The sequence below is a fragment of the Chelonoidis abingdonii genome, chromosome 8, assembly GCF_003597395.2.
Source record: "Chelonoidis abingdonii isolate Lonesome George chromosome 8, CheloAbing_2.0, whole genome shotgun sequence".
Classification (NCBI taxonomy): Eukaryota; Metazoa; Chordata; order Testudines; family Testudinidae; genus Chelonoidis; species Chelonoidis abingdonii.
In genome coordinates this window covers 36090012-36234190 of record NC_133776.1, presented here as the reverse complement: position 1 = coordinate 36234190, position 144179 = coordinate 36090012, and the positions used below count along the sequence as shown (strand labels likewise).

Here is a 144179-nt window from a genome sequence, read left to right as displayed (position 1 = left end):
TGGCAATCTTATGGCTGTAGTGCATCATGGGAGATGGAACACAGTTGCGGGAATCCAACCTACAGAGGAGAATGAGAACAAGAGCCACCTGAATGACAATTTCCATAAGGGAGGACTTTCAGAATCTAAATATTATGGGGTGTAATTTCACCGGAAATTTTAAGTTTTCCATTGAACATTTCTATAAAAACAAAATTATTTTCATTTAAAAAAAAATTTCCATGGAGAAAATCCCCATTTTTTGACCATTTTCTAGTGCGAATCAAGATTAATTCGGCTATGCACTAGTAAGAAGATACTCTCACATTGACTCTCTGTCTGTCTGTCTGTGTGAGTGAAGAGGAGGATGAATATGCACAGGAGTCTGTTTGGCAACAAACACTATGGGGCAAACTGTGCTTTGCCTTTTACCTTTGTTGTTTCCCATCATTGTGACACATGCACAGGCAATTCCTGTCCTTATCTCTGTGGCTATGAGGAGCCAGATAGCAGCAGAGCAGGTTTTGTTGTCCAAGATGAGAGATAGGCAGAATTCGGCCATGCATGGGATAACCAGGGAATTAGCACACCCTGTGAAGCATGGAACTGGGCCTTCATGCAAGCTTTTTATGAGGCAACATGCAGGGAAACTGTGTCAGAGTGACTGGGGTAGGTGCAGAAGGTCCACCATTGCATGGATTCTCTGGTTCCCCATGTGCAGTGGGGATGTAAAGGCTACTCTACTCCAGTGTAATTGCCATATTCTGTGGAACATTTCCAAAACTGCTCCCTGGCTTTGCTTTATTCTGTGCTTTCCTCCTTCAAGTCTACCCAGAGCCCATAAAACTTGGGTTACCAGGGGTAGGATATGGCCATTGTCCAGGCTGTGGTTTCTGTAACTTTACTGCATTGCCACCTTGTGTTTGAAAATAAATAAAAACACAAGTATAGCGGAGCTCTTAAACAATTCACATCCTTGGTAAAAGCCAGTGCTGATCTCTTTAACCTGAGGATGACTCCTGACTTTCTATATAGGTCGTGTGTCTGAGTAACAGCAGTGGAAATTTGTCTTTGAGAGCTTCCTCTATCACTCACCAAGGTTCTGGAGTACATTCACATCTCTCCATCAGACCCCTGAAGAAGCTGATTGAAAAGCCTAGTTCCCACTAGCTAATCTGGGAAATTGCCTGAGAGACTGACATATGGGAATACAAACATATGCATCATGTTGGTTGATCTTTGCTACCCAGCTTCCTAGCTGCAAAATATAGATCAGAGACAGCAGAGTTAGACATGAAAGCCTTGATATTTTCTCCTTGTTTAACTTACCTCAACCTAGAATGAGTTTGCAGAGTCCAAATTTTTTTAGTTTGTATGTGGCACTGTAGGGAATGAAGAAAATTATGACAGAGGCAGACTAAGTGCCAAATATGCAAGAGGTGCCCACTAATTTTGGAGGTCTGGGTTGATATTTGGAGCAGCTGAGAACCCACAATTCCAGAAGAAGTGAACAGGTGTTGCCAGTGCATAGCAACAGAGGCTTCTGCAGTCAAATGTACGGAAACATTTAAAGTTACAGTTTGTAGCAACATAATCCACAATATAAGTCTGGTACTAAATACCCTGCTGCCTACAATTTCCCACACACCTTATCACAGACATTAAAAACAAATCTCCCTGAGAGGGAGGAAGGAGTTCTTATTTAGCAATTTGTCTGAGATGCCAGGGATGCAATTCCTGTAGCTGCTCCCCCCAAATGACACCATTCTCCCTCCTGGAGATATTACTGCTAGCCAAGAAATGATTTTGGTAATTAATTCAAGTAAATGTAAGATAATTAGCAACTCTAAAGCTTCTGAGAGGATCAAATATGAAATGGGCCTGAGCTACAAAACTTAGAACTAGGTAAAAAATTTTCCAAAGTATCAGGACAGATCAGAAGGGCAACTAAGACAAAGACCTTAGCTTTTCAGCTGACTGTCCTGACCTACTAGAACATCAGAGACAGCTACTCAAAAGATACCTGATAAGACTTTGTAAGGATCTGAGGAAGAAGTGGAGTAATACCTGGTCAGATGTAGTCTCCTGCAAAGAACTCCTCTGCTGATCACATTAAGAACAAATGACAGGAACATTCAGAAAGCAGCATCTAAATTCCGCAGCTGCTGGCATGCAATGGAGCTTGGCCTAAGCCCTATCCTACTACCACTGCTTCCCATACGACCTTAAGAGCTAATGGAGATCCACCAGTGTTATGCTAAGAAACTAAAACCCAGGAGCAGGAATTCTGCCCAGATGATAGAGAATAATGCTTTTCAAATGTATGTTTACAATTGTTCATGCTTTTCAAGGAATGAACCGGTTCACTTTGGTTGGAGCTTTATGCAGTTTTTCTCCTTTCTGGTCCATCAAAGATAAGTTGTTAAATAGGGTGGAACAAACTGATATATTCAGTTTAAATGATAGTTTGCTGCTGCCAGAGGATGCCAAGAAAAGTCTGCTTTGGAATCTGAGATTAGGTATCTGCAATTTAGCACTATGAAAGAGTTTCTGCAAAGCAGCTGGGAAGCCCTCTTGGCCTAAAAACCTCATTATGAAGTTAGGTGAAAGGATGGAGATGTTTTTCTGAGTTAGCCTCAGGCGATGAAATATGGGAAAATATGCTCTTCTCATCATTAGCTAGGCTATACTCACCTAGTGCAGCAGCAAATTGCAGAATCTTTTCAGAATCAATACTATGGCCAGACCATTGCTACAGGAGTGGCAATGTACTCCAGTATACTATTGGTTTTGATTGACTCCTAATGCTTAGGGCTCGTTTTTCATCTTTGTTTAACCACATTATATATCACAATCATATCAGGGTAGTGATTAGCATATTTCTAGTGACAAGGTGTAAATGGGTTCCACACACTGCAGGTTATGTCCTTCTGGCTAACTCTGACAATTAGCTCTTATCCATCTGTCAGTTGTTCCCATTGTGTTTCTCTCCCCATCCCCACTTCCACGCCTCAAGGTGCTTGCTCTTCTTAACTCAGCCCTCTAGCCTGGTCATCATACAATCCTCCTCTTTTGAGGTAACAAGGTCCCACTGAACAGGGCTGCCCGGGGGGGCGGGGGGCGGGAAGTGGGGCAATTTGCCCCAGGCCATGGGCTCCACAGGGGCCCCCACAAGAACAGCTGAGGCTCCCTCCCCGACCCTGCCTCCACCCCTCTCCCAGAGCCTCAGCCCATCCAGGAGCACCCCTGAACAGCTGCAGCATGGCTCCGGCGGGGCCTGAGCTCCCTCCACTCAACCTGGAGCTCACAGCCCCACCCCCTTACCACGCGGCTCTGAGCGGGAAGGAACTCAGGCTCCGCCGGAGCCACGCTGCAACGCTGTTCAGGGACGCTCTTGGATGTGGTGCGCTGAGGCTCTGGGTGAGGGGGGGAGCTGAGTGTAAGGGGCCAGGGTTGGGGGGGTTGGATAAGGGGCAGGGAGTCCCGGGGACAGTCAGGGGACAGGGCAGGAGCAGAGGTTGGCGGGGGCGGTCAGGGGACAGGGAATGAGGGGTTGGATTGTGGGTGTTCCAGGGGTCTGTCAGGACTCAGCGGGGGCGGTGGATAGGGATCGGGGCAGTCGAGGGCCAGGAAGTGGGTGGGGATCAGATAGGGGGCAGGGCCAGGCTGTTTGGGAAGCACAGCCTTTCCTACCGTAAAGCTCATTCAGCAGTTTGAGGCTTGCAGAAGAGCCAAGCTGTTAGCTTTTCCATTAGTGCTACCATTCCTTTCACTTCTCAAATGCCAAATTATAGTCTATATTTAATTTCAGTGCCATAGGGAGATTCATGTCAGGGGAGGGTAGCGTCATTTAAAATTAGCCACTAGGGGAGGGATCAGATAAGAACAGCAATATCCTACACCACCTACCTCCTTCCCAACCCTACCAAGGGAGACCCCACTGCCCTGCATTCCCTGAGCTTCAGAGGGGTCAGTTCAGTGGTTCTCAAACTTTTATACTGGTGGCCCCTTTCACATAGCAAACCTCTGAGTGTGACCCTCCCCACTTTAAAAATTGAAAACACTTTTTAATATATTTAACACTATTAGAAATGCTGGAGGCAAAGTGGGGTTTGAGGTGGAGGCTGACAGCTCATGACCCCCACTATTAACCTCGTGATCCCCTGAGGGGTCCCGACCCCCAGTTTGAGAACTTCTGGGTTAATTTAATTTTAGCACCCTGTGTCCATTCACATGCATGTGCTATTTTGAGCATTTCAGTTTTCACAACATAGGCTCATCCCAGATTCTGGATAAACTCAAATGCTCAGTTCGTGGAGTATGTACATAAGCTATACTAAAGACAAACTCACAGTAACCGTCTCCAGTTTGTGAGGGACCCATGGAGCCAATCTCTAAGAAACAGATAAATGCATGGAGGTTAAGTCCATTAATGACTATTAGCTAGGATGGGTAAGGAATGGTGTCCCTACCCTCTGTTTGTCAGAGGGTGGAGATGGATGGCAAGAGAGAGATCACTTGATCATTACCTGTTAGGTTCACTCCCTCTGGGGCACCTGGCACTGGCCACTGTCGGTAGACAGGATACTGGGCTAGATGGACCTTTGGTCTGACCCAGTATGGCCATTCTTATGTTCTAACGGTCAGGGAAAGAAGGATGAAAAAGAACCATGATAACTGGGGCCCTGGCTTGCAATGTCACTGTAAGGCAGATGACACGCAAGTCATGAGGATGGATACTCCAATGGTTAGGGTGCTAGCCTGGCATTTAGGAGAGCCAGATTCAATTTTGTGCTCCTGAACAGGCTTCCTATAGGACCCTGGACAACTCACTTAGGCTCACACTAGTAAAGGTTATTTAGGCATTGCTCTGTTTAACACTGCAAGACCGAAGTGACTTAGGAGCCAAAATCTCATTGAAGGGCAACGAGACTTAGGCCTTGCAATGCTGAGGGGAGTAATGCCTAAATACCTTTAAAAAACCAGGCCTTAGCCTCTCCATACCACAATCCCTTATCTGCAAAAGGGAGATAATAGCACTTCCCTACGTAACCCCTTGGGGGTTTAGAGAGCATGGTCCCTTGAGCATGGTCCCTTTAAATCTTTTTCCCATGGGGGAGGAGGAGAGTAAGAAAAAAGGAGGGAAACTCCAGGGGGCAGCTGGATCTCCAGGGAGAGGGAGAGGCAGTCAGCAGGCCCTGGAAAAGGGAGCAGGGAGAACCTGCCTGAGGCTTGAGGAGGACAGGGCCAATCGGGGACAGCCCCAGGACAGGATCCAGGAGGAGCACTGGGCCAGGGAGGAATTGCCCAAGAAGGACAGGCCAGAGCTGGACCCAGTATCACGGCTGCCCAGAGATGCGTGGGGCTGTGAGTACTGGGGCTTGTGACTCTGCATTGGGAACAAGGAGGAAGATTGTAGCTAGTTAAGTGGGGAGGTGGTCGCTCTGTGTCGCTTTGCAGAGAACAGCAGAAGGCGGCACCGGAGGGGTTTGCTGGGGAGAGTTCACTGGCGCTGAAGATGACCAGGAGCACTCACGACTCACCACTGGACTGGAACTTTGCTCAGGTCTCCTGAACTCTGTGTGCAGACACATTGCTCAGTGCCTGCCCCTCCAGACTGTGCTACCACTAGGCCCGTGGGGCCTGGTTTGAATGCAGCCCTGTTCTACTGCTCCCCCTATATTTCCCCTTGTTGTTTTTCTCCTCTCATCCCTCCATAAATAAATATCTCCCTTTGTTATATCCATTGTACTTTTCCTGTGGGTGGGTGGGTGTGTTCACTCTGGGGGGTTTGGAACAGGTGTCCCTGGAGTCGAAGGGATTTCTCCTGCTGCATTCCTGCGTGCACTCTCTCTTGGCCAGAGCTTCCTGCAGAGCAGACTCCATCTTGGCCACGAGGGTGCTAAAGCTACACCTACATCACAGGGGTGTCATATGGTGCTTAGAGATTGTGAGGCACTCAGAAACTATGGTTATGAGGGCCATGTAAGTATTGTACCTTTGATTGATAGATCTTAAATACAAATACATGACAGGCATACAGGTGTAGGTAGTTTTTTGGCATTTGCTGGGTATTTTGTTCAGTTTCTTTATAGTGGATGCTGTACATTAATACACTTTATTATGTCTCTTTAAGATGCACTATGAGCAAGAATAGCAGTACCACAGGTGCAATTCCCTCTGACCTACTATTATGTGATTACAGACATCCCTATTACCTGTGACAAATGCCACACCTAGCTAACTGTTCTGTTGCCTCCAATGCATTGCCTAATTCTTGTGCATTTATTTGAGCTGTTTTTTGTTCTGCCTGGCTATGAATAACATTTTGTTCATACCTTGTGCCCATCTGACTCACAGAACTGCTGTCCCATTTTTCTGGTCATCAGTGATGTATGACGTGATTCCTATGCAAGGTGAGCCTGGTTCTCACTGCTACCACTCTTTGCTCTGTAAATGGATGTACGTTATGGAGGCTCTGGGAAGTCCATATGCAACATATGCACAGTGCAAGGACATCAAATTCTGTGGCTGCATTGCTAAATACATGTTTTTTCTCTTCTGCTAGTGCTAGTGCACTGCTGGCTACTTATCCTATGCTGTGTAGCATCACTCTTTCAAAGTCACTGTCCTTAGTGTTTGCCGCTCACCCAAATTAATTGTATCAGATTTTATAGCACTATTCTTTCTGTTCCAGAGAGAGCTAAAAGGCCTATTTAGTTGTTAGAATGTGGGACAACAGCTCATAACAGGCAGTACCTCAGATAGTTTGTCTCCTATCTGACACCAGGTGGCACCAGTTCTTAGTTACTATAGGTGGTATGTACCATTTTAGGTTGCCCTATGTGTTGACTTTTTGGTCCTGAGAATGACAACTGATCCCAGGGATGTGCTACTCTCTTATCTCTTCTATCCAGAGATTGCCCAACCTATGCTGCTAGACTTTGGTACTGGCACTTTCTTCATGGGGGCAGTAAGAAGGGGTTCCTGAGTCAGACTCAGCATGGCCAGGAGTTCAACTTCACCTGCAAAACAGATAGCAGAACCTCCAATGACCTGCCATTCTCGGTCTGGACTGGGTCCTTTATTCCAGCTGGCTAACACCCCAGCCTACCGTCTGGGTTTTTAAAAAATGGCAACAATAGCATCAGTTGAATGAGACACAAGTAGTTCTGTAGAGCTCTGCATTTGTCCTTTCGCAGCGACCTGCTGAGACTCCATCTGCACAGACACCCATAACTGAGCATTAAAAAAAAAAAAAAAAAAATCTGGCAATGTTGCAAGTTTTCCATCTGAAAATGGAAGGTTCCATCATTCACCCGTGCTTCCAGACCTGCAGACACCCACTGGAAAATATAGTCTCAAATCTCTAGGCCCTGTAAGCCATTATGATCCCTTAAACACAGAGGGCCTGCAAGTGAACACATTTTAAACAGTAAACAAACACCGTAATGTTTTCTTCTAATCAGAATAACATTGTTCTCAAGCAAATTAATTTCCATGGTTCATTGTATGGTTTGTATGTAAAGACCACATGACTGGGACTGCAAGGGAGAAGTCTCACTGAAAGCTTACATTTGCCCTTTGTCACACTGTTTTGCTTAGTATTCTATAAATAGATTGTGTGCAGTGTGTTTCCTTTTAGCCTCATAACTATTAACTGGTTTCTGACTGGCTTTTGGAAATCTGAAGAAAATCGCCAGAGAATGTTGTAAGCGTATTTGATAGAAGTTCACAAGTGGATTAATTTCAAAACTGGGCTCATCTGGCACATTTTGAAAATATGTATTAATCAGAGCTGTTTGTAATAGCTTCATTTCCTCCTGCCATAGAAATCAGGAGTCTGAATAGCTTGGTTTCTGCAATCTGAGTTTAGTTACAGTTAGCCTGGGATCTATTTTTAGCAACAAACTGTTTCCCTGAGACAGATTCAGCTGCTCATTAACATTGGAAGTCTTCTCTCAAAAAATGTATTATAAGACTCCCTTTTAGCTCTGACAAAGCCTATCCGTTAAAACACAAAATTGTGTTCTCCAGAGAGAAATATTTTACTAATTCATCTTGTCATTTCTTGGTGGTAATAAATGTACCACAAATAAGCTGTTTCTTTTCCCTTAACTATCTTAGTTATTACTACTATAAACTATCACCTTAAAGAGATAGGAGAGCCTGTTAGTGTTCATGGATTTAGAGATTAAAGGAGAGAGGCAGAAGTTAATGGATTTTCTGAGTTGAGTTACAGTAAAATATAGGGTATATGGAAATTTTAAAGGGATCACTTTAACACTATTTGTCTATCTTCTCAATACATGAGCTGAGAGAATCCTCAGCAATGACCCCTTTTGATGAGGTAGGTTACTGGAGTGCTGGTGTCCAAAGTGGGGTCATCCGCTGGGTGATCTGTCAAACCGTGGGTGGTCTTATGGTCAAGGCACAAGACTGTAGCAGGTAGACCTGAACTCTGAGCTCTACCACAGACTTCCAATGTGGCTGTATGCAAGTCTCTTGTCCTGTGTGCCTGCGTTTTCTCATTTCTAAAATGGGGATACCACTACTTACCTCTCTCAGGATGTTGTGGGGTTTAAGAGCCTCCTGTAATATTTTTAACCCTCATTTTTCAAAAACAATAAAGTTCATGGTAAGGGACAAATCCTTCCCCCTTTTCCGTTGCCACAAAGGGCCTTGACCCAGCGGACCTAGTGCAGTTAGAAATGCAGAAGGGGTGGAGATTTCAGAACCCTGCACTGGGGGAATTTTGCCTCCACAAAAATGCTGTTCCCCTCCCTCATTCTTGTCCCAAAAGCAAGTCAGAGAAGAGCTGTGGGCAAGGATGGTTGCAGTTCCTGTGTTGTGACAGCACTGCCAGAAGAAGAGCAGAGGTAGCCCCAACAAGTCCTACCGTCTCTGCACGAGTAGCAGGAGGGAGATCTGTGGCAAAGCAGCTTCACTGGCTACTGGCTGCCATCCCCCCTTTCCTCATCCCACTTGTTTCTGCACCCCATTATCCAGTCCATGGTTTCTGACAGCATAGCCTTCCATTTATATTAGGCAATCTCAATGCTTCCCTTTCCCTCCCCCCCCCTTTCCCTGCTTAGCAGATACCTTGGAATGGAAGCACAGGGCCTCTTCCCTCCCAATCCATCCCTGATTTTCTGCAGACCATTGACATTGTTTCCCACAGCAGCTGCCTGTTCTCCAGAGGCAGATGCTGCTGTTCCTACTTCCCAGCTGATGATCACAACTAGGCAGGCTGCAAAAGGGAAGGAAAAAAAGGACTTAGTTTTTTGTTGTTCGTTTGTTTTTTCCCCTTGGGGGTGGGGGGAGATACAAATCCAAACGATAGTTCTAAAGAAAAAAGAGGATGTGTGTATTTTTCACTAAGTTTCTCCCCACTGTAACATTTTAAAGGTTGCTGAGAAGCAGTCCCTATAGATCAAAGCAGAGGACATGGCAAGACTGGCATTGCTGCTTGGGCTCTACCTGTTCTCCAGGTTAACAGAAGATTTCAGAATTCAACCCCTTTCAGAAGCAGCAAAATCACTAGCCAGGCAAACTATAGATACTCCCATGCAAAGGAGGCTATTCATTTAGTGTTATTTCTATTTATAAATACTTACATGCACTTATATATTTCTGTCATCTCAGAGCACAAGTCTCTAATTGTATTATAACATTTACACAAAATACAGGACAAAAATATTACATTTACAAAACCCTAAGCATTAAGAATAGAAGAGACTGGTTAAGGTAATTAACCTAAATATTCTATTATTGCTGACCACTTTGTGCTCTACTTGCTAGAAACCTTCTCATCTCTTTCAAAAGAGCTAACATCCTAAATTATAAAATGCCAGAGTATTGATAATGATATTTGATAGGGATTTGTTAAATCCCTCAGCTATTGTGATGTAAACAGAAACACTAATGATACATAATGCTAATAAATGTGTTGGTTTACAATGTTTTCAAAGTATCCAGTGTATTTTGATCTATATCTACCTAAAGTTTCAAGCAGTAAAATCTTCTGAAAGGAAGTGTTCTGTTCTAAAATATTTTTTAGAAAGTTACTTTTAGCCTCTTTGAATTCCCAGGCCACTGAATAAATTTGAACCTTATGAAGCTTTACCCTGAGAGCAGGCAGTGTAATTTTGGTTATGCTCAACAGCTGCTTTCCTGCTTAACTACAAGAATGAAATCCCACTTTAATTGAAAATATGAATGCAAACTTAGCTGTCCATTATGATGTCACCAAAAATACCTACAGTATGTGTAAGAATTGCGCACACAAACACAATTTCATAACAGTACATATAAGTGTGCCTATGTTTGACTTAGAAAACAAGATCAAGTGAAAAAATACTATTCCTTGATATAAAGGAGCCTTCCTGACTCACCTTCATTGAAATCACACAGTTGGTTCTAACTTCTTAAACTACTGTCTGTAATTCTGACCTCTTGATGCTAAGCAGTTTAAAAACTATTTCTCTGAGCCACTGAACTGGCATAAGCAAAAGGTCTTTGGAGTGATGGCTCTGAGCGTTAAGTGGAGATCATTTCATTTCAAACTTCAGTAGACTTGCAGTGTGGCAGCAGTTTTCCCTTGGAATTTGCCTTGCTTTTGTTGATTTTCTTTCAACGGTAATGTTATTTTAACATGGATTTGAGTGTTTAGTTTCATTACAATGATATCTATAGTACTGCACCACAAACGGCACAACATTCCTCGAATATTTTATAGAATGCATCAGCTTAATTTGGAACAAAAGCAGTTGTTTTGGATGCATCAATGCAGACTATCCACTGATCCAAGTTGTCTGCTTCTTAGTGCCATTCCTAAACAGAATTGGCTGGGCTTTTCAGTTGTTGTTTTCCTTCTATCAGATTTGGCATCAGAAAGCTCCATACTCATCTGACACAAACCTGAAAATTATACCCTTGGGCCAAATTTTGCCCTGTTACACTATCATATCCATCTCCCAGCCAAGTGTGTATATATATTCTTATATTTATCCTTAAAATAATCAGCTCCTGTATTTACATGGTGTCTTTCAAACCAAAGGATCCCAAAACACAATAGAAACTTAATCTGATATACAAACTATATATAGGAGTGACTTCACCAACCACTAAATCTGATTGCGTACAGTTACCACTACTCTGGGTGTTGTCAGGGTACTGGTGAATGCTAATTAGGGACACAAATATGTGCAGATTGTGTGTACACAACTCTACGCATGCAGTTCTGAAATTTTGTGCTGCACTGTTTTTAAAACTCCAATCTGGACATTCCATATATGCTAGATGGTCACAACCCTTACTCTGCAGTGCAGGGCGTGATGTCCCCCAAACACGCTTCCTCTTTCCCCAGCTCAGATTGTGACTCTGGCTTTACTTGGCAGAGGAAGGGCTACTATGCAGACAAAACTCCCCACTGTAAGCAAGTGGGCTGGGTGGAGTGAAGAGGGCAAAGGAGGAATGGCAGTAGCCCTAGCTCCACCCTCCGTACACACTGGTCAGAGTAGCTGCATGGGCACACAGAGGGGAGAATAAATTGTTCCACAAAAAAGGGTGGAACAACTCACTCCTTCCCCAAAGCAAGGGGCAACCAGAGGAGGAATGGTGAAATGGTGACTCTGAATCACAGTTAGTCTTCTGGTCTTTGGTGCATTGTTAACTTCAGTTATCCAACCCTGACTTACTTCTTCTTGAGTTAGCTGAGCTCAGTGGAAAGCAGCCATGCTGTAGAACAACAATAGAGATGTACAGAGTGGTTGTGCTAGCAGCTGAGGAGCTGTGCTAACTGGAGTTGTAGCCTGTGCCCCCTGGTCAGCTAGCCAACTCAAGTTAAAAGCACACCCACAACTTGAATTTAAAGGGGTTTGTGTGTGGTCATGACTCAAGTTACAGACAATTCTCAAGTTATAACTTTAAGTTAACTGTGCAGTGAAAACAACGTCTGAAGAAAAACTAAGATGCAATATACAATCAGGTGCCTTTTCTAGCCTACTGTAAAATAAAATAAAATAAAATAAAATAAAACAAAACTGTCAGATTGTGAAGGATAACAGACAAAGAGATCCTTCTTCTCTTTCCAGTCCAGCATACTCCCCAAAACCTCCATCTCTATCACTTCCACCTCCCTCATATACTGTTGAGGTAACAACTGAGCGCCTCAGCACCAGCACAATCCATTTACTCCTTTCCATGAAAAATCAGCATCTGCTGACTGGATGAGGGATTTCAGGGAAACATTGCTAGACTTGTTACACAGTATGGTAATTTGGTGGTGGGGAGGGGGCAGAGAGGTTGTTTTGTTTTTTGAAGATGACAAATGCACTGCACTGATATAAGTGGAGACAAGGTCTTGCAACAAACCAAAAGATTTAACATTTAAGTGCTATAACAAAGCATGTTTTTTGGCTGTTCCGTATTTCACTTAACTTCACAGCCATATGATTCTAAAAGTTTCAGTGGGAGAAAAAAAAAAATCCTTCAATCCTTTGGGAAAAGTCACAGTTTATCTCTAGAAAGCATGAAGCCACAAATCTGAAAATAGGCCAAAATTGACAACTGCCCACCAAATTTTATTGAAGCCTCCTCCTGGGCCCCACCTCCCCTTAAACTCTTTCTTCCCATTCCCAGGCCAGACTTGAGCTTGGAAGTCACTAAATGAATTCCACAAGTACTACAGTTTGTACTTTCACAGACTGCTTAAAAGCTGAAGTATCAGATTTCACAGCACCATGAAGAGGCTGGAAGAACTTCAAAGCACTTCTATTACTTTATTATTGAGACACAATAGTCTCTCCATAGTTCAGGTTGAAAGAATCCTTCCACTTGCAGGCTGATTTAGACATATTCTGCCTTAACTTCGTCAGAATGAAACCAAGCCATCTGAAATTTCATAGGCAAGCGCTTATGCCAAGGCAGAATTTATCTGGAAAGTTTGAAACGAAGTGTTTGGGAGATATCAGTTTTTAAAAAGATGTGATCTTTAGCATGTCATAACTCAAAAACGGCTTGTACTATGAATTCCAAATTTGATTTAACATGTTAGTCCTGGCAAGGAGTGGGTACTTTTGACTAGTTTGGAGAGAGGTTATTATTTAGGTATTAGAAGTGATTTCCTATTATATTATCAACTCCATATAGTTTTTTAACCCTGCCTTGTCACACATACCTAATGTCGAATTTATGAAATCTGATTTCATAAAGTCTGCATAACTTGCATTAACAGATTACATCTTTTAAAAACAATTTCCCCTCATAGCTACCACTGACATCAGCCACCACTGAAATAGTCTATCATAATCTGTATCTCTATACTCAGCATTGGCATTAGCAATCTATATATGTATGATAATATAAAGCAGTCAGGCCTCTATGTACCCTACTTTTCCTTGATTGCTTCACAAATTCTACAGGCTACAATCTCAAGATTTGCTGCTGTGAACCTCATCTCCTTTAAGAGCAAGGGCAACATAAAAACCACTTTTCTAGGAATAGCAAACAGAAAGGAGTAATTGGCGTCAAAACCAAATGTAAGTAAATTAAGATCAGCAAAACTAACTAAGCAAATACTGAACAGAGAAAGCACTAGGTCAGCTGTAATTTACAACTGAACTCTGTAACAGAGCTCTTACTACTTTAAATATAACTGAGGGATATAGGGCATTTCCCATGTTTTTATGTCCTACAGATATTGCATGACAAGCTCAAAAATAGCAACATACAGACTAGTGAGAACAGAGCTATTGAAAGAATATTCAAAGTTTGTTAAAGTGTGACAGGAACTATAGCAAGAAAGGGAAAAAAAGGCAGCACGTGTGCTTGGAAAAACAGAGCTGCAGGACAGATTCTGAGAAACGATAAAATGAAACCCTGGGTGCATTCTTGAGGAGAATGGAGTATGGATTTTGGAGATCCTGGATGCAAGAGTTTATGTGAAAGGAAGGGGAAAAAGGCTTCTCTGAGTGAAAGAAAATGATATCTCTAACAAAGTTAGGCTATTTCCCTATTAGGGCCTAGTCTCCGTAGTAGTTATTCACGTAGGGGAGAGAAGACTCAGTTCCAACTTCATTAGGGAATGGGGAGGGAGACATGATTCCTCTTGTCCCAACACTGAAGGTGAAATCTTAGCCCCACTGAAGTAAATGACAAAACTCCTACTGATTTCAGCAAGGCCAGAATATCACCCTGGGAATTTAAGTTCCTTATCCTGTGGATTCTGCCCCTTGCATCTATTCCACTGCCCACTTGAAATCCTAGTGACCATAATCCCCAAAGAGGACGGTTGTGAAACTCACGAGTGCAAAGGGAAAGGCTTTATTGCAAGTTTATTTTGGGATTTAATGGTAGAATTGCAGTAGGGGAATTTTGGCTGAAACCTTTTTGGACTTGAAACTATTAGCGTTCTTCAGGGGCCCTGAGAGAAGGGACACAGAGCAAGCATGTGCCTGGAACACCACATTAGATCAGCAAGGGGCGCCAAAGGGCAGCCACACCCACAACAATCTCTATTCACCACTTTCTCTGACACTTTGCCCCCACGTCTTGTACATCTCCAACATGTTCAGTAACACTGTACACAGCATATTACTTACTACTGTGCTATAAAGCAAAACCATAAATTTCCCCATGCAAACAGTCCCATGTCACACAGTTCACTAGTATGGAAATATCTAACAGGCATATATGCTAATATTCCTGAGATATCACCACAGCAGACAGAATCCTTCAGGAAGGATTTGAACAAGGAACGCATTCCAGCAGACCAAGTAGATTTTGGTATTCCAGTGAATGTATTACACTCACACTCCATTGAATTATACAAACATATCATCATCAAGACTTGGCCCTACTTACTTATTTGTTTTTACCTTTTCCTCCTACCATCTCTCTCTTTGACTGTTAATTTTTCCTTTTTAAAGCTCTTGAAAACACCCAGTACATTTTGAGTGCTACCAGAAACAAACGAAATAAAAGTAATACGTACGTATTTATGAGTGGTTAAACTACATCATGATTGGCTTAATCTTGTCTTTCAAAAAGGTCAATTTCTTTACATAAATTGCACTGTACTAGAAAACTGAGCAGATGTGTCCCAGAAACAAATCAATTTATTTCCTAGAAGTTATAGTTTGTCATGTCTGTAGGCAGACTGTATTGTTACAGCTTTCTTTCTAGCTTTTTTCTCCGTCATCTTAGCAATGCAACTGATCAAAGTCAATTGACTGTTCATTGGGCATTGATTCACTAATGCTTTTGTCACAGCCCCCTCGAAATGTATTATTTGATGTGATAGATTACAGCAGCAAAGCTATAGACCACAGAGTCCCAAAATTATTTGAAAGATATTTGCACAATAGGTGCTAAGATGTCAAAATTTCAAATTGTATGCTGTTGACAACAAAGCTATTTGGTACCTTGGTAGTTCACGTGGATTTATACTGGTGTTTATATGTAAAATCTTCACAGCTCTTTGTACAAGGCATGGATCACTATGTGCATTAAGAGTGCTATATACTGACCACAGAAATGGTCACTGGGAGCAATTCAAAATGTTTTACAAGAATGCTTTGATGATATAAAGAGCATTGCTACTGGCCAGTAGCAAAACTGTAACTATGTTAACTGGATCTGAGAGTAAGGATTGAGTTGCCAGAATTCCTCTCTAATCTTACTCCCAATCCAGAACTTTTCCCAAAGTACATAGGCCTTGATAAAGTTCAATTTCAAGGCAAATGAAAGCATGCAGCTGGAAATCCTTTTGTTTGTGTTGTTTTAAATTAAGGACACATCATTTCAATTACAAAGGTAGGATTATCTGTGCAGATGCAGAGTCATTTTGGGCTTTTGCAGCAGAAACTTTGCAGAAATGAAGAAATCATTGAGAACGTTTACACAAGTGTAATTATATTTGAAAAGTCATGCAGTCTTGTATCAGATTCATGACTGGCTTCATTAGGACCTGATTCTGTTCCTTGAAAGCAATAGGAATGTTGTCATTTACTAGAATGGGCACAAGATCTGGCCCTAAAGGTTGTCTAGATTGTATAGGCACAGCATCTGACCGCCTCAGAACAATGAATGTCCAAACCATAAAGGGTTGCTCCATTGTTTGCAGCTTGTTCAGTCAGCAGTTCAGTTACTTAATGGGTTGAGTCATCATTACACCTGCCTACCATTTTTCAACTGCCTGAACTCTAAAATCTTTTCTCAAACCCCTCTTCTAGCCTTCAAACAGCCCCCAACCTCTTCCATCTCATCATCAGAAGCAAGTTCCCTACAGACCAGGATCCACCAACTCAAAGTGGCACCAGACCCTGGCAAAACAACAGATGCAAAACCTGCGGAAATCTCTCCACTGCTACAATGATCAACATCCACTACTCTTCCCGTACCACATCTTTCAAGATCCATGGGTCCTACACATGCATATGACAATATGTGGCGTACCTCATCCAGCACACTAAAATCTCCACTAGCAACTATGTGGGTGAAACCAGACAATCACTATTCTCTCAAATAAACTCAACCAGGAAAATGAGAAAAGACAAACACCTCATATCACCTGTGGGTGAACACTTTTCCTGAAGTGGTCATTCTATATCTGACCTACCAGTCCTGACTCTCAAAGGAAACCTGCACAATGCTTTCAAAAGACGAGCCTGGAAGCTTAAATTCATAACTTTGCTAGATACTAAAATCATAGACTGAACAGACACACTGGATTTATGGTTTATTAACAATCTATAACCAACTAATAATCCTCTCCAGTTGCTTCCCCCTCTTCCTTTCCTCCCTATGATTGGAGGGGTGTTAATGGGCCATGTCAGCTTTAATGTGTGTTAACTACTTACGCTAAACGATTTTTTCCATTTTGTATTTAGCTGTGACACTCCGAGATCTTGTCTCACTACTGCAGTAGCTCTCAACCTTTCCAGGCTACTGTATCCTGTTCAGGAGTCTGATTTGTCTTATATATCCCCAAGTTACACCTCACTTACAAAATTAGACATAATAATACAAAAGTGTCACAGTACCTATTACTGAAAAATGGTGTACACTCATTTTTTAAACACAATTATAAAAAAATCAACTGGAATATAAATATTGCACTTACATTTTAACGTATAGTATATGGAGCAGTACAAACAAGTTACTGTCTGCATGAAATTTTAGTTTTTACTGATTTCACTAGCACTTTTTATGTAGCTTATTTTAAAACTAGGCAAATATCTAGATGAGTTGACGTACACCCTAGAAGACTTCCGTGTACCCCCAGTGGTACACGTAGCCCTGGTTGAGAACCATTGCACTGCAGGTTACTTCAATATAACTTACGTTGCTCAGGAGTGTGACTTATGCACACCCTTGAGCAACGTACATTATACTGACCTGTGCACCAGTGTTGGCAGTGCTATGTCGGTGGGAGAGCTTCCCCATCGACAGTTACCGCCTCTCACAGTGGCAGGAGTTATTAAGCCTACAGGAGAGCTCTCTCCCATCAAATTAGAGCATCTCTACCACAAGCGCTGCAGCTGCATCGTTGTAAGTGCTGTAATGTAGATGTAGTCTGAGTATGTTTCCCAGACCTGAAGAAGAGCTCTGTGTAAGCTCAAAAGCTTGTCTCTCTCACCAACAGATGTTGGTCCAATAAAAGATATTACCTCTCCCACGGTGTCTCTGACTCTAAAATGGCACACTGATTTCAGTATGACTATTTTATTTACAACCTTAAGGGCCATTAGACCTCTAGCTCCTGCTCCTTTAGCCCACTGTGTTTCCAGATTTGTACACAACCCATCATTTAAGGCTCTCATCATTGCATCTGAAGTAGTCAGCCTCGTTGAACATCCCCATTGAAAAAAGACTAACCATCGTAAAGCTTTATGTTTCTGCTGTTAAAAGTATTTTCAAAATGTATCCACGGCCCCTCCCTTTCAATTCCTTTTTTTAAATTAGACCCACTCATTAGTATTTTAAGAAGATGTGACAGATGCTACTGTATTTGGTTTCTTTCTGTTGTACGTTGTCCAGATTGCTTTGGTGGTGGCAGAGGTGTAAGAATAAATTATTGAAATTCTGATCATATGGAAATACTGAATTTTGCTGCACCAAAATCAGAGTCCATATTTTTAACTCTCATGACCTTTCTTTTCTCTGCGGAAGATTGAAGTATTAATGGACGTTCAAATCTATTTCTCAAACCATGGCCTTAAATGTTCCCAACAATTTTGTTCTTGAGCATTTGCCAGTATAATACATAAAGATGAACAGAGCGATTTGACTTAGGAGACATAATGTAGCTGTGGAAGCTGGCTGTTCCTCCCTTTATTCCCATCATATCTATCAGATAGGTACAGTAAGAGTTACATTACCAAGTTATATTCAGTTGTATAGATAAAGGAAAGACAGAAACTTTCTCCTTAGATATAATGGGAAAGAAACCAAAGGGTGTAGTTTATCTACTGCATTAAGGCCACTGCTTGGGTAAATTTTAGCTTTGAGAAAGAGCTGTGAGGAAATAATGTAAGCCTTTCAACAGTTACCCAAAATGATAAAGGACAGATTAGAGGCTTTTAATTTAATGTTTTGATTGAGTCTCAATTCTTGTATCCTTCTTATTATAGCACAGCCATTGAAACATTTTTTTTAAAGTAGCATTATTTGATTAAAGTTATGCATAGTTTAACTCCCATATTTAGGAACTGATCATGGATTTAGAAAAAAAAAAATCAGCTATATAGTCACTGCGTTTTCCTAATAGAGCATTTCAGCACCCTAATCAATCACTCCAGATGGGGCTGTAATAACTATAACCTTCTTGACAAGACCTCCTTAGCAATGTCTACCCAAAATCAGATGTGAATACAGTGAAGTCCACCTAATCAACTAATTATTACAATGTGAGTAACCAGAGATTCTTCATCGACAATAAGATTTTTTAAATGATTATCCATATGAACAGGAAGAAACTTATTAAGTGGCTAAAAAGCCAAACAACGAATGCTGAAACATGCTGATCATGGTGCATCTTAAAAGATTTAGTCTATTCAGCATCAGCTTATATTAATGTCAAATGTGAGAAACATCTTGCTTAAATAACACTTAAGACAATGGATGAACACCACAGCTGTTATTGTGAGGTTATTTACTTTACAAGGATTTTTGACTATTTTACAGATTGATGGGGGGGGGGGGTTATTAAGAAACAATTACATGGCACTATAAGCTAGCAAGGTGTTTAATAAAACAGAAACCAGAGAGTGTCCGTACGCCACAGAATTTACAACAAAGGACTCAGTTCAGCTCTCATTGATGTCTGAGGGAAACTCCCTTTGCCTTCAGTCACGCAGCTTTTGTTGCAAAGGTCCTGATGCTACAAAGCCCCAAACATGTTCCATTCTTGTTAAAGTCAATGAGAGAGTTTTGAGGTGCTCAGTGCTTCACAGAATCGGATCTTAACGTACAAGACAAAACACAGGATAAAACAGTTCTAGGAGGGGGAGATGTGGAATGATCACTGGTAAGGTGTCTAACAAAGTTCATAGAAGAAGTGGGTTTGTAAAGAAGGGAGGGTGCTATATTAGTTTAAGTGGAACTCGCTTTTATTTTGGCTGCATACAAAGTCAAAACATGAAGACTAAGAACAGTGCCATCTTTTCAAGGAAGTTTTGAAGATTGAAAGTTTGAAGCTCTTTAGTTGACAGAGCACACAGCTCACTTATTCCCCTAGCTCAGGTTATTCCTAAAAAGAAGAAAAAGCAGCAACCAGAAGCCATCATTCAGAAAATCACTTAAGCATGTGCTTAAATCTATACCTATTCAGAACTGGGTTGCCTTAAGCACTTGCTTAAAATCTCTGGACTTAGTGTAGTAAAGATCAGAGCAATGGAACTTAAGCAGCCTCCTTTCCTTACAAGGATTTTTTAAAAAGGAGCTTTAGAGACAGCCTGCAAAACCAGATTGAAGTGCTACAGTTCCCTGGTAGTCTCACTTCTGCTACGAAGGAACAAAAGAGGAGAAGGGTGATACCAACATTCTTGGATTAATAACCCCAAGGGCAGAGGATTGAACCTTCAGGTAACTGAAGGGGCACAAATCATAGGAGACTAGAACAGCTGGACAAAAGCACTGTTGTTAAAGAAACTTTGTTTTTTGTTTATAGGTTTTTCTATAGCACTTATCACTGCTGTATCTGATCCCCTCACACACCTTAATGTATTCTCATAGACCACCCAATGGGGTCAGGAAAGTATTATTGTCTTTTCACTGTAGAGAATGAGGCAGAAAAAGATTCAATGAATAGACCAAGATCACAAAGACATTTATGGTTGAGCCAGGAACAGAAGGCAGAGGTCTCGAGTCCCAGTTTAGTACTCTAATGTAAAATGTTCTGCATGCAGGTAGCTATAAGAGGTATGGGAACAGAGTCTGTGTCACATCTGAGGCATTTTTCTCCCTAATACTGATCTTTTACCACAGATTACAGCCATTTGGTTTGTCTACAGGGACTGAGGCTGGTGGTCTGATCTACCAGAACATTCTGCATTACTCTTGGAAGAGCCGCTGATGAGCTCAACAAGGCAGCAGTCTAAGCTAGGCTCCTCTAACACACACACATGGGAACTGAGGAGAAATAAAATTCTAGCTTACCTGTTCCTGCAGGATCCCTCTATCTGGGTAGCAGAAAGGCTGGCGTTAGGGGATAGACCACTATGCTGAATTACTGAGAGAAGCCAGCGGAAGGGGAGTGAAACGGCAGGCTGGAGGACACTCAAACACTCGGAGGGAGCTGGAATGAACGCAGGAGGTCTACTGGCACAGGCAGGCTGGCAGGCTGAGCTAGACTGTTCTGTTGTGCAGCTGAGGAAAGCCAGAAGATGATGTAGTAAATGGCAGGCTGGGCTGGGCTGCACTGATCCACCCACTCCGAGGGAGCTGGAAGGAACACAAACTCAGCAGAGTCTTCGGGCTGGCCTAAAAGGAAAATAGATTTGTTATTGAAAATCTAATACACCTGAAGCCCCCCAGTTTGAGAAGAAATTTTCATTCTCTACAGCTCTGTGTTATGGAGAACAGTCAGCCTAACATCGGAATTCAAAAAGAGAAAGAAGAAAATCCTAGCTACCTTGCAGTGGAGTGAGCTTCCACGTCAAATACCACATATACCAGTGAGTGCCCAAGTATAAGAAAGTGTGATGGCAAAGAAATAAGTTGCTAATATGATCACTGCCAGGACAGTCTTGATTTTAAGGAGTTTAATATTCAATACTAAGCAAAAAACCAAGCTAGAAATGCTGAAAATCTGCAATCCATTTTAAATACATTTGATATAATCTCCCCTGATAACCCCATGATAGATTCACTGAGACATGTTCAAAGGGTTTAATAATTAACACAAACACTGCTGTACATGCACAAACATGACGACTTGAAAATACTGGTTCATGATGGGATTAAGATGATCTAGGGCTCTATTCACACCACACCTGGAGCTCCCCATGGCCTTGCCCCTGTGCCTTGGGAGCACAAGCCCTCATCCTTAGGTGGCTCTGCTCACTCACAGAGGGCACCCATCACCACTCTTCTTTGGGAAAGTTGGGCCTTCTCCTTCCTTCAAGTGGGTTAGGGTCTGTCCTACATACAGTAGGTTGGACTCAGCCACCACCCACCTAAGCCAAAGACTCTGCTGCGTGGGGGTCTCTGCTTGACACTAGCCAAGAAGAGCTGGAAAGCAGCCCCCACCCAATCATCCTGTGCTGGGGAGATAGTAGCAGGACCTCCCTGAGAACAACCCATTTAAATTGGATGGGGCAACTCATACCTCTCAAAATCATTGCTTCATGCTGTTTGCAGACTCAGGCAGGCATCACTGTGTCATATTCTGGTCCTGTTTTCAAGGTTTTTTCCACAACCATGAGAGCAAGAAACTTGCCTTTGGTATTGGGGCTTTTTTAAAATGAAAGCTGAAATCCTAACCCGACCACAGAACTCCAGGAGCTAGGGCCTGCGGGACAGTGTGTTGTACTGTACCATACTATGTGTACTGATTTCAAAATGAAGAATAAGGCATATTTTGTTGGCGGTCTCCACCCACTTCTTTCCCAAAATTCTAAGAATAAAAACTCAAAACATTAAACTGAAATGGTCAAAATTCAGTCACATGCACTAAAATGGTACAATATATTAATATTAGCTTATAAATATTGTGCCTTTTTCCTTCAGTTTTACTGTTCAAAACAAAATGACAAGTGGACAAAGAGGAGAGCAGTTTTGATTAGGAAACTTACTGAAGGGAATGCCACAAGCACAAGGTAAAGCTGGGGGAGGTAGATATTCCCAATTATTTCAATTATATAATATTAACTGCAAATCATTTAGAAATTTATTGATATTGGGTCCAAAGTGTAAATAATTTATTATTTTGAAAAGAAGGTCCTGAAAAGAATATGGAAGTAGAACCACTGATTCCTGAACGAAACACTGATGTTAGGAAGGCCCCAAAAGAGGAACTTTCACACTCAGCTTTAGTATATCACATGAGGAACTATATGCCTTCATCCTTTCATCACTGTTTCGTTACCTGTCTTTACACACCTACAGTGACATCAAAACACAGAATTTGTGATATCAGTATATAGCAATAGATTGTGATGTCACAAAACTATAGTTTTCACTCATTTCACTTTCAAGCAGAAGCTGGAGTGTAAGGAAAAGGCTTCCTATTCAAAGATACGTATCTGCAAAAATAGCAAAGGCAACATAGCAAATATTTGTTGTTTTTAACGTTTACTACTTTTAAGTTTTTCACCTGGCAAAAGTCAGCTCTTCCTATACATCAGTTACAAACCAATTCTATATAAATAAGACTAGATTAAAAAAATCTGTAGAAGCATTGTGCAAGAGACCAGTTGGAAATGCATCATTTTCTGCAGGTCATGATACTGGTTAGCTCTCCTTCCTTCAATCTGGATGCAACACCCTTTAACTGCCTACAAATAATGTACAGTAGAACCTCATAGTTACCAACACCAGAGTTACGAATTGACCAGTTAACAACACACTTCATTTGGATTTGACAAGGTAAAGAAACTGTTTCTGTGCTTATTTCATTTGAATTAAGATGGTTAAAAGCAGCATTTTTTTCTGAATAGCAAAGTTTAAAAGCTGTATTAAGTCAATGTTAATTTGTACGTTTTTGAAAGAAGAACTATAGTATTTTGTTCCGAGTTGTGTACATTTCAGGAGTTACAAATAACCTCCATTCCCGAGATGTTCATAACGCTGAGGTTCTATTGTAGTTTCTTTTATACGACTGGTACCACCTGTCTAATCTCTAGAGGGCATAAAGCTTTTTGCTTTCAACCTCAGTTCTTAATATAACATCAGAGATGACAGGTGCTGGCATAGCCCTGGTGTAAGAGGCATCTTCAGGCAGCAAGCTCTTTATGTTTGTGCAGTATATGGGAATTCCCAAGCAGCATTACCCATAGGTCACGGAACAGTCTAATGGCTTGTGTGCTTCAAGAACCACTTTTACAAAAAATATCATCAATTCAAACAGAGTTGAGAATGGGACAGGCTCACTTATATATTTCCTAGTCAGAACCATGAAGCAATTTTTTTTTTTTTTTTTTTTTTTTTTTTTTTTTTTAAAGACAAGGTCAAGCTAGGTTACTTCAATCTTTCTAAAAACAAACATCTGGTTGGTTACATTTATTGGATTGGTATTCTTATGGAGCTTGAAGAGTCTGATCCTGCTCCCACTGAAAGCAAAGGGAGAGTTTTGTCACTGATGTCAATAAGAACTGATCAGGTCCATGTTTAGGAGGTAACTAGCTGTGACATTTTTCTTTCTGAATACAGTGTATTAGTATGTAAGGAGACCACTTTGGGGCTCTCATACTTTTAATATGCTGAGAATGTGGAGGTATTTATCTTTGCACACACATTTTTGGACTTGATGAAGCAAATATAAAATTGGAAGAGCTATTTAAATAAAACTCAGACCAGCCTGCTAAATCAACATGGAATTTAAATTTTCTGAGACACAAACTATTCTCAAACTGGAATTGCACGTTTTGCTATGAATTGACAAAAGGAAATGGCTTTGAGGAGAACACATTGTGGCTCTCCATACCACAGAGCAACACCCTGGGACTCTCATATTCATTACTTTCATATAATTATTTTTTGTAAAAACTATGCCTTGTAAGGTATCATTTTGAAAGGTCTGATCTGTTGACCATTAATATCCTGTTGGATTGCACAAGCTATCATTGTATGTGACATTATGAAGTTTTGCTACCTGTGTGTTACTAAAATATATTGTGAGGTTGGGAACACCCACAACTAGCCTTTCAAGTACAAACAGTGGAGTAGCCATATGTGCTGATGGTCCATTAAAGAGAATCCACTATCCCAGGAAATGTATACAATGGAGATTTCTCAGAGAGCACATAGACAATGGAGAATGCTTGACCAATGGGGGTGGACCCCAATGTCAAAAGCATGGATCTTTCTAACAAGCTGGAAGAAAGTTTAAAGAGGGGAAGCAACATGAAATCGTATGGCTATCTGCCAGATGGCTTATAAAATGGCAAGGGGACAAGAGGCACCTGCTCAGAGACCCCATCCAAGAAGCTGTGGTTTCTAAGTGATGAGCTGAGGTTAGATTTTCAGCCTGACTGCATCAACTTTGGTCAACAAAACTCAGTTGAGAATCATACCTTTCTGGACCAGTACAGGGCAGTTATGATTATTGAACATCTTTCAATCCTGGGCTTTGCTAAGGCCTTTGCTACCAGAAGGGATGGTAGAAAGGCATACAGAAGTCTCCTTCACCAGTGGATGGAGAAGGCAGCCCTTACTACCACAACTTCCTTTTGATAGCTTTCTGCTTAAGTGAGATGGGAACAGAGTCTCACACTGTAGGAAAATCTGGTCCCTCATGTTCTGATCCAGAAACTTCTTATAAGGATTGGTTTTACAAACCAATTGTCTGCAACCGTGTTCCTCCTGCCAGGCACATTTCTAGCTACAGATTGTTCCTAAAGTGCATTCATGAGCAGCCAAGATCAAAATAATCTATTACCCAATAGCGTGAGAGTCTCTATATTACTTGCTTCCATGATCTTAGTCCACAAAACTGCCTCATATGCAAATATGTCAAGTGTGGAAGCAGAGAAAAGAATAAAAGGAATTTGAATGCAGATACCTTAACTTTTAGGAATAAAGTAGGAGTCAGGCTAACACTAGCTCTAATAACGTGAGATTTCAGGCAGGGCCTGGGCAAGTGGAAAGTGAGTGGAACAAAAAACTGTAAGAGATACTGGTTTTTGTCCTTGTGTTAGATAAGAATGGAATGTAGACTGTGGCAGAAATTAATGAGAAAAAGTGAGATATCAGGAAGGAATATGTATAAACAAGATATGGTTGTTGATCATTATTGTCTGTAACAAAAAGGTATAAATGCTTGCCCTAATTGTTTATCTAACGGAGACCTGCCTGGGATGGGGGGAACCCCCGCCCGTGTGTACACTCCCCTTGCAAGTGTCAGGAAAATAAAACTGTCTCTGACTGGTTGCAACCAACCTGAGAGTGAAGACTGTTTTCTTCCACACAAGCAAACTATAAACACAATACAGAAATGAGTTTCAATCCCAAAAATAGACAAGCACTAAAATCTCACAGAGATGCACCAAAAGCAAAGGACTCAGATTTAGAACTACTGAAACATACCTGGGCTGAAAAGCAGGACTGGAAGGAACCAAGAAAGGATACCTGATGAGTATTTCTGTTGCAGCACTAGTTCTTGCAGGAACCTCCTTTGACGACTATAGTCAAAAAGGAACCAACTGAAACATTTGGACAGCATTTATGCTCAACAGGTGAGTGCAGCAGGGGACTTGATCTGTGCTTTACCTTACTACTACTGACTTCAGGAATCAAAAAGCTTGATAGCTAAAGGAGCTCCACCAGGCTATAACTAAGGAGACAAGATTAAGGCTATCCTGCACAAATTGTAGTGTTAGAGAACATGCTGTCCCTTGCTACATTACATAAAATCACTGGCTTCAATATCATTCCTCGGTAGGAAGTGGTTAAAACACTAGTGACACTTTATAGTAAATTATTAATGCCTAAAACTAAAAGTAAGTATTTTAATTAGGTTTCCTTGATTTGAAATTAGTCCATTGAAAAAGCTAAATATTTCAAAAGCAAACTAGGGCGGTCAAGCGATTAAAAAACTTAATTGCACCATTTAACAATAATAGAATACCATTTATTTAAATATTTTAGGATGTTTTCTACATTTTCAAATTATTGATTTCAATTACAACACAGAATACAAAGTGTACTATCCTCACATTATATTTATATTTTATTACAAATATTTGCCCTGTAAAAAACAAAATAGTATATTTCAATTCACCTAATATAAGTACTGTAGTGCAATCTCTGTATAATGAAAGTTGAACTCAAAGTAGAATTATGTATAAAAAATAACTGCATTCAAAAATAAAACGATATAAAACTTCAGAACCTACAAGTCCACTCAATCCTACTTCATGTTCAGCTAATTGCTCAGACAAACAAGTTTGGTTACAATTTGCAGGATATAATGCTGCCCCCGTCTTGTTTACAATGTCACCAGAAAGTGAGAACTGGCGTTTGCAAGGCACTGTTGTAGATAACATTGCAAGATCTTACGTGCCAGATGCGCTAAAGATTCATATGTCCCTTCATGCTTCAACTACCATTCCAGAATACATGCATACATGCTGATTATGGGTTCTGCTCTATAACAATCCAAAGCAGAGCAGACCAACGCGTGTTCATTTTCATTATCTGAGTCAGATGCCACCAGCAGGTTGATTTTCTTTTTTGGTGGTTCAAGTTCTGTAGTTTCCGTATTGGAGTGTTGCTCTTTTAAGACGTCTGAAAACATGCTCCGTACCTCATCCCTCTCAGATTCTGGAAGGCACTTCAGATTCTTAAACTTTGGGTCAAGTGCTGTATCTATCCTTAGAAATCTCACATTGGTACCTTCTTTGCTTTTTGTCAAATCTGCAGGGAAAGTGTTCTTAAAATGAACACATGCAAGGTCATCAGCCGAGACTACTATAACATGAAACATATGGCAAAATGTGGGTAAAACAGAACAGGAGACATACAATCAGCCCCCAAGGAGTTCAGTCACAATTTAATTAAAGCATTTAAAAAAAAAAAAAAGCATTATCAACATGGAAGCATGTCTTCTGGAATGGTGGCCAAAGCATGAAAGGGGCGTGTGAAAGTTTAGCATATCTGGCACATAAATACCTTGCAACACTGGCTACAAAAGTGCCATGCGAACACCTGTTCTCACTTTCAGGTGACACTGTAAATAAGGACCAGTCAGCATTATCTTCTGTAAATGTAAACAAACTTGTTTGTCGGAGCGATTGGACGAACAAAAATTAGGACTGAGTGGAATTGTTGGGTCTAAAGTTTTACATGATTTTGTTTTTGAGTTTAGTTATGTAACAAAAAATAATCTGCATTTGTAAATTACACTTTCACAATAAAGAGATTGCACTACAGTATTTGTATGAGGTGAACTGAAAAATACTGTTTCTTTTGTTTCTTATTTTTATAGTGCAAACATTTGTAATAAAAATATAAAGTGACTACTGTGCACTTTGTATTCTGTGTTGTAATAGAAATAAATATATTTGAAAATGTAGAAAAAGATCAAAAAATATTTAATACATTTCAATTGATATTCTATTGTATTCTAAAGGATGTCAATTAGGAGAAAGACTGAACTGTCTCTTCAGACAAAATTGAGCTGAAAGCAAGATTCTCCAATAGTCTATTTAAATACGGAACAGACAGAAGACAGCATTAGAAGTTGCCCGTAACATGAACGTAACTTCCTTCCTGTTCCTGAGTGTGCCTTTATTGGAAAATGTTTAATATTTGAGACAAACATTATTTGAGACATGTGACATTTAAAATTCTAGCAAACCAGGTTAATGTCAAAAACTAAAAAGGTCAGGATTTGTTTACAGTTCTGTGGTACATGTGCCAGCTCAGCAGCAAATTGAGCTTGACTACAGCAGTCCTCAGAACATAAGGTGTAAATGCTGCTAATACCACAGGAGACTGGTTCAATCTTTCTCCAGCTTCTGTTCCATTCATTCTCTAACGGTGGTGTGAAACTATTGCTAAAGCCACATATGAATGGACTCAGGGCTGCCCAGAGGATTCAGGGGGCCTGGGGCAAAGCAATTTCAAGGGCCCCTTCAATAAAAAAAATTTGCAATATTATAGAACACTGTATTCTTGTGGGGGGTCCAGCAGGGCCTGGGGCAAATTGCCGCACTTGCCCACTCCACCCCCCCCCCGGACGGCCCTGAACAGACTTCTCAATTGTAATTGTCCCAGTCAGATAAAACTTTAAATACAGGCAGCTTTCCTTTGAAAAGGACTGAAGGCAAAACTAAGCCAAACCAATCAGGGAAAATAAACTTGATGTAAAACTGGTCCCAATTGTACAGTTCAGTAACTTAAGAAATGAACAGAACAAGAGAATGCATAATCCAACCAGATAATACTATATTTCTTGAAAAGGTTTACAAGCTTTAATATAATAGGGTTTCCTTCATGATATCTGAACCTTTTTTTTTTTTTTTTTTTTTTTTTTTTAAGTAAGTTGTGGAAAAGTGTAAAAAACAAGAAGAAAAAATATTACGAGATTTAAGTTTGTTATGAATGTATTTTGCTTCATGAGACTTTTCAATAAATATTTGCTGAAATAGGCATTTTTATTTTTACTAAGGAAAAATAAGCACCAACATAAAAAGAGTTAGAGTAAATTAAAGTTAGCATTATGTATAACAATGTTAACTGCAACAGGAATGGAAGAGTGCTCTCACCCAACACATTCCCTTCCACCCAACATGATGGCAAACACTGATTTTTAAATTAAATTGAATAAAAAGTCAATACCCTTACACAAGTTTTGTTCATAGATATATGCAATAGAAAGGATATTCAATACTTCATTTTAAAAAAAAAACAATTCATTGTAGCTTACGGTAGCTACAACCTATTTATTTGAGTAATTGCTAGAACATGCAAATTATCCAAAACAATGCAGAGTGCTTTGGCCATGAAATACTCAGGCATCAAGGTTAATTTAACAGCAGCACTGGCCAATATTCAGCAATTGAATGAAATGCAGTGAATACTCATATTATAATAATTTGTTAAAACAGACAAAGTTGTGTGCCAGACATTTACTTTAAAACACATCCAAGTTTTAATTGCAATTTAAATCTGTAAAGAAAAGCTGAAGGATTCCAAGGTGCAATGCAAATGAAGAAAGGTAACATAGGTTTATAAGTGTTGGTTTGACTTTATGTGGTTTATGATGTAGCCATTAATGTTTCTTTAGTAAAAACCATGTCAATGTCCTTCAAGAATAATGGACCAAATCCGTGGGACTAGATTGGTGTTTTCTATAGGAGAGGGGTAAAGAAAAAGGTTCGTGCCTTCTTCTGGCATCAACTTCTTTGGAGAGAGGCTTTCTGTGGGCAAAGGCAAGAATTTCAAAGGCAGCACACTCTAACTCTGCCTATCTTGAAGGAGGATGAGAAAAGAAACCCATCCCCTGCGGCTCAAGGGCCATACTGCAGACATAGGTACTGTTCCAATGGCCTGTCTCTCCTTGGGAATGCAGCTCCTGAACTGACAGTGGTCTAGAGCTGCTTAACATAAGCAACAGAAAGGACATAGGACGAACCACTACAGCTTCAAGTTATATTATTGCTTGACCATCTTTTCACATGGGAATCCAGAAGCAGAGCCTGACCTCTGTTGCTCTACCCCACATCAAAATAGTGAAGCCCTGCAGGTGCTATTCATGGAAATCCTCCGAATCAGAGAAGGGCACAGAATAGTGCCACAGAAGCAGCACTGCCCCACTGCCTCTTTCGCACACAGTGAACTCCAAAAAATTGTCTAGGCCACTTTTTTTAAACTAAACACAGAAGTCCAGACACTGCTTCCAATAAAGCCTGTGTGAATTTTTTCACTGACTTCAGTGGAATGAGGAGGAGCGATAATTTCCTGGAAACATGAAAAGAGTATGAGTGAAGTAACACAGAGACATGTGCTGCATATTAATACAGTGTATTACCTAATTATGCTTGAAATTTGAACTCAGAAGTAGCAAGGTCTACGGTAACCTGCCACCATTCATGGTAGCACAAAAAGAAAATGTCAATAGAATGTCTGAGTGCATGGGTAGACAATTGAGACAATTTACCAGGAAAAAAATAAGCAGATAAAACAGTATCTAGTTTATTATGTATAGAAAGATTTCCAGAATTTACAAACACCCACATTTTTCATTCCAGGAAGAGTTTTGATTTGAAGACTTCACCCATGGTTCTTTTTTTTTTTCCTTTTTTCTCCTAACAATATATACAATGGAAGACTTTGATTTCTTTTTTCTGCTTTTTGTAAGTTTCTGTGCAACAGATGAGTTCAAGTTGACACTTGTAAATACCATCTACAGTAAGTTTATCTTCATTTGAGTTAATACAGCCTATTTTACAAGAGGAGTATAAAATTATTATTTTTTCTTTTGGAAAGAATTTAACTCAACATCAGGGTTATCTTACAACTGATAGTATCAGTAAATATGACTGTACAATCAAGGCCCAGGGGCCAATGATTCATATTATATTATTTTCTGAATTACAATCTTAAAACAAGAATAGTACCCTACTCTATTCTTATTAGCCTTGTTTTAAGCAGGTTCCCCACTCTGTTTACAACAGAATATAGTATACCTCAGTTCCACATCAAAAAAAGATGTGCTGTAGGAAAAGTTACATTTTAATTAAAAAAAGTACATGTATAAATCAAAACCTATGTTAAATATTTAATACTCTTCAACCAACATTAACAGTTTTGTATGTAATAATTTACAATGATGATTTGTCATACAGGTTTTCAGCAGCAAATGAAATGTAATGTATCACGTAAATGTGCTAGTACAATACCCATTCTCACCATGACATAGTGGTGGGCACATCAGTTCATTGCGTCCAGCTAAGTTCTTATGGTAGAGGATGAAGTAATAGAGACTCATTGTCCAGGTGTCACAGTGCTTTTGCTTGGCACAACATAGAATGTGCAGTTGAGTCAACTAACTCCTGAGGTTTGTGTAAAGTAAAGTAAACAAACTGAACTGGATGCATCGTACCCATCTATGACGAGGAGGAGGATGTGAGGTCCTAGTTGTGATTCATGTAACATTTATAGTCTGGATACCCATGAATTAAAAGAAGGATTTGCTGAGGTTGTATAGGTCATCATTCTGAAATTGAAAGAGAAAAAAAGTAACCATCTTAGGCTGGTAAACACATTGCTTATAATTACTACTTTGAACAACAAAAATGACATGTGCCATTCAAACTTCAGTCTTTAGCACCTTAGAAAAGAGTAACACACATAAACAGTACTAAAACATGTAATAATTACTGAAGTATCAAAGATGTTGAAAACTAGAAATATATTTTAAATGTATTTGAGTGAGTCACATGTGGAAAAAAGAAAACAATTAAAAAAGTGTTTATACTGATCAGATTCCTTGACACCAATTTCTATATCAAAGAAAAAAGTCCGGACCATTATACTTCTGGGGTGTTTTGTACTCTCTGCAAGGAAGTTTTTGGTTACATTTCTGACCCCACTTTCCAGCCTATCCATGTGCACAATTTCTTGTATGAGAAGGTGCCATGCATCACTCAACATGCCCACCACTGACCATTAGTAAGTTATAAAAAGCTATAAAAATGTAAATTTTGAATATTCCCATGGAGCCAGAAGTCAGGACATATTGGTGATATCCACTGACATCTTTTTAAAAATGTAGTTCATATCAATGACAGAATATCGATGCCTCATCCACACGGTGTGTTAGTCTGTACTACTAGGGTATAAATTCTAGTATAACCCAGCATGTCATGCATCAACTGGCCCATGTTGACCCTAGTGGCATGCACTAGAAGTTCCTTAGAGCATCAGGACTACTAGAGTAGAATTTACATCCCACTGATGCGGACTAATGCATCATATAGGCAATCCTCACAGGATGTTGCAGCCATAATTCTGCTTCTGAGCCTACTCTCAGTAGGGGGGTTATGACATCATTAAAACTAGGACTTTGACAAAGTGACCCACCCACTAGTGAAAAACACTCCATGACACCACTACTTTCTGTTTTACTTCTGGGCTAAATAGAATTTATAAGCTAAGATTCAGATTTTATTTAATGTGTATTTTTTCATAACATATACTACATCCTAAAAAGATAGAGTAACAGTATATTTCCCCCCTGCAAATAAAGACTTCCCATAGGGACACAAGTCAAAACTGAAAAGGCCTCCTGTCCTATACTTTCTCATTTCCCAAGAAACAGAACTTAGTTTGCGTGGTCCTCCAAGTGAAAGGAAAATCTATCCTTGCAAATGATGTGCGGTATGCTGTGAAACCTCCCTGGAGAATTCTCTCACAGATCTCTCATTTACTTTCAACTTTCTCCTGAACTCATATTGCAATCTACTGGAATGTTCCTACCAGAATATCTATATACAGCTTAACATAGCTTCACAGCTTTCAACTATGTTGGACCTATAAATAGACAGTAATGCCACATTTTATTAAAGGAGGAGTGACAAAGAAAGAAATTGCCTAATTTAAACTGGGAAGTAGTGAAATGTGCATGATTTGCTTTTCATTTCATATCTGGCTCTAATCCAGCATGGCTGAATGAATTTAGTGCAAGAACAAACTGCACTCAGTAGTATGGTCACATGCTCCAACCTGCACAGTGGAAGAAACAGGGAGGGAAATGTACAGTTTTTCTACTTATGTCAAGCTTGTTGTTTTGAGATATTTTCAATAAATAAAAACAATTTTCAGCATCAAAGCAATATATCATATCTATTATCTAATGTTTCTGTAATCTACCTCAACTCCCAAATCTGTCATGCATTACTTATAAAAATCCTCTCTTCCTTCCGTCAACACAACCAGTACCATCACGACTCTTTTGTAAATAAACCTGGTGCAATCTCTGGGTGTTACTCTCCAGTCTTCTGTACACAGAAACTAATACAAGAGAAAAAGCATTTACTGGAGACAGGGAAATATTATCTAGTGAAACCATTCAGAAACTTCAGCAGTTCTGAAGAAAATAGTAATTATGGAAAACTAGGTGCATAAGCTACCAAAACCGTTGGGAAAGTGAAACAGGGTGAAGGCTGGAGAAGGTTGTGTATCTAGGAATTTCTGTGACTCAGGATGACTGGTCAAAAATATATGAAGCAGTAACTGCAGCACGCTTTCAATAAATGTAAGCTGGCTCTCAGTAGTTCCTTAGAAAAGCACCATGAAAAGGATACTTGTAGTAGTAACATGGGTCAGTTTCAGATCTATTACTACACCTTCTACATCTGCAAGGTTACAACAGGATATGATACTCTTGTATAGATTTCCTGAAAATTCTCTTGACACACTACTGTGAAGTCATATAAGCAACTTCAGTTTCCTTGTAAAATAGTTTGGAGCAAGGACAGCTGATAACCCATACTATAATTACACAACTGTAGTGCATGGTCTGACTGATTCCACACACAACAAAAACAAAGATAACATCCATACTGAAAGCAGACCTGCTTCCTCAAGGTCACTGTAATATCGCCATAACTATATAGCATAAATAGGACCTTAGATCTGTGGAGTGTGTGTGTACATAAATTAGAAACTTATGAAGTGCTTCACCACTAAGACTTAAAAACTTAACAGTATTTCTTGACTTCTGTGACAAAATAACTGAATTTAGTGTGGGAATGATTCTCATCTTGTGAGGATGCCCTTGTCTGAATTAAATGGACAATACTGGGTCTCATCAGAAAGAGCTCCCAACATTAGAGATTAGAGGGGTAGCCGTGTTAGTCTAAATCCGTAAAAGCAACAAAGAGACCTGTGGCACCTTACAGACTAACAGACGTATTGGAGCATAAGCTTTCGTGGGTGTCTGACGCACGTCATCTGACGAAGTGGGTAGTCACCCACAAAAGCTTATGCTCCAATATGTCTGTTAGTCTATAAGGTGCCAAAGGACTCTTTGGTGCTTTTTACAACATCAGAGACACACCTGGTTGAAGTAGCAGTTATTGAGAAGAGTACTTTGATAGACAAGGAATATAAAAACACTTCTCACAGGAGTTCAATCAAGTTAGCACCGTAAGAACCACAATTGAAAATTGTGCTCTACAATCTTGTAGGGTGAAATCCGAGTAGCCTTCGTAGAGAGCCACTTAACATTGGGATGGGCAGAAAACCTCCTTTTATTTAACATAAGAACATAATGTAGTGAACAGATCTTTTAACTTGGACACTTATGTGTCCCATTTAAAAGGTCCTCCTGGATGAACTCCACGCTACCTCTAACCGACTCTAACATCACATTTAGCCCCTGGACTTAAGTTCATTTTATAGACTTCTTTCTAGGGGCTATTACTGCTAATAACCTGTGTCAATTTTTGTTTTTGTCACCTCTTTCAAAACACAAGACAGTTAGGATGAGCCTCTCTGGCCCTGGATGGAGGACTGGCCCTTGTGATAGATCTCTCAGACAGCGGCATCAGGCGATATTATGCTAGGTTGATTTTTCTTTTTTAAATAGGATTTCCAGTGTTCCTCTGAAGGAACAAACAAAACCATGGGACCTTCACCTCAGCCAATGGACAGGACAGAGTGAAATACTGACAGGATGAACAGAAATTAATGGATTTCTCTCACATGAGTTCTTGTCAGGGAAGCTTATCTGTGCATGAAATCAGTATTCCCAATAGGCTTCAACAGGGACTGGACTTTTGTTAAGGCACAATTTGTTTTTTTTTCATGGGTGCCTCCATTTTTGTTTAACATTCCTCCAAGACAAGACTTTGTACCTTACAGTACCTATTATATCCTAAGATGCTTCAGAAACTATCATTCTGTATCTGATTTCTCTAAACACAGAGCCCTGATTAACAGAACTGTCCAGGAAGTGATATGAGATCATTTCCTGTTTCTTTATTAATTATTATAACTACCATGATCCTGGAAGAGATCCTGAAGCACTTTGCCAGACCAAACACTAATGATCAGAGTGGAAAAAGATGGCATCCATGTGCCAAGAAAGATTATTATCTGTAAGATCATACAAGGAGAATATGAAGACAAGTCTCCTTCAGATCCATGGAAGACAGAAAAGCTCTCTGTAGACAGTTGTCAAGTAGACTTGAGAACATCCCATTCTTGATCATAGGCTCCTGTAGACACTTATTCAGATGTTTAGGCAGGAGCCCAGTCCTCTGTCCCCAATTCTCCCCAGTCTAGAAATATAATAGGATGAGGAATTGCCTCTGAGTTCCCTCTGCCAGGTAATGGGTTGTATTACTCCAATCTGTAATAAATGATGGAGGATTGCCTTCATGTCCTGCCATTTCCATAGTTGGCTTAAGACAAAACTGTGCATTTGATTCTTCCATAGCTCAGAATCCCCCCGCTCTGGATAATGTTTAGGAACTTAATTTTGACCAATGGTAAATACCTATTACAGGGGTCGGCAACCTATGGCACGCATGCCACTAAAAATCCTGCCCAGCCCGGCGCGCTCTCTTCTGCCTCCACTTCTCCCGCGGGGGCAAGGAGCAGAAGCATAGCCGTGCACACGGGGTGGGCAAATGGCCCCACTCTCCTGGCATGGCAAACCGTGGGGTCCGTGCTCCAGGGCCGAGTGCAGCAAGCTGCTTGCCCCTCCCCTGCCTTCTCCCCTCCCCGGGAGCCCTGCCGCCACGCACAGTGCTCTGGGGGTCGGGACTGCGTGCTCCTGCAGGGCAGCGTTTGGCTCTGGAGGGGGGCAGACATGCTCCCCGCTCAACCGGGGGGGGGCGGGCGGGCTGTGTGCTCCCACGGAGCACCGTATCTAGCTCTGTGTGGAGCCTCATGGTAAGGGGCCCAGGGCTGGGGGGGCTGGATAAGGGGTGGGGGCAGTTAGGGGACAGGGAGTAGGGTGGGTTGGATAGGGGTCAGGGCAGTCAGGGGACCAGGAGCAAGGAGGGTCCTGTGGGGGGAAGTTAGGGTGGGGGAGTCTCTGGAGGGGGTGGTCAGGAGACAAGGAGTTGGGGGGTTGTATGAGTTGGGAGTTCTGGGGGTCCTGTCAGGAGGCAGGGAGTGGTTGCATAGGCATGGAGTCGTGGGTTGGACTGGGGAAAGGGGTTGTGGATAAGAGGCCGTGGGCATCAGGGGACAAGTAGGAGTGTAGAGTCCAGTCTGGGAAAGGAACAGGTGAGGCTTTAGATAGGGGGTGGTGGCCCAGAGGCGGTACTCAGGTGATAAGGAGCAGCTCGGGTTTGAGGAGTTATTTATGGGGGGCAGTCAACCCAGCACTCTCCCCTAGCCCTGACCCCCACACATACACACGCCCTCTGCCTCTGAGGCCGCACCCCCCAGGCCCTGCCTTTGAGCCCTGTACCTTACTCTACTAACCAGCCCTCTGTTTGACCCTTCATTCCCACCCCCAAACCCCAAACCCTAGCCCTGAACTCTGGCACCCCCACACATACCCAATCCCCAACCCTGACTCCTCAGCCTCTGGTCCTGGCCCACCAGCCCGACTAGCCGCTGCTGGTCTGCGGTTCTGGCTGACGGACCCTTTTGCCAGCCGGGGTCCCGGCCACAGGCCCGCCCAGCCCGGCTGCCGGCCTAGAGTGAAAGAACCCCTAGACCAGCAGCGGGACTGAGCGAGCAGCGCGTTAAATCAACATTTTAATTTTCATAATGAAGCTTCTTAAAAAATTTTGAAAACCTTGTTTATTTTACAATACAACACTAGTTTAGTTATATAATATATAGGCTTATAGAGAGAGACCTTCTAAAAAACATTAAAATGTATTACCGGCACATGAAATCTTAAATGAAAGTGAATAAATGAAGACTCGACACACCGCTTCTGAAAGGTTGCCGACCCCTGACCTATTAGTTCCCAAATTTAAAGAGCCTGGCACCAATCGGGGGAGGAGGGGGGTTACTTGGGGGTGGAGAGGTCTACTCAAGACACAGCTGGCAGAGAGTCATGAAGATTGCTCTGAAAATATCCATCATCACTTTAACTCCTTTCACTCCAAACTTGTTCCAACCACCAATGCAAAATGGTATTTTCTCCTATTGTACTTCAGGGACTATTTCAACTTGCCATATGATCTGTACTCCTTTGCATTGTGTTTGGCAGGTGCCCGGATTATAACTTGACATTTCTGATAACTCCATGACCATCTTGTTTCTTGCCTTCCATAACATTTTCCACTGATATAACAAGAAAGGAGGAAGCCAATTTTATAGGAATTCACTCTCAATGATCAAAGACACTCATGCTTACAAGAAACAGAGTTGTATCCCAGTATTCAGAGTGAGAGAGCTATATGGCATACCTAGTGTGAGCACAGAGAAAGTGGTTGTCAAAAGACATTTTCTAGAGAGAAGCTCTTAGGCTGTGAAATCTTTAGTTTTGAGAGGCACTACACATGCAGTACTATCCAACGTTAGAACAGCTCACGCAAGGCATATGGGGATTATAGATTGTCAGACATTTCCACGTAAATCCTCCTGAGTGAGGAGCCCACTCTTTCAGGTAAAAATAACCTTCAGGTCGAAATGCTGAGTCTTTAGCCACCAGGAAAGATAACCTTGTCCATCTTCTGTAGTGTCACCAGGTTGGACTTTGACTGCTACATGCAAACAACTGTATATTTTAAAATGAAGGCAAGAGGATTATAAAGTAATAAGTGGTGGGACAAGAGGCCTCTTGACATTTGTTGTTCTGCATCTTGGGCCACTCTCATCCTTCCACATGCAGCTTCGGGGGGAATGTGATGTAGAAGGTGATGGGGTATGATGATTAAGACTATGTTTTAGTCACGGGTATTTTTAGTAAAAGTCATGGACAGGTCATGGGCAGTAAACAAAGATTCACAGTCAATGACCTGTCCATGACTTGTGTTATATACCCCTAACTAAAACTTAGACCAGGGAGTTGCAGGGCGGTTGCCTGAGACCCCCGCTGGTGTTGGGGGGGGGGGGAAGAGGGTACGCAGGAATGGTGCGCCGCCTGGGACCCCTGCTGGTGTTGTGTGGGGGCGACAGGGGGCAGCCCGTCAGGCTCCCTACCAGGCTCCGCACAGCTCCCTGGAAGTGGCCAGCATGTCCCTGCAACTCTTAAGGGGAGAAAAGCCCAGGGAGGCTCCGTGTGCTGCCCCGCCACGAGCTCCAGCTCCCATTGGCCGGGTACTGCAGCCAATGGGAGCTGCAGGGTGGTGTCTTCAGGCAGGAGCAGCATGCAGAGCTCTCTCGCCCCTCCACCTTGGAGCTGCAGGGATATGTGAGCCACTTCCAGAGAGGGTCTGCTCTCGCACACCAACTCCCAGCCCTCAACTCCCTCAAACATCCAAACTGCCCCAACCGCAGCCAGGTCGACTGGCCCGGGACTGCCTGATCTGCTCTGGCAGCCCCAGAGCCAGCCACACCAGAAGTCACAGAGGTCATGGAATCCTTAACTTCCGTGACAGACACAGAGCTTTGATGATGATCCACAATGGCAGCTGAGCATTAAAGCCTGGTTGGAATGGCAGAGTGACGTGCAGCAGAAGCTAGGTACAATAGCCCAGATGGAGGACCATGGTGACACAGCAAAGGACATTAACCTCTTTTTCCTAGTCTTAGGAATGGTTAGAAAACCCTATTAGTTTCTTATGATATCTCCCCACAGAGCATGAGAGGGGATATAAATATTTATCGAAGAGCCACAGACCTTGGCCACAGTATCAAAATGCTCTCTCTTCTGTGTTTTGTTTTATTATGTTGTTGTTGGGGGAGGGGTGGGGGGGAGGTTGTTCTTTTTGATCCTCTCATTCTGATTCAGATAGTGACTCTTCCTCCCCTGAGGAGGAATTTTTATTAATAAAATAATATTTCCTTCCCCTGTGGTGTTTGGCTCCTTGCTCCTGACTGAAAGAGTGAAGTGAAATTGGGCTCAGGGATTACTCTAGAAATATTTCAGGTGATTAGGACCCTCAAAGAAGTTGTGTTTATTGTCTAAGTTGAGGCTCATTTCATTATGGCATTATGACTCACAAGAAGATAGTGAGAGAGACACCTGTCACTAGAGTCAGCTTTATCAGTCCTGCTTGCAGCTTTTTTGCTAGGAGGTGACCCTGCCCAGATTGGAATGTGAGGGAGAAACTGCATTCTGTGCACAGAGGAAGCTAAATTGCCCCATAGGACACTTGAGTGAGGGCTGTCTAAAACATGAGATGCAGACCTTTCCTTGTGCCTTTGGCTTTCCAACCTAGCTTTCTGTATGAAACCTGCCACTTCAGAGCCTCGGCTGCAGAAGCAGAGTCATGGAGAAAGAGTCCCCAAAAGGCAAGTACAGCCTGGGGGCCAAACTGATATTAAGATGGCCAAATTATTGACCCAAACTGTTACCCAGCAATTTGAAATAAAATTTTGGCGTTTTCCTCAGAAAATATCAGTAACAGTGGATCCTCATCTGTGAAAGATGAAAATACAATCAAAACAGAATATAGTTAGGGACAGTTTATTACAAAATGATCTACAGATTATCCCAGCAGCCTAAACATTAAGAGGTTTAATTTGTACATTAAATTACTCTAGTCCAGGATTTCATACTCATACTCGATGTTGAAATACAAAAACTTAACAGCTATATACTACCTCTTCTTGAACAGGCTGTTTATTATTCCCTAGTTTTCATCTTTGTCAAATAAAAATCCAGTCCTCTCTCAATTTTGGCCATTTGGGACCAAAATTAAATTTTGACTTCATTGTTTTGTCCAGTAAATTAAACTGCAAAACAGATTTCTGAATAAATCTCTCAAGTTAAGTGAGTACCAGAGCATTAGGAATATATGATCTCACTAATGACCATACTGAGATTTAACACAATACTTCAGGTGCAAATGCAGAAAACCGAAAAGGAGAGGGAATTTTTCATTAAAGTTATGACTCGGATATACATGGCACAATTAAATATGGAACTGTATATCATTTTATACATATATATTTTATACAAGGTTCCTGAATTAAACCGTAAATTAAGTAATGCCCAATTATATTGCCTGTCCTGACAAAGATAAATCTGCTTCACTAATTTGCATGCGTTAGACTGTGCAACCTGGACTCATGCTGACAGACGTTACATGACGAGTAGTATGCTTTTCAATGGCAAAAGTTGTGGTGTCTCCTTTAAAATTATTCGATGGCAAATGCAGCAATTATTCTTTTATTATGGTGTTTTTGCATCATGTTCTAATTTTAAGTACTGAACTTGCTGTCCAGAGTTTATGCCACATATTTTACGTGAAATTTTCTACAACTGTGAAACAGCAGGGATAATATACTATGATTCTAGTAGCACGTGTTCAACACTTGATTTACAGACTCAAAACAGCCTAAACAGAACATAACAAATTTTAGTTTGCAATCCATTGGTAGTACATTTAAAAATACATTTCATATTTCCTAAAATTTTACTAAATGAAAAAGGACTCAAAATGTTTCTTTTAAGTATTTAAAGTTTTTCTCTCAAAACAGTAAGAGCATTTTATTTGTCCTCTCCCCAGTATACTAAGACGAAAACATTATTTAAATTGTTTCAATGGGGAAAGCGCCTGATATAGATTTAAGTCATCATCTGGGTGTCCTATTGTTTCTTATCAACAAGCACCAGTGTTTCCTTAACAACATACAAAACAGCACACAAAAGACAAATGTTCTAATAGATGGTGCTAGGACTGGAGCAAGCTGAGGTAAGGATCATTAACATTACTGACATTGCTGGCAGCTTAACAAAAGGGAAAACCTGTGTTTAATCTATTTCCTACTCACCACAAGCTGTAGCTGAGTCCCCAATAATATGGTTTGTGGTTAACTTTATGGAAGAAGTTGGTAATGCAAGAAAAATGTACTGAAACAAACAAGCATCTTTAAAAGTTACTACATGGTATGTTTGACAAATGATCTTTGCTCATCATCTCTTAAAAGATACAGTTAACACTCATGTATGATCCAGTTGGCAGAACTTTTCTTTTCACTGGATTTTTAGGCCAGACTGGATACAAGACAGCTCAACTGTAGTTCCCAATACTATTAAAGTCTATTTTAAGATTTCATATTAGAAACATATGATTTACATCTCCTGGAGAAAGCAACTGAAGACTTTCTGAAGTTCACTTATTTCCCTTTGGGGTTAATAAAAGGGGGGGGGGGGCATTTAAGTCTTTAACTATCCTAAAACAGTAAATAGTCTAGACAAAAAGAATTTTTTTTTCCTGAAGTCAACTGAAACCTCATGCATACAAGAGAAGTGTGCTTAAAAAGTATTCAATTTATCATCCTCATTCTTTCCTCCCCAAGCAATTTTCATTGAAAAACACAAGACTGAAATATCTCCTAGCTATGAAAATGAAAAATAGGGCTATGTTAAAACAAAAGAAACATTCCAGCCTTCCATTTAAATTTCTTATTCTGATTTATTGGGTGCCAACACTGTGTTTGGTGCTGTACAAGGCATACGTAAAACAGTCCCATGCAAACTACATGATTATCCTGTTTAAAAGAAGAAATGCAAGTACGTACTTTTCTTCACAATAATTTGATTCAGCTGAAACTGTTCTCAGTTCAGTAAATAGATGCAAGTAGTTCACTGCTGCTTAACATGCCAGGCAAATAGGGCAAAATGCATCTCCAGTAATACTGGATCTACTTGGTATACTGTGACATTACATTGTAATTTCAACTGAACGTTAATACAATAAAAAAAGCACAGACAGAAATGGGGGAACAACTAGAAAAGCATAGACAGAAATGGGGGGCAACAGCTAGAAGGTGATTAAGGTAGGAATGTCTCTCCCCTCCTTCACAAAGGTAGCAACAAGGAAATTTAAAAAACAAAACAAAAACAAAAAAAACACCCCCTTACTGTATCAATTTAACAACTGTTTTGTTTGTTTGTTTGTTTGTTTTGGGGGGAGAAGCGGGTCACCACACATGACAATATTCCCGGATAGACTGAAGAACTGTCAATTATGGGGTGGTGCTAGAATACTGATTACCGTAACAATAAACCGGGCTACCATTCTATCTTCCTGTATTGTAGGCAGGAAAAAACCCACACACACTTTGGATGAGGTTAATCTACGCAAAATAGTGCCTGTCTAATGTACAGCCTGGATTTTTCAGACTGCTGTCAGTTTTTTACTACCCTTAATTCAGAATCCTGATCTGCAAGACCTGGACAAATGCATCTCTGCTGAACATGGACAGTCTGCTCTGCAACTGCTAAGCTCTTGGTCAGGCAGCTACCTTGGAGGTTTGGAAAGGAAAAACACTCAAGACCCCTATTCAATACAGATAGCGTTTCAAACTGGGAATTGTGTGAAGAGGTTCATTTTATTCCAAACCCTACATTTTTCTTTGTCTTCTCCCCATCCCTATAATAGATATGCAGAAATCAAGCTCTTCCCAGCTTCAAGACTCTTTTCATTTGGTGGGAAGAATCTCTCTCCAGACTTTCACAGACAAGGCAGGACTAATTATGGGGGAGAAGGAATTTAATTTTTTTAAAATTTCTTCCCCATCCCTTGCTTTTCCTCTCTTTACTCTTCCTATCTCCCCCTGTGGGTCCAGAGACAGAATAGGCTCACTGCTCCTCCATGCATGTCGTAAGAGGCAACTAAAAAGGGGCTGCCTGGATAGGGATGGGCTCCGCCAGGTTAGGAATTTGCCCAAGACACACTGTATGATGAGCAAGTCAACAATGTCCATACCGGATTGGTTGCAGCCTGGGTTAATAATGCCCACACCATCTCTCTCCAACCAGGGCGGATGCAACAAGTATACTACTGGTGTAACCCCAACAAAAAGGATCCGTGAAACAGATATCACCATCATAGCCACATGGAATGCAAGGACATTGAGACAAATAGGGAGGTGAAAGAACTCACGTACAAAATGGAACAATACACCTGGCACCTCCTAGTAATCTCTGAGGTCAGATGGAAGAATTTTGGAGAGGCACTAATGGAAGAAGGCTATGTACTCTATTACTATGAAGAGGACAAACATGTCAACAACATAGGATTTCTTGTGCATAAAGATGTCAAGAATTCAATATTAGCATGCCACCCAACGTCCAGCAGTCTTATTTCCCTCTGTCTAAAGGCAGTACCGTTTAATATCACAGTGGTACAAGTCTACGCCCCTACAACAGACTATAATGATGAGCAAATTGAAGATTTTTACAATCAGCTCCAAGACATCATTGATAAGGTACACAAGAAATATATCCTGATTGTAGAGGGAGACTGGAATGCTAAAGAGGGTACTGACGCACAGGCAGATTGGCGAGATTATTGTGGCCCGTTCTGTAATGCGGTAACGAATGAGAGAGGATTGAGAGACTTTTGGAGTTTGCCAGCTATAACAATCTGGTTCTTGCAAACACATTAGGAGCATCCAGATGATCAACATGGCATGCACCTGATGGTCTACATCACAGTCAGATGGACTACATCATGGTGCAAAACCAATTTCGTTCTGGGATTAACAGAGCTAAAACAAGGAGTTTTCCCCAGTGCTGATATTGGAAGTGATCACAACCTTGTGATGCTAAATTTTTGGCTGTGGCTAAGGAAAACCGTTCACCAGAACCAAGACTGACTTAGAAAGACTCAGACCAAAACATTGCAGAGTCATTCCAAGCAATGATTGGCGGAAAATTTGCCCCACAGCTTGCTCTAAAGGAAGATGTAAAAACAATGACCAACAATTTCAACACTGTAAGGAATAAGGCAGCAATGGACATCCTTGGGAAACACCATAAGACAACAAAACCATAGGTCACAAATGAAATACTACAGATGTGTGACAGAAGAGAACTTAAGAGAGACAAGAACAGCAGTGAGGGAGCTAATAAATACAGAGTGATTAGCAGAAAGATCAAGAAAGGAATGAAGGTGGCCAAGGAGATATGGATTGAAAAACAATGCTCTAAAATTGAAGAGAGTATCAATAATAAAAATAGCAAATGAGCCTTCCAGGTTGTAAAAGATTTGATGAAGGAAAGATGGACCCAAGCTAACGCAATTCAAGACAAAGAAGGGAACAGTCTTACAGAAGAAAGGGACATCACCAATAGGTGGACAAACTACTGCTCCGATCTATACAACCACCAGACAAATGGAGATCCTAGTGTCCCAGAAGCCCAGATTCAACACAGGAGGATGACTTTCCAATACTGCACGAAAAAGTGGAGACAGTTGTGAAATCATTCAAGAATGGAAAGGCTACACGTATTGACAACAACATCCCAGCTGAACGGAGAAGAAATAGTAATAAATGTACTCACCAAGATCTGCAACAAGATCTGGCAGACCAGTGAGTGGTCCTCCACATGGAGGGAGTCACTAATCATCACTCTGCCAAAGAAAGGCAACATGCAATTGTGTCAAAATTACCGGACCATGAACTTAATTAGCCATCCCAGAAAAGTGATGTTGAAAGTCATACTGAACAGATTGAAGCCACAAGCGGAGAATATAATCGCTACAGAAAAGGTTGGCTTTCATACTGGAAGAAGTACCACAGAACAGATTTTCAACCTTCGTGTTCTATGTGAAAAGTACTTACAACACCAGCAGGACATCTACCATGTCTTTGTTGACTTCAAGAAGGCGTATGACGGAGTACAGCATGAAGCCCTCCGAGAAGAAGTATAATGTTGCTCATAAGCTTATTCTTTCCATTAAACAACTGTACGCCAAGGCCAGCAGTGCAGTTCTCGTTAACTGTACAATAGAAGAGTGGTTTTGCACCACTGTTGGGGCCTGGCAAGGCTGCCTTCTTTCGCCCACATTGTTCAACATCTACTTGGAGTGCATAATGACTGATGCCCTGGAAGATCATATATGCAGAGTCAGCATTGGGGGTGTGTGCGCGTGAACAATCTCAAATCTTTGGTATGCTGATGGCCTGGCAGGCAGCAAACATGAACTTGCCAACCTCATGAAACAATTAAATGAAACCTCCGCAAAATACGGCATGGAAATGGAGTACAGAGAAAACCAAGCTAATGACAAACAAACGTGATAGGATCAGCTCACATATCACTGTCAATGGACGAAAGCTGGAGAAAGTGAAACAGTTCAAGTATTTGGGGGCAAACATCATTGATGAAGGATCAAAGGTAGAAATACTGGCAAGAACTGTGCAAACTTCAGCGGCAAAGCTAAACCATTTGGAGGAATAAGAACATCTCCCTGGAATCCAAACAAACTGCTGCATGCACTGGTCATCTCCATTTTTCTGTATGCGTGAGAGACATGGATCCATACAACAGAACTTGAATGGAAAATACAGGTAGAAGAGATGAGATACTTCCGTAAAATCCTGGGCCTCTCCTACTTCGACTATGTCACTAATGAAAAGGTCCACATCATCATCACCCAATGCGCGGGTCATATGAAGACCTCTTGACGACCATGAAAAAGCACAAACTGAAGTGGTACAGCCATGTAACAAGATCATCCTCCAAGGGACAGGGGAAGAGAAGAAGAGGTAGACAGAAGAAGAGAGGGATTGGCAACATAAAAGAGGGGAAAAGAATGGATTTTGCAGAGACTCAAGCACTCACACACAATCGTCATGAGTGGAGACAATTGGTTGGATTGCTCATCAGTGATGGCGCCCCAATGACCAATGCAGTTATGGGAGTGGTGATGACGAACAACTCTTCCTTACTTCATATAGTGTTCTTCCCCCTCCTACTATTTCACTCTTTCAGCTAAATTCCCCCATTTCATCTCACATGCAGTTTCTTCATTCTGCCAGTGGGAAATGCAGGACTCTCTCTACCCTATATGCTGGAAGCCTAATCTTCTACACTAACAAATCAGAAGGTATTCTGCTGAGCAGTTTTCAAGTAGATGTTGCCTGGCAGACTTTGTCTTCAGAAGTTAAAAAAAGCTGTGTACTTAACTTGAGTTACTTAGACTATGGTCTTACTTTGACCATGTGAGAGCTACAAGCCACCTTGTAATCACTAAGATTTTTACCTCAAGTTTGCTAACTCGAGTTAAGAACAGACCTTTCTTCCTAGTGAAGAAAGCTGCAGAGAACAGTCTTAAACAAAATGAAAGCTATCGTTTTAGCCTTTCAGGGGAAGGGAAATGGTGTAGAAGATGAGATGAAAAGGGTTGTGAGGGGGGAGGGGGATGAAATTTAAGGAGTGCAAGATGTACAAGAGAAGGCAAAGGATGAGGTGTAAAATGGAGTAGCAGATGGCTACATGAAAGAGAAGATAAATGGGGCAGTGGGCATTGTGATAGAGTGGAATTGATCTGTATCGAATTGTGAACTCTCTTTTTTTTACACTATGATCTCTATTTTGTATTATGTGCTGATCACGTCTCAACTTGTTCAAGAAAAACAAGGTGGGTAAGGCAACATTTTTTTTTCGATCAACTTCTGTTGGTGAAAAAGACAAGACCTGAAAAAGAGCTCTGCATAGCTTAAAAGTTTGTCTCTATCACCAACAGAAGTTGATCCAATAAATGGACCACCTCACCCACTTTGTTTCTCCAATACCTAGGATCTACACAGCTAGGACACCACTGCAAACCTGTGCAAGTCAAGCCTACTAAGGTACATTACAGATAGCCAACCTGCCCATGAAAGGGGCTTGACATCCCACTGAAGGATCACTGACTATCAATCAAGACATTAGTGTGGGGCTATCAACTTTGAAAGTCTCAACGACTGGCTGGAACAATCCTTTTTTCTATACAAGTGAGGCAAAACTGACTGGGTAGGGGACTGAAGCCTTGCAGTTGAGCACATACAGGGGCTGCTTTAGCTGAAAGCAAACTATGCAGTTGTTTATGGTGGCAGATTTAGCCCAGTCACCCTCCATGAGTGGCACTGCATCTCATGTACCAGGTCACAATTTCACTCCGCCACCTCCCATCATGTCAGAGGGGTGGCAGCACTAAATCTGCCACCCTAGGCTTATAGGGGTGGGGAGGGGGGCGTACACTGACGTTTCAGCTAGGGCCGCTATTGTCTTGTACACCCTCTGAGTGTATGGCATAAGGAGACAGACTTTACCTAAGAAGGGGAGTTGCTCTGAAGCAGGGTGCCAACCATTGCCATATGTAAGCAGAACATGCAGGAGAGAGGGTAGGAGGGACTGCCAAGAATAAATGTTGATTAACTTCAGCCTTACAGACAGAGTGAGACCGCTAGGGAGGGTGAATCTCAAGACTTTTGTTATTTTTCAAGTTTCAGAGTGGTAGCCGTGTTAGTCTGTATCAGCAAAAAGAACAGGGAGTACTTGTGGCACCTTAGAGACTAAAATTTATTGGGGCATAAGTTTTCATGGGCTAAAACCCATTTCATCGGATGCATGCAGTGGAAAATACAGTAGGAAGATATATATACACACACAGAGAACATGAAAAAAATGGGTGTTGCCATACCAACTTTAACAAGACTAATCAATTAAGGTGGGCTATTATCAGCAGGAGAAAAAAAAACCTTTTGTAGTGATAATCAGGACGGCCCATTTCAAAGAGTTGACAAGAAGGTGAGAGTAACAGTAGGGGAAAAATTAGCATGGGGAAACAGTTTTTACTTTGTGCAATGACCCATCCACTCCCAGTGTTTATTCAAGCCTAATTTAATGGTGTCCAGTTTGCAAAATTAATTCCAATTCTGCAGTTTCTCATTGGGAGTCTGGTTTTAAAGTTTTTTTGTTGCAGAATTGCGACTTTGAGGTCTGTAATTGAGTGACCAGGGAGGCTGAAGTGTTCTCCCACTGGTTTTTGAATGTTATGATTCTTGACATATCATCTGTGCCCATTTATTCTTTTGCATAGAGACTGTCTGGTTTGGCCAATGTACATGGCAGAGGGGCACCACAAACACTGTTCACAAAACAATCACTCCATTATCTGATTTCTAAGCCTTTATCCTCAAAGGGAATTTACAAAACAACATCTTCAAGAGGCAAGCCTGGGAACTTACATTCATAACTTTGCTAGACAATAAAAATCCTGGTCTAAGGCTGTGTCTATACCAGTGGCTCTCAAACTATTGTACTGGTGACCCCTTTCACACAGCAAGCCTCTAAGTGCGACCCCCCCCCCATAAATTAAAAATAATTTTTTAATGTATTTAACATCATTATAAATGCTGGAGGCAAAGCGGAATTTGGGGTGGAGGTTGACAGCTCGAGACCTCCTATGTAATAACCTTGCGACCCCCTGAGGGGTCCCAACCCCCCGTTTGAGAACCCCTGGTTTTACAGCTTAGGTCGGCAGAATTTATGTCACTCAGGGATGTAAATAAACCACCACCCCCTTGAGCAACATAAAATTACACCGACAAAAGCACTGGTGTGGACAAGCTTCTTCTGCTGACATAGCTTCTGCCACTTGCGGAGGTGGTTTTATTATGCAGATGGGAGAGCTCTCTTCCCATCAGCATAGAGCATCTTCACCAGATGTGCTGCATCAATGCAGCTGCAGCGCCGTACGTGTAGATATGCCCTTAATAAAGGCAGTGAATTTACTGCTTATTACAACTGTTTGTATCCCACTAACTCTTCCTTTTTTGTCTTTTTCTGTTGAGGGTGTTAACAAGTCACTTCACCTTGAACAGTCTTATAGAACCTGTGAACTACTTATTCTAAACAATCTGTTCAACTTTGTATTTAGCTATGGCCTTTCCCATACTTAAAGAGCAGCTCTGTGTAGCTCATAAGCTTCTGATTTACCAACACAAGCTGGCCCAATAAAAGGTGTTACATCACCAACCTTGTCTCTAATATCATGGGAGCAACATGGCTATAGCACTAATGCAAAAGGAACACTTAAGAATTAACCAGTTTCAATTCACCCTTAGAGCCTGTCTACTCAGTGAAATAATCAACACAAAATCCAAACCAATCAGTTCAGTCAGCAAGAGGGGGCTAGGACAGGCTAGCAATAGGAAAGTGAGGGGGCGACAGCCAGCAAACATCAATATAGGAGGGAATGACAATTACAGGTCATATGTGTATGCTTCATCTATAAGGAGCAGAAAACAAGTCATTTTTCTGGGCTGTTGTAGAAAGATGTTTTTAAAAAATGCAATTAATCAGGTTGCGAATGGAAAGAGATGCTGCAGGGAACCTCTTCTTACTTTATTATGGAAGTTCAACAGACAGAAGATTGAACACAGCTGACTCAGCTCAAAAACTGCATTTCTAGTTTATCATTTTTACCTTTCTAATTCTGAAAAAGAAATTATTGTCCATCAATGGGTTGAGTAACAGGAAAGTGAGTTGCAGCCTGCAGGTTTCTTTTTCTTATAAAATGGGAACCATAGGAGAGAGTGTATCCCTGTGGAAAAATGTTACATTTTTAGTGAAGTTCTTGTTGGCTTTTTGCCCCCGTTTAATAAAAACATAACGTGTTTTGGATCCCTTTGCCCTCTCTACAGACTTTTTTAATAATAATCCAGGCTGAGCATTCAACTAAAGCACCATTCCAACCAAAATGAAGGGAATAGTCTTTTCTTCCTGGAGGGAAAAAAGGGTAATAAAGGCTCCCATGAAGCAAGAGAATTCAGACTTCGACTAGATTTGGTTCATCCAGCTCACCTTGAAACCATTTATAATGCTGCTCTAATACTCCCGGCAACTTAGACCACCTCTAGTGTTCCTTACATAAGAATAGTGATGGTACTCATCCTCTTTTTCCTTCCCCAAAAATCACAACTTGCAGCATAGAGTACAAATATCTGATACCAAATGTGTATCATCATGTTAATAGTTTCAATATTCATTGCATAAAGTGTTTGCTGTTGCTCTAACACTCTCACAGAAATTGATCAAGACAGCCAAAGCAGTAACTGGTTATTGCAGAAGTTGCACTGTTTGCTGAAACTGAGGGACATGAGAGATGCTGGGCATCCTTAGTTCCCACAGAAGATCAAGATATCTACTCTCAAGTTGATAGAAGTTAGGGATGCTGAGTGCCTTCCAGGACTGGGCCCACAATCTAGAGAATCCAAAGTGGTAACCTGCTAGTAACAATCCCTTTTTACTCTCTTCCTTTTAAACTGAATGTTAACTTTGAAGAGCAAAAGTTGGATCAGTGTTTATTTTCATCATCTTACTCAATGTAAACTACTCCTCATCCCAGTCACCTTTATTTTTTTTTTTAAATTATGACACATTGGGTGGGATTTTAAAAAGCACTTAGCAATGTCCTAATTGTCCCCAGTAAAAATGGTAGCATTGGTAAAAATTGGTAAAATTGCTATTAACGTCAATGAGAGCAGTTAGCCAAATGCTGAGCTTTCTGAAAAATCCCATCTTTTATTTTTATGCCAAAGGTTTTTACAAATCTTAAATGCATTATAAAAATATTTATTTTGGGAACTACTATAAATCTGACCCTATTGTATATCTCCAAACATAGGGAATAGAAAAAAGTGTACTGCATTTTTTTTTAAATACACTACCAACTCAACATATTTTGCATCCTGATTTTTTTTTTAATGAGAATAACACAAGGATGTCAAAAATCTTTTCTTAAAAAAAAAAATCTTATTTAATCGATTTTAAAACTACACAATTTAATGGTTAAAATACTGCAGTTAAGTTTTAAGTGGTCTGTCAAAATAAGTGCCATTTAGAGTTGAAAGTGCAAAATTACCAATAATTGGAAGACATTACCTTGCATGGTCTTCATGACGCAATTCATTTCTCAAAAGGAATTTCTTACAAAAGAATATTGCTTCATTTCTTTTAACGTAGTTAGGAGCTGAACAATCCCACCAATACTACTAACAATTGGAACTGCTGTCTCTCCGGGGGAAAAAGTAGGTAACTTACCTGCCTCTTGATATATTAACACAACCTCAAAATTATAGCTAGTTTGAACACACAATTATCACTGACTGAACTTATAAAGATGCATTGAGGCTTCCTGTATATGGTGTATGACCACCATAGCAAAGATAAAAGGTTTTCTAGCATTTAATATGACTATCATAGAGCTTAATTTTCAGTGGTCACTTGTGCCATCTTTCTGCAACTCTGCTAACAATTCATACGCTGTTTACAAAGTGAACGCATTCTCTTCACTGGTTTATATATAGGTCCCACTCTTCTTGTTTAAAACTGATGTCTCAGCACCAGTTTTATTATTATGAAGCATCTCCAGGGCCAGTGTAAGGGAGAGACAAAATTCACAGATATCAACGACAACTTTTATTAAGTAATATTATTGTTTCCTAACATAAAATGAATGCTAGACAACTTAGGAGGAATTTTAAAAACACAAAAAGTGTAGTTACACTTACCAAGTCTTATTGGTCCAAGGATAAGTGAACTGGTAGGCATTACAGCATTACAGTGAGACAGAAATGTTTTCCTAACAGCACCTTGAAGAACTATGTGCCTACAGACACATCTACAGAAGCCTTGTGGTGACCATTCTGGATTTTTGTATGTATAACAGTTCATGCATGTCCACCATAAAACTAAGCCTGCAAAATTCTGCTTAGCTGTGGCCATTTCTATTGATGAACATGTATGAGGAGTGCAGAACCTGACTGTGGTGGAGAGAGATTGGGTATGTCTACATGGCAAAAAAAACAAACAAAAAAAAAAGCATCAGCTGGCCTACTGCCAGCTGATTTGGGCTAGTGGGGCTCAGGCTGCGATGTTCCTGTTCAGACTTCCGGGGATCAGGCTGGCTCTAGGACCCTGCCGGGTAAGAGGATCCCAGGGCTCCACTCTGAGCCTTGAAGTCTACACAGCAGTGAAATAGTCCCACCGACCAAGCCTAAGTCAGCGGGCATGGGCCAACCACGGGTTTCTCTTTGCTCTGTGAAAGGAAAATATACCCACTCCAGAGATTGCTGTGGTCCAGTGGCCAGGTTACAGCACCATTCTTCCTGGTCCCACTGGTGTTTTGCCTGTCCAAATGAAGTGGTTAGCCTATACAGCACTACTTGAAGTGCTGAAGGAACAAGTGCTTTACTTACTGTAGAAGGAACACTTTCTCTAGTGTCCAAAAAGAGGACACTAAGGATCAACAATGATAATGGAGAAGCAACTGGGAGGCAGAACAGAAGAATGAACAGACATCCAGGAAAGCAGGAAAAAAAACGGCACAAAACAGATTAGAACCAACCAGAAAAAACACAAAGTTGCCAAAAAATGGGGGGGGGGAGAAATTGAGACACAAGAAGTAGACAAAACATCCATTCAGCCAATTACCACATTATGCAGTATATCTAGTACAACACATTACATTTCTGTTAAAAGAGCTCACTGTGCCTTACAAGTGGTTCTGCCCAGCAGAAAAAATGTAAATTCAAGTAAATACAGAATTAAAAGGAGAGAGTGAGAAGTCCTCCATGAAAAAACTGCAACAGAGAGATGAGGTACTAGCTCAGACTAGCCTATAAAAGAAAATAAAGCAGTCATTTGACCATAAACTAGAGTCCTCCTAAGAGTGACTCCATTAAAGAGGCGAGTATAGCTAACTGATTAAAAGATCATCTTGATGTCAAGAAAACACAGACCCACAAGCAAATGATGTATTTGGAGCACTTAAAATAAATCTATGCCACTTAAACCCATAAAATTGTTTTTGATACGAATATTCTTGATGCATTCCTGACATATACTTCCAGTAATCTGCACTCAGTTTGCCCTTCCCTGAAGACCTAGCAGTGCTTAGTGTTAGTAACTCTCATGTACTCAGTCAAGATCCACATATATTTTGCACAATTTGTACAACAAGAAGTTATAATTTTGCACATGAAAGAATATATTAACTGATTTTTCACAGGTGATCATTTCTGTATTCTCCATTTGACACCTGGGACCCGATTCTCAGAAGGGCTGGGCACTCATAACTGCACTAAGCCCATGGAAGTTTTGATAATAAGGCAGTGTGGTCTGCAGGTATAAGCACAGTATTCAAAGTCAGGTGATCCTTAAATCTAATCTTGGGTCTTTTACTGATTTCTTGCTGGTCTTACACGTCACTTATCCCTTCTGTCTCAGGTTCCCCCATCTGTAAAATAGATATTATACTACTTCACATCTACCTTAGAAGGTGGTAGTGAGGTTTACTCAGTCAATGTCTGAACAGTGCTCTGAACATATGAAATATTATAAAAATGCTAAGTGTTCTGAAAAAAAAATCAGGCTCTGGATGTCTCAAGTAAACTTTTGCAAGTTTCAGCTTTTATTTCCCTATGCCTCGGTTTCTTGCGTGTAACAGGAGTACAATAGTCTATCTCACAGGGGAGTCTGACTATAAATTCATTAATATTTGTGAGGTTCAGATACTACAGTGATGAGTGCCACGGAAATGTCTGTATGGCTATTAATAATTCCATATTCAGTGCAGGCCTTGGATGATGTGCAATAAATAAGAAAAAGGCATAAAGTGACCCTTGAGGATAAGAGAGAAAAAAATAAATAACTGCTTCATTCTCTAAAAGCAGCAAAGAATCCTGTGGCACCTTATAGACTAACAGACATTTTGGAGCATGAGCTTTCATGGGTGAATACCCACTTTGTCGGATGCATGTAGTGGAAATTTCCAGGGGCAGGCATATATATGCAAGCAGGCAGCAAGCTAGAGATAACGAGGTTAGTTCAATCAGAGAGGATGAGCCGCTGTTCTAGCAGTTGAGATGTGAAAACCAAGGGAGGAGAAACTGGTTTTGTAGTTGGCAAGCCATTCACAGTCTTTGTTTAATCCTGAGCTGATGGTGTCAAATTTGCAGATGAACTGAAGCTCAGCAGTTTCTCTTTGAAGTCTGGTCCTGAGGTGTTAGAGCAGATGCGGTTGTACCTCAGTGCTTGGCTGTAGACAATGGATCGTGTGGTGTGCCCAGGATGGAAGCTGGAGGCATGAAGGTAGGCATAGCGATCAGTAGGTTTTCGGTATAGGGTGGTACCTACCGACCGCTATTCATATCCAATCTATTTAGTATATTAAGCTTAGTTTGCATTTTTTATTTATTAGATAATCTGCTTTGATCAGTTTGATATAATTTATAATCACTTAAAAATCTATCTTTTGTGGTTAATAAACTTGTTTTTGTTTTAATCTATATCAGTGAGCTTTGACTGGAGTGCTTGCGGTAAATCTCTGCTTGGTTACCACAAGTGTGCATTGTTCTCTTCACATGAGGGAGAGGTGGACCAGGTATTAAACCCATATACTAGCCAGATTTGACCAGGGCAAGACGGTACTGTTCTGGGGTCCCAGACTGGGAAGCTGGTGGTTAGAGAGCCTGCGTGTAACAGCACCTGTGTGTGTCCCTACCTGTATGTATGCTGGTGAAAGTGTAGGCTGGAGGGCTTTGCAGCTTGTCACAGCAGTACAGTGTAAGAGGAAGCCCAAGCTGCTGGGTCGGGGGCGCAGAAGTACTCCAGTTCCAGGTGGCACCCCGGGGGAACACTTCACACAGAGTTTCCATTAGGTCAGTTCTCAAATTTCACTGCACCACGACCTGCTTCTGACAACAAAAATTACTACATGACCCCAAGCCGGGGGGCAAAGCCTGAGCACCACCACCCCGGGTGAAGCCCTCAGGCTTCAGTCCCAGGAGGTGGGGGTCGGTCTTTAGCCCTGGGCCCCAGAAAGTCTAACACCAGCACTGGTGACCCCATTAAAATGGGGTTGTGACCCTCTTTGGGATCCCGATCCATAGTTTGGGAACCGTTATACTAGGTGGGCACAGAAAGAAGCATCTAGCATGATCCGGGGTGCTGATTTGGATACAGCTGTGAATAAAATTAAGACTAATTATGAAAGATAGATTAAATAAAAAACAGCCCTCTGTTTCTGTTTCTTTACAACTTCATTCAGTGAAAATATAAAAGCCTGAAATACTGCTATAATTAGGGCCCTACAAATTTATGGTCCATTTTGGTTAATTTCATGGTTATACGATTTTAAAAAATAGTAAATTCCATGATTTCACTTATTTAAATCTGAAATTCCACGGCACTGCAATGGTAGGGGTCCTGACTCAAAAAGCTGTGCAAGTGGGGGGGGAGAAATGGGAGGCGGGGATGGTCACAAGAATATGCTAGGGAGAACTGCAGTACTGCTACCCTTATTTCTGCTCTGCTGCTAGTCGGCTGCTGCCTTCAGAGATGGATGCTTGGCCAACAGTCGCATCTCTCTGGCCACCCAGCTCTGAAGGGAGCACAGATAACCCTGCAACTTCCCTGCAACTTCCTTTTGGGTCAGGATCCCCAATTTGAAAATCACTGGTCTCCCCCGTAAAATCCGCATAGTATCGGGTGAAGGTCCATTAAAGATTTCATGGGGGTAGACCAGATTTCACCGTCTGTGATGAGTTTTTCATAGCCATGAAGTTGGTAGGGCCCTCGCTATAATTTAAAGGCACTAACATAATAAATGGACATATGTTCACTGAACTAATACTTAAAATCTTAGAGGCATTAAAACTAAGTGAAAAATTGTTGAACAGCTACATTAATAACCTGTTATAATTTTAACAAATCTAATGATGTGAGAATAATATTTTGTTTGCATAATTGTACCTAAAATAACTGAAGCTGATACTCAAACTGGATTTTGAGAATAAGATATTTTAATTCAGTAATTAAAAGATTTTGTAATTATTTTTAACTTATAGTAAGTTAAAGCCATTTGATACACAAAATGGAAATGGCTTAAAATAACTTCACTAAATGCATAAGTAAATAACCAATATCATGTTGTAGTAGCCAATTATGTAAGACACTGATCTTTTTAATCACACTTAACATTAAGGGTATATTAATAGTTTACAGAGGCTTAATAAATGGATTAGTAGAGGTTATCAGCATGTTACAGGCATGCTTATAAGTAGGACCCTACCAAATTCACGGCCATGAAAAACGCGTAACGGACCATGAAAACTGGTCTTTTGTGTACTTTTACCCTATACTATACAGATTTCACAGGGGAGACCTGCGTTTCTCAAATAGAGGGTCCTGGCCCAAAAGGGAGTTTCAGGGGGAACACAAGGTTATTTTAAGCGGTCACAGTATTGCCATGCTTACTTCTGCACTGCCTTCTCAACCAGCAGCCACTGCTCTCCAGCTGCCCAACTCTGAAGGCAGCACCACCACCAGCAGCAGCGCAGAAGAAAGCAACCCCCTTATAATAACCTTGCGACCCCCCCCCCACAACTCTTTTTTGGGTCATGACCCCTACAATTACAACACTGTGAAGTTTCAGATTTAAACAGCTGAAATCATAAATTTATGATTTTTAAAATCCTATGACCGTGAAATTGACCAAAATGGACCATTAATTTATTGCCCTATTTATAAAGGTTTATAAGCACATCAGTAGCAAGTGTTACAGATGACTAAGTCATGAATATAAGCAACCCATTTTCTTATTTGATTCTATACCAATTACACTAGAAGTTCCATAGTGCACACCTGACATACTACAGCAAGTCAGTGCATGGTAAGATAATGCAGTGCAGACATATACCCTGCCTTGTTATGTACCAAGTGACTCTGTATACAATCCCCCAGTGATTAAATAGATATATCATTGATGCCATACCTAAGCCTCTCTAGAAAGCAATTCATTTACATTAGCCATTATCCTTGATATATAAATTAATTCAAAATTACTCAAAATAAACATTGCAGCAGAAACAAAGATAACCTTTCTGCAATGTTTATATTTTTAAATATTTGCTTGACTAGCATAAGAATATCAACAGTTTCCCAAAGCAGTGACACAAAATAATAGGATGAAACTACTAGTAACTCACACCAGTATTAAAAAAATAAATTCCATTTACAGTTATCACTATGTACTTATAAAGAATAAGGAGGGAGATTTATGGAATTGAGATTACCAAAAAAATCCACAAAAGTAGCATATTAGTTTTTCCCCCCAACTAAACAACAGGATCTGCAACTCAGATTCACACTTAAAAACTTACATGTGACTACTCATCACAGAAGATGTAGTTTCGTGGCAGCAGACACCAACACCAAGCCAAGATTTCAGGGTAGCCACAGATTATTTAATTTCTTTTAAATTCCTTTTGACTTAAGAATTTTACCTAGGTGCAACAGGAGAGCAGTAGGGACCTGCAAATCATACTCTCACAATGATGAGAAAGCTAAAGTACAGTCTGAAAAATAGCGAGACCCCAGACTGACTGAGCCAAGCCTCTGATATCACATTTAAAAGAAAAAAAAAAGGTCCAGATTGATGGGGTTTCATCTATAGTAGTGCACAAAGGGTCATGGGGGACACACTACATTTTAAAAAACACACACACACTAACAAACATTTGCCAAAAAGAGCTGCATCAACAAACTGTATACATCTAATACAGAGGGCCAATGCTGGCCACCCTGAAATGAATGTCTGAACTTCCATTAACTTCAGTAGGAGCAGGATTCTAGTCCATAGAGCAGGAGGTCGGCAACCTTTCAGAAGTGGTGTGCCAAGCCTTCATTTATTCAATCTAATTTAAGATTTTGTCTGCCAGTAATACATTTTAACATTTTTAGAAGGTTTCTTTCTATAAATCTATAATATATAACTAAACTATTGTTGTATGTAAAGTAAATAAGGTTTTTAAGTGTTTAAGAAGCTTCATTTAAAATTAAATTAAAATGCAGAGCACCCCCTCAAGCAGTGTGAGTGCCACTGAAAATCAGCTCATGTGTCACCTTCGGCACACGTGCCATAGGTTGCCATAGAGTAAGTCAATGAAGTTGAAGATTGGTTTCTAAATGGGACCATTACAAATTATTCATGGGAAAAAATGCACTTCTTCACTGCCTCCAAGACAACAGCTTGTGCTCTAGAACAATCAGTCCTGACCTTCCATCTAGATATTTATACCGGGGATGAGGATGGAATCTCATCTTGTGAGAGAAAAGGATTTCTTAAGCCTTATTGTAACAATTAGTTTCATTTTGTTCTAGTAACATACAGGAGTGCAATACTGCATGTCTGCTCTCAGAAATACAGCAAGAGATTACCAACTCATTTCTGCAGTTTTGTTGGTAATTCTTGGTTTCCCTACCAACCATGGATGTGCATTATTCTGTAAGTGAAATCCTGGCTCCACTGAAGTCAATGAGACCATAATTTCACACAATATATCTAAATGGAAATTGCACCTATGTTGCATTTTACAACGTCAATACACTGTGCAGTCATTAGCTAATTAATCCAAATTACAGTCCCATGAAGTACACAGGCATTATCACTAGGCTACTTAAGGTGAAACTGTGGCAGAAATGTGCAGTGACCTGCCAACAACAACACAACACAACACGTTATTGGCAAGACTGGGATTAGAATTTAGGATTTTGTGATTGCCAACTCTACAGTCATTCCTCCTTTGCTTTCCAATTTTTGGTTGTGCCCCTCTCCCCAACCCAGACAGGTTGGGTGGTCTGCTGCAATGAGTCAGCGGGTGGAGGTGGCACTCCCTCTCCAAGCCCTTCCACACAGGACCATTCATCTCCTGGCATTCCCAAAACCCATCTAGCTCACTGGAGCACTAAGAACACAAAAGTGAGAATGATTTTCATTACTTTGTGCTAAGACTCCCCTACAAATTCCTCCAATGACTTCTTCTCACCAGCTACATTAAATTCAAGTTTCTCATCCTCATTTTCAAGGCTCTTCACAAACTTTCCCCACACTTGTTTTTCTGTTCTTGCTTATCATAGCCCATGCTTTACTCTACCTAAGAGATGCTCACTCATCTTCGTGTTTCTTTCTCTGTGCCTTCCTTTTATGATGCAACATATGCCTGGGGCATCCTCTCTACCCTTACGTGTCAGGCATACAACAAATTCTTCTTTTAGACTCACTTTTTCTGAAAGACCTACGAATGCAAACTCATCTTAAAATTCCTCTATGAGTACATAAACTATGATTAAAGGACCCTAGCGTCAACAAGGCAAGCTGAATTAATATGTTATAACTGGTTGTATGACTACAGCTAAGGGACCATCTAAAATACAATTTACCCTGTCTTTATTAGTATTTTAAAATATTTTAAATACAACAAAACAAAGAACCTTTTATTTTAGTCTGGATATACCCTACTTTAGCACCATTCTCTGAATCTATCAGTCTTATGTGTGTCTGCATTTCAATTATACACTCTTAGGGGCATGGTTTCCCTCATGCCCAGGACAAGGCACACAGTTAGATTTTAACAAGCCAAAATACTCTTCAGTTCTGTAACAGCTATGTATGTGCAAACGGTAGGTGGGGGAATATGAGGAGGAGGATAAACACTATTATCTGTTTCTAATATTTAAGGAAACTTTTCTCAAGTCAAGCTGTTATAAAATCTTGTTACCTTGCGCTTCAAGAAACCCACATATTATCTAACGATCATAAACTTCTGTTTCAGATTTATTTTTTATCTGAAATTTAACACAGTATTAACATTTGTAATATATATGAAGACTCAAAATTCCTGTTGGCTAATCTACCCGAGAGTTATTTTCAGAACATCACTTCCCCTCCCCCCAGTGTTTGTCAAATGGATTACCCAACTGGCAGCTGACAATGCATTAGTCAACAGGCAAGGATGGCTGTTGGCACCACAGCAGAAATACAGTACGTGAGCATTTTCTTTAAAAAAAACAAAAGAAAACAGAGTTTAAGCAGAGCAGGAGGTGCATGGTAGACAAGGGGGAGAGAAGATCACACACACTGGCTGAATTCAGTAAATCTTACAGAGTTTTCATATAAATGATGAAAGTGTTTTCTTAATACTAGTACTATGCTGCTACTATTACTACTGTGTTACTTCTCTACAAAGCATATTAAATTAAATACTGGTTAACGTTCTATGGCCTGTGTTACGCTGAAGGTCATACTAGATGTTCACAATGGCCCATTCCAGACTTTAAAAAAAATCAAAAAAAAAATCCATGAATCTGTAATTACTACAAAAGAATGCAAGGAACAAATGGTTCATTGTATGTTTGAGATTGGAGAAGTGGTGGAAGTGGGGGGGAACCATGGGACAGATACCAGCACCTGCAACAAAACACACTAATGGTGCAGTTTTAAATCAGGTCAGGAATGGCAACGACCAGTTAAAAAGTTTTTAAACAATGTGAACAACATTAAGACGAGACCTGTGAATCAGCATGTCTCTCAATCCTATTTATTAGGCAGCTAGTTACAAGGCCAAGGCTGAGTTTTACACTCAATGAAATTTTAATGCAAGTCATATCCCTTAAGTATCTGACATTTGATTACATTAGGCCCCCTTCTCTTTATTATTATCCTAGAGCTGATATCTCCTTGTGACAGAAAAGTGGCAAGAACAAATATTTATGACTTTAGGAAAAGGAATAATAAGGAGATTTGGGTTCACCAAAGACTGAATAGGAAAACCAGCAATCACCAACGGTTCTGTAACTCAAACAGAGGGCCTATTACACAAAGAAAAATACCACATTAAAAGGCATTTTAAAATGAATTGAATTTCAAACTGTGTTATATCTTCAAAAAATGCACTCACTACTGGGCACTATCTGTAGGCTACATAATAAGAGTCGTCACACAAAAAAATCAGAGACTACTTGTATCATCCCAGCAAAAATCCTACACTTGCTGTCTCAATACCAAAAGTCAAGTTTACTGGTTATCCCACGGTCAATGAGAGGAAATGTACTACTCTCCTAAAAGGCAATACATATTGTTTAAATAGTACTTTTAACTTCCAAAATTTATGTTCCAATTCATGTATCAATTTATGTTTTTTAAGGCCACCAAATTAGCCGTACATTACCTATTTATTCAAAACCAACAGTGTCAAAAGAACTGGCTACTGCCTGAGATTTTTTTTTTTTAAATGTTTTTTTTCCCCAACGTATTGAATATTTTTTATTGGTTTGCACTCCACAGATGCATGCAGCGGGCAGTCCGTGTTCCCCTGAGCGCAGACATTATGAATGTCCCCCCCAGTCCTTATGGCGGGAAAGGAAGAACGTGAAGGAGGATAGCAGAAACTACCTTGCACCTCTCCTCCACCTGTACGCTCAAGTACGGGGGCCAGGGACACAAGATAGAATCAGCACTTTCATTACAAACCTTCATATAACAAACTAAAATTAACATACTGCAGAAGTATCCAAGTACCCTCAGATGAACTAATTATGGGGGTCAAAGTAAGCTGCAGTTGTTTGCAAGAGTGGGTCAGCGCTATTACTACCAACAAACAAGATAGGTTATTCTTTAGCTCAGTTAAGTAACCATACTACTTTTAAGAAATAAAGATCCCCAGGTTAATTTCTTATTAAAACAGATTTCTCAAAAATATGAATAATCTTGTCATTCTAACTTATTATGGTTACCAAACCGTACTTTATACATTCAGGTTTGAAAACTGTTAAGTGTTCTAGCATATTAGCTGATTTTTTGGGAAAATTGTTCCTAGTTTAATATTTATACAATACTATCACTGTTTTACCATTAGTAAGAGTGGTGGTTGTTCCTTGGAAAAACATGATTAGTATCAAACACCATGATAGGGAAAATTTTAAGATCTACAGATAACTCCACTGTGATAAAGTGTTAGAATTTTCAGAACTAATGACCAAGACGATAACAAATTCTACTGCATATGCCCAAGTGACCATTTTCAGTGGTTTAGACCTCTAACACATTTAAGGCAGATATTCACTGGGACAGTGTAAAGCAGTACTGAAAGTTTTGAGAGAAATCTTCCTGCCAAATTTCAAGGTCCTACTCAAAAACCTTTAAGACACTAGAACTGTTCAAAATATAGTTTGGACAAAAAAATTACATATAGTTAAAACTACCCATTTTCCTATTGACCGTATCCTTGAAAATGGTTGGATTCTTCTGGATCAAGCTTTCTAATAAACTTCAACATGAGGTAGACATCAAATTTCACCTGGCAAGTAAAAATCTGTCAAAGGGAGCTCCAAAATAAAGGTATGAGGATGGAAGTTAATTAACTCTAACACACACAAAACTCTTCCACTTCCATTTTCTCTTTCAGTCTTACATTGGCTTGTTGCTCTGATTTCAAAAACTGAAATCCTTGCAAGCACATCTTAATTTTTTTCTCTTCATGGCTGTATTTTGGCTTTCTAAATAAGTATATTTTTAAAATTATAATTCACACACTATAATAAGTAAAAAAGTACCCTGATACATTAGAGGCCACAAAAGGGCACAAGATTAAAAAGTAATAGAAACAGCTGCACTTTCCTTTCCAATTGCTTACATTTCTAAGGCATCCACTCTTTAAAATATTCCCTATGCAGATCAAAATACACTGTGCCTGAATGAGAGCTAAATAATGACACTAGTTTTAAAACACTGCACAGTTTATGATAACTTAAGCTAAACTTAAACTTATGACCTCTCGACACTAATTATTGCTTTATCCTTAAGATATACCAAATATATTATCACTGTCTGCAGAAAATATAAAAACCATAATCTTAAAAAGAAAATCAGTCATGTCATTGGAGTGTCCCACATATTCTTCTATCTAGGAAGTAATTTGGGTTTTGTTCATTTTTGGAATCACAGAGAACATCCCATATTCCTATTCTTCTGATACAGGTTAGCCTAAATCCCAGAGTTACACCTCTACCCCAATATAACGCGACCCGATATAACACGAATTCGGATATAATGTGGTAAAGCACCGCTCTGGCGGGGCAGGGCTGTGCGCTCTGGCGGATCAAAGCGAGTTCAATATAACGCAGTTTCACCTATAACGCGGTAAGATTTTTTGGCTCCTGAGGACAGCGTTATATCAGGGTAGAGGTGTATTTTATTATTATTTCCTTCAAGTGGCACAAAGCCAAGACATATTCATGTCAGAACTAACTATAGGGATGTTTGATATACACAAATTTATTTGCAATTAGATAGAAACTATTACATTTAACTAAAAGAGTCAAACTCTCAAAGCTTAGGCTGACACCTGTCCTTAAAATATGTGAGTTCGTTAAAATATTTGGTCTAATGATAAAAAGAGAATAAACTACAGTTTATTCTTTTTGTAAATGACACAGTTATACTTTTTTTAAGCCAAAAATAAACAAACATTCTCCTCTCTTTTTTTTTTTTTCTTCCAGAGCCCCACATAGAAAAGTCAGGATTGGAACCTGAAACAACCTTTTAAATCCCAAGACATGTATACGATTTTAGAAACAATTATACCCATATTTTATAGCTAATACGTTGTAAGAGTTTGGTAACGAACATGATAATAGTAAACTTGTGGGAAAAGAAATCCTAGAAAGCATTGTTTCAGCCACTGAAATATTGGTCACAAATTTTAATACTGTGAGCAGTATCAAGTACATAGGATGTAAATCTAGGGGTATCTATAGAGACTTTAGGGTGGATTTTTCAAAAGCACCAAGTGCTGGGCTAACTCTGCTCCCATTGCACCCTAAAATGTATGAGTGTATACAACCACAAAAATCACAGTTATGCTATTTTGTTACAGGAGAAGTGTCGCTAATGATAGTAGTGTCAGCATTACATTTGTAAGAAAATACTTTCTTAGCACACTTCTCTTGATCCCAAATGATTCTTGGGTATTTTTCATTTATTTTAAGTTTGTAGCAAACTGAAGCTTATACAAAAGCTTAATGGGGGGAGGGAGGGAAGTAACTAGAATTTTAGTCATTTCATTTTAAACATTACCTGGGAGCAAAGTGATTTGTCCTATTTATAAGAGTATTTGTTGCACAATGTTAAAAAGCACTAAGGCACATTTTATCAAGAAACATTTACCCTCTTACAGTCCTTTTCAAATGTCTTTTATAATTGATGCCTGTGGTGCCTGTTAGGATTAGCGAATAATTTTAAGACTATTTTTGCTACATGGAAGGATTGGAGTTGGGAGAAGATGGAAGGCCACTTAGGAAATAAACTACTTTTTTATTCTTTCAAGTACAAGGTATGTTTAAAATAAATTCTAGTTCTATTTTCCTCACAGAAAGTGGTTATGCAGGACTGTACTCAATATCAGTAAAAACAAAAATATATGACACATATCCAAGAATCATCTGAGGTCAATAAAACTACTATGAAAGCACTTATTACAAAAACAAACCTAATATTGTTAGCAGTTAATGATACCATCTCTCAAAATTTTACACATGCTCAATTCCAACACTGTTTATTGAAGTCTCCTTCCTTGCAAAGAACGTGGCGGGAATGCAGTTAACAGGCTGGGCACGTTTGCTTCAGAATTCTATCCAATGATCCTCCACTGAATAAAATATACTCATATGTATAACAAAACCTAACATGCTAGGTAAAATAAAAATTAGTGCAAGTGACTTAGTGAAACTTATTTTCTTTAAAGCAACTATGTTAGTCCTTCCCCTCTTGTACCACTCACACCTTTTACACCTAATAAGGAAGCCATAAACATCACATAAGCCATTTATAACTTGGTATAACGTGTGTATCAGGAGAGAACTCGTTACTTGCTTTGACTTTGAAAAGAATTTATCTGTTCCTTGGATAAAGTTACACTGAAGAGGCCAAGCCAGAACCTCCTCAAGTTCTGTTAATTTGGCCCCTTGCCAACTTGGGAAACTGATTCACTACACTACCAACTCCCTAACATACAGCACTGCATAATACAACTACTTTATTTTTAACTGGTATGTTGGGTGGTGAAAATCAGAAATATTGAAATGGATTACTGTACAAATTTTTAATTATACTTTAGAATTTGAAACATTTAACACTTAACAGGAAGAACAGCACAGATTTCTTTAATAGCTACAAAACATAAAAGCTGATATAAACTACAGTACTTGCAGCACATGGAAGTTTTTCTGAAATTTTGAAAGATTCCTTATGTTATCTTTTAACTTGAATACTTTAAAAAAAAAAGAGCTTTGTAATATATCCAAGAAGATTATGTACATTTATGAACATTTAGACATAAGCACTGACATATCAGTCCAAACTACTAGGCTTTATACACCATCTGGTAAGTAAAAAGGACACAATGAAATACTGTCTTATCTTTTCAGTATAACCAAGAGGGCCATACTGTCCCTCATCTGTGCCCAATGTCAAAAAGCAGCTCCACTACAGACAAACTTGAACATTACTGGAAACAGGAATCACAAAGTGTTATTAAATAACAGATAAGGTATCATTCAATCACATGTTGACTTGTTGTCATCAATGGCTCTGCAACACAGGCACAGGTACCATATACTACATAATGTTAAACGATGACTAAGAAAACAAAACCACTGTGCCTGAATTTGACGAATAATGGAGGCTCAATTAAAAAAATCCCAATACCTAAACTATACTGTACAAGGATTATAGAGATTCAGACTACTCTTGAAACTATTTAAATTATTGGTTCTTGCAGCATATTACCAAAAAAAATAAAATAATAATAATAAAAATCATGAGAAGAAAGCTATATTTTATGCCTGAAGTGTATTTTGATGAAGAGAATACAAAGCAGTTACTTAAAAACAAGGCATTACAAGAGTGACTATAATATTTCTCTCTTTCTGGGTTTGGTTTTTGTTTTGTTTCTATCTTTTTGTAGGGGGAAAAATATTAATATGAATCACAAGTACTAAGCCCAAAATTACAAGTTAAAACACACACACACACACGCACACGCACACACACACACACCCCTATCTTCCCTACTTCTAGGAATTTGTTAATGGCATCTGAAACATCTACACTTCCTGTGCTACTATATAAATTTGGTACGCACTGTCATTGAATGAAGATCACATAAACAGATACCAATTAAGCCAGACACATGTCTTTCAAAGACATGCAAGAGATTATTAAATGAATGGAAAAATAAGAACACAGAACAATTTGTTTCCAATGTAGTGCACATAACCAATCAGAACTATTTTCTATCACTACAGGAGAGAGAGAGAGAGAAAATTACAAGTTTTTGTTTGGCAAAATATTTACAGTAACAGGAATACCACAAAAATGGTTACTAATCTTCCGTAACTGTTGTTGGAGATGTGCTGCTCATGTCCATTCCAACGCCCCAAGCACACCGGGGACACCGGAAAGCTTTTCTCTCGGTGGTAATCATCAGGTCGGCTCTGGTGCCCCCTGGAGTTGCACTCTCATAGCACCAATATAAAGGGTCCTACTGACCTGCCACCCTCTCAGTTTCTTCTTGACTGCTAACTCTGACAGAAGGGTAGGAGGGTGGGTTTTGGAAAGGGTTCGGAGTTCACTGACAGGACAACTATAGCACCACTCTGCCAAACCCAGCATCATCTATTGTCTGCTGAATTATGGCATAGTGAGATGCAAAAGGGTGGACTGAAGACCACACTGCTGCTTTACAGATGTCCTGGATAGAGGCCTGTGTCCGGACAGGTGGAATATGCCGTCAGGGCCGGAGCAGGGACCTTCGCTAAGTTGTAGCAAGCGCAGATACAGGAGGTGATCCATAAATGAAAGTCTCTGGGTTGACTCGAGAACCTTTCATCCTAACTACAATTGCTACAAACAGTTTGGTAGGTTTTCCAAAACGATTTAGTCCTTTCTATGTAGAAAGCCAGAGCATGAGCTAATTCAGTTCAAACTAAATGGAAGGATAAACAAAAATACATCTGCGACTAGGGTTTTTTATTCCAAAAGGGCTAACTTTAAAATATTAGGGAAATTAGTTAGACTGAAGAACTTGTGGATCTAAAGGTGGGAGGCGGCCTGGATTTACTTCAAATCAAGGTTGCAGAAACTATCAGAAGCCTGCATTCCAACAAAGGGGAAAACTCATAGGCAGGAGTTGCAGACCAGGATGGATGTTCAGGCATCTCAGAGAAGTGATTAAGAAAAAGCAGAAAGCCTACAAAGAGTGGAAGAGGGGAAGGATCAGCAAGGAAAGCTACCTTATTGAGGTCAGAACATGTAGGGATAAAGTGAGAAAGGCCAAAGCCATGTAGAGTTGGACCTTGCAAAGGGAATTAAAAACAATAGTAAAAAGGTTCTATAGACATATAAGTAAGAAGAAAACAAAGAAAGGAGAAGTGGGACCTCTAAACACTGAGACTGGAGTGGAGGTTAAGGATTAATTTAGGCATGGCCCAATATCTAACAAATACTTTGCCTCAGTCTTTAATGAGGAGCTTAGGGACAATGGTAGGATGACAAATGGAATGAAGATATAGAGGTCGATATTACACACATCTGAGGTAGAAGCCAAACTCAAACAGCTTAATGGACTAAATCAGGGGCCCAGATAATCTTCATCCAAGAATATTAAAGGAACTGGCACATAAATTGCAAAGCCCTTAGCAAGAATTTTAATGAATCTGTAAACAGGGATTGTACCGTATGACTGGAGAATTGCTAACATAGTTCCTATTTTTAAGAAAGGGAAGAAGTGATCCGGGTAACTACAGGCTTAGTTTGACATCTGAGTATGCAAGGTCTTGGAAAAAATTTGAAAGAGGAAGTAGTTAAGGACATTGAGGTCAATGGTAATTGGGACAAAACAACATGGTTTTACAAAAGGTAGAATGTGCCAAACCAACCTGATCTCCTCCTTTGAGAAGGTAACAGATTTTTAGATAAAGAGAAAAGCTGTGGATCTAATTTACTTCAATTTCAGTAAGGCATTTGATATAGTTCCACATGGGGAATTATAGCTAAATTGGAAAAAAGATGGGGATCAATATGAAAATTGAAAGGTGGATAAGGAACTGGATAAAGGGAAGACTACAATGGGTCATACTGGAAGGTGAACTGTCAGGCTGGAAGAGGTTACTAGAGGAGTTCCTCAGGATCGGTTTGGGGACAATCTTTTTAATACTGACTGACACAAAAAGTGGAATGTGCTAATAAAGTTGCGGATGACACGAAGCTGGGAGGTGTTGCCAATACAGAGAGGGACTGAGATTATCCTACAGGAAGATCTGGATGACCTTGTAAACTGGAGTAATAGTAATAGGATGAAATTTAATAGTGAAAAGTGCAAGGTCATGCATTTAGGGATTAATAACAAGAACTATTGTTATAAGGTGGGGAGGCATCAGTTGGAGGTAACAGAGGAGGAGAAGGACCTCGGAGTATTGGTTGATCACAGGATGCCTATGAGACACCAACGTGATACGGCTGTGGAAAAAAGCTAATGTGGTCTTGGGATGCATCAGGCAAGGTATTTCCAGTAGAGATCAGGAGGCGTTAGTACCGTTCTACAAGGCACTGGTGAGATCTCATCTGGTCTATTGTGTGCAATTCTGGTCTCCATGTTTAAGAAGGATGAATTCAAACTGTTAGAAGGGTAGTTGTGTTAGTCTGGATCTGTAATATGCGTCTCATGAAGGGAGCATTCACCCACGAAAGTGCATAGACTAACAGACTTATTGGAGCATAAGGTGCCACAGGACTCTGTGTCGAATTCTGTACGTTCCAGTTTGAGAAGCGTTACTAGGATGATCTGAGGAATGGAAAACCTGTCTTATGAAAGGAGCTTGGCTTGTTTAGCCTAACCAAAAGAAGGCTGAGGGGAGATATGATTGCTCTTTATAAATATATCAGAGGAATAAATACCCGGGAGGAAGAGGAATTATTTACGCTCAGTACCACTGTGGACACAAGAACAAATGGATATAAACTGGCCATCAGAAAGTTTAGGACTTTAAATTAGATGAAGGTTTCTAACCATCAGAGGAGTGAAGTTCTGGAATAGCCTTCCAAGGGGAACAGTGGAGGCAAAAAACTTATCCAGCTTCAAAACTAAGCTTGATGTTTATGGAAGGAATGGTATGATGGGTTAGCCTAATTTTGGCAATTAATTGATCTTTGACTATTAGCAGTAAATATGCCCAATGGCCTGTGATGGGACACTAGATAGGGTGGGATGTGAGTTACTACAGAGAATTCTTTCCTGGGTGTCTGGCTCGTGAGTCTTGTCCACATGATAAGGGTTTAGCTGATCGCCATATTTGGGGTCAGGAAGGAATTTTCCTCCAGGGCAGATTGGCAGAGGCCCTGGGATTTTTACACCTTCCTCTGCAGCATGGGGTACAGGTCACTTGCTGGAGGATTCTCTGCACCTTGAAGTCTTTAAACGAGAAGTTGAGGACTTCAATAGTCAGACATACGTCAAGGACTTGTTACAGGTGTGGGTGGGTGAGATTCTGTGGCCTGCTTTGAGCAGGAGGTCAGACTAGAAGATCATAATGTTCCTGTCTGACCTTAAAGTCTATGAGCACATCTGACATCTAGTGAGCAACATCTCTGCTCCTAGTTATTGGCATGTGGTTTCGGATAGAAGACCAGAAGGAATATGGAATTGTGCAACTACCTGTGGAAGGAAGGCTGGATGAGGATGCAGCTAGCCCTTGTCCTTGAAGAATACTGCGTATAGAGGTTCTGAAGCAAGGACCCTGATCTCCGAGATCCTTCTGGCCAAAATAATGGCCCCCAGGAAGACCACCTTCCAGGACAAGAATAAGTAGAGAACACATTACGAAGGGCTCAAATGGGGGACCCATGCATCTTGACAACACCAGGTTGAGATCCCAGGATGGGACTGGTTGTCATACCTGGGATACAGTCTGTCCAACCCTTTGAAAAAAACGACAGATCGGCCATTCACCTATGGGTGGAACACTGAAATTGCAGCCAGGTGGACTCTAACTGATGCCACCGATAGCCCTTGCTGCTTCATGTGTAGCAAGTAGTCCAGAATGAATGGTACTGACAAAAAAGTGTGGGCAAGACACCTTTCTGCACTGACCAGATCGAGAACCTTTTCCATTTTGCCAGGTACGTCGCTTTACTGGACAGCTTTCTGTTCCTTCAAAGAACTTCTTGAACCAGCCTGGAGCATGCTAGCTCCAATGGGTTCAGCCATGGAGCTTCCAGGCTGTGAAATGAAGGGACTTGAGGTTCAGGTGATGCAGGCAGCTATGGTCCCGAGATATCATATCAGGAACCTGACGTAGCCAAACTGGTGTATCCACTGACAGGTTCATGAGCGTAGTAAACCAGTGCTGTCATGGCCACACTGGGGCTATCACGATGACTTGTGCTCTGTCCCGTCCGATACTCAGCAAAACCTTGTGTATGAGAGGAATGGGTGGAAATGCATAGAACAGATGACCTGCCCAAGGCAAGAGGAAGGCATCTGTTAGAGATCCTGGACTGTGGCCCATGAAGGAGCAGAACTGGAGACACTTCCAATTGTGCTCTGTTGCAAACAGATGTACTTGAGGAGTTCCCCTCTTCTGGAAGAGGACTTGTAGGGCCTCGGGGTAAATGGACCACTCATGGTGGTTGGAGAAGACCCTGCTGAGGTGATCTGCCAATTCGTTCTGACAACCCGGAAGACAGGACTCCTCGAGGAGAGTCGAGTGGGCTACACAAAATTCCCATAAGCGAAGTGCCTCCCGGCATAGGTGAGAGGATGTGCTCTGCCCTGTTTGTTGATATAAAATATGGCTGTTGAGTTGCCTGTGAGGACTGACATGCATCTGCCTGCTATATGGGGATGGAACACCCGACAGGCCAGGCGAACTGCCCTGAGCTCTCTGATATTGATGTGTAACCAGAGCTCTTCCAGAGACCAGAGGCCCACAGTTCTGAGGGACCCCAAGTGAACTCCCCCATCCCATTGTGGATGCATCTGTGATGATGGTTTGGGTCTCAAGAAAGGGCCTCTTGCACACACTGCTGCTATAGGGTCCATCATTTGAGGGAAGTGATCACCCCTGGGGGAACCGCATTGACTGAGTCTAGCTAATGTCAGCTTGGCAAGTATACCGATTCAGCCATTCCTGAAAGGGTCTGAGCTGAGGAGTCTCATGTACTGAACAACACAGGTACAAGATGTGATGGGGCCCATGAGTTGTAAACAATTCCTTGCTTTAGTGACAGGGTAATTCTTGAGGCCTTCTGTAAGCCTCTTTGTTTGGACGTATGCTTCTGGGACAGAAGCCACAGCCTGCAGAAATGCCCCAATGAATTACATCTTTTGGACTTGGGAGACGGTGTATTTCTTCACATTTATGAGCAGACACAAGTCCTGGAAGATTGACTGTATTAGTCTCACATCTGCCTCTACCTGATCTCTGACCAGCCAGTCATTTAGGTACAGATAAATCTGAACCCCTTCCCTTCCTCAGAAAGGCTACAACAACCACTATTCACTTTGTGAACGCCCAAGGGGCCACTGGGCACCAAATGCTAGCACCGTAAATTGGTAGTGCACATGGTTCAGGACAAACATAAGAAACATTCTGTGTCCCCGAAACATGGCAATGTAGAAATAAACATCCTTTATGTCAAGAATGGTGTACCAGACCCCGGGATCCAGGGAGGCAATGATGGAGGCCAAGGAGACCATGTAGAACTTCAGCTTCTTTGTGAATTTGTTGAGGTTTCACAGGTCCACAATCAGTCTGAGACTATTGCTGGCTTTTGGGATTAGGAAATAGCTAGAGCAGAACACCCAGCACTTTAGCTCTGGCACAACCTCCTCCACTGCTCCTATTCTTAGGAGCAACTGCACCTCTAGGGCTAGAAGCTGTTTGTGAAAAGGATCCCTAAAAAGGGACAAGAAGGGAGGGTGGGAAGGAGGTAGTACAACAAAACTGAAGAGTTTATCCCAATGCTATTGTGTGTAGCACCCATCAGTCCAAGGAACTACAGGACCACACCTGATAGAGGTGGAATAACCAGTCCACAAAAAATGGGGAATCTGGATCCATGAACTGTCCTGACAGATCGTCCCTAATGTCCCATCAAAGCACCTGCTTTAACCCTGCTGAATGTCTCAAAGGTACAGATGAAGACTGTGGCTGAGGTCTCCTCCACTAGCTCCTGCTCCTTCTCCTGCTACAGTCCTGTCAAGCAGGCAGGGGGAACAAGTGAGCTGCCTGCTGTGGCCTACGGTGCTTCCTCACTGGGGCTGGAGTAAGAAGGCCCAAGGACTTAAGTGTGGCCTTTGAGTCCTTCAAACTGCGTAATTTGGAGTCTGCTCAGAAAAGAGCGATGTAACCTCAAAAGGGGGGAGGGGGTCATGCAAAGTCAGTGCAGCAAGCCCGAGGAGGTGGAGCCATGAACTCTTGCATGTAGTGACCAAGGCCACGGAAAGAGCCACCAAGTCTACTACATCTAGGGCTGCCTGCACGGACGCCTTTGCTATGGCCTTGCCTTCCTCTATAGCAGCCATGAACTCTCATCTTGACTCCTGAGGTAGCAAGTCCTTAAGCTTTTGTACTGAGTCCCAGGTCTTGAAATCGTACCTGCTCAGGAACACCTACTGATTGGTGATCCTGAGCTGGAGAGCCCCTGTCAAATAGACCTTTCTCCCAAAAAGATCCTTGGCGTGGGGTGTCAGTCTCTGTTGACCTTGCCTTTCTCATCCGTTGGCTGGGTGCACGTACAGGAACTCAAACACCTTTGCCGGGACAAAATATTTTCTGTCTTTTTTGCTGCGGGGATGCTGGGGTCTAACACAATGCACTGATGGGGTCATTCAGAGGCAACGTCACCCTCACAGAGCCTTTTGCCACTAAGATGTTCACAGCAGAGTGGGAGGACTCTCTAATTTCCTCCACCTGGATCCCCAGGTTCTGAGCTATCCTCCTTAGAAACTCTTAATGTACCTTACAATCCTCTAGTGGGGGCGCAACATCAGTTCCTGCCACTACCCCATTTGGGGAACAGAAGGAGGATGCTTGGACCAGCACTGGGCCCTCTTCTTCGCCCTAGGCACCGGCCAGATCCTGCGGTGAAGTCTCCTGGTACATGGCACCAGCCTCAGTACTGGAGCCTGGGTCATGTTCTGGTGGTGGAGGCAGTCTGGGATCTGAAGCTACCGAATATGACCTCCTGGAGTGGGACTCTGGTTGGGCTGGAAATGCCCATGGGTTTCAGAAAGGCCTCTGCATGTGGAACTGCCACTGCTTGGGTAGCCACGCCACCGGTGGCGCACCATGTCTCCGGCCCATAGCAGGATAGTGCGTAGACTGGCTCCTCCTTGAGACATAAGACTCTGCCTCAGAGGATCCCTCTGGAAACCAGGGTGGAGCAGTGCCAACCAGCACTGGGAGGGAGGGCACCAGGACTGTGCCATCATGGCCAGTTTCCCTTTTCAAACTATCTGCGACCTCGAGCCTGCAGAGGTCCTTCCCGTCGGTGCCATCCTTGACAGTTCCCATACGGCCTGGGATGTCTGCATCGGTAGCACTCGTCGTCCCTCACTGCGGCAAAGGCCTCCGTTGTCAACACCACCAGTAGGTTTGTGGGGTTCCAGAGCCTCTCTCACGGCAGAGAGTCTGTCAGCGCCAGACTCAATGGCGCAGCATAGGTTGTCAGCACCATAGGGCGGCCTGAACTAGGTCGCATCCTGGCAGTATCCACTTGTCCTGCCAATCTCAGTGCTGATGATCAGTTTCTCTTGGTCTTAATTTGTTTCCTCCTAGGCACCAGAGATAGTGAACAGTGCTTAGTGTCTTTCACCAGCATATCTTTCTTTGGCACTGGATCTGATTGACGGTGCTGGGGTTCCTTAGATGAAGATGAAATGTCTCAACTCGGTGCTGGAGTCAGGGAACAGCACTACGGGTCTCAAAGCAAGGCTGGGGACTCCTTATGAAGCCCAAAGTATTCCATGCTAAGTCCGGGTGGCCCAGTTCCAATGGAGGACAAAGCGCTGCCTCCAGGAGGCTACAGCGAAGTCTAGCATCTCTATCCTTAATGTGGGGCTTCAATTCCCTACAGATCTTGCACTGCTTCCACACAGGAACTTCCTCCAGACATTTAAGGCAGCTGGAATTGGGGTCACTCACAGGCATAGGCTTGTGACAAGAATTCACAAGGCTTAAAACCCAGAGACTCAGGCATGCCCCAGTGCTGGAACAGGGTGTGTTAAAACGACTTAGCGGGCTTGCTAACTAATTAAGCAGCTAATAACTGAAACTTGTTGCTAAACACAATAAGCTATCTGCAACAAGAGTAGAGAAAGTCTACTGAGGAGTACTTGCAGGAGCAAGAACAACATGGGTGGTAAGGAGGAACTGAGGGGGTGGAGGATCAGCAAGACCTTCTATACTGGTGCTAGGAGAGCACGACTCCAGGGTGCACCAGAGCCAACCCGACGGATACCACTGAGGGGAAAAAAACTTTCCGGTGGCAGTACTTGGGGCAAGCACACACCTACATTGAAATGAACATGAGCAAGCACTCGAAAAAGAAAAAGCAAGTATATAAGAGTACCATGTGACACTAAAACATGAGAGCATTATTTTACAGGTTTTAGATACTACAAAAATACTGGAAATCTGCATAGACAGAGTTTACCATACTGCAAAGAATAAACAATGATTTAATGTTAAGAAGTAATGCATCAAATTAACACTGTTCTTATCTGATGAAAATTTGATACCCATGTCTCAATTTTCTAGATAAACACTACAAATACTTTTTAAGGAAGACTGCTTCTAAACGTGACACCACGCAGTAGAACTTCATTAAATAAAAATAATTACCATTCAAGTTTTATATAATTTACACATTTCAATTAAACTTTCATCTTATGTTGATTTCACACTCTTCATAAGTAAGTTTTAAAATAGTCATTAACACTCCATTACTTCTATTACAACAGCACAGATGTGCAAATCAGGATTACGGCCCCAACTACACTGATTACTGTAAATACACAAGAAGATACAAGAAATGCTTAAGTGTCAATAAAAAAGATCATAGTTGACAATTGTTATGACATCCTACTTACATTTCACAAATAGTTATAGCCATTTAAGAAAAAACTTCAACATAGGTTTAATAAACAAAGTCTGCATGCGTAACTTGTTTTCAAAAAGACATTCCAGATGGATAGGAGTAACATCAGAGACAGAAGACGTCAACAAGCTTCTGTAAGAGTACAAGTACAGCTGGTTCAGATTTTATTCAGTACATATATACACACTAAACAAAGAATTAATCGCTAAAATGAAAGAAATCAACAGAATTTCAGAAAATGTACCAGATTTAAACACTGTCCAATAAAAATTTTATTAACCAAGTGTTAACAGGAAGACTACCACTGACTTCAGCAAGTCCAAGGCTAAAAACTGCTGTTAAATATGAACTCTGCAGCATAATAACCAACTTCAGAAATAAATCAACTACTCATTATCCAGTATCAGTCATTTAAATTGCTTTTACGAAGTCAAAACCAAGTAACTATGTAGAAAGTTTTCTTTTACAGTTATAAAAAGAACAGTAATCAATATGCATATGTTGAGGAAAATCTTTTAAAGTTATCATAGTGCAACACAATATTGTTATACTACACTGCACCATACAGTTATACGTATCCATTTCAGCAGAGCTACAGGAGTTGCTGAAGTTTCCCTCAGTGCTTCAATGAAAACCAATACATCTACATTTCACTGGCTGTTTATGTGAAACTAACGGTAGAAGCCAAACTGAGCATCAAGAAAAATCAAGACAAATGTGTAAGTATGTATGAATATACTTAAGAGAGCCCAGTCGTGTGTTAAGTCAGGAAAGATTTCTAGTGATGTAAACAGGAGGTCTGACTGAGTAATGACAACAATACTGGACCTATAATTTTATGCGGCAAAAAATATCTTCTGAAAATAAAATGGCATGCATGTTTATTAGTAATAAGAAACAATGGAATGAAAATAGGCACTTTTTCTGCATTTGTTTGAAAATTCTCTCCCCCTCGTGAAAGATTCACACATCCTTTACAACTGGATGTTTCACTACCCCCAGTTTGAGAGGCAGACATACGCTGGTCAGTGACAAGGAAGGTGTCATCCAGTCCCTGAAGATGCAGCCAGTTTGAGGTAGCTTCTATAAATAAAGTATTTCTACGACAGCAGCTAACTTTGAAATGAACAACGACTTCAGTACGTTACAGCAGAACATCTACTGCAACCAGGGAGGAATAACCATATGCACCAAACTAACATCTGATCCATCTGACAGCTTGGAGCAGAGACTGAAAAGGTTTCCACATCTAGTTTGCATAATTGTGGTAAAAAGTATGAACAGAAGACGACCAAGGTTTACATGTTTCTTTATCTGAAACAAAGGATCTTTCTGTCCATTTAGTTACTATTACACTTAAGGAACGAGTCTAGGATGAAATCATGGCCCCAGTGAAGACAACAGCAAGACTACCATTGACTTCAGCAAGCCCAAAATTTCACCCCTAACATGTAAAGGAGGAGCAAGTCTCCTAGATTTGTAGACTATTGCACTTTGTCTACCTACACATAGGTGGATAAACTTTGGGGCAGTCCAGGCTATTGCTGATAGACAGGAGAGAGTGAAGCAATCAAGAGTTTCTGAAAGCCTCTGAACAGCCTATGCAGATTTTAAATACTCTACTAATTCATAGTGCCCACCACAGATTTCATAATGGGTGCTTGGGATCACTTGTGATCTGTGGAGCACAGTATTCAATTTGGAAATAAAGGCAAAGTTTGTCCACAGTATTACATTATCCTTATGAAAAGTACAATAGATTATGCACAGAGTTCTGACAACTCTGACGCTGAAGTAGTGGCAATAAGAAAGAGACTGAACACAGCAAGCCAGGTGGCTATCAAAGTCTACAGTTCTATGCACTGACAATGTTTGCTAAAGGAACTCCAGGATCTTCTTAGTTTTGGCCTTGATGAGTATGGTGATGTTGCTGCACCAAAGACAGTCTCAACCATGTTTTGGAATATGAGTTATTGGACAACCTTTGGTTGTATGAGCTTAGAATAATTCCCCCTTCTTTAATTAGTTTATTTAAAATATCATACAGCTAAGCTAACCTTGTCTAGTTCTTGGTGGGACATAGTAGTCTGCATCAGCAGCAGGGAATGGTAACCCTGTTAGCTTTTTCCAGTTGGCTTGGAGCTACATGTCTTCTGCTGGCTTTCCTATAACTGTGGGGATGCAGCTGCCTGCAAGGCTTTCCCAGATACACTGTAAAGGGAGCTGCTATAGTCAGTTACCTCTTTATTAGGTGTTTCCAGAAATCTATCTTCCAATATCCCAAAGTAAATAATAACCCAGCAAAGCTTAGAATCCAACAGTCAAATAATAGGGATTTTTAAAAATCCCTTTTTAGGGATTTCAGTTTGGGTTCAATTTCTGCTCTTCAGCAAGGAGGGCCTGAAAAAGCTTGCCTGAAACAGAGGACGCGGACTAGGTCTTCAGGTATTGAAGAGTTCTAGTTCTTCCTCCTGAGCTGGGAACAGGCTGAAGATCCATTATACAGAATTTATGGGCCTCCTTGTGCAAAAGAGTATTACGTAAGCTTTGCAGTAACACAGACCATCGGAAAGGGTTTTAGGTATACTGAATTCATGTGACCTGGTGCAAAGTTTCAGATTTTAAGACTTACTTTCTCAGCAGCAGACTCCAGGCATCATCTTTATGTGCCTGTTTGCCCCTCATTCCCTAAAATCTCAAATAAAACCAAAATAGTTATACAGAGAAAAATAAATGTCATGCTTATTATTTATAATTTATTTTTCCATCTCTTTGCTTACTGGAGAGTGAACTTCACACATATGTGGATGGCAATCCCATTATGGTTACATGTTTGTATAGGGACAGGGGAGATTACAAGGAAAGCAAATACGCAATGCTACAGAAGACAATTCCATGTTAGCTCCATACAAACCAACAAGAGAGAAGCCATGAATCAGGCCCGGTGCCAAGAGGTCTTTTACACAGAACAAGTTGTACTAATATGCTACCCAAACAGGAGAGAGGGACTGCAGCTGCTAATCCAGCCCATAGGCTGGAGTAGCAGCTACTGGGGGACTGCGCTGTACTCTCCTGTTCTGAGACCAGATTTGGGAAAGAATTTATCTCCCAACCTTCCACCCACATAAAGCTGAATTATTCAGGCTTTATGCAGGTGAACCAAATTTCACTCAATAAATGGTCTCCTGATCTGCTACAAGAGTCATCTATTCCCAAAATCAGCCATGAGCGATTTATCTAGATTAAACTTACCAGTGGGTCACTGCTAAAACCACGCTGTCTCTAGTTCTACTATGAAAAAGCTTAGAAAACACTGCAGTATAAACACTTGTGGGCAATCTACACTAGCATTATCACCATTGCTAGTGCCATAGTGGGGGATTTACCCCCACAAATACCAAACAATGAAGTCTTGAAAACTGAAGTGTAAGGCAATGCCTATTTTCTTCTTCAGTAAGTGTGTTTTCCAAATACTTTACCTCCAGTCACGGGAATCTTATAAGCAGAAATTCTAGAAACATTTGTTTCTAAACCCAGGTTCCCCATGTTACAATGCATTACTTTACTAACTAATCTGTCACTCTGCCTGTAGTACATATTTTCCAGTAGCTGCCTATAAAAGGTATCATTTAATAAATCAGAAAAGGCTAATTAGAATTTCATGTCTAAATTCTAGGATCTAAATGTAAGTTTATTTTAGGTGAAACAAATCAATTGTTTTAATCCCGTGTGTGCGTGTATTGTTAATTGCTATTTAATAAAAACAAACTCTCTGAAAGATAAGTAATCTTCAGCTGTCTCCTATAGGCAGTGATTGCTGCTCATAGTGTTAGTCTGATCATTTGCCGACTACAAATCCAAGTCAGGAATCAACACAATTTTCATGCAAGGTGGTAAGTTAACAAAGCATGGCAGAGTGCTATACAGAAAAACACAGTACTGGTGCTCATTGTCCAAATGTTGCCTCAAAGTTTCCCTGATTTTAACAGACCCCCACTGTGCCTCTCTAATAGCCCTGGTATCTGGCTGATCAAATTCAGCAGCCAGGCGATATGCCTGCACACTCCACCCTGGGGGAAACTTCACCATTAGCCTCACAATTATTATGGAGCATGCAACAGGCTTAATTTTTCTCATGTAGGTTAAACCTACCATTTAGGCAGTGCTAGCGTACTTTTTAATCTGCCAAAGGCGCATTCTACAGTCATTTTACACCTGCTTGGCCTGTTGTTGAAGCACTCCTTGTTACTGTCCAGGTTCCCCATGTAAGGCTTTATGAGTCATAGGAATAAGGGGTACGCTGGGTCTCCCACGCTCAGTATGAGTATTTCAGCATTCCCCACTGGAATCTCCTGGTCTGGAAAGAAAATCCCTGCTTGGAACTTTCTGTACAGGCCAGTGTTCCTGAAGACATGTGCGTCATGCACCTTCCTGGACCACCCCACATTGATGTCAGTGAAACACCCATGGTGATCCACAAGCACCTTCAATGCCATAGAGAAGTACCCCTTTCTATTGATGAACTCCGTTGCAAGATGATCCGGGCTCAAAATTGGAATATGCGTGCCATCTATTGCCCTGCCATGGTTAGGGAATCCCATTGCTGCAAAACCATCCACTATTTCACGCACATTGCCAAGAGTCAGTTCTTTTGTAGCAGAATGAAATTAATGGTCCTACGCATTTGCGTTACTGCAGCCCCAACAGTTGACTTCCCGACTCCAAACTGATTCGTAATCAATCAGTAGCAGTCTGGAGTCACCAGCTTCCACACAACGATCACCATGCACTTCTCCATTGAGAGGGCAGCTCTCGTTTTGGTGTCCTTGCGCCACAGTGCTAGGGTGAACCCCACATAATTCCTGGAAGGAGGCTTTCCGCATTCGAAAGTTCTGCGGCCACTGCTCGTCATCCCAGACCTGCATAACAATATAATCCCACCACTCGGTGCTTGTTTCCCGAGCCAGTCCACCGTGTTCAGCTGCTCCATGAATGCCAAAAGTAATCTGGTGTTGTTTCTTTCTGTGGCACACAGTAGGTCAGGCAACTCTGATTCCTGTTTAGACTTGGAGCTCATGATTAAGGCTGTGATTTAGTCACAAAGGTCGTGGAATCTGTGATTTTCGAAGGCCTCCATGGACTTCAGTCAACATTGGTTGGGAGCTGCAGGATCCCCTGTCACCTGTGGAGGCAGGGTGCTGTGTCGGGGAGCCCCACAGCTCCCAGCCAGCACAGGTGGCAGAGAGGGATCCACCGCTCCCAACCACTTGGGGGAGGGGGAACCTGGTGGTGGGGGGAATTCCTGCCGCTCCCATGAACCTCATGCAGTGGGAGGGGGAGAATACACTGAGCTCCCAGCTGCCACGGATTGCAAGAGGGACTCCGGAGCTCCCAGCCACTGCGGGGAGGTGAGGGTGATAACTCCAGTGCTCCCAGTAGCCCCTCCCCGCAGTTGCCCAGGCTAGCCATTTTGTCATGAGTATTTTTAGTAAAAGTCAAGGAAAGGCCACGGGCGTCTGTGAATTTTTCATTATTGCCCGTGACCTGTCCGTGACTTTTACTAAATATATCTGAGACAAAAACTTAGCCTTATGATCATCCCTGATGTGACCACAACACAAGAGCAGTGTGGGATCTATCCTTTCAGACAGAGATGGCAGACACACAGTAAAAAAGGGCTGCTGAAAAAGGCCACATAATGCAGTCGGAAACCCATGAGATGCTGAAGCCACACCCACAATTGCACTGTGATCCACTCCACCTTCCCACAACTCCTAGCTGCAAAAGGTGGTGAGTAGCACAGGGGGACAGTACCCACAATGCACTGCTCTCACTGTTGATGCTAGAGCACCACATAGTTTCCTATGCAGAAATCCTGGTGCCTACTATAACAAAAGTGCTCAACAAGAACCTGCTGATTTCTCCAAGAATAGAATGAAGTAAAGAACATTTCCCAGTACTCCAGTTTGGACTAGACGGTGGATTGGGACCTGCATAGCTTTCATTTTCTGGTGATTTTTTTTTTTTGCTAAAGATGAAAAACTTGTGTTTGTGGATTTGCACTTCTACAGAAGTCACCACTCTCGACAACATCCAGTACTAAAATCTACCTAGTTGCCGGCCATCTTTTATTGAAGAGATGAGAGTGTATGTCTCTGCTGCAATCCAGAAGTGTGACCGCAGCACAAGTAGACCTAGCTGAATTAGTTTTGATCTGGCTAGAGTAACAGCAGCAATGAAGCCACAGCCAGCTGGCAGCACAGGCTAGCCTTACCCTCCTGAGACTCTGGCTACATACCAAGTGACTAACCCATTCCACCACCCATGCTGCTAGGAGCTTTACTGCTATTGTTACAGGAGCTAGCTAGATTAAAGCCAGCTCAGGTAGTCTACAGGTGTTGCAATAACATTTCCCCATTGCAGTGTACACATATTGTGAGATAATCATCCTCTTCAGACTAGTACTGATGAGTCATGCACTTTGATTTAAGATTAGTGAGGCCCATTCTGTAAATTTTCCCTCTACTGTAGCCTCCCAGACTTATTCCATTTATTCTCATAGAACTGGTTACCCTTTCTGCTCTGTTTTGCAAAGGGGAACACACACTGCCTATTTCTGTACAAAAGCTTGTACACTTTCTTGTACTGCCTTGTGGATGAAAGCATCCTCTTGCAAGTCAACACGCCACAAGTGAAATCACATGTACTTACAGTACACCATTTTTGCAATCTATGGCTCTAGTTGATGGATCCAATATAAACAGGGTAACCAATCCCACAGGCCTTCTTTGTTCTGAATAATACCACCACATCTAATACCCATCTGTCCATACCAGAACTATTCAGTGAAGCATGTACAAAGGTAAAGTTAGTCTTCTGAACTGCAAGTTTATCATCTCTAAAGCAGACACCTCATGCTCTGTTAAATAAAATGATGTGATTTCCTGCACGTCTCTCATCACATAGTAGGATTTTTTTTAAAAAAAGCTCCTGCATGATCTCTGTACTGAGGTATATAGGAAACATTAAATGTTTATCCCCTAGTAGTCGACCACGACACAATGTCCTCCTAGGGCTCTCCCTTCAATTTGCACTCAGGAGTTGTTTTCTCGGTTCTCTCCTCTCCGTCCAGTTTAGCAGCAGTGTTTTTCTGAGGAAGTTGATAATTGGTTCTGCATTTCCCAGACGGAGGAAAGGATACTCCATGCTCTGGGGGAAAGTAAGAGACTCCTAGGACAGGATAATTAGGTTGAATTTGTACAAAAAGCTTAAGTTGAGTAATGAAGTGGTTACCTTCCTAAGAATAGTCATGCACTGACAGCTTGGAAGCAGAGCACTTTGGAGCAGGAAGTCATTAGGTGGTTCTTTCATCCCAATCCCATAGAATGGCCGCTCTAGATTCCTGCAATCACGGTCATGAAGGAACCTCAGTCTAGATCAGATCAACAGATACAGCTTTGAGAGAACTGCAATATAACCTCAGTTATTTCTGACCTTGTAACCGGAAACAAAGGATATACTGTTTGTCTCTTAAAAGTAGCTAAAGGTAACTTTTATTTCAAACAATTTAATGAAGTGCTACAATTCTTTCTGGATTTTTTTCCTCAAAATTACACATCCACACTTAACTATAACTTTAATACTTTTTCTAATAAAACAAGAAGGGGTTGTTTAATCATTTTAAACAAAATCTAACAATTAATTAATTATCTATATGGTTGATCTGTTAGGAAAGCTATTTCCAAATGTTATTCCTTCCATCACAAGAATCATTTCTAGCCTTATCAAATTCCAGATGTACTGTCTACTTCGATCACAGAAAACATAAGGCAACCTTAAAACCAACGTCATAAACATTTGAAGAAAACATTAAAATTCCACTACTTCCTCTATATGTTCTCAGCATTGGTCTTCCTCTTGTGGACACTGAAACTCTTAAGTGACATTTCATTAGGTTTATGACCTTTTAGCATGTCTTGTTAATTTCAGCTCTTGGGAGACATATCTTTACACAGGTCTAGTGTTTTTAAAATAGATTTTGTCCACATTCCCCAATGCACATACACAAAGAAAACCTGCTAAATATAGTAAAAAAAGTATACAGTTGTGATATTTTATTAGATCTAAACCTGAACTACAAAAAATAAAATTTGATTATTAATATATGTTTTACACCATAGATTTGTTTTATTACAGGAAGAGAAAAAAAAGCAATGCCAACAAACAGGAGCAAGGCCTATCAAATTTATCATAGCCACCATGCATACCAACTTACCTCCTATACTAAAAAGAAATCCATCCTGCCCAAATGTAAGTCCATAAATAATACCATCTTAAAATCTAATTATGACAGGCAATGACTGCGTGTCAAATATTATAGCTGAAATTTCCTCTATATCTCTAATCCTTTAATTAGGTATACACTTCTGAATGAACTTACCACAGGAAAAAAGACAAAAATGCCCTATTACATGTGGGCAAACGTGTGACAAAACAATCACTCCATACCTGACCTCTCAGTTCTTGTCCTCAAAGGAAATCTTCAGAACACCTTCGAAAGATGAACCTGGGAGCTTAAATTCCTAATTTTGTTAGACTTTATAAATTAATGGATTTATTAAAGACACTGAATTTATGGCTCATTACAACAATCTACACTCAGTAAGACTGTAGAGGTGTTAACTGCCACTTCACCTCGAATCATCTCTTGCAATATATTAACTCCAGTTTATTCCACCTCGTATTTAGTTCTGAGTACCTTTCCCAGATCTGAAGAAGAGCTCTTTGTAAGATTAAAAGCTAGTCTCTTTCAACCTCAGAAGTTGGTCCAATAAAAGATATTTCCTCACCCACCTTGTCTCTCTGAATCATAAATGTATTCCAAAAAAATTAGTTTAAAAGTCATTGTATTTTGCAGAAGAAAACTTGTCAAGATTATCATATGTGCAGTTGAAAGATACTTTATTAAGAAGTGTTTTCATTTGTAATCTTACACTTGCTTTATATCCCATTGCAAGAGTAGAGATATGCTGGAGAATGAAAGGCATTCTTACTCTTACTTCTAGGGTATGAACTCTGATGCAAGTGGCAGGGACATGTCATTTGAAATTCCCTTCCTTTGGTGGCCAGAGTGAGTCTGAGAGCACAGCATAAAACAAAATGCCCCCATTTATTAACTGCAGTTGACTAGTTTTGTTTAGGCATATTTTGATTCATGTTTATTCTATTGTGCTTGTTTTAATTATGAATATGAATTGTTTTTGACTAACATTTGGTATATTAAGGTACAGTATTAAGTTATTAACACAGACAATAATGACAGTGGCAGTTTAGCAAACGGAGGAAGATTTATCTAATATGTTTTTTAAATCTTTTCAAATTGATCTGCCATGTTGATCAGTGCTTTATAGATTGCTAAACAAAAGCAACCGCACCCAACAATTGTCAGCAAGGTCAAAACATCTTGTTTGCTTAGCTGTAGTAATAACTGCTTACGATATAAACAGTGATGTTGCTTGTAACTGAAAAACATATGTAAATACTGGTCATAACTTTTTAGGTATTTGTTTTTGTCTTATCTCAGGAAACCTGAAACAAAATTTTTATATTAAAATCCTTGAACAGTTGCAATATAAATACATAACGAGGATGTCTGGCAAACATGCTGAAAGGTGCTTCTGTACTGAAATAGTACCAAACCTCAGCATACAAGGATGAGTGGCATAACTAGGATTAAAAATTCAAGTGCACGGTGGCATAGATCCTGCAAGGAGCTCTGAGTTTCTGCAGCTGCCCTGCCCTCTCTGACACTGAACAACCTAATTGCTTGCTCTAGTAAAAATTGTCATGTGACTCATGCACAAGGAACCTAACAAGAGTTGCTGGTCTAAGGAAAGTAGTATTGAGCAGCAAGACACAGATGGCGTAGAAAATTTAATGGGAGCTAGAAAAGGTTGAGGAAAAAACAAGATTAACATTTCAAATTGTAATTATTTTCATATTACAGAAGAACGTTTGGCATATTTTGCAAAAGAATTACGAATTTTACATGATTACACACACTTTTTAAAGAAAAGTTTTTAAAGTGCTTTAAGCATTGAAAGTCCTTGTAAAATGTTCTGTGTTTACTCTTTGGAAAATAAAACCTCTATTTATATGGAAATCAGGTTCTCAACGAACTGAAGTTGAGCAAGTTTCTCCATATTTGCCACAAGTTCTTTCTGGAGCCTTCAGAGCTCTCTGATAAGAATACCAAAGTTGCCAGGTGTAGCGCAGCTTGAAAAGTATGGATGTGTGTCTCTTATGGAGGAATCCAAATGCTACCATCATGCATCTTAGTAATTAAGTAATAAAACATAGGGCTAGTTCTTGTGAGTAGGAAAAATAAGGACTCTGGAGAATGCAGGGGTTACATCTGGAACACTTCTCCACCTCGGGTTCATGTAGGTGGGGAGTAAGCACAGCCATGGGTCCAAGGGTGCATTTGCCAGCCAGATGAGGGAGAGGGCATGCTGCACCTCATTTACTGAATTTACTGGTCATTTCCAGTCCTTAAATTAGTGGAATTTGGAAAAAAAAAAAAAAACCCACACACCATGAATCTCCACATTTGCTGTTTTAGACTTTTCAAAGCTATCAGAGCTAAGCAACCAACTTGCAACAGCGCACAGAGAGGATGAAATGAAGAGGAAAAAAACTCTTATTCCTTATGTCAAAAGGATAAAACAAAAAGGAACCAGGTATGAGAGATTTCCTCTCTCTTTCCTCTTATTTCTTTTCTATCTTCTACACAGATACTGGGCAAAAGGCTCTCCTTTTCAATGAAGGTGGTTTGGGCTTGCAAAGCCTATAATTACTCTCCTATCCACTCCTTACAGCCCTACACTCTTTCAATGCCCTCTTCCTTCTACCTAAACAGTGCATGAGGGAAAGCTCTTTAACTAGTTCCCAAATGAATATTACCCAGCCCCTTTTCTAGGGCAGAAGCTGGGCTATGAAAAGAAAAGGTGTTTTCTCTCTGAAGTCTCATTTTTACCATTTCTACTGTTTGTTTTACATAGCTCTCCTTCATGCACTCCTGTGGAGAGCATGCTGTGCATTTTCTGGCCTTTAGCTCTATAATGCATATCGCCTGGTGCTGCCTCTGAACGAAGAGCCTCCTAATCTGTTTGGTTCATCATTTCTGTGATCATAACAGATTAAAGTTTAGCGGAACTGTGAGTAAAATCAATCAGATCACCTTTCTATGGTTCAGAAAAGAACACAAAGAGGTATAACAAGCTGGAGCTTCCTATGGAGGTTGGGGCTTATCCTTCAGTCCAAATTTGGTTCTGCCAGCTGCTTGCACTGAGAAGGCAGCACATTTGCATCAGACAAAATCGCAAGACAATATTTATTTAATACATTAAACAATCTGACTCTAAGATGTTGACAACTTGAGGTGTGTTTTGACAATGCCCAGCATGCTGCAGACATTACTGTGATAAGTAACAGGTAATAGTCACCATTATTTGTATTGTGGTATCCCACTCACCAACTATGACCTCACAGTGGTAGGCCCTGTACAAACACAGAACCAAAAAAAAGCTTACATGTAAAGGACAAGACAAGTAGTTACAGACAGGCAGACAAGGGAGCATAAAGAAGCAATGCAACAATATGTAGTGCTCATCATCATCTCCTATGCGTCTCTGCATGGGCGGCTGAGGACGAAGCGCTATTCATCTCTACTTGGTGAACGTACAGCCATGTCCATATAATTATTCAAAACTATTTTACAACAATATTAGAGAATGTATATGTTCCAAAACAATGAACTTTCTTGTTCTTAAGGCTGCTAGTTATAATTCAAGAGAACACATACCATTACAATACATTGACTGAACAAATCACTCACTCACTTTCCCAGGTAAGTGCCATCAGCCTCTGCAGAAAAACTTTCCTTTCAAAATATTAAATTTTGAACTTTCATGATTATGAATGTAACATTCCAAACAGGAACCCAGTGTAAACAATGCAACTGTTGGCTGCAGAGACACAGCCGCCTCTGTTCTGCCAAGATTGTGGCCACAAGACACGCACCCCTCCCCAAAGAGTCCTCCACTAGGGTGGCAGGAGTGTCCTTACTCCCTACCCAGAGAACCAACTGCTGAGATGGCAGAAGAACTGTTTGGAAGACAAATTTTTCTCACAGAGAATTTTGTGGGGAAAAATCTCCTTTTGAAAATTTTCAACCAAAAAACAAACATTTTCAAGAATTTTTGCTTCACATAAAAATGATAAAATTCAAACAAAATGAAAAATAAGTGACTTTTGAAATAAAACGGTCTCATTTCAAAATGATAAAAAAATTGGTCTTATTTAGACTTTAAAATGTTTCATTCTGTTTTTAGAAGCCAAAAAATTCTTGTCTTCTGATTTTTGTGGTTTTTCCTCTTCCATCTTTAAAAAAAAAATGAAAAAGGGAAAAGAACGTTACAGTGTGTGAAACACAGCTGGGGGAGGAGGGGAGGCTAACTTCTCTATGGTGAGATATTTAATTCCAAAATCCCAAGTGAAATTTAAAAATAAACTAAACACATTACGTTTTTGTTCACTTCCTCCAAGCTAAAGGTCCAAACCAAAATATTTATTTACAGTTCCCTTTATGAATAAAAAATTGAAAGGCTAAACATTCAATTTTGGCTTAACAGGAAAAGGAGGTCTTCTTGCACTTCGCAGTAAAGAGTAAATTACTAATCTACACTTCTACTCTACAGTTCTATACAAAGGATCAACCTAAACCTCCCTCAAGATTATATTTATGGTAGCCACTGAGGCATTCAAACTTTGAATTTTGCATTAGGTGTTTTCCATATACTGTAGGCCTGTCAGTAACACACCAATAATAGAGAACTGTTCATCCAAGCTCCTAAAACATGAAATCTGATTCACCATCTACTTGCTGAAGAAAATTTTGTATCTGAAGATTTTTCAGATTAAGATGTCTTCCAGCCTAAGCTTTTCCAGTCCCTTTACAGTCAAGAAAGCCAAACAACCTCCTTTAAAAATAGACACACAAGATAAAATTTAGCTGAGTGGAGTTGCACCGATTTACTTGAAATAGGTTTAAGTTTGTCATAATATTTCCACACTGAGCTGGAGATATGAAAAACATGCCTTGGTTAATGCTCTTTACATCAAAGTTGGATGTCGCAGCTGTCACAGTAAATTCTTCAAAGATTTCTTTATGGGATTCATTTCTCAACCAAAACAGTGACAGATAATGGCTAAATATTCTGTGAACCAGAGGCCCAATTCTGCACTGCCTCACACCTTGTGCAGTCGTTTACACCTGAAACCTATGCTAAGCAAACAACAACAAAGTAAATTAACCAGCTCTAGTTAAACTGTTTACAATTGGTGTAATCTTAGGGAATGTTTGTGTGTCCCTTCAAAGATTTAGTTTCATAAACATTTGTTTAATCCTGTGGTCTGTCAAATGCAACCCCCAGTCTGATGCTTGGTTTACACACAAACTTGTGAATTAAAACTAGTTTAGTTATTTTAGTACATTTTTTATTATTGTGGTACTAGTTTGTACATAGATTAGTTCTTAGTTTCATTACAAAACTTGCCCATACTTAATCAAAGCCTCGTGTTTGAAAACACTGACACATGACCAGGTTACTTTCCAGCCAAATTAGATTTACGGTTAAGATAAAATTAGGATACCATATATCCAGCAAACAAAAAACTAGTAGAATCTGGGAATTAATGATTGGTATGTTTCAAAGAGATTTCTGAATATAGAACAATAGTTTGCTATTTGAAATTAGTGATTCCCCCTTCTCCTGAAAATATAATCATAGAAATGTAGGGCTGGAAGGAACCTCGAGAGGTTATCTAGTCCAGCCCTCTGTGAAGAGGCAGGGCAGTAAACCCCTAGACCATCAGTGACAGGTATCTAAGCTGTTCTTAAAAACCTTCAACAAGAGGAATTCCATAACCTACCTTGGTAAATTAGGGTCTGTAACTGTGCCTACTGTTAGAAAATCTCTCATAATATTTAACTTAAAATCTCTTTACCTTCAGTGGACATGGAGAAGAATTGATCACAATCTTATTTACAACATCCCGTAACATATTTGAGGACTATTATCTGATCAACCCACAGTCTTCTTTTCTCAAGACTAAACACACCCAGTTCTTTTAATCTTTCCTCTCAGCTCAGGTTCTCTTATCATTTTGGGTGCTCTCCTTTGGACTCTCTCAAATTTGTTCACGTTTTTCCTAAAGTGGAACTGGACAAAGTACTCCAGCCTTTTCTGCAACTGCAGCATGTTGTTGACTCATTCAATTCACCACTTACTATAGCTCCCAGCTCCTTTTCAGCAGTACTACCACCTAGCCAGTTATTCCCCAGTTTGTAGTTGTGCATTCAATTTTTCATTCCTAAGTGAAGTATTTTGCACATACCTTTACTGAATTTCATCTTGTTGGTTTCAGACCAATTCTTCCAATTTGTCAAGGTCATTTGAATTCTATTCCTGTCCTTCTAAACACAACCGCCCGCACCCAGTTTGTCCTTATCTGCAAATTTTATAAGCACATTCTCCTCTCCATCATCCAAGTAACTAATGAAAATGTTGAACAGTACCAGACCCAAGACAGACCACTGATAGATCCCATTAGATATGCTCTCCCAGCCTGACAGAAAGTCGTTTCAACTAGTTTTGCACCCACTTTATAGTAATTTCATCCAAACTACACTTTCCTACTTGGCTTATGAGAATGTCACATGGAACTGTGTCAAAAGACTTACTTAAACAAAAACAAAAATCACATCTACAGCTTCTCCCTATCCTGTAACCCTATCAGAGAAGGAAATTAAGTTGATTTGGCAGGATTTATTCTTGACTAACCTATGCCAGCTATTACTTATAACTTTATTATCCTCTGGATGCTTAATAATTGGAATAAATTATCCTTCCAGCTATTGAAGTTTGGATGACTGGTAGATAAATTCCTGGGTCTTCTATATGGGATTTTTGCTTTATGTGCTGACAGTGGAACGTAACTCCAGCGTAAGATGAGACTTGCCTGTACTCTCACTCCTTTCTTTCTGTAGGATCATGAAATCAAACACTTTGTGATCATTCTTATTTAAAAACAGCACAAGGTTTGCAATTCCTGCTGTACTGACATGTATACCATTTCAGGAGAATATAAGTAAGTTATGAAAAGGAAGTCAATAAGGATTGCCAATGATTTTCATATATGGACTAGAATTATATAAAAAAAGATAATTCTGAGAATTTAGTCAGTTACTCTCCAGCAGTTCTGAAAAGAGCAGTAAGTAGGGTGACACAAACCTCAATTATTGTAATCTATTCCTGCCTGTTTTGCTAAGGACACATTGGGTGCAATCCTACCCCCCTGAAGTTAATGGGAGTCTTGTCACTGACTTCAGTGGGGACAGAATTTCACCCACAACGTGCAGGTCTATAAGTAATGTCATCTCCTCATGCAACAGAAGGCATGGAGGAGTGCAAGTGGCAAGCTGGCTTAGAAGTATGCTGGTAGCAGCACAGAACTCAAAACTGAGCTTAGTTCCCTGAGCTGGGGAGGCTCCAACAGCCTTCTGAACTCCAGAAAAAAATAAGGGGAGGAAGGAGCACACTGAAGACTCCAACTTTTCTTGTGGTATTGTAAGTTTCTTCTAGTTCTAAAGGACTCTGAATTGGACACCAACGAAAGGAGATTCCACCAAGCAGTACAAATGGGCTAAGCTTGTAGTGGCAGGCTAAAGCAGTATGTGGAGCATTTTGGTCCTGCTTTTCTTATTTCTGATTTCCATACCATCACTAATAATAAACTGCCAGATGGCAAATGAAAGGACGTGTGTGCTGCGTGCCCTTCACTTGCTGAGGCAGAATGAACTTGGAGGAATCCTGCCAGAGAGAGAGAGAGAGAGACAGACACAGACTGACAGACACCTCCCCCACATTGACTAGAAGGTGCCAAAATATCTGATGCTGCCAGAGTCACTTAAGGTAGAAGAAAACTATCCCGCAGCACGGCCTGGTAGATTCAATTTAGCGTCTTTTATCCCACTATAAAGACAAAGTGTATAACCTAAACTAGTAAGTCAAGTTAATTTTAAATTTAGTTTTCATAATTTGCTATAGACAAGGTTCCTCCAAAATACACAAGATCTTTGTGTCCCTCTCCTAGTCTCTGGAGAGGCCCATGAAATTCCTTTAAAATGACTGGTAAAGTTCAGTTATTACTCTCACTTCCTCAGTTCAGAAAAAACACTAATTGTCTGGATGAGCCATTAGTGTCATTTCAGTTGATAAGAAAATTGCTAGTTAAAAAATAAAGCAGTCTGAACTTTAACAGGGGAACAATGTTGGAAAAAATGATATCAAAAAAGAAGTTATGCAGAAGTATTAGTTAACAGAAAATGCAAACAACTTTTCTTAACATATACAATGGAAAAAGAACCTGAAATCAGAAAAAAATTAAATCAAAACTACAGATTCCTAGTGGCTCCCAGAGCATCTTGATTCCCTCTAGACTGACTCAAGCCACCACTGGAGTTCCTGAACATTTGCAGAGTGAAGCTGTCTTTTAAAGGTGACTTCTGGAATTTGGCCACAGTTTCTTCTACACTAAAATTTAATCCCTGTTCTTCCATTTACATACCACTTGTGTAATTTGCCTTGAGCATTTACACCACCAGATGAGGATCAATATTCCATAGAACGTAAATAATACAAAAACAGATTCAAACGTTTATCTATCACCAACTGACATCTGACCAATCGCTATCTTGCCAAGCTGAAGGAAAACACGTCTAAGGGATGCAGAGATTGAGTAACTAAAATCAGCTTTGAGATTTTCCATGATCACTAAGTCTAACTCAACAGTGGGGGCTGGTAGATACGGGTGCTCTTATTTTTGATCTCATCTCTTTGGTATCTACATTTGGAGATGTAGAAGACAACTGTCTAGTCCATTAGATTTTACAGGCAAAATGTAAGACTTCAAGGATTCTCCCAAATGTGAGTTCTGCTCTGCACAAGAAAAGTTACACCAGTAAAGTACACCCTCACTATAACTACCCCATTGGGACCCAAGCCATTTGGTAGTTTTAGCGAAAGAGCCCAATCACAGCAGCGGGGCTGGAGATGGGATCCAAGGACCAGATTCATTATAGCCGAAGATTAGTCATTATGAAGGGCGTTACAGCAAGGGTTTACCATGTAACTGTGGTAGTTAGGCTTTCTTTAAAATAAATACATGCTAGTGTGGATGCAGTTACAAAAGTACAAAGAAGCCTTATACCAGTGTAGCTTATTTTGCTTTCTAGAGTACAATAAAATCAAATCTGTACTAGATGTTTTGCCACTAAGCACTCTTTTGCCAGCATAAGCTGCATTTACGTTATGAGGGGTGCCACTATAACTATACCAACAAACCTTTCCTAGTGTACAGAGGGCTTAAACTATACTGGTATAAGCACTTTGTACCAATCTAACTGTGCTCTCACTTGGGGGGGGAGGGCAGGGGGAAGAGGAGGAGAGACAGCTGGCAGGTTGCTGCTTTAACACCACTAGTATAGTTGAAGTGGCAAAGTTTCCTAGTGTACACAAGCCATTAGTAAAGCAAGGAGTTAAGAACTATTGGTGGGAGAGCATGAGGGAATTCAGCTCTTCAGAGGTACTTCCAGACTGAGGAAACACAGAGAAGATTGAGTTGTGGCCCTAACGATCTGTCTACAAGTGAGACAAGGTTACCTCTAGCAAAAAGGTAAACTCTCCTGGAAACAGAACAGTCAGCTTGATGCAGCGGTGTCTCTGGCGTTGGCAAGAAGAGGTACCCAGATCAGAAGAAGAAAGTAACAGTAAGTGGTAGAAAATGTTCCATCTGATCTCAAAGGAAGTATGGTACAAGACGTTCCTTCTTTTAAAAAGTGGTACTTAAATGTTCAATAAGATACTGACTCAGGAAAACAAACCCATACAGGACAGCACTTAAATATGTGATTAAATGGAGGAATTACTCAGTGAAGTTCTACAGCCTGTGTTATGCAGAAAATCATAATCCCTTCTGGCCTTAAAATCTATGACATACCATCCTGAAATGAGATAACTATGCTTAAAATATTTTCCTGAACCAGGATCAGAGACAGCAGTCAGTCACACAAAATTAAGCTAAATGATAAAAGTTTCTACCATCCATAGATTTAAAACAAGATTTCTACAGACCTGGAAATAGACTCTAGAGCATGAACTCTACTATTAATGAGCTTGTAAAGGCTTTTTTTTTTTTTTGTGGGGGGGCGGGAGGGGGGGAGTCAATGAATCACCAAAAAGAAAAATCTCTGATTGAAAAGCTATTAAAAGCAAAATTATGAGTTCAGCACAAAAGCTATTATTTAATTAGTGTTTTAACAGTTACTGATAAACAATAAGTGTACAGCAACACTACTAATAATCATGTTTTGCTCTTGATTTTTTAAACCTAAATGTAAATGCTAGGATATGACCTGAATCAGTAAAAGGCAATTAGCATCACAAGATCTATCTGCTAGTACTAGAGAATAAACCCCTGATATGTTACTGTAGCAAGCATAGAAGTAAACAAACTTGCATCAAAACAAAGCAAATATCTTGTCAATCTTCAAGAGAACAGTTTTCTGAAAATATAAAATACCCAAAGCTATGAGATAAATTTAACACTGAATTTTGTAACATTAATGATATAGTTGCAATTAAATTCAACTGGGACTTAATATTAATTCAAACAGAATGCTTTAGTAATGGCTTACTGAAAGCAAATGATGGAAAACTGTAAGTTTAAAGGGACAGATCCTGGGTGGTGAAAGTTGTCCTAGCTCCACTGACTTCAATTGGGCTATGATGAGTCACGCAAGTTCAACATCTGGCCCAAGATGAGCAATCTGTTTTTATAGCCCTAAGTGGCCTACACAGAGCGGAAACTGTTTATGGCTCTCTCCAAAGAAATATTTTCTCAGAAAGGTTAAGATTTAAGGACCACCACGATTTCTGATTGCATAACTGCAGTACAGTTTTCTTCTTTAACTATTCTTTACACATTAATTCCTTTCACTATTCCATTTCCTAAAATATTATCTCCACGTATTCCATTTATTTCTACTTTTAATGTAGAATGTAATGTTATGTTTAATCTAAACCATTAATATTATTTGCATCCACCGAAAAAAAAAGCTCCTAGGCCCAAAATTCCTCTGCTAACTCTCTGCTTGGATTCCTTTTATCCTTGCTTCTGTCCTTTCCACTCCTGACAAACCGCTCTCACAGTGGTTTCTAAAGACCTTTGCGTGGACAAGTCACGGGGCCTTTTCTCTATTCTCACCTTTCAGTTTACCAAGCAGCCTTCAAAAAGAGCTGATCACTCCTCCTGTACACCATCCTCCCTTGGTTTACCCAGTCCTGTCCAGTCTTGGTTCCTCTTATTTTCCCTTCCAACCATTTTTGGTATTTCTCATAGTGGCACTTCCTCATTTCCATCTCCTTTTGCCACTTGCTTTCCATAGAGATAGGTCCTTGACCTGTACCTTTTCACTTTCTTACCTTATCCCTAGATGACTGCATCTAGTTCACATGGATTCAACTATCATCTCTCTGCCAATGATTCCCAAATCTACTTCCCCATACCTAGCCTGCCCCCTTCAAACTCAGCCCACCTTGTACTATGGCCATCTCAAGCTAAACAGGGACAAAAGACAGAGTTTCATATTTTTCCTTTTAAATCTCATTCTCTTCTGGAAGTGACAAGCCGAGAAAAGAACCCTTATTCCAGAATAAGAGTGTCTATGCAGGGAGTTATAGCTGTATAGCTGTAGCAATATAACTATTTGGAGAAATTTATCCATATAGACAAAACCTTAGTTCTGAAGGATTTTTCCTAATAAAACAGATCAACTGAAATCCATTTATTGCTGTACCCTAGCTTATAGGGCCCTTAAGTGCATGTAATTTCTGAACATCACCAACCAGTTAAGTGAGACTGGGTGGTTCAATGTTTTATTGTTGATAATACAAAGCTATAGCCAAAATCTTGCTTATGCAAAACAGGCTTTGAAGGAACAATAACATGCCTCATGATTTTCAAGCCCTGAGGCTAAAGGCAGCAAACAACCATTCATTCTTCCATCTTGTAACACGTTCTTAACTTAGTTCAAAGGCCTGAAAAACAACATGCCCTAGCTACTTGTCTGCACACCTTCTGAAAGGCTTTTCCCTTGTAACAACTTGCTATGTGATCAAGTTGCATGATGAAAAATATTTAAGGTGTTTGGGGGTTCTTGGGTTTGTGTGGCTTTAAAAAAAAACAAACCAGAACTGTTAAACTGCTTCAAATTATAATCAAAATGGAATATTAAGAACACCAACATTAACCCATTTAAGATTGAAATATTTAATTGTTTGCATGTGTAAGTCACAACTTAGAACTGCATATGCTGATTATTACAGAGGATGTGTTCTTAACTTTTGTTCATTAAATCGGGGATGGGAGTAGGGGGAGCAGCTGTAAGAGGAGGACAGAAGGGTTGGCATGCATTTTCATCTCTTTCTTCCTCCTCAGTTTTCATTTAATATAAAATACATTATTATTAATTCCCCATTACTTATCTACAAACCTAAACAATGAAAGTTAAAAATACTGTTTTTCATAAATAATGACTGTTGGAATAAACAGAAACTTTAAAATGTTGCTCATTAAAGTTTATAACAAGTTGCTTGCTAACAAAGTAGTTTTTTTATAGCCTTCAACTTGCTTTTCTGCTAAGTTTGAATACTGTTGTGAAGTCAGGAAAAAACTCACAAAATTTATTAAAAAGAAAATACGCCTACTCAAAATAACTTTGCAGTTATAGAACAAGACTGCTTAAGACACTTGACTACTAGAGGTGGTAAAATGTGTTTACTGTTTTTGAGGTTTTTGAACTGTAATAACAGAAGTAATAAAATTTCTCTATTTGTTGGGAGTCTAGGGGATTTTTAATCTCATTTTTTTCCACAATATGTGCTTTTAAAGTTGGAAAATGTCCCCTTACCTATATTTTAAAAAATTTATCGCTTTGATATATACATATGCTAGCAATTAAATACACACACATCCTATTATTTCTAAGAAAAGCAGATATTCACCAGCCCAGTTGAATAAAGAGTTGTAGAATTAAAACTCGGCTTTGTTAATTATCCACATCATGAAACAATAAATGGAGCATTCGATAAAACAGGTAATACAGCATACAGGAATACAAGGGAAAGAATTCAACTCTTCCCCTGCGAAGTCTGGGCAAAGTGAGCTAGGCAGAGATAAAAAGTTCTATTTATATATCAGAGGATAAAGATAAAATTCTCATTTCAACAAAGCAGTTCCTAAGCAAAATGAAAATCAAGATACAGAGACTGAAAGTAAAGTGAGTTGTGCCTTTACCAGATGGTTCAATTTCAGAGTCTGTAGCTATGTCTTCACTACAAAAAAAAAAAAAGGGGGGGGGTATTTTTACATTGTTAGCCATCTCAGTGCAAAAATCTTAGTGGAGACACAAGGTTCAGGCAGCGAACCACTTCCCTCCTCCCTACCCCATCTCAAGAAAACAAACACAAACCCAACTCAACTGTAAGATTTGTTTTCTTCTAATGACAAGCTGAAGAAACAGTCTATGCTATTCAACTACTGAAGCAGCTGGGCCAATCACTGTTAGCTACTTCCATAAATTCTGACCACAGATGAAAGGAAATCCTCAGAGTTAAATTCCAAAACTAAAAAAACATAAAAGATGAAACAATCAATTTAAACTAACCTAAGATAGGGTGCTCTGCACTGGTGGAAGCTAACAACAGGCCAAGGTCTACACTACGCGCGAAAATCGATTTTAGATACGCAATTTCAGCTACGAGAATAGCGTAGCTGAAATCGAATATCTAAAATCGATTTACTCACCCGTCTTCACCGCGCGGGATCGATGTCCGCGGCTCGCCATGTCGATTCCGGAACTCTGGTGGTTTTGATGGCGTTCCGGAATCGATATAAGCGCCCTCAGGGATCGATATATCCCGTCTAGATCGGACGCGATATATCGATCCCCGAGCAATCGATTTTAACGCGCCGATATGGCGCGTAGTCTAGACGTGGCCATAGAAAAAGGTTCAGATAAGAAAAGACTTCATTTTTCCATAAAATGTCACCCTATCAGTCCAAAGGACGTTGCGGTGAAGTAGCAAACAATTAATCCATACTTTAAAGACTAGACAGACATATACATGGGAAGGAGAGAATTAAGACAGTACCAAATTATTCCACCCTTGTTTTCATTTTCTTTCTCCCCAAAAACCTGTAATAATCTATGGACACTGCAGCCTGTAAAATACTAAGGTGAAAGTCTACATTGAAAGGCATAAATGGACTGGGAGAATGGCCTCTATTTCAGGAGATGGTTTAGGTTTCCCAGATGTGTTGTGCTTATCTTGGAGCAGGCTGAGTTGAATGAAAATGCTGAAGTATTTCTGCATACCTGAATAGATAATTTCCAGGACCCCCTAACTGGACATCACATATGCCTACACATTAATTACTTTTCTTGGCCTCCCTCTGATTGTACAGCTCTGCACATGCGCCTTCTGACTTTCAGGCACCTGCTTAAAACCTAAGAGGGCTCCCTGTGGCTTATTTCCTGTTGTCTAGGGATGAAAGGAACTAAAATCAGTTGAAGATTATTCTCTCATTCGGCAGGTTTTGATCCCTTTTGCCAGAATAGTAGGCCGGAGACAACGGACTTCCCTTACAGCAAGCTCTGGTTCAAGCTATTTAAATAAATAGAATTGATAAGGTTCTTCTCCATATAGTAGCCTCTTTTAAAGGAAAGGCAACTAAAAAAAGCTCTAAGATTGGTCTGCTGTATATTGTTTTAGCCATAAGAATCCCCTCTCTGACAAAAATGAGGCCATGGCTCTGGATGTAATTTGTATTATTCTGAACGTAGAACCAGAGATGAACAAAAGAGTACATACACTCCATAAAACAGAGCACTGCAGATGGGTCACAGCCCTCATTCTTGGCCTCTGAAGATCATTTAAATTTCTGTAGACACCTACATACAGCACAAGAGACATGAGTGGAATAAACTGAAGCTTGAACCAACAGAATCAAACACTCAAATCTTTTCAGGAATGCCTCAAACTTGCCTACCGAGAAGGCTTTTTGGTTCTTCCCCCTCTTCTACCAGGATGTTTGTCCTTTCTGCAATTCCTGAGATGGCACCATCCACCCTTGAATGCTTCATGAATGTCTCTAAGTTCAATAGCTTGTGAAGGAACGTGGGAACCTCTTAAAAAGAAAAAAAACAACCAATGATTCTGTGAAAAAAAAGGCCAGAAGAAACTATTATAATAATCTAATCTGATCTTATATATAACAGTCCATGCTGTGCTCTGTGTGGTAAAGCCATGGCCTTTTTTTTTTTTATTTTATTTTAAACACAGAATTATTATTTTAATCTATTATAAAAATGTAGTTAGAAAAAATATATTTAAACACAAAACAAATTGAAATGTAAATAGAATACCTTAATTTTATAAAATAAGTGGATAAAATCCATCCTTAAATAAAAATCATATTTTTCTTTTTAAAAATAAAAATGTTGAAAAATCAATTTGAAATTTACAATCTATGTTCAAGCCTAACCTTATCATAATCTATTACAGCCATTAAATAAAACATATTCAAGCAGTATGTGTTTGCTTTCAACATTAGATCAGTAAACTGGTTGAAGTCACTGCCTATCCATCTGGATCCAGAGTTTTTTAAAGTCCTAAACCAGCTTTAGACTCTCTCTCCCGCAGGTGCAGACAGTATTTTCTTTCTTTTACTTTATTCAGCAAGTTCAATTCAATCACTGGGTCATTCAAATATCTGAGAAACTGACTGGAGAGCTAAAAAAGCAGGACGGCTTGTTTTCTGCTTCCAAGCTATGAATAAAAATAAGGAGTGTGAGGATGAGATCTACTAGTACTAAAATCTTGAAGGACATGATAACCAAAAACAATCAGTTCCATTCATTAATTACAGACAATACTTATTTTGTTTAAGGAATCAGTTTTAAATACAAGTGTGTTTTGATAAATGTACTGTTTATAAATTCATCCAGTACATTTGAGACAAGGTGGGTGAGTAGTACTATCACTTACTGGACCAGCTTCTTTTGGTTAGAGAGAGCTTCCAAGCCACAGAGCTTCCGCTTCCATTCAGAGACACTGGATTGATGGCTTATTACAACTACCTGTAACCTACTAATTCCCTCTTTTTGTCTTATGACTGCTGAGATGCTATCAGGCCACACTGCCTTAAATGGTCCTGTGCAATGTGTGCTAACTACTTACGCTAAGCAATCTGTTCTGCCTTGCACTTTGGTACGACACTGGAAGTACCTTTCCCAGACGTAAGGAAGAACTCTGTCAACAGGGTGGATAAAACTCAATGATTTACAATAAATAAATAAATAAAATAAAGTAAAAAAAAAAATCTGATTTTATTTAAATCTGATTTTTTTCCATAGAAAAAAATCTTTGAGAGGAAAAAACCTATCTAAATACAGTTTTAATTAAGATATATCTTTGAGCTATAATGTCTCATCATGGAATAGGGATTAGAAAGTCTAATTCTACAGTATGAGACAATATATTCATATAATGTTTAAGAAAAGTTTTGTAAATGAGTTCCAATAGTTCATGGATTACGGAACCAACCTTACAGGGTTCCAGGGACTCCTGTATAGATTATTTAGGTGAATCTTTCTATCTGCCCAATGGTACTAAGTGCTCAGTCTAGAAGATACCATCAGAGATGATTAGTTTTGCAGTTCTCAAACTGTGGATTTGTGTCTCCAGAGATAACATGCTTGTTAACAGCAAAAATGTTTTTAAATAAATAATATAGAGAGGTGAGAAATAACAGACCTCACCCGTATTGTCTTTCTGCACATTTGTGTACACAGAGTCAATCCTTTACCTCTCTCTAAAAGTGAAAAGTTTCAAAAATAGAGTAGAAGATTGCTGGGGCGGAATAGATCCGGACAAGGAGAAGTCTGGAGATAAAATGTGAGAAGGGAGGGACAGGCTGTAGAAACAAAAGTGAAACTGTTTGAGCAGCATATTCCAGACGTCTTGAGGTCTTTGAGTGTAGCCTTCATTGATTTGGGATCTACCATACCATTCTCTCAGTAGAAAGGAAAACCTCAAATGGCATAGGCCATAAAAGACATCCAGTTTGAGAATAAGAACCATTCAAGAAATATGTTCACTGATGATGTTTTAAAGAAAGTCACACCAGTGAACTGGTGGAAGTCACTTAAGCATTTGGATTCAGAGACTGTTGTAGTGATAATCTCACTTTTAACAGCAGAAGCTTCTTCTGGCAATGTGGAAAGAATAATTTTCTTCCTTTGGACTAATTCATTCAAAACTGAGAAATCATTTGGGACCTGAAAAAGCAGAAAAGCTTGTTTTTCTTTTCCAGATTATGAACAAACAGGAAAATGAAGGGGAAGACGAATGAGTTAGCTGCAGAAGCCAATATTTTAAGTTTCTCATGTTGAGCTGGCTGACGTAGTCGATTTAATTTTTGAATTTTTTAAAAAAGTATTTCATGTAACTATTTTAGTTTAAAACAATTTTAACAAAAGCAAACCTGATTTTAAAAAAAATTTGAATGTTTAACTAAATTCAAAAATTCATATCTTGTTTTGTTAAAATGTTATATGTTTGCTGTTGAAGAAAAACCCAGAATACATTACACTGCTTTTTTATTTAACTAAAACAATTTAAATGTCTGTCTGGTGATGTTCTTCTCCTAATACAGCATGGCAAGAAAATCCTCCAAATATTAATGATTAACCTGTGGAATTGGAGATATTTATGAAATCACTGGGAGGTAAACTATCTGCTTCAATTACCTTTGGTAAATGAAATAACCAAACAATCATTCATCTTCTGATATACCTGTAAAACTAATCTGAAGTTTTCAAAATAAATCACTTTAAAAATGTATAGTGTGTACCGTCTAAAAGTGAAAACCTACATTATCTCTGAGTTGTGAGAATATGTATTAAGATGTATAACAACAACAAGAATGCACTTTTATGTAGAAATCCATGATTAAAGAGAGTCCTCTGATTAGTGATTTTAAATCAAATCCACCCCATAGCTAAAAAACTTGTGTCTCACCAACAGAGTTGGTCACTAAAAAGATATTCCTCACCCATCTCGTCTAATACCCTGGACTGAACGCTACAACTACCCTGCATCCAGAACATTTAACATTGTTTACTAGTTAAATAAGGCTATTTAACTTTTTACTTTCAATTTGTGTCACGCTGCTGGATGTGAATTTTAATTCTATTAAAATGCACTAAAATAGCATTTTTTTAATAGAATTTAAAATTCACATCCAAATGCCAGCGTGACAAAATTGAAAGTAAAAAAGTTTATTATAGTAGAAATCCATCATTCCACCGTTTCTAACATAAAAAGGTAGTCACAAATATGGAATACATATTTTAAGCTATGTAACCTGCTTAGATGCATATACGATGGTGTATCCCTCTTGTGAGCAAGTAGTACCCAAACTGGTGCAGGGTAAATGCTTAATGCAAATCATATGTTTTAATGGTTACCAACCAATGAGAAATCAACTGCCCTTATGGATATGACTGAAACACAATGGCAAAACTGATTATTTAAATTAAGTACCTACTTTGCTGATTTAAAAAAAAAAAGTGATCAATTCATCCCGATTCTACCACAATACAAAATCCATCATTTTCTCATTTCTCTAGAGAGAGCTTGACTTGAGAATTATTACTGATGAGTCACTCATTGTACCCTTTTGAAACAAACAAAACCTAGGCAAGTTTACCAATACTTACCCACACCACGAGACATTCCCCTATCAGATTTAATTGCTAAAGAGGGCGGAGGGAGAGAGGGAGTACATGCAAAATCTTTTTCAGGTGACACCAACTGTCATTAAGGGCCCAATCTAACTTCCATTGACTTCATGGAAAGACTCCAAGAGACTTCAGAGCAAGTCAGATCAGGCCCTAGCAGAACAACAAAGATAAGGAACCTTTTTTACTGAAGAAGGAAAAAACAACATAAACAGAAACAGAGCAGAGGACTATTTCATTCCCTGAACAGAGAAGGTTGTGGAGGTTACGGTTTGCATTGAACAGACTATAGATCTTAAAAAAAAAAAAAAAAATGCTCAATAGCATGCAGGACTCCTTTTTATTATTGACTAAAAAAAGAGACGCTCCAAAAATGCATGCCATAAATGCTAAAACTACTGATCTGCAAAGCTGTTTCTGGACATGTCTCTTACAGAGCTAGAACAAATACTGTATATACTCATTCATAGGCCGATATTTGTTAAAAAAAAATTACGCAACAAGAGTGTGGGTTGGCTGATAAATGGATCTACACCAAATTTGATGATTTTAAACTCTATGAAACACTGAATTAAATATTTAATATATTGTCGTTTTGTTCACATGAAGTATCTGCAGCATGGAGTCCCTCGCTCCCTGTGGCCGCAGTTCGCCTGTTCCCAGCCAATGGGAGCTGCATGAAGCACACTTCCGCAGCCCCCAGGACTGGGAACAGCAAGCCATGACACTGGGAGCCGAGGGGCTCCATGCCTGTGAATTGCTACCATAAACAAACATCCAGGCCCGCTAGCAGCTTAGGCCTTAGCTCACTGGCGCTCTACAGCGCTGCACGTTCTCGCTCAAGGGTGTGAAAAAACACACCCCTGAGCGCAGAGTTACAGCGCTGCAAAGCGCCATTGTAAACGTGCCCCAGCGCTGTGAGCGCGGCTCCCAGCGTTGCAGCTAATCCCCACGGGAAGTGGAAAGTACCTGGCAGTGCTGGGAGAGCTCTCCTCTCAGCGCTGGCACTGAGACCCACTCACACTTCAAACGCTGGCGACGCTCGGCAGCGCTCCCGCGGCAGCGCTCCCGCGGCAGCACTTTGGAGTTTTGAATGTAGCCAAGCCCTTACCCTAATGGGCCAGGAGCCAAGTTTGTCAACCCCTGAAATATAGGGTTGTCTTATGAAAGGGTCATATAGGGCTTGCTATTTTTACCTAACCATCTTGGGGGGTTGGCTTATAAACGAATGGGCTAATGAACAAGTATATACTGTAAGTCTATCTATAGACTTTAAAAAAAAAAAATCCTAAGTTAATATTAGTATTTCTGATGATGCAGGTCTCTCTCTCTCAATTCCCCTCCCCATTGCTTTGGAAGAACGAATTATTAGAACTTCTAATTGCTACCTCATTTTTTGGTTCATTTTTTTACCTCCCATGCTGCAAGAAGCAGTTGAGTTGAACAGAGCAGCTCTCTTGTTGAGTATGTGTGATCAGGCTTCTAACTGGAGTCCAAGAGGATGTCTGAGGTTGAGGGGGTAGCTAGTTTTTTTCCCTTCTTTTCTTGAAATTCACTGTTTCAAAGAAACCATTCGTGATGCTGATTGCATATTTCAGAATTCCTATGACTTAGAAACATCCACCCACATAGCAATTGAAAAAAAAAATCTAGATAAAAGCAAACAAGACATAAATCAAATTGGGGGTGCCATCTTAAGAGTTCACAGATTGTATCTTTCCAGCTTCTGACATATGCGCAGACAGTCATCAGGAGTAGATTTCTGAAACCAATAGAAATATTTGGAGTTTGGTCGCAAAGACTGAGACATGTCTACAATACTTCTGCAAATGAGAGGTGTTTCCATTCTTCTATTAAGCAGATCAGTTTTTGCATGCAGAGTGTGTGTGCCTAATTTCTGAATGAGGGATATTATCTCACCCCTTTGCCTCTCTGGAACCGACACAGCTACAACTACACTGCATACAACAATAGAATTTTAAAAGGTAGCTGACAATATATTTTGAACAACAAACCTATTATATATACTAGCAAGAAGATTTAATCAATATGACAATTCAGATACTAAAATATTAGGTTTTAAGTCAAATATCATATTATGATTAACAGTTCCATATACACACACAAACTCTTCACTATCCTCCCAACCCCGTAGTGTATTACTGTGAAGAAAACAGTACTTTCCAATTACTCTAGTTTAAATCTCTAATGACAGTCTTCAAAGAATGTGACCTAGATATATCAAGCATAATCAGAGAGAATACATATCAAGTCATCTTTTAGTTAAGAGTGCCAGGCTTATTTAAATCTCCTTTACCTATTCACACCCTGTTTTTGTTCAGTTTCCCACCATATTTAAATAGATCAAAAGAGGTGTTACACAAGACTCTCCTCTTTTCCACTATTTTGTAATATTCAAACTGCTATAATTGTTTATAACCCAAATCTTTCATTTACCAAAACATGGAACAATTAAAAACAGAATTAATGCTATTCAGTTTACTGAAGATGTACACTTTCAGACTATATTTCAGAGACCAAGTTCCAGTTTTCAGCATTCTGACAACCTGGAATTGTAGATATAGTTATTTGTATTTTAACTCTTGCCATAAAATGTAAGAGAAGATTTATTCTAATAGTAAGTCACAATCATTTTGCAATTTGAGCTTTTCTTTTTATGAGCTACCCTTTAAATTAAATAGTTTAGAGGGGATTTAATTATAAATGCAGGATATGAATAATTAAATTAGCATGCATGCAGATTTTTCATCTAGCAGGTTTATTATAGTAGTCCCAGTAGTAGCACAGTGTAAAGAAAAAAGGTAAAATGAAAAACTGGAAGAAGAAAAAAAAGCAATTTAAAAATCAGCATGAGTATCATTTTCTTTTTACTATGAGAATGTTTACATGACAATGAGATCCTTATTGCTTAAGGAGTTATTCATTCATGCTTATTCTGTACTTAAAGTCCAATGTTAACAAACAGGGTTCTGTGTATTATATAATCACAGCATTCAACTGCAATGACAGAGCACAGCACAAAAAAAGAGCAAGTGGAAAAATCCTGCTCCCTTCACTCAGGACAATGGGATGCATAACAATGTGAATGGGATTCTGTGATAAACAGACAGCAGGAACTCTAAGGAAGAGAGCCTATTTTCCAAAATAAGCTATCCTAAGTAATGAAGGAGGAGGAAAGAAAAATATAAATGAATGAATTTACAAAAGTGTAATGATTTCTACTGTGAACATTTTTCAAATTTATCTGTGGCATCTAAAGCTTACAGACTGCCAGTTTTTCTATTCTGAGCTCTACTTTTCTTGATTTCCAAATTCAAATACAAAAGATCTGTTCTAGGATGAAACTTGGTACACAAAATCTAAGTCCAAAAGCTAATTAGTTTTGAAAAAATTATTATTTTCACCTGAATGTCATGAAAAACAGAAATTTGAATTTAAGACTGTTCCCTTGAGATTTTATTTTTAAAAATAGTTTCTACAATCAATACTGAACTTAGTCCGTTTTCAAAACTAAAAAATAATTCATTTCCTTTACATGTGCATTCACATACGCACAAAGTCACAGCAACTTTATCAAAAAGATAATCAGATGTGAATTCAATTAGCTTCCATTGTTGTATTCAAATTTTTGCAAAACCATCATAAAACTGTATGTTCCTAATTGAAATTTTCAAATTCAGCTGTTCACCAGGCTACATCCCTACAAGTAACAGAATACACTGAAGAGCCTGGTCAGATTACATTCCAACTCCACAGGCGTTGGTCTCTTATGTTCTTTAGGACTCTACATCTCAGCTGTTAAATGTTTAAAACGATCCAGAATACATACGTTCTTTTTACAATCATCAGCTAAAAAAGGAGTGTCATCCTTAACTTTGAATTTCTTGTTTTTCTAATTTAAACATGATCCTAAATATGATTTTAATACTAACTGAATATAAAACCTGTGCGTCATGGGATGCTATTTTATCGCCTACTTGGTCACTGATTACATAGCCTCAATTTATAGGACTCTATAAACCAGAGAGAAAAATTTGAAAGCAATTTTCCTAAAACTGCCATGTAAGTCAGAAGTCCAAGCTAGCAGTTACATGTATCTACAGTAACTACACTAAAGGAATAGGTCTGCAGTTTGACTAATGAAAAAAATATTTAAGGAGTGCAGAACATACTAATAATTTAACAAACTGCAAGCACACAATGATACACAGGCTAGGTTTTAGCAGATGATTAGTTGAGGGGGGAAACAATGTGCACATATAGTATGAAATACCCTATTCAGTCTATAATAATACTGTACCATGTATAACTCGTATCTTGCTGATGTTTAAGTTACTGCTTCCCCAGAGGTACAGAGGCTTTTGTACCTTTTGTCTTTGGAAGTGCTTCAGTTTTTTTAATTGCATGTAGATAAATGTGTTACATTTTTAAAGTAACTCCTTAAGTCCACAAACTTTTTTTAAATTATGAATTAAACTTAGAAGAAAGCTATAAAGCTATTTTTAACTGCAAGTTGGAGAAAAAAAGAAATATTTGAAAATTTCTTAATATATTACACAAGAATTTCAAGATGGCTTCATACTTCAAATGTTTTGTGACTCAGTACTCAGAACATCAATTATCAACTGCTCATCTTCGTACTGTTGCCAACTGTGAGAGGCTCCTGAATACCACACCAGAAGCACAGGAAGAAGTTGCCTCAGATAATTCTGCACAGAGAAATCCCAGGAGAAAGAAAGTGAAATTTACAATAATCTGGTCAGTTTCACTATACTAACCTTTACAGCTTCCAGAAGAGGCAGGACACAGAAAAGAGAAAAACTAAGAGTGGTGCATATGCAAGCAGATTACTGTTCCTTACCAAGAGCACAGAGAGAAAGCGAGAACTCCCTTTTCCCATAATCCAGGAAGAGAAGAGGAAAGACGGGGGGGATGCAGTTGTCTGGCACAGGTCTTAAAAACTGTCAGCTCACCAAGGTTGCTAGTAAGTGCAACCACAGAGCTACAGGCTCCTTCGCCAGAAAGAAGTGGGGGGAGGTAGCCAGAGCACTAGAAGTTGTTTCTGAGGAAGGAAGGATTAGAGCAGCTGGAACCACTGTAAAGGAACTCAAGGAACAGGGTGGCATTTAAACTGCTGATCCTTTAACAGGCTGGGAGAGAAGCAAGAAGCAGAGGACCCCGGTATTGATAAACAGCTAAAAGTTTGAGCCCCCCTGTAAACTTAGGAAAGCTGCAGGGCTTGGGACAGCAGCAGCAAAGAGGTATGGGAACAAGAATATGGATGGGGGCAAGAAGGACAGAGAAACAGAATAGATTTGGAAACAAGTGATTTGTTCAGGAAGAAATCTATTAGAGTGCGCATAACTGATTTTTGAGGGAGATGCACAATGGAAGATGTTTCAATATAGTTAAATGTGTATAACATGGATGGCTTGGGGGGAGAGAGGTTGTGGCAAAGTGGCACACGTTTATTCACCTGCTAATGAGAAGCTGGAAAATGCTCAAAGTCCTGATCTGACAATCTGGGACAACAAAATATTTTGGTCTGGATAAATAAAATCTGTCCAAGTAGTTAAAAACTTTTGAGGTTGAAAGCTGTCCTATGAAATAAATAAATATATATATTTTTATAGAATGGGATCATATGTATAGCGCCTTGCCAAATTTTGGGCTTAAAGATTTAATCATAATGCATATGAACAAGGGAGCCAAATAAAGGTTGCATAAGCTTGTCTCTATCCTTCTCTGCTCCTACTCACTTCTATCCCCTGCCCTGATTCCTGCCCCTTTCCTCCTCCCTGAGCCACACCCAGGTATATCTCCTCCAGTCTAGCCCTCACACCTCTTCTCATCCATCTGATCCTCTCTCTGAATTCTTATCAGGTTGCTTCCTCCTTCTCCTTCACAGCGCCTGGGGAACCAGCAAAGGGAGCACTGAAAGCACAGGAGAGTCTCCTGCCTTCAATTCTTTCTAGTGCCAGATCAGTGCAGCCCTAGCAGCCATAGGCGGCGAGTTATATGGGCTCGAGGTGCCCGGGCTCCAGGAATATTCAGGGCTGGGTGCCCTACTCCAGCAATATTTGGAGCTGGGTCTCTCCCCCGGCCCTGCCTGGATCGGGCCTCAGCCCCGGCCCCGGCGGGTCTCCCCCCACCGCTCCGCCCCGCCGTGTCCCTGCCTGGAGCAGGTCCCGGCCTCCGCCTTCCACCCCATCCCTGCCTGTTCCCAGATCGGTTCCCGGCAGAACTGCTGTCTGCTACCCCAGGGTCCTAGTGCCTGCCATCCGCTAATGGCAAAGCAGACTGCCCTTACCCTGCTCTTCTGCCCTAACCCTGAGGCTCTCCAACGCCCCAAACCCTCATCCTCAGCCCCAATGACAGAGCACAGCACCAAAAAGAGCAAGTGGAAAAATCCTGCTCCCTTCACTCGGGACAATGGATGTCAATGTGAATGGGATTCTGTTGATAACAGACAGCAGAACTCTAAGGAAGAGAGCCTATTTTTCCAAAATAAGCTACCTAAGTAATGAAGGGAGGAGGAAAGAAAAATATAAATGCAATAGAATTACAAAAGTGTATGATTTTACTGTGAACATTTTCAAATTATCTGTGGCATCTAAAGCTTACAGACTGCAGTTTTTTCACTATTTTCTGAGCTCTACTTTTCTTGATTTCCAAATTCAAATACAAAAAGATCTGTCTAGGATGAAACTTGGTACACAAAATCTAATCCAAAAAGCTAATTAGTTTGAAAAATGTATATTTTTCACGCTGAATGTCATGAAAAAACAGAAATTTTGAATTTAAAGACTGGCTTCCCTTGAGGATTTTATTTTAAAAATAAGTTTCTACAATCAATACTGAAAACTTAGTCCGTTCAAAACTAAAAAATAATTCATTTCCTTACATGTGCACTTCACATACGCACAAAGTCACAGGCACTTTAATCAAAAAGATAATCAATGTGAAATTCAATTAGCTTCCATTTTTGTATTCAAATTTTTTGCCAAAACCATTCATTAAAACTGTATGTTCCTAATTTGAAATTTTCAAATTCAGGCTGTTCACCAGGCTACATTCCCTACAAGTAACAGAATACACTAAGAGGCCTGGTTCAGCATTACATTCCAACTCACACAGGCGTTGGTCTCATTTATGTTCTTAGGACCTCTACATCTTCAAGCTTGTTAAATGTTTAAAACGATCCAGAATACATACGTTCTTTTTACAATCATCAGCAAAAAAAGGAGTTCATTCCTAACTTTGAATTTCTGTTTTTCTAATTTAAACTGATCCTTAAATATGATTTTAATACTAACTGAATTATAAACCTGTGCGTCGATAGGGATGCTATTTGGTATCGGCCCTACTTGGTCACTGATTAACATAGCCTCAATTTATAGGACTCTAATAACCAGAGAGAAAAATTTGAAAAGCAATTTTCCTAAAAACTGCCATGTAAGTCAGAAGTCCAAGCTAGCAGTTACAGTATCTACAGTAACTACGACTAAAGGAATAGGTCTGCAGTTACTAATGAAAAAAATATTTAAGGAGTGCAGACATACATAATAATTTAACAAACTTGCAAGCACACAATGATACACAGCTAGGTTTAGCAGATGATAGTTAGAGGGGGGAAACAATATGCACAATATAGTATGAAATACCCTATTCAGTCTATAATAATACTGTACCATGTATAACTCGATCTTGTGATTTAAGTTACTGCTTCCCCAAAGTACAGAGGCTTTTCTTACCTTGTGTCTTTGGAAGGTGCTTCAAGTTTTTTAATTGCATGTAGATAAAATGTGTTACATTTTCAAGTAACTCCTTAAGTCCACAACTTTTTTTTAAATTTATGAATAAACTTAGAGAAAGCATAAAGCTATTTTTAACTGCAAGGGGAGAAAAAAAGAAATATTTGAAATTTCTTATATTTACACAAGGAATTCATAGATGGCTTCATACTTCAAATGTTTTTGACTCAGTACTTCAGAACATCAATTATCACTGCTCATCTTCGTCTGTTGCCAACTGTGAGAGGCTCCTGAATACCACACCAGAAGCCACAGGAAGAAGATTGCCTCAGATAGATTCTGACAAGAAATACCCAGCGAGAAGAAAGTGAAATTTACAATAATCTGGTCAGTTTTCACATTATACTAACCTTTACAGCTTTCAGAAGAGCAGCGGAGGGGTCACAGAAAAGAGAAAAACTAAGAGTGGTGCATATGCAAGCAGATTACTGTTCCTACCAAGATGCCGAGATGAGAAGCGAGAACTCCCTTTTCCCTATAATTCCAGGAGAGTAAGAGCGAAAGAGCGGGGGGATGCAGTTGTCTGCACAGGTCTTAAAACTGTCAGGCTCACCAAGGTTGCGAGAGCTGCAACTCCACAGAGCTACAAGGCTCCTTTCGCAGAAAGAAGTGGGGGTGAGGTAGCTCAGAGCCACTAAGAAGTTGTTTACTGAGTAAGGAAGGATAACGCTGAACCACTGTTAAAGGAACTCAAGGAACAGCGGTGGCATTTAAACTGCTGATCCTAAACAGGCTGGAGAGTAAGCAGAACGCAGAGACCCCCGGTATTGATAAACAGCTAAAAGTTTTGAGCTCCCCTGTAAACTTAGGAAAGCTGCCAGGGCTGGGACAAGCAGCAGCAAAGAGGTATGGGAACAAGAAATATGCGATGGGGGCAAAAGGACAGAGAAACAGGAAATAGATTTGGAAACAAGTGATATTGTTCAGGAAGAAATCTATTAGAGTGCGCATAACTGATTTTTTAGGGAGCATGCACAATGGAAATGCTTTCAATATCAGTTGAAATGTGTATTAACACTGGATGGCTTGGGCGGAGAGAGTTGTGGCAAAAGTGGCACACGTTATTCACCTTGCTAATGAGAACTGGAAAATGCTCAAAGTCCTGATCATTTTATTTTTTATGACAATCTGGGAACACACAAAATATTTTTGTCCTTGGAACCCATAATTCAAAATCTGTCCATATATTCAGGCAGTTAAAAAGCTTGATGTTGTTCTCTGGAAGTTTAATTAGGTATAGGTGTAGGTGATTTTTCGAAATGAACTATAACAAATAATGGTAAATGATTCTTACTTTAAAGGAGGTTTTTGGTATAGATTAATGGTTTGATTCATTATGTGTTCTATGTAGACGCCTTAATGCCAATTATTTTTCCATCTCGGTCGGGCTTAATAGGGACTGTTCTCATACTATATTGTCAATTATGACACAAACAAGACGAGCTTAAAGAGTCCTATAAATAAAAGGTTTCTCATGAAGCTATGTCTTCTAACGTCTTGTCTTCTGCATTTCTCTACTGCACTTACTATCCTCCCTGCCCTGCAAATATCGCCTGTTTGTCCCTCTCTATGCTCTCTCGCTAAATTGAGCCTTTAACACTGCCCTCATTGAAGTCCCTGGAATGCTTTTCAGCACCTCTGAGACATCATCATGCGTCTCATCCAGCTTACTCTTAAAGCCCATCACACTCCTGATCTTCGGTCGGTCTCATACTCGTTCTAGTGACTGCAATCCCGTTCTTCTATCTTGGTGAGAGATGGTGTCTATTCTCATGGATAAAGACTTCCCTTCCGTGTGTCGTATCACAAGACGATCTCCTTTCGTTGAATAACTGCATGCATGAGACATGAGACTAAAGAAAACGCGAAGCTGCATATCTTTTGAGTGGACTATTTAACGCTCCACTCCGTTTAAGAGAGGAATGACATACTTCACTACGGTCGCCCTGTGCGTAAAATTCCTATGTGAGGCGATGTTCCGTGGACGAGTGTGAGGTGAGCGCGGATGATATCAAGAGAGAGGTGTTGGTGCCTATGTTGCACATGCGGAGGTGGGCGACTACAGATTCAGAAGCTTCTACCTATCATTCTAAGTAGTTGTGGCCAGTTATGACTCCTGCTATCCGTGTGCAAATGATTTAACCTTTCTAATCATTTTGCCCTTGTGTAAAATGTGGTGTCTACCTCACAGCGGTTGCCTGTGGATTAAATTAGATAATGAATTTAAGGGACTCAATTGACAGTGTGCAAAGAAAACAAAAACATCCCTCCCAAAAAAAAAAAAACCCCCAACAACTTGTGTTTAGACTGCATATTGATACTAAACTATATTAGCAGAGCACGCATTTTCATAAGTATCTGAAAATTGCGAAGGTGCAAATTGGCTGTAGAATGGACTCTGTCGATTTATAAATTTAAAATGTGTAAAAAATGAACAGTTAAAAATGTAGGCAAAATTTGTCAGCCTGTGTATTAATACTGCATTACCAAGGTTTGCCTAGACAAGCTACCATACTTTTGCCAACCAATGTGATGGATCTGCCAATAGAAACTGAATACAAGAAATTACAAAGTGTTTTTTTTAATAAAACATTTTTTCCACTAAGTATGTATTCCTGTTATACGATATTTTTATATCCACTGAGTTTTGCCTTCAAGGTCTCTATTATGAATAGACAACTCTAATCTAAATAACACCACTGTCTCTGATCTCGTGCATTCTGTTTTCATGCTATGTTTAACTCATACGTGGAGGCGATCACTGTTACAGTGCACAGTATATAGCAGTGTGGATACATTCGAGGAAATCTCCACTACTAAGGTGTTATTTGACTGTACACTGTATTGTGTCAGGGTACTCACATCTTAGTGTGCGAGTGGTACGTATTTTTTATTGTGCTTTCGCTTGGTGTCCAATTAACCTTCAACACCACTTTGAGCAATAGGATTTAGTGATAGTGAATGATGGTGCACGAGTCTATCCATACCTCAGGATTCCCTTTGTGACCTCAACTGGGCTGAGCTAGCGCATCCGAGTGTGAATCTGGACGAATACCTGGAGAGCGCATCACCCGTTGCCCTCCCCATCTTTTGTTACTTTAACTTGTTCAATAAGGATAATTCGAACTTATTATTAAGGTACGCTTCTTATTTTCTACGAGTCTCACTGTTAGTATATGCTTTGGCAGGGGAACTTATATCTGGCCAGCCCGGCTATTGGCCCTCCAACCGCTCCCCCCACGAGACAAAAAACAAACACGCAAACAAAACTGTCAAGCGGTGTGTGCCTTTTGTGCGGTTCCTGTACCCAAATCTTGGCCTCAACAGCTGGCTATGTTGGTTAGGTCGCCTAAAAATCCGTTTACTCACCAAGTAGGTATGCGCTTTGTAGACGGCTGCGCGCTTCACACCCCAGATCCCTGCCTGTTCCCAGATCTCCTTCGCGTCCGCAAACTGCTTGTCGCTACCCCAGGTCCTAGTGCCTGCCATCCGCTAATGGCCAAAGCAGACGCCCTTACCCTGCTCTTCTGCCCTAACCTTGGAGCTCTCCAACGCCCCAAACCCTCATCCTCAGCCCAAACATTCTCCCCTGCACTCTCTGCCCCAGCAAGCCCTCATCCCCCCTGCACCCTATCCTCATCCCCAGCCAGAGCCCTCATCCCCCCTACACCACTAATCCTCCATCCCCCTGCACCCTATTCTCATCCCAGCCAAAAAGCCCTCATCCCCTGCACCTGAGCCTCTGCCCCAGCTCTGAGCCCCCCCGCATCATGAACCCCTTATCCTCAGCCCCCAACCCCTCATTGCCCTGCAGCCGATCCTTGCCCCCAGCTTGCACACCTCCCCCTTCCTACACCTTCCCCAGCCGAGCCTGCACCCAAACTCCGTCCCAAAGCCTGCACCCCTTCACCCCTCCTCCAACCCACCCCCTACCTAGCACAGAGCCGCACCCAGCCACCCAAAACTCCCTCCCAGAGCCTGCACCCCTCAACCCTTTCCTACACTCCCACCACCAGCCCAGAGCCTGCCAACCCACAATCCATCCCAAAAACCTGAAGCCCTCACCCCCTCCTGCACACCCAGTCCGCTGCCCGCCCGGACCTGCACCCAGCAACCCAAACTCCTTCCCAAAGCCTGCACCCCTCCTGCACCTTAATCCCCAGCCCAGGACCTGCACCCCAGACCTCCCCCCTGAACCCCCTCCCAGAGCCTTAGGCAGGTGGAGGTGGAGTTTGAGGGGGCAGAGTTAGGGGGGCGGGTTCTGGGCACCACCAAAATGCTCCTATGCTAGCAGCCAGAAGAAGGAATTTCAGGGGAAGTCCAGCTTAGTTCTAGGATGGAGCATGCTCCCTTGGCTCTGTGGAAATGGTGCATACACAACCAGATCACCCACAGAATCTGTGTGGGAATGGAGTGTGCGCCATGCAGATGGAATCTGCAGAGAAGTCATTTAGCTGCCAGCCTCTACAACTCTACTACTTGTGTAGTAAACGGATTTTTCAGGAACCTATAACATAGCCAATGTTGAGCAGATTTTTTCAGGGAACGCAAAAGGCACACACCCCTTGACACTGAGGCAATACCCTGGCCAAATTTTAAGTCCTGCCCAAAAGCATATATACCAATGAGATAAAATAAGACTACCTTAATAATACATTCGCAATTATCACTTATTTGAACAATGTTAAAGTAACAAATATGGGAAAGGGTTTTTCTTCCAGGTATTTCCAATTCACACTTCGGTGCTAGGCTCACCAGTTCAGGTAAAAGGAAAATCCTACATATGATTGTTAAATCTTCTATCACATCCACTCCAAGTGGTGTTAGTACTTACACCAAGCAAAGCAGCAATAAAAATATACACTGAATAAGTGTATAACCACAGTTACAGTCAAATAAATTAGTATGAATTTATCCAATTATACTGTAAATGTTCACTGTACAGTGATTGCTCTGAGTTAAATACATGAAAAACTGCAGAGATCAGGAAGGGTGTTATTTAGATTAGAGTTGTCTATTCATAATAGAGACCTTGAAGCAAAACTCAGTGATATAAAATATCAGTATTATACAGGAATACATACTTAGTGGAAAAAATGTTTTATTAAAAAAAAACACTTTGTATTTCTTGTATTCAGTTTCTATTGGGCAGATCCATCACATTGGTTGCAAAAGTATGGTACTTTGTCCTAGGCAAACCTTGTAATGCCAGTCTTAATACAACAGGCTGACAAATTTTGCATACATTTTTAACTTGTTCATTTTTAAACATTTTAAGTTTATAATCACAGAGTCCATTCTACACCATTTGCACCTTCTGCAATTTGCAGATACTTATAAAATCGTCCTCTGCTAAATTATATTTAGTATCAATATCAGTCTAAACACAAGTTGTTGGGGTTTTTTTTTTGGGAGGGATGTTTTTTGTTTTCTTTGCACACTGTCATTGAGTCCCTTTAAACATTATCTAATTAATCCTCACAGCAACCCTGTGAGGTAGACACCCACATTTTACACAAGGGCAAAATGAGTTAGAAAGGTTAAATCATTTGCACATGGATACAGGAGTCATAACTGGCCACAACTAAACTTAGAATGTAGGAGCTTCTGAATCTGATCCCCACTCCCATGTTCAACATAGACCACACCTCTCTCTTTTACATCCCCTCCCTCACACCCTCTCCCTCCATTTACTGGGTCCTGTGAAGTATGTATTCTTAAAGGAGTGAGGTAAAAGTGCCACTAAAAAGCACTTTAGTCTCAGCAACAATATTCAAGAAGATTTCACAGAGTAAACCACCTCACCATAAACGTTCACAAAACATGAGACCCCAGTCCCAGTTGCTTAGATAAGCTTACAGTGTGTCAAGTCTGAAAAGCATCCATGACTCAAGGAGGCAGTGTTAAAGGCTAATTTTGCTACTGGAAACAGCATTTTTTAAATCAAAATGAACCAAAACGTTCAACACTTCTGAGTTAAGACTTAAGTGTTTTGGAAAATATTGCAGCCACATTCCCACGTGGAAAAAATATTTTCAGATCTAAGAACATACCATCTAGCTTACAAAAATCACCACACCAATCTAATTACAGAAACCTCCGCTATAAAAAAATAAGCTTTAACGGATCAATCAATGTTCCAGAGTTTATCCAATCTATTTTTGTTATCAGTTAAGCAGGGACCATGCTTAGGTCTATTTTTCCACCACAGACCCTTAATTGTGCAATATTTGCAACTGCAGCTATCAAAAGATTAACTCAGTGAGTGAACCTGGATCTTCTTCCCACGCCTCAACAAGCACTCCACACACTTTAAGGGCTCTATCTGAGAGCAGGATGTGAACGTGCAGAGAAACAAGAGAAAAACAACGTTCCAATAAAACAAGAGAACAGTACAGACCGCACCTTAAGCTATCCCTTTAGGACACAGTTCAGTGGTCTGAACAACCTCCAACACCTAGGTGCCTGATTTTTCCTGGTCTTCTGGGCTGTTTTAAGTGGGCGTTTCTACTCGTTTAAACGCCCCTTCCCTCTCCCCTCTGTGCACTCACCTTCTCTCTGGCTCTGGCCCAACTATTAGACGTCCTCCCGCCTCTGGAAGCTGATGCTAGCATATGCACTCAAATCGTCGCTAGAGTGGCTACTCCCACAAGGCTGATTCGGGGCTTTGGGCGGAGGCTGCCTCCCCCCCAGCACAGAGGTGCCCTCCTGGGGGTGATGAGGGTGTTGGCGACGCTGATTAAAATCCTTCACTAAGTCCAGGTCGATGTAGTTGAGTCCGTTCTCAAAGCCACCCCCGGCCCCGGGGGGCTGCTGCTCCCTCCTGGCGGCCACCCCCAACTCCCCTGAGGCAGGTCGGAGCCAGACGTTCTCGAAGGAGGCTGAGCTGTGGCGTTTCACCTCCTCGGAGCCCCCGGCCCCGTAGAGCAGGGACGCGTTGAGGCCGCCGCTGCCCGCCGTGCCGCGGGTGTTGCTGGGGGTGGAGGAGAAGGTCTCGGAGCTGTGCCGCCGGCGGCCTCCCTGCGGGTCGGCGCGAATCACTTTGGCGCTCTGATTGCGGCCGGGGCCGGGGCCGGGGCCGGGGCCGGGGCTGAGGCTGACGCAGGTGAAGGCGCCGTTCACCCCCGGGCCTCCAGTCAGGGAGGAGGAGCGCGGTGGCGCCGTGGCCAGCTCGGCCGGCGGCTGCGCCTGGGCGGAGGCAGGGGCAGCTGTGGGGTTCTCCGGGACAGCACGGCCCGTCCGCCTGTCGGCGTACTTGAGCAAGAGGGTGGGGGACGAGGGGTCGGCGCAGCCCGGGCAGGGCCCCCCGACACCGCCCCCCTGTTCCATAGTCACATAGTCCAGGCTGCTGAGGGCAGCAGCTCCTCGGCCTGGCCGGGTCGCAGCTGCCGCCCGTACGGCTGCGAAGCCGGTTTGGCAGGCTGCCCGAGGCGGCCCCAGCTCCATGTTCATGTACTCGGAGCCTTCGTCCCCTCGGGGCCGCGCGGCCGCCGGCTTGTCACTGGCTCCGAACTCAATGTTCACGTACTCGCCGGGGCTCTTGGGCTCCGGCAGCAGCAGCAGCGGGGGCTGCTCCCGCGCCCGAGGCAGGGTGCTGGCCTTGGGGCCGTCCAGAGACAAGCGGGTGGGTCTGGTCAGGCGGCTCCTGCTCTGCGCGACCGCCTGACGAGTAGGCTGCTGCTGCAGCTGGGGCTGCGCTTGGTAGCCACCTCCGGCGCCCTCCTGGCCCCCGCCTCCCCCGAGGCTGTCGCTGCTGGTGGAAGAGGACGAGTCCTCCGCGGCGTAGAGCAAGCGGCCGGAGCTGAGGGAGATGCGCAGCTGGGGGCCGCTCTCCTCGGCTGCCCTGCGCTGCACGTGTTTGAAGGAGCGCGGAAGGGAGAAGTAGGAGTATATGGGCTTGTGGGGGGGCTCGGCCGGGCCCTGCGCCGAGACCTCCTCCGGAACCGGAGGTCCCGAGCTGGCGAAGTAGCAGTCCGGGGGGGTGCTGGTGGCGGAGCCGCTGGCTGGGGACATGTTGATGTAGTCACCGCCGCTGCAGGGGAGCTTCCCTTCGCTGCTCTCTACGGAAAGCTTTAGGTGGTGGCCACCCCCATTAGTCCACATTTTTCCGTAGCCAGTGGGACCACCGTCAGGCGAACAGCTGCCACTAGGGGACATCATCATGTACCCAATGGAGTCCACCATGGCTTGGGCGTGGCGACCCCCCCTGCCAGGGTTGATGATCTGCTGTGGGGCTGACACGCTCTTGGGGCTCATGGGCATATAGTCACCACCTTTGGGAGTGCCACCAGTGCTGGGCACAGGGGCCACCCCAGGCGACATAGGCATGTAGCCATCATCAGTGTGTGGGGTGGAGTTGGTCCGGTGGTGGCTGCCCTCCAAGTGATGCATCTCCAAATGCTCCTCAGGGTAGGAGTGAGTGGGCACAAAGGCAGAGTGCCGGTAGGAGGGCAGCCGGTTGCCACCACAAGGGTAGGAAGGCAGCATTTCTGTGTACTCCTCAATGGAGGCCACTGAAGACTGTGAGGGTGTCTTCTGGTGGGAGATGGTGGGTGAGGTGCCTGCAGAGTGAGTCCGCTTCCTGAAGCCCTTCTCCAAGTCAGTTACCTCCTCCCCACCACTCCGGGGGCAGCATGGGGTGCCAGGATAGCGGCACTGCTGATGCTGTGGGTGGCAACTGCGAGGGATGAAGTGGCCATTGGGAGCTGCCAAGCTGCAGGATGAGGCAGCCTTGCCCCCCATACAGATGTAGTTGTTGAGCTCCTCATCCCCCCGTGCTGGTGGGGTGTGACCAAGAGAGTCTGGAGTCACACTGCGAAAAGAGCTACGGAAATCGCAGGGGCTGGAGCCATATTCGTCGGAGGAGATGAAACCACCATCACTGGGGGAGCCTGATACCGAAGCACTCGACCTGCGTGGGAAGAGGCAGTCTGAGGTGGAGCCATGGCCACTGGTGCTGCTGGATGACAGGCTGACTGGGCTGGTGGCTGAAGGGGAGCAGCGTGAAGAAGGCATTGGGATGGAGCGACTGTGGTTGAGAGGCGGGTGAAGCCTGGAGTTGCCACGGTGCCGATGTGAGTGGGTCCGGTTGGCACTGGGACTTACTGGACTGCCATCCACAGAGGCAGGCCTGGACATAGTGCCTTCTCCATCACTAGAGGCTCGGACTCGGAAAGAGCTGGGTTTGCCCCCTGTTCCTCCTCCTCCACCACCACCACCAGCAGGGGAGGTAGCAGTCACGCTCTCAGTCCTGGACCTGCGACTGAGCCCCACCTGGCTGGGTGGGGGGTTGTTGACATGGTGTCTGCTGCGAAGGGGCACAGAGATGGGATTGGAGCAGTTGGAAGAGGACTGGCTCTTGCTGCGGGGCCGGAATTCCTCACTCATGGCCCGCATGGCTTCCAGGATCGTCTCATGCATGTTCTGTGCCACCACTGAATCATCCACCTGCATCCAGAACTCACCAGGCCCCGTCACCGCTGAACGCCCAACCTCTATGAAAAAGAAGTTCTCTGAGTGGCCACAGCGGCGGATGTTGAGCAGCTGCAGTACCACAGCAGCTGCATCTGAGTTCAGCTTCACAAAGCTGATGGTTTTGTTGGTCAGGCACAGGCGGTAGATGCCGATCAGGTTCTTGGTCTGGCCCAGACCCTTAGGTTTCAGGATCACTTGCCAAACCTCCTTGAAAGCCGGGCCAGGGACCACCTCACCATAGCTATCGTCACCTGCCTCCCCCAGCCCTGCAGTGCCACCCCCAAAGGAGACATCGCTGTGATGGTGGTGGTGACGGTGATGGAGGTGGTGGTGACCCTTGGCCCGATTGTGCAACTGCAGCAAGGCTTGGTACCAGCTCTCCTGCTCAGGCTCGCTGTCAGCTGCAATGGCAAAGTGCTCATCCTTGGTATAGAGGGCCACCAGGTGCTTGTTCTTGGAGTCTGCCCGTTTGTTGATGTTGAAGCAGCTCTCCAGTGGGATGGAACGCTTGGGGGCTCCTGACTTATGTCTCCATTTTTTCTCATTCTCATAGTACTCCAGCCGGGCAGGTCCTGACTCGCTGGCTGCCCTCAGCACGAAGAAGCGTTTATGCATGCTCTTGGGTTTGCGCAAGTAACCCACCTTCCTGACATCTGAGAAAAAGCCCTCATTATTATCCGTGGGGCTAGCCATGGTGGAAGGAGAGGTGGTGGTGTTTTTACCACAGCTATCAGCCCACGGGCCCCCAAAACTGCCAAGCAAGGCAGGGGAAAAAAACACCTCTTAAAATACAATTCATGCAACAACAATCATAATAAAAAAAGCAAACTAGCTCGGAATCCCCTCTCCAAAACGGGATGGGGGGAGGGGATACTGGCAGGGTGAGAGCAGCTGTTCAGTGGCAGAGGCAGCTTCCAGCACCACAGCAGCGTTTATATGGCTGTTTATGCCCAAATCACCCTCAGGAGGGTCAATATATCCGTAAAGAGTCCAGTCTCAGTCAGTCCAGATGAAAGTCTAGTTCTCCCAGCAGCAGCCGCCGCCGCCAGGGAGGAGAAAAAACGCATCTTTTCAGTCGTATGAGTCGGATTCGTCTGTAGAGAGGAGCAGGACGGGATCCCCCTTGCTTCGCTCGAAAACACCGCTCCCCTTCACAACTTTGCCTCAGCGAGCGCAATCTCTGCAGCAGATTAAAGATCCTCTGGGAGCAGTTTGTTTTGCAAAGTCTGGGGCTTACACCCAAAAACACACGACTCTTCTCTCCCCCCCCTCCAAAAAAAACACAGCCCAGCACCAAAATCAGCGCCGAAGCTGCTGCTTCTGCATATGCGTGAGGAGGCTGGCAACCCCATTCAGTCCCATCTCGTTAGGAAGAGAAAGTGCCATTTCAACACAAAATGCAACCAGGCAGCAGCAGGAGGGAAAGCAGCCCAAGTGGGGAAGGAACATCCTCTCTTCCTTCTCCTCCTCCTCATTCCAGTCGGGAAAGGCGCCGAGGCCAACAGCAAAGCCCCCTCCCGTGCCCCAGGCTGAAGGCGGGTCTGGGGCTGCCTGGCTGACTTCTCCTCCTCCGGCTGCTTCTCGGAGTTTCGGAGCGCCCCAAGCCCAAACAAGCGGCGGTGTCTGTGTTTATGAGTCCAGCCCCCTCCAGCCGCCACCGAGACTCAGTCTCACTCCAAGGAGAGAAACACGTGACGGCGCCAGTGCGTGGACCATCCCAGCAGCAGCCGAGGGAGGCTCCAACCTAGCCTGGTGCCGCGGCATTCCAATCCGCCCCCTCCTCCCCGCCCGCCGCTGCTTTCATTCAGTGCCGCTGCGGCTGCAATTACCTTCGGGCCCTGAGCCGCTCGGCGCCCTGGGGAGCCGCCTTCCTATTGGCAACGCGGCCTGTCCCTCAACTGTTTCACGGGGGGAGGTGCCCAGGCTAGGTTGAGGAGTGGAACGTAGTAAAAAGGCGTAGACGCCATTCACTGGCGTGTTATTTATAAACTAGGGGCTTGTGAGTGAATCTCTGCAGTGTGGCAACTTTGATCGAGGCGCTGCTGCAGCGTTGTAACCACGAGGCTCCCCCTCCTCCACATTCAAGCTGCGTCTGAACTCCCAGTGCTGGCTCTACCTGATCTGCAATATAGACATAAGGGTGCTGAAAATCATCTCCCTCCGCATCCATCCCAGCTCTCCACCATATTAGTGCAATTGAGGCTTCCCTTTCAGAGAGGGTAAAGACCGAAAGAAGTTAATGCAGCCGCTGAATTCAAAACAGAAAAGTCCTCCAACCCCCCTCCCTTTTTCCAACTCCTTCCCACTCAAACAAATAAAATCCAGCCGCAAACCGTTCACGAATGTCTGTGGCATTGGAGATTTCTGTAACAACACAGAGTGACTCTCCTCTGCCGAAGTAAGATTGTTGTCCTCTGGGCGGCTCAGAACATTAAGCTGAGACTATCCCCGTGAGCAAAAAATTAAAATAAATAACGCAACTTTATGTTGCATAATGTTTTCCATATAAATTGGATTCGAACATTCGGTACCGTTTTAAATAGTATAGGCCCAAAGAAGACCAGTAATAGCAAAAAGATATGATAAATTAAAAGAAGAGACACGTTTGGGGCTGGGAATTGAAAATAGAATAAGCATACACAGGATGCATAGTTTTGAGACCTATTTTGACTGCAACATTGACAATAGAAGATTTTTGTGTGATTTTCATTTTTGGGGGTGTTTATAGTTCAAACTCAGCAGTGACTGATTTTATTTTTGTTTCCTGTTAGCATGGAGCCACAAATCACAGATTTTATCTTTTGTCGACGCAGTTGGGCCCTGAATAAAGACTTTTATTGATGAGTAGAGATTTATCATTGTTGGAAATGCAAAGCTTTGCTATCATTATATTGTACAGAAGGATTGTGTAGTAGAGATTCCCTGTAGAATTTCTCCAATGTGGTGTCAAGCAGTTAAATATATTTCCCGAAATCATTATATGCTACATTAAACTGAATATTCAACATGATTTGCCGTTTACAGTACTGAAATGTGCTGTATGCGTAACTTTTATTTCACTGTAAGGTGAAAGACGATACGAAAAGCGTTGCAAGCCAATTCTAAAAAAAATGATTACTCAATGCTGCCATCTCCAGGACAGTTCATTAAAACATCTTTGAACATCTTTTCTCTTTTCCACTCCAAATATAGAGTGCATATTTATAGGTTCCAGATTGGGTTGGGTTTTTTTTAATAGACTCTATACATTTATTGGAACATTAATTAATCTACATATTCTATACAGTTTAAAAGTTCTTTAATATGCAGGTTGCTGGCAATATATTTAGGGAACAGACTTATTGATATGATACTTTTAGTTTGATAATCTATATGAGAAAATGCAATAACAATGTTCATAACTACGTTCAATATTGAATTACAATGCAGAATTTTAATTTTATTTGCATTTATGTGGGTCCAAACATGGAATAACTAATATAAAATAATTAGGTAATGTTCATCTATTGCAAGGAATATTATAAAATGATCATTAGTTGTAAAATAATTTTTATTTTCAGCAAAATTTGGAGAGCTTAGAGATGACAAGAGGCATCATTGCAGCCTTAATGTCTTTTCCTCTTTGAGTTAATAATCTAGATAAAATGCAAGTTATATAACTATTATATTATTATTTATATTGTGCAATACCTAAGATCAGAGTCAAATTGTTAAGAAGTGGTCAGGAATGCACCTATATGGCTTTCTCTTTCACACTGTCAGTGCCCTAAATACGCACCCTTTGCAAAATAGCTAAGCAAAGAAGCAAGAAGTTATACCAAAAATAAATCAGCTTTTTGTACACTGGATTTCAGCACATTATGGACCAAATCTTACCTTATGCTGTATACGGACAGGGTCAGGAGTTTCCTCACCCCATCCCAAACTTCATGAAGCTGCTCCTTGGCAGAATTTTACCCTTAAATGTCTGTTGAGAACAGTGATTAGCTACCGCGCCAGCCAGTCAATGAAGAATTCCAAGGGGGTATGGCTTGTTGACCATAGGGCAAGGCCAGACCCCAAAGCCAGCTAGTGTACATCCTGCATATCACAGCCTGTGCTAGTGGGTGATGCATACTGCTGCTTTTCAAACTGGTACAGCTGTCTATGACAGCATGACTTCTGTACCCCTTCTCCTTGCCCCCAGAGGCACATGCACCTGTGTAGACACCCAACATAGATTTGGGTATTGTTGAGTGGATAAGTTTTGAAGATGTGTTATGTTTCTGGTAATATATAACAATGTATTACATTTACTGTATACAGTGCTTTTCTTTCCAAATGATCCCATTGTATTTCATAAGTGATATTGGGATATACAACACTGAAATACAGTCACTTTTAGGTGGACAGACATCTGGCATGCAGCATGCTGCACAAGAATGATCGAGAGGAGATTTGGAACAAGAATAATGGGGTAAACTTTTACACTTTAAAAAAGAGTCATGAGATCATTAATGTCCACACTCAGCAGGCAGGATTGTCCACTCATTTATTGCCAACAAAAAACTTACTTTGCAGATATCAAGAATTTGCATTCTATTTCTGATTTTCAAATTGAGTGTTTCCATAAATGTCCTCAAACATTTCTATACAGATTTGAGGCCTTCATTTGATACATTATAAAAGGGAACATCTTGTACTTTTATCAGGCTTTAAAAGCTACAACTTTAGTGGACAGTTTACATCCCAACAGACACCATCTTGGAGGAGTTTCCTAGCTGTTTTAACTTGGATCTGTAGCATATTAAACTCTGAAATATTCAATTTTTTTATAATTTCACAATATTCAAGTGTGCACGACAGCAAACCAAACAAGCAGGATGTGTCTGTACCCTTTCTATCCTCTTTCTGTGGGGCTAGGTCTCTTTTAGCACACATGGATGATGCAGAGGTCCATTTTGGTGGTTGTGGCAGGATCCTTAAACCAACACAATTATATTTCTCAAACACCTTCACCCTGCACGGAGGTTACACATATTTAAATATGCCAGAACTAACTATTGTTATAGAGACAATAAATGTATTCATTATGGAGAAATGAAGGAAATATAATAATGTACCAGATTCTGGCCCATGCTAAAGTTTCATTGTATCATTCTGTGAGCACAAAGGGTCTACAAGGCTGCCCTAAGAGGCAGCTGAGGATTAATGTGGCATGGGGTGATCTATGCCATCAACTCCTACCAATCCCCACCAAACCCAATATAGTGGGCATGCTGAGGAGAGGGTCATGGACCAGAGGAACCTAGTGTGTTGGTGGTCCTCGGCTGGTAGAACAATCTATAAGAGGGCCATTGCAAGCCAGCAGAATTTAGAGAAGCTGTAGTGTAAATTACTGTGGGGACTAGTTTGGCCTAAAGCCACCTCTGTCCACACACACACACACCAGCAGCACCAAGCAGAGCTCTGACATACATGAGTTTCTAGCCTAATATGTTTAATTTTTGCATTTGAAATATTGACAGGTCAGTCAGTAGTTCAAAGTCTACATATACCCTCAGTGCAGTGAAAGCCCATTTCATATTTATCTTTATTTATTTATATTTATTCAGGTGAACTTCAGTTTGCTTTTTGTCCCCCAGCTTTCACAAGTTTCTTTTGCTCTCTCTTTTCTCAACTTCTTTTCACTCCCTTGACACTTCTTACATACTTTGCTCTCTTTTCTATTGACCTTTCCTAAGTGACTGTTCCCTGTTTTCTCCTTATAAAAAGAATCCTGCTCCTGTCAATTTTTTTCAGACTTCTAGGGCTGATTCAGACTCACTTACAGGGGCATAAATCAGGAGTAGCTTCACTGAAATCAGAGTTACACAGTTGTAAACTAGTGTGAGATAAGAATCAGGTCTTCCCTCATCAGCTATCTCAATTCCAAATATAGCAGGACCTTCTGGTCCCAACTGCTATTCCCAACTGCAAAGAGACCTTCAGATCCCAACTGTCACGGTAGCTTCTAATTCCACCTGCTATTCCTACCTTTTCAGGACTGTCCTATACCAGCTGCTACTCCCAACTCTCTCTCCTGTTTCTCCTGTTGAAGAGACTCACAAAATTCCAACCCTAAATGGGACCACTGGGGGAAAAAAATGTAGATGAGGAAAGCCACATTTTCTGGGCATTTTTTTCACCTCATGTCCTAATGGATTGATCCAACCCCCATTGATCATATGAACACTGCTACCAATCAGTTCACAAACTGACTCATAGCAAATCTGATGGCAAGGGCTATACAAACTATGAAGTTTCCTATTTAAATAATATTTAACCATGCATTTCTTTTCTTCATCAGACTTTTCATAATAAACAGGGTTTTAAAACTGGAAGCCATGTGTTTGCCACTGACAACCCACTTTTTTGGCACAGACTCCAGCTTCATTCTGTGACATTTTAATTCTCGGATGAAGATGTATTTTGTGGAGCATATTTAAGTTGTTTTCCTATTATTATTTTCTAAAAACTAAATTTAAAAAAATATTTTGACAAAATAGTTAAATTTTCAAAAGTAACCAAGTCCAGTTGAAAGACAATGTTCTTATGCACCTGAACCACTTAAATGGTTTTGAAAAATTTAAATGTTATGTATATTTTTATACTAAGCAGGTTTTACTCTCTTACATTTGTTGTTTATGGTGATAGCCCCTTGCACATGGGCACCTTCCCTGGTGTCCTTCAGTTCTCCTCGGTATAAGGCTGTTTAGGAACCCTTTTTCCAACATGCCATTCGGGAGCTGGCCTTTCACGTTTGGCAGGACTAAGCACTGACCATTTTTGATCTGATTGCTGCATCTTCTTCTTTTGCAGCTTGTAAATATTCTTAGCTCCTTTATATTTCCCCCTTGATTTTCCCTTTCCTATTCCTGAGAATTGCACAGGGTCACACTTATACAGTGTTTGTAAAACAATTTGACCATAAAACCACTACTTGCTAAATATTATTTGATGGCATATGTACCCATTATTATAGTCTTTGTTTCAAAGTTGTTTTGATTACATCTTTTATTTGTTCTAAGTTGACTGATAGTATTGACTTTTCCATGTCCTACAGCATAGATGATACTTGCCTAGCACCTTCCCTAAGATCAGAATAGTTACATTCCTGAAGTAGCTTTATTCTACATGATAAATTAGTAATTACTTCTTTAAGCAAACAGGTTGTTTCTCCTATCAGAAGAATGCTACAAATGCAACGTTTATAGCACAAATACAAAACACATAGAAAAATTGTGCTGGATCCTGCATTCCTTCTACACCCACAACTTCCACTGACATCTCTGAGGCAGAAACATATTGTATATGAGGAATATGTAGAATAAGTAATGAGACTCTTCAGATCTATTACAGTAAGCTTTAATGCTTTATCCAGTTGTTAGCAGTTATAGTTCACAGAATCACAGAAATTAGAATTGCAAGAGTCCTATTAAATTATCTTGTCCATGCTTCTTTTTATTCAGATGGTTTCTCCTGTATATTCTCTTGTGTTTTGTCCAGTTAATTTGTAAAACAATTATGTAACAGTAATCAGTTAACCCATTTTTCTCTTCAGAACTGTGTTAATAACATTGCATAGTTATAGTAATTTTTGTATTTTTCCTATCTCACTCCCACCTCCCTAACTAAAGAGAGAGAGAGAAAGATGGAGCCCTGCTCCCACTTCTTCCTACTAAGTAACAAGGAATTTCCAGTGCTGCACTATGAACCTAAGAGCAAACTAAAGAATATGATGGGTTAATTCCCAGATTAGACTGTTCAACCTGGAATCCCTAGATCTATTATCTTCAGATTTCTCTGTAATAAGTTAAAAAAAGGCCTCCACACTTCATAGAAACTTTTTCACTTTTAATTCTTGGTGGTTTTTTCCCCCTCTAGGAACAATGTTCCCAGGGACACTGATTTCCAAAGTGAGATAGTGATGGTGCAGTTTTTAATCCAGTTTATAAGTATTTTTATTTCTGTGTTACAAAAAGTGACAGTCTCAAGCAGTTCTTGACTGAAGAAGGAATCACATATCTACATAGATGTTTTACAATAAAAGTATGATGAAATCAATAAGGACATGAAAAACCAAAGTACTGAAGATGGTCTTGCCTCAGGGTGATAGCATATGGGGAAGATACCTTGTCATAGGGTAGGCATCTATAAGAACCTGAAGGGTATTAATGCCATAAAGAAGAGTAGAATTGTTAAGTATTGTTCAAAGGGATGTAGCTAGGAATAATAGAGTGAAATAAAGAGAAAGTGACTCACCTTGTGCAGTAACAGAGGTTTTTCAAGATGTGTCCCCCTGTGGGTGCTCCACTTTAGGTGTCATTGCGCCCTTGCGATCATAGCCAGAGATCTATGGTAGCAATGCCCCGGTTGGGCCTCACATGCACAGTCCCCATCTCGTGCCTCTTCAGGTGTGTCATAAACAGATAAGAAAAGTTAATAGCACAGAAGTACTTTATATCTCTTTTGACTGTAAGGGGTTAACAAGTTCCGTAAGCCTGGCTGTACTGACCGCGGACAATCAGGAGACAGGATACTTTCAATCTTGAGGGACGGAAGTTTCTGGGTGTGTGTTAGTTTTGGTTGTTGTTCATCTGGGGGCTCAGGGACGCATGTGCAACCAGGTTTCTCTCCAATTTCCCTGTACGCTCTTAATAGTTCAAATAGTGAGTACTAGATAATATAAGCGAGTTAGGCTTTATGTTTGTTTCTTTATTGCAAATGTGCATTTGGCTGGAGGAGTTTTAATTGTTCATTTGGTGGAAGGAGTTTAATTGGTATTTGCTGCAGGAGTTCCATTTGTTATTTTTGCTGAAGGATTTTAATTTGTACTTGTATATTGCTGGGGGATTTCCAGTGTCTATAGATGAAGACTCTGTACCTATTCATTTAAATTCTTACAAGATATTTTACTGTTTTTCTTTTTAATTAAAAGTTTCTTGTTTAGACCTGATTCTTTTTTTTCTTGGTGGGAACGCCCAAGGCTGGGTCTGATTCACCAGGGAATTGGTGGGACAAAAGGGGAAGGGGGAGAGAGGACTAATTCTTCTGTGTTAGAATTACTGTCTCTCTCAGGAGAGTCTGGGAGGGGAAGAGAAGGAGGAGGAAGGGTGCATTTTCCTCTTTGTTTAAGATTCAAGGAGTTGAATCACAGTGATCTTCCGGGTACGCGGGAGGCGGAGCCGGGAGCGGCACTGTAGGGGAATGGTTTTGCTTTCCTGTGTTCGATCCGAGGGTCTGGTCTTGGGGGTCCCCAGGCAAGGTTTTGGGGAGACCAGAGTGTACCAGGTACTGGAATTCCTGGTTGGTGGCAGCATTACAGGTTCTAAGCTGGTAATTAAGCTTAGAGGAATTCATGCTGGTACCCCATCTTTTGGACGCTAAGGTTCAGAGTGGGGAATTGTACCATGACAAGGCGGTTAACCAGTGCTGTGCGACCAACCCCACCACCTGCCATTCCTTCTCTACTGCATAGTCTGTATTTGATAGAACTCCAAAGCACAGGGGAGTAGGGAGGGTAGTGGAGCACCCACGGGGGACACATCTCAAAGAACCTCTGTCACTGCACAAGGTGAGTAACTTTCTCTTCTTCAAGTGGTGTTCCCGTGGGTGTTCCACTTTATATGACTTCAGAGCAGTGCCCTCCAGTGGAAGAAGGGGGCTTCAGAGGTGAAGTCGTAGCAGATAAAAGCACTGTGTTACCAAACAGGGCATCAGAAGATGCGTGTTGTTGCAATGCATATTGTTGTATAAAAGTGTGCGGTGAGGTCCAGGTTGCGGTCCTACAGAGTTCCGCAATAAGGATGTTGTTGAGAAATGCTGTGAAGGTTGAGAGACTCCTAGTAGAATGTGTATGGATCCCTGCAGGGGTTTGTTGTTCATGCTGGAGATAACAGAGCTTGATACAGTCTGATATCCATTTGGATAGGTGTTGTTTGGAAATGGCTGAAAGATTTTTTTCTATCGATATAAAAAGCAAGACCCCTGCGGATGTCCAAGGAGCGTAGTCTGGATTGTCTACTGTCTATATGTGGTTTCGGAAAAAATGTAGGTAAGTGTATAGGTTGGTTAAGGTGGAATGATGAAGCCACCTTAGGCAAAAACTTAGGATGGTGTCTGAGAAATACTTTATCTTTAAAAAAGATCGTATAGGGTGGGTCCGTCATGAAAGCAGCTAGTTCTCCCACCCACCTGGCAGATGTAATGGCCACTAGAAATGCAACCTTCATAAAGAGGTGTAGTAACAAGCTTGTGGCTATGGGTTTGAAAGGGGGCCTGGTGAGGGTGTGGAGGACTAGGTTGAGGTCCCATGGCGGGGCAGGATTTCTCACTTCCAGATAGGAGATGGAGAGACCCTTTAGGAAGCGTTTAGTAATGGGATGTGTGGAAACAGAGAATCCGTCAACTTTATGATAAAATGTTGTGATGGCCAACAGGTGTACATGGATGGAACTCATGGAAAGTCCAGTTTGTTTAGGTTCCAGTAGATAGTCTAAAATAAGAGGTAAGGAGGCTGACATAGGTGCAGTCTGTTTGCATTGGCATCATGATTCAAATAGTTTCCACTTATGTCCATATGTGTGTCGGGTAGTTGCCCTACAGCTGTTTAATAATATGTTCTGAACGTCTGTGGAACATGTCATTGCAGATCCTGAGAGCCCTGTTGTAACCAGGCTTTGAGATGAAGTTTTTTGGAATCTGGATGGAGGATGCAACCTTCATCCTGTGATAGAAGCCTAGGCAGAAGCAGGAACATGCGTGGGGGACAGACCAACATGTGGAGAAGGTAAGGGTACGACATCTGACATGTCCATGTGGGGGCTATTAGGATCACTCTGGATCCATCTTGCTTTATCTTGTGGAGTACGCGAACAAGGAGGAGGGTGGGAGGAAGACGTACAGGAGGAGGGCGCTCCAACTTGATGAGGAAGGTGTTGCCCAGAAAGTGTCAACCTAATCCTGCTCCTGAGCAGAACTGGGAGCATTTGGAGTTTTTTGTGGTTGCAAAAAGAGGTCTATTGTTGGGACCCCCCCACATCTGGAAAATATCTTGGATGACCCATATGTACAGCTCCCATTCATGGTCTTGATAAAACTTCCTGCTATGGGCATCTGTTGTGTTGTTCTGGCAGCCAGGTAGGTATGAAGCTATAACATGGACATTTTGTTTGATGCACCATTGCCAAAGACGCATGGCTTCCACACATAGGGAGTGTGACTACACTCCTCCTTGCCTGTTTATGTAGAACATCGTGGCTACATTGTCCGTAAGGATCTGAACTGTTTTGTTTGGATTAGTGGTAGGAAATGAGAACAGGCATTTCAAACCGCTTGTAGTTCCAGCAGGTTGATATGAAGCTAGAACTTCACTGGAGACCAGTGGGCCTGTAAAGAATGTGCCCCCCAGTCTAGGAGGGAGGCGTCCATGGTGATGGTGAGCACTGGTGGATTCTGCAGAAATGGCACGCCCCTGCAGACATTGTCTGGATTAGTCCACCACAGCAGGGAGTCCTGGACTGCATTGGGCATGGTGAGGAGTTTGTTTATGCCATGCCTGTGGGGAGCATAATTTGTCTGTAACCAGGCTTGAAGGCACCGCATGTGTAGTCTTGCATGTTGGATGTCGAAGGTCGTGGTGGCCATGTGGCCTAGGAGTTGAAGGCAAGTTCTGGCAGACACCTGTGGGCTGTTCCACACTGATAAGATTAAGGTGGTTAGAGTCAGAAAGCATTTTGTTGGAAGGAAGGCAGTTGCTTCGAGGGAGTTGAGGTTTGCTCCAATGAATTCCAGGTGTTGGACAGGTGTTAGGGTGGACTTTTGTAAGTTTGTCTGAAGTCCTAAGGAGGTAAAGAGGTGTATCATATGTTGGGTGGAATCTAGGGCTGCTTGCAGTGTTTGTGCTTTCGGCAGGCAGGCAGTCGCTCTCTGCGTAAGTAGGCTGCTATACGGCGAGTACTTTGGAAAATACCTGCGGTGCAGTGGAAAGGCTGAAGGGTAGAACTTTGTACTGAAAGTGGTTGTGTGCTATTGTGAACTGCAGAAATTTCTGATGCGAGGAATGGATAGATATATGAAAATATGAGTCCTGTAGGTCGAGGGCTGAGAACCAGTCCCCTCCCACTTCTAATGCTGGGATTATGGTGCCTAGTGTGACCATTTTGAATCTTTGTGTTTTTACAAACTTGTTGAGTCACCATAGATCGAGAATAAGTCTCCAAACTCCTGTTTTTTTCTGTGTGAGAAAGTAGTGGGAATAGAACCCCTTCCCTCTGTACTCGGTCATTACAGGTTCTACTGCTCCCAGGGATATGAGATGGTTCACATCTTCCAGCAGTAGATGTTTGTGAAAGTGGTCCTTGAAGAGGGATGGGGAAGGGGAATGGGTAGGGGGCTTGCAGATAAGGAGGATGGAGTAACCGGTTTTGACCATTTCTAATTCCTATCTGTCCATGGTGAGGGACTGCCAGATGGGGTAGAATGGAAGTAGGCAATCTCCAAAAATGTCGCCAGTGGCAGATGGGACCAGCATTGAGAGAGATGGGATTCTCAAGCCCTCAACCAAGGCTTCAAATCTGTTGTCCAGAGGTTGATGGCTAAGAGGTAGTAGTAGAGGAAATGGATTGCCTTCTCCTCAAAGTTTTCTGTTTCTGCCCATTGGTCATAATACCTATTTCCTTGAGTATACGGAGGGGATTGGAACCGTTGAGGAGTCTGATAATTGGTCTCCCATCTCTTGTTCCTACATGTGTGGCTGTCCAAAGACCACAAGGTAGCCCTCAAGTCTTTCAGGGTATGCAATGACTCGTCCGTTTTGTCCTCAAAGCGTTTGGTGCCTTCGAAGGTTAAGTCTTCTACAGTGGACTGCACTGGTTTTGGAAAACCAGATAGATGAAGCCAGGAGACTCTCCTCATAACAATTGCTTTTGCTATGGATCTTGTTGCGGAATCAATGCAGCACTGGTAGCACTGTTCTAGTGATAAGTTGGTCCTCTGCGACGAGTGCTTTGCATTGATCCTTTTTGTCATCTGAATAAAGTTTATCAATTTAGAGAGACTTGCATACTTATTGTGATCATACTTTGCAAGTAGGGCCTCATAGCTGGCAAGTCTCAATTGTAAGGTCACAACCGAATACGCTTTACGGCCAAATAGGTTGAGCCATTTCCAGTCTTTATCACACGGGGTGTTTCTACAGTATTGTTGTTTATCCCATTTGTTCACCATGTTGATAATCAGTGAATTCAGTGTTGGATGAGAAAAGGAATTCAGTACCCTTGGCTGGCATATAATACTTCTTATCAGATCTTTTACATGTAGGTGGAATCATTGCTGGGGTTTGCCAAAGTAACTTCACGGGGTCCATAATCGCATCATTCATGGGAAGGGCAATTTTGGATGAAGTGGATGTGGGTAGTATGTCCACTAGCTTGTGGTGAGATTCCTGGACCTCTTCCAGAAAGATGTCTAGGGATCTCTTGTAGAGATCCTGAAACTGCTTGAAATTGTCTGCTGTGGTGGGAGGTGGAGGCATTATTGGATCATACAGTAAGGAAGATGAAAATTGAAATCATCTGGTTCATCTGAGTTCGAGAATTGCTCCTGTTCTTCTGCCCCTTGTGCAGAAATGGCCGATGTTGTCTTTGATGGCAATATGAGTGTTTGACGTGCCCCAGTTGCGGGCAGAGCAGTGGGTACTCCCTGTTCTTGCTGTTGTGGGTATGGATCCCATGGCTGCCAGAATGGCCATTGCTGTTGGAAGGGCATTGTGGGCATTCAGGGTTGGTTTGTAAACTTTACAGGGAAGCCCATACTTGGTGGAGGCTGTGTGGCAGCAGTAGCCACAGGAAGGAAAGCTGTTGAGAGCGTCCTATATCCTCCTCTCAATCATCCTCCCCACTAGAGAATTGTGTTGAAAGCTGTGGAGAGCTGGATTGGCTAAGTATCGCATGTACCGTCAGTGCCAAGGAGAGACTACTGTACCGATGAGACAGATAAGTCTGTGTGACATAGGAACTGCTGTGATGTGCCTGGCCTTGGTACCGGTGGGATGGTGGAGCTCAGTATCGTGTGCTGGAGTGAGCTTATCAGCGCAGGTATGTGGCTGGCATGCATAGTACCAGCAGTAGGTGATAGCATTAGTGCCGGGATGCTCAGTACCGATGGCTTGCTTTCTGTTGTCGGTGCCGCAGCATGTGGTTTCACTTTCCCCTTAATGCCTGTGGCAGAGCTCAACTGCTTAGGAGCTCTGGATTTCTTAATCCCATTAGTACAGGAGGGACCTGCTCTGTCAGCTGTTGATATGGTTGGTGCAGTCAGTACCAGTAGCATTTGGCCACTACGAGAGTGCCTTTTCCTGGCCAACTCCAGAGTTGGGGATTTGGTGCCCCATTTCTTTGCTGCCTTCTTAGCAAGTTGTTCAGGATCTTTTCCTCTGAAAGAGGGGCCTTTGTCCGAGGCAGCAGTCACTGATTTCTGGTCAGGAGGGGTTCGTACCTCAGGCTCAGATGCCTGGTGAAGAGATTTCTCCATGAGGAGAAGGTTAAGCTATAAATCTCTTGCCTTTCTCATGTGGGCTTTCAAGTTGTGATAGTGCGAGCATTTTTGCAGTATATGTTCTTCACCAAGACAGCAGTCTCACTGAGAGTGTCCACCTGAGGGGGTATTGAAAGCCAGCAGATAGTGCAGCACTGGAAGCCTGGGAAGCCAGGCATGCCCCCGAGAGAGCATAATCTCTTGGTGATGTAGAGAGATAGAAGAATATAGTGCCACTGCGATCAGGAAGACAAACTTATGGTCCTAGGAGGAAATTTTTTTTTTTCCAGGATGGGGATAAGGTAGGAGGGGAAATAATTTATTGTATTCTAAGGGTATGTCTACACTACAGAATTAGGTCAATTTTATAGAAGTTGATTTTTAGAAATCAATTTTATACAGTTGATTATGTCCACACTAAGTGCATTAAGTCAGCGGAGTGTGTCCTCACTACTGTGGCTAGCATCGACTTATGAAGCGGTGCACTGTGGGTAGCTAGCCACAGTTCCTGCAGTCTCTGCTGCCCATTGGAATTTGCCTGATGGGGCAAAAACATTGTCCCAGATGGTTTTGGGTACATGTTGTCAGTTGCCCCTCCCTCTATGAAAGTAATGGCAGACAATTATTTTGCGCCAGATACCAGGGCGATTAGAAGAGCAAAGGAAGGCACGTTGCGCGTCAGAGTGGCTTTGAAAACCAGTTTCATGACTGGCCAGGCTTCAGTGTGACACTTGTGTGTGTTTCTCCTTGATGCAAACCTGAACCCTTTGTTGATTTTAATTCCCTGTAAGCCAACCACTCTCTCCCCTTTGAAATAAAATAACTATTGTTTTGAAACCATGCATTCTTTCTTTATTAATTAAAAAAAAATGAGATAATGGACAAGGTAGCCAGGGCGGGGTGGGGGGAGGAGGGAAGGACAAAGCCACATTGCCTATTGTAGCCACACTAAAAATCAAACTGTTTGAACAACAGCCTTCTGTTGCTTGGGCCATCCTCTGGAGTGCAGTGGCAGGGTGTCCAGAGCCTCCCCGCTGCGTTCTTGGGCATCTGGGTGAGGAGGCTATGGAACATGAGGAGAAGGGTAGGCAGTTATATAGTGGATGCAGCGGGGGGCGGGTCTGTGCTCTTGTTGGCTTTCCTGCAGCTCCAACAGATGCTTCATCATGTCTGTTTGCTCCCCCAACAGACACTTCATCATGTCCGTTTGCTCTCCCATTAGTCTCAGCATCACATCCTGCCTCCGCTCTTCGTGCTCACTTAATTCTTTCCTGGCCTCTGCCACTGAATGGCTCCATGCACTAAGCTGTGCCATATCAGTGCGGGAGGACTGCATGAGCTCAGAAAACATGTCATTGCGAGTGTGTTTTTTTTGCCTTCTAATCTGTGATAACCTCAGGGACGGAGATGATAGGGGAAGCGTAGAAATATTCCACATTCTATGATTCTGCTGGGACTGCATAATCACCTGTGCTGCTGAGTTCACCATACTGACCAAACAGGAAATGAAATTCAAAAGTTCGTGGGGCTTTTTCTGTGTACCAGGCTAGTGCATCAGAGTTCAAAGTGCTGTCTAGAGCGGTCACAATGGAGCACTCTGGGATAGCTTTCAGAGGCCAATACCATCGATTAGCATCTGCACTACCCCAAATTCGACCCAGCAAAGTCGATTTTAGCGCTACTCCCCTCGCCAGGGAGGAGTACAGAAGTCAATTTTAAGAGCCCTTTAGATCAATGGAATGGGTTTGGTTGTGAGGACGCATTCATTTTTAAATCGACCTAACACGGCTAAATTCAACCTAACCCCATAGAGTAGACCAGGCCTAAGAACTATGAACTACTGCTAAAGGGACAGGAAAAAGGATTATTTCTAGCTACGAGGTGCTGCTGAGTTTTCCGACTCAAGCCAACGGTGGTAAAGAAGGAACTGGAGGCGGAGGGGTTGGTCGCACAGTGCCAGTTAACCGCCTGAAGCAGTGCAAGATGGGACTGTGCATGTGCGGCCCAACCGGGGCACTGCTACCATAAATCTCTGGCTGCGAGCACAGGGGCGCAATAACACCTAAAGTGGAGCACCTACAGGGACAGCACTAGAAGAAGTAAAGGATAATTTAATATCAATATCAGAGATAATTTCTTAACAATGAGATCTATGGAAGACATACCAGTTGAGACAGTTAAAACTAGACTGGACTATATATATATATATATATACTAAAAAAAAAAAAAATTCCCCTCTCACCCCTATGGGTGGTATGTGTCTTCCTCAACCTTGGGTCCTCTACCAGAGGCCTGGGAGTTTGAGGGTTCTGCGCAGTATCTTAGCTGTTCCTAGCACTGCACTCTTCAGGACAGGATCTCTGATGTGTTCCTGGCCGACTCTGTGTTGGAGCCACTCACCCAGTTAGGAGTCACAGCCCTGAGTGCTACCTACGCCACTGGACCACTTGGCCTTCACTTTCCACATCCTCTCGAGTCCTCTTTCAGGCCCTGGTACATTCTCCAGCTTTCTATATCCTTCTTCCTGATGTTGCTGTCACTTGGACTGCTATATCTATCACCATCGCTTCTTCTGTCCTGTCATTACCATATGTCTGGTTGATTGGCCAGTACTCCTGTCCGTCTTGGATCTGGAGTCCCACAGAATCTTAGCCCTCTATTCTCCACAACCTTCTGTGAATCTCCATCTGGTCTTGAGGGGTCTAGCCCATACGCTGTTGCAGATGTCCTGTACACATGCCAGCCACTGTGTTTGTGCCGTTCATGTATGCTGTTCCTGCATGCATCTTACATCCTGCCACTATGTGTTGGACTGTCTCTTGAGCTCTCGCATCTGCACTAATCTCTCTATGTTGTTCACCGTCCTCTTCTAGGGTGGTAGACCCCTGCTCAACGGTGGATCTGGTGCCTCAGATGTACGGCCTTGTTCCTGTGCTCTATTGCAGAATTCCGTGGGGCCCTTTCTCAGTGTGAGGCTGTCTTTTGTACAGCCGTTCCGTCATCTGGAGGATGTTAGGATTTCCGTGTTTATTAGTTTGTTGTTGAAAAATTGTTGGTGTTCAGTCCATCTCAGCTATTTTCTGCTCGCGAGGTTAAAGCATATACACATATGGAGGGAGTAACTTTCTCGTTTGCCATATCTTGCCTCATCTCCTCTTCGCTAAGAATGCATAGCAATTGGTCTTTGCCTCCCATTGATCTGCTGCATGCCTCAAGGCATCTCTCACAGCAGTCATCTTTGTGGGGTCCATTATTTCTTATATGTTACTCCATGGATTAAGCCATGTTCTGGGTTTTGTCCAGGAAGTGGCTTTGGTGTAACGCTCAACCAAGCCACGCCCGCCTTCATTTCAGCTGGTATTTTACGTACTCTTGGCAGTTGTTGGACTGCGGCGGTGGCCGCAAAACCTCCAGATGCATTTGTGAAGAAGCTTTCCCATTTGTTAAGAAGTGTTTGTTCTCAAACTATCGGCAGGCTTCTTTCTACCATGCTCTTTTCCTCTTCTGTGTTGGCAGCTTTCCATATACCGTTGCTTTTGCTAGTTTTGGGTATCGTCTGATTGTGACCCGGCAGTCCGGGTCACGAGTAGGGGGTACTGATTGATGGCGTGTATCTTGTTCTTCCCACTGAGGCTGGCTCTTCAGGACCAGTATGTACTTATCCTTTGGTGATTACTGGAATGTGTTGCTGTGCTTCCTTGGTCTCTCATTCGTGATTTTCCATCGGTGGACTGTGTTGGACACAACTGAGAATTTTTTGGTAACTCTGTAGCTGGTCGGTTATGTCTGCTATGTGGCCCGCTGGATAGTGGTTCCATGGGCCCATCAGGTTGCTTGATCTTACCTTCCTCTGCTTCACTTACCATCCAGCCACACTTTTTGCTGCTCCAGGTGTTGCGAGATGACATCTCCTCGATATCCTCACTGTAGATCCGCGTACATAGGTGGTATTAGGCGAGTTCGTTGTCTCTTTAGATTCTTAGGCGATACGGCTTTCGATGAGTTTTCTATTCCAGTGGGTATGAGGAAGGTTGGGCCGTGGGATCGAAAGCGAGTTGGGTTCCACCGCACTGACGCTGTACCCGTAATCCGTCTTGTGATTATCTGCGCTGAGGGGTCTAAGCCTATGGGCAGAACAAGCAGCGGGGACAGTGCGATCACCTTGTGGTATATAAAGGGGACGCCGCACTTGAGGCCACTATGTTGCAAGCTGCCTATGAGTCTGACTTCTATGTTGTCTGTCCATGATAGTTCCCATATATGGGTTCTTTGAGGTTTATTAGTTAATCCTTCTTGTGAAGAAACTTTTGTCTTAGTAGTGACTTTGAGATATCTAGCCCGCGATTTACCTTCACAGTTAGACCTGATCCACATTAGGGTGCAGGCATGATTGAGTCGAGGCTTTCCTGAGTCAATCCAGGCTGTGGCTCGCTTTGATTTTTGGTAACTGTCAGACCTTGGTCTTGTAGGAATCGCTGCTGCCTATCTTTACTGCCAAGTGCAACTGGTGTTTTTGTTGAAAGCCTCTGGCGTTTGTTCCCATTGCTTCCGTTGCTCTGAGGGCTGATGTCATCATGTTACGTAGTGGCTCCACTATTCCTGTATGTAGTTCTTTACCCGGCTACTGAATGCCTTGATCGGACTTTCTCATTTTATTGTTCCGTTGTGTGACGGAGGCAGGTTATTGGTAGTCCATGGTGTAGGTTGTACGGATGTCTGGTTACCCATTGACATAGTGGGATCTTTTTCCATGATTCGCTGTTTTATGGTTTGTTCCTTCCTTGTGTTAGCCAGTCTGGTAGTTTAATTGGGGGGGTTTTAAGCTGTTTTTAATTGACAGATTTTCATGCCCTTGCTTAAGTTTTTAGTCTTAGCCATGTGTATTTGCTACAGTGGACATCATGTCTCCGGGTCCTATTGAGTGTCGTGTCCAGCTCTTCATGCTCACTATGTGAACCACCAACTGAACTGAGATTCTCCTTCCCATATCTTTCGCCCACTGATTGTGCACCTGGTTTCTGTTCTGGGGAGATGCTGTGCTCTGTTCTCAGGTCCTTTGCCAAGGCTCACGCCGCCCATTCGATGGTGTTATGGTCTTCTCTTTCTTCCATACGTTCTTCCCAGACTGTTCAGTTTCTGCCTTAGCTGGGTGGCCGTTATGCTGTTATATTCGGTGTTTGCTTGATTTGTCAGCTCCAGTGGGAGTACACCCTTTGCGATGGTTCTTTTGAGAGGAAACAGGGATGCTTTTACATCTTTTTTGACTTCTGTCTTATATCTCGTTAGGGTGTAATCTCCTTAGTTGCCTGGTAGCCATACTGTTGAGCTTTTTGTTTAGCTAGTTCTCTAGGGCTTCAGATTATGGGAGTCAGGCCTCTGTATTTTCTTCTAATTGAGGCGAGCTTTATCCTTATTCTTACACTTCCATATCTTGTAGGTTCCAGCCAGCTGACCTTAACTTTCTACTCGTAGCCTCGCCTTGAATTTGATACTCCAACTATTTTACCAGGAGTGGTTACATTACTGATTGTTCTTCTTGATCTGGTAGCCAAGTATTCCAGGCATTACAGAGGCTGATAGCGTCTAATTTACCAGTTTTGGGTTTATTATCGGTGGTAGTAGGTTGTCAGATGAGGGTCTAATTGGCATCTTCTAACAATACTATCTGTATGGTACTTCTCCACTGAGCCTTCGTGTAATCTGGCGTCTGCGAGGATTGCTGTAGCTAGTTTCTCCATGATCTTAATGCCTCGATATCAGCTGCTGTGCTTTGCAATAGGAAGCGAAACCCAAGGTGGCCAGATGAAGTTTCAGCTTCAGGTGTGGGTCTGAACATCCCTTGTTCTTCCAGGTCTTCTTGAGTCTGGGATGTTAAGTGGAGTTGGTCTATCTCAAGCTGTGAGAGCAGCTTCCTCTTTACTATGTGAAGGCATTTTGGTATAACATTGGACTAGCCTCCTGATCAGTAGTTTTGCTCAGTAAGTGTAGGATGTTAGGGTCTTTTGTCCATCCATAGTTCCCTCATACGTTTCATATATCCCCTCTTCAATTAGGTTCTGCTGTTTGTTATTAGCATTCCATCAATTCAGTTCTCTTGTTCTCGTCCCTGAATGGTTTTGTTTCCAGTTAGCCCATTCATCGTCAGATGTCTTGGTTCCTGAACATCTGGCTGCGGACTTTTAATCCGGCGACGATCCAAGCCTGCATGACTCTCCTAGTTCGTGTCACTCTCATATTTGAGGTAGGCAGGTGAAGCGTTAGGGGGTCTTTTGCCCAAGAACCCCTCCTGGAAAGTTGGATACCAACCGGGATTTGAACCCCGGTGTCTCGTATCAAAGGGCGGTCTCGCTATCCAATCGTGTGTGTATATATAGAGAGAGAGAGGGAGAGATAGATGATTTGGACAGATCCTTTCCACCTCAAACTTTTATAATCTGAGTTCTAATTATCAATAGACGTATTTCTGTTTCCACTGATATAGTTGTAAGACACCTATCTTAATTTCAGAAAGGCTTTCTCATAGCCCACAACAGCTTTATTTGGACTGGTTTATTATCATAAACAGTTCCAAAATGCATCCTCGAAGTCCAAGTATTTCAAGATCTATATAGTCATACTTCCCTGCTCTTCGTCAAGCCACTCCCAAGCCTTCCTACCTGGTATTCTATGCCTTGATAGGTCACTTTTCACCCAACCTAGCTAGCATCTTTTCTCTCCCAGTGTTTCAGGCTCCCACCCCTCACCCCAACCTTCTAATTCTCTACAGCCCTCTCATCCCTGCTTCTATGCCTTCCCACCTTGAATCTTTCCACAGGGCTCTTCCTTATCTACCTGTCAAGTATCACATGTCCCAAACCTAGGCCTATAGGGTTGCTAAGCAACAGCCTTACCTGCTGCACCAGAACACTGCATGGGCATGTGAAGGAACTGCAGTTAACACCCCACCACCAGAGGCTGGGTCCGGTGGCTAGCAGCAAACTGCTGACTGGGCATAAAGCTTCCTAATCCTATCCCAACCCTTGCCTGAGAAACTAATTGCTAGGTCTGCTGCTGACTAGACTCCTTGAGACCAAGTTCTGGTGCTCCTTGCTCTTGTTACCACACCTTGATCCTTGTTCCTAGTTTCTGCCTATTTATGTGGTTTCTACTCTTTGCTCCTGTTACTTGCTTCCTTGCCCTAATTCCAGTGACTGATTCTGGCTTGACTTCTAACTCTGATTCTGGCTTAAGCCTAGGTGTGGCTACTGACTCCAACACTAGTACTGACCCTTGGTGTGTCCCCTGATTGTCGATTAACTATTGAACTTTGACTTTAATCCTTGGTGTGACTTCTGACTGTGACCCTGACATTGCCCCCTGGCTCTGACCACTAAGTCAGACTGCCCTGTTACAAGCCCAGGCACAGGGCTGGCTCCAGGCACCAGCAAAGGAAGTAGGTGCTTGGGGTGGCCAATGCAAATGGGTGGCACGTCCAGGTCTTCGGCAGCAATTCGGCGGTGGATCCCTCGGTCCCTCTCGAATTGCTGCCAAAGAATGAAGCGGCGTGGTACAGCTGCCATCAAACTGCTGCCGATCGTGGCTTTATCTTTTTTTTCCTCCCCCACTTAGCCACTTGGGGCAGCAAAAAAGCTGGAGCCGGCCCAGCCCAGGCACTACCCCAGAGGCCTAACTGGGTCTTATGACCCACTGGTCAAATGACCTTCATTTTCCCCCTGTCCTCTACAAAGGAGAATTTGCTGCATCACAGATGGGTCTGAGATCTCCCTCTCTTTAAAGGGACAGTCAGCCTAGCATTGTATCATTCTGCTTTTTATTTTTCCACTTATCTTTTTCTGTTAATTCCTGCTAGATTTCCTCTTCTTGAATTCCAATATGTGTTCTCACTGTATCTGTCTTTCTTTTTACCGATTGTTCATCACTACTTTATCTGAATGCCTCCCACTGATGCTATCTGGTCATTCAGGCTTAGTGAAGCATCAAAGAGGACCCTGAGGCTCTGCACCATTTGGACAAATGGGGGCAGGGTACAGCTTCTTGGACGGTATCTTGGTCAATACTTTCTTTCTTCCAACATCATTTCCATCTTGCTTGGGTTCAGCATAAGCCAGCTACTGTTCATTCAAGAGCTGATTTCTTGTATGTATTCTGACATCTTTAGCAGTGCTGGTGATTGTATCATTTGTGAATGAAATATAGAATTGAGTGTTATCTTCATATTGGTGTCTCACTATCCCTCATAGTTGTCTCCTGTGGATATCAAAGAGGAAGAATAGTATGGATCCCTGTGGAAACTCACAGGTCTTTGGAGAGGAGGAACAGTTATCCATCATTACTCTCTGAGTTTTGCAGGAGAGGAATGATTAGAGCCACTGTAGTGCTGTGCTATCTATTCCTGATATGTCATTTAGGTGGATTAGTAGTACCTGGAGGTCTACTGTGCCAGAAAGAGATTTAGCAGTATAAGCATGGATATCTTCTCTATGTCCATGACTATAAGGAAGCTGTCTTTCAGTGCCTCTAGGGTTTGTGCTGTGCATCTCAACCCTGATTGTGCTGACTCCAAGGTGATGGGTGATGAGGCATGCTGTTGGAGCTTGGTGGTTTCTACTTTCTCAATTATTTTGCCTAGCAATGGGAAGCTGGAGGTAGGATAGTATTTAGAGAGGGCATCAGGCTTGAGTGATGGCTCCTTGAGGAGAGGATGGACTATTGCATTTTTCAAGTTTGGCAGGTGTGCTTCTCTAAAGCAGGCATTGACTATTTCCATTAGTGGTGGGTATGGCTGTTCTTCAGTGATTCTTATCAGCCAGGAGGAGCACTGACCCATTTCACAGGTTGTGGCTCTAATACACTACAGAGCTTCTTGTGCTTCAGCATGTGTGAAGGGGACAAAATCAATCATGAGTGGCAGGATGGATAGTAGTACATTCTGGCCAAGAATCAAGTTTTATTTCCTAGTTAGTTCCATATGTATTTGGTTGATCTTATTAACAAAGTACACTGAAAACCTTTCACAATGGTCAATGCTTTGGTCCAACATCTGGGTTATGCAGCCTTGGTTGATTAGTCAGTTTACTAGGTGGAATAGCTCTGCCAGTTGTGTTTCTGCTGCCTTGAATGTAGAGGAGTAGAAGGCTTTTTACCTTCTTTTACTGCAGTGGTATAGTCTTGTAAGAATTGTTTCTGCTGTTGTCTAAACCTGGTGGGGCACATTTTGGGGCTTGAGCATCTAGGGGCAAGATTGAGGTGGACACAGATGGCCAGGTTTGGAGGATCAGATTTCAGGGGCAAGAGGGAGTGGGGGCAGGTTTGGATGGGCTGAGGGACAGGATTGGAGGTAGATTTGGGGGAAGAGGGATTAACTGGGGGGTCAGGATTGGGGGAGTCTTTTGCACCCACAATAATTTGCATCAGCTAACTTTTGTGCACAGTTGATTGAGAGTGCAAAACTGAAGGTTGGGTTAAGGTCCCTTTTAAAAATTCAGACAGATATGTAGCTAAATGAAATTCTTACTTACTGGATATTGAACAAGGATTAGTAAACTAAGTGTGCTGTATTCTTTTAAATTACATCATGCCAAACACCTCAGCTTCTGATCACTGGAAAGGACAATCTATTAGCCTTTAGGTTCTAGTCAATATGGACTATAATAAACATGCCAACTTAATACTGAAAACGTAGCAGCTTTAAAATAGTTAATTACAATGTTAAATCATGTCTGACATCCTATTAATTTTTTTAAATCACACCAGTCATCTAGATGTGCTTCCTTTGTGTTTGCATTTGGAACCCACATGTTGTTTATTTCATATATTGTTTTATGTATTCTGCTTATCAATTTTACATCTTACAAGATATGTTAATTAGAATCCAACTCTCCAAAGAGTTTGATAAACTAAAGAAAAGTTAAGATTGCAAAATGCAAACTCAGCAATATTGCAGTAATCCTCTAGGCACCCTGTAGCATGGCATAAGGCAAGTAGAATCAAATCCAGTCTCTGTAAGCACAGTCTCCAGGGATAAAAGCATAACTAATGATGAAAGAAGTGCAGATGAGGACATCTCCTCCGGTCTTTTAGCTTACTGCATGGTTATACACCTAACACAACAGAACAAAAATGAAAAACAGTTTTCTAGATTCAAGGGAAATCAGACATACATTTAGTAAACAGTAGTATTAATCCCATACAATTCAAACAGAAAACATGGACAAAGCTGCCAAGAACTTTTTAAAAAAATGTCAATACACTAAAGAATCCAATAAATGCCTTCTAAAAAGAGCCACTGAAAGGGAAATACTTCAAAGCACCAGTTAA

The 144179-nt window shown here is 41.5% G+C and overlaps 1 protein-coding gene across 1 annotated transcript; it reads right to left on the bottom strand.

Moving 5' to 3' along the window:
* Positions 1-29876: 29876 nt before the first annotated feature.
* On the bottom strand, positions 29877-120342 carry IRS1 (insulin receptor substrate 1). Its single transcript, XM_032788865.2, has 2 exons — positions 116384-120342; positions 29877-31363 (listed from the first exon to the last, which is right to left on the bottom strand). The coding sequence occupies exon 1, from the start codon at positions 119997-119999 to the stop codon at positions 116409-116411; it is 3591 nt and encodes a 1196-aa protein (XP_032644756.1). The 5' UTR covers positions 120000-120342; the 3' UTR covers positions 29877-31363; positions 116384-116408.
* Between the last annotated feature and the right edge of the window lie 23837 nt (positions 120343-144179).

What these genes read in the sequence shown, in the direction of transcription:
- IRS1 (XM_032788865.2), bottom strand. Translation starts at nt 119,999, where the DNA reads ATGGCTAGCCCCACGGATAATAATGAGGGCTTTTTCTCAGATGTCAGG.